The 127,684-nt window shown below is 38.5% G+C and overlaps 2 protein-coding genes and 1 non-coding gene across 4 annotated transcripts; 1 reads left to right on the forward strand and 2 right to left on the reverse strand.

Moving 5' to 3' along the window:
- Nucleotides 1–13,601: 13,601 nt before the first annotated feature.
- Nucleotides 13,602–21,712, reverse strand: FGF20 (fibroblast growth factor 20). Its single transcript, XM_037128937.2, has 3 exons — nt 21,427–21,712; nt 16,022–16,125; nt 13,602–14,276 (listed from the first exon to the last, which is right to left on the reverse strand). Exons 1-3 carry the CDS (start codon nt 21,710–21,712, stop codon nt 14,031–14,033), a joined length of 636 nt encoding a protein of 211 aa, XP_036984832.1. The 3' UTR covers nt 13,602–14,030.
- An 18,012-nt stretch (nt 21,713–39,724) lies between these two features.
- MICU3 (mitochondrial calcium uptake family member 3) lies at nt 39,725–113,920 on the forward strand. Of its 2 annotated transcripts, XM_037128761.2 has the most exons (15): nt 39,725–40,150; nt 66,472–66,625; nt 68,424–68,455; nt 73,505–73,583; nt 75,855–75,902; nt 78,370–78,452; nt 79,701–79,772; nt 82,944–82,982; nt 93,090–93,185; nt 101,776–101,876; nt 102,287–102,458; nt 106,217–106,325; nt 108,429–108,586; nt 109,864–109,932; nt 111,606–113,920. In XM_037128761.2, the coding sequence occupies exons 1-14, from the start codon at nt 39,761–39,763 to the stop codon at nt 109,930–109,932; spliced, it is 1,602 nt and encodes a 533-aa protein (XP_036984656.2). In that variant the 5' UTR covers nt 39,725–39,760; the 3' UTR covers nt 111,606–113,920. The 2 variants fall into 2 exon arrangements, with proteins under 2 accessions (XP_036984656.2, XP_053515898.1); XM_053659923.1 differs by lacking the exon at nt 82,944–82,982.
- Nucleotides 85,618–85,750, reverse strand: LOC119036937 (small nucleolar RNA SNORA66). Its single transcript, XR_005080110.2, has one exon. It is a non-coding gene; the product is annotated as a small nucleolar RNA SNORA66 (small nucleolar RNA).
- Nucleotides 113,921–127,684: the final 13,764 nt, after the last annotated feature.

Genomic DNA, 127,684 nt, shown 5'->3' on the forward strand with positions numbered 1-127,684 from the left:
ACTCCCATGACAGAGGCATTAGCATCATTCTCACTTCACATACTAAAGAACTGAGGTTCACAAAGGAGACGTTTCACAGCCAAGGTGATACATTCTATTAAATGGAGAAACCATGAAAAGAAATTTTCTGTCTAGTAACAGGAGCAAAGAGGAGCAAGGAGGTCAAGAGATGCTTTTCGTGCAGTAAGGAATACAACGTAGATAAACTCGGGCTATGGAAGAAGTAAAGAGAAAAACTCTCAGCTGTGAGGGTGGTGTCCAGGGACGGTTTCCCGGATGAGTCATAGGGGAGCCAAGTCACTAGAGGATGAGCTCATTGAGGAAAGGAAGGAAGGCATTTTCTCTCCTTGGAGGTATTTGGATTCAATGAATTGTCAACACATCTGCATTATCTAAAGGCCATAAACAAATTTAGTCTCCAAAATGTCACTCCAGAAACAACCTGGAAAACAAATAAATTGCAGACGGGAGATGGAAGATAAAGAGGCTGATGAATCACTATTTGTAAGAGATGAGAAAGTCCTATAAAGAGACTAAAGTAACGGTGATGGAGTCATCTCCCCAGTGGAGCTGCCTCTGCTTTTGTCCACACAGAAACCAAATCCTCATCCTGTCTTCAATGCTCCTTCCCACCACCTCACTTTCTGAGCCTGCAAAGGTAAAAACCAAAGAACTGAGGATGCGAAAACAAGCATGGGATGCAAGCAAGTCAGGAGAGCTTGGTACCACCCCCCAAGCTTCCTCTGCTGCAGCTTTTCCTGGTTTTTTGCCCCTGGCTCTGGGGCCTATCCTCTGGCAGAGTTGCCCGCTACCTGGTTCAAGATGTCAAAACTGATGCTGTCTTCTGAGTGTGAGATAACATCCATAGCCAGGACTACTAGGTTGTCCATGGTCAGGCAAAGCTTTCTTAACAGCTCAGTACCTTGACACTGCATGGAAAGGGGCAAGATGTTACAAGAGGAAGATGAAAATAGCAACGTGCTTTCATGTGTACCCTTTATCAGTATGACTATTTTAAACACAGCCTCCTACGTGCATGATATTGCAATGCAAGCGCATACAATGATAAATGTGGCATCTCCTATACCCAAAAGTGTTTCCCTACTGATCAAAGGCCTACTAGCTCTTTAATAAAATTTTCCCCACCTTGAGTTATATCTAAGCCATATTGAGGCCTTATATGTTATGTGTATTTTCTCTTTACTGCTGATCTACAGCCTTTCTGCTGAAATAGACACCTAGAAAGGAGAATTTTTGTTCCTTTATTCCTTTTTCTTTCTCTGTTAGTCCCTCTTTAGTGATCTCAGAGGTTTTTGCTTACCTATTTCCCCTGGTTAACAACATCAAGTAACTAATACTTGGTATGTAATTTCTTAGCATTGATGTATAAAAAACTTCAAAGACATTTCACAAGTAAACAGTCTCCTAGATGTAAATTATTTGTTAAACCATTGTAATTCACATTTGTTATAAGACTGACCACACCATGAATTACTTGGAACACACAGGGGAATGAGAACGCACCTTTGATGGGACTGAAGCCCTTTGGACCCGGTGGCTCTGCCTCCTCACACTCGTTACTTCCAGGGAGTGCTTGATGGCTTTCAACTGCATCCTTGCAACAGCAAATGACAAATAACCTACTCACATTGAAGGATGGCTGGTCGGAGTTTTCAGTTAGCCTGTGTCACTTGGGAATTTTAGGTTGCCCCAAGGATCTGGTAACCCAAAGAACACTTGGATTTCCTTGACCCTTTGGGTCTGTGACAAGTTGAGCGTCTGAGTTTATGACTTTCTGGGGTTAGAACAATAGAGTTTCTCTAGGAGGTCGACACTCCTCCCCTTTTTATTACCTTCTCCATCCATATCCTAGTTTCAATTTCTCGTCTCTCAGTTTTGTTTTCTCTCCGTGCTCTCTCAGGCCCCCTGCAAGAAGTTTCCTCTGTGCGAGGAGCATGTTTGAACAAACCAAAGGTGGTCGGCCCAACAAGTTGTTAGCTTGATGTAGAGCTCGGTTAGAATGCTGTAGTGGGACTTCCGCCAACATGGACGCATAGGTGGATGTGCCGTGCCTTCTCACACAACCAAGATTAGAGAAAACTAAATATTAGCAACAGAAAACACAGCCAGAACACGGAAAATTGAACTTTTCGGAAGTCCGTTAACAACAAATTCTTCAGCCTGACCGATAAGGGGCGAAACCAGCGGCTGGAGGAGCAGGGTTGCACAGGAGGACTCGGCCAGACACACTCAGGCCCGCAGAATCCAGACGTAGGGTCAGACCTAGTGAGCGACCCAGAGAGCAACCAGGCAAGCGACCTCGGGGGAGACAGCCGGGCCTGGGGCTTGCGTGTTGACTGAGGTCGCGCATTTGTGCATGGGTGGACAGGCGAGGGAGTGGGCGGTTGGACCGGGCCGGCAGGTCCCCACGGCAAGCGGCAGTGGAGGGCGCCGCCATTTCCCTGCTCTGACCCCACCTCCACATACAGCGTCATAACCCAGCGACTCTGAGTGGCCCAGCCCAGGTGAACCACCTAAGGCACTGCTCCTCCGCACCCAGCTGTGAGAAACAGCAGAGGGGGCCGCCATTTCCCTGCTCTGACCACGCCCCCACATACAGCGTCACAACCAAGCGACCTGGGAATCCAAGGCACCGCTTCTCACACTTAAAGGGCCCGAACAAACCAAGAATGGCGCAGGAGGATCTCAGAGCCCCAGAGCCAATAAATCTAAGCGATGAAGAAATAGCAAAACTCACAGACGCACAGTTTAAAACATTGGTGATCAGGATCCTCACAGAACTGGTTGATTATACAGACAAATTAGACAAATATACGAAGGCGAAACTAATTGAAATGAATGGAATTGCACAGGACACCAATAGCAATGAAAAGGAAACTGGGACTCAAATCAATGGAGTGGACTAGAAGAAAGCAAATAATGGCCAAACAGAAAAGAGTCAAGAAGCAAGAATTCAAAGAAATGAGGAGAGTCTTAGGAATTTCCAGGACATCTTTAAATGCTCCAACATCCGAATTATAGGGGTACCAGAAGGGGGAAAGGCACAGCCACCAGTGGAAAACTTATTTGAACAAATAATAAAGGAGAATTTCCCCAATCTGGCAAAGGAAATAGACTTCCAGGAAATCCAGGAAGCTCAGAGAGTACCAAAGAAGTTGGACCCAAGAAGGAACACACCAAGGCACATCGTAATTACATTAGCCAAGATTAAAATGAAGGAGAGAATCCTAGAAGCAGCAAGAGCTAAGGGGACAGTCACCTACAAAGGAGTCCCCATCAGACTGTCAGTGGATTTCTCAAAAGAGACCTTACAGGCAAGAAGGGGCTGGAAAGAGGTATTCCAAGTCATGAAATCTAAAGACCTACAACCAAGATTGCTCTGTCCACCAAAACTTTCATTTAAAATGGAAGGACAGATAAGGTGCTTCTCAGATAAGATCAAATTCAAGGAGTTCATCATCACCAAGCCCTTATTATATGAAATGTTAAAGGGACTTATCTAAGAAAAAGAAGTTAAAGAAACATGAACAGTGAAAGGACAACAAACTCACAGTTATTAACAACCACACCTAAAACGAAAGCAAACTAAAAGGACAGCTAGATCAGGAGTGGAAACATAGAAATGAAGATCTCAAGGAGGGTTAGCAACAGGGGAGTGGGAGGAGGAGAAGGGGGGAGAAGGTACAGAAAATAAGTAGCATAGACAGTAGATAGAAAATAGATGGGGGGGCAAGAATAGCATGGGAAATATAGAATATAAAGGACTTGAGACACATGGTCATAAACTAAAGGGGGGGTGATGGTGGGGATGGGGGGTAGGGTGGAGGGGAATAAAGGGGGAATAGAACAACTGTAACAGCATAATCAATAAAAAAAACTGAAAGCAAGAAAACTTAAAAAATAAATAAATAAATAAATAAATAAATAAAGAATGCTGTAGTGGAAGGCGCTGGTCCATCGTTCTGTCTTTGATGGTTTCTTAATTGACTAGGCAATAATTCAACCTGTAATCACCGGATTTCATCACTACACAAAAACATCCCTGGAAATTGCTACTCAGGCTAATTTCTTTGTCAAATGTGTCTCTAAAATAGCAGAACAGCTTGTGGGGCCTAGCAGTATGCATATAAAATGTTCTTGTTTGGAGTTTCAAGGCTTTTCAAAATAAGTTCCTTCGTTTCCTGAGTTTCTGATGAAAATTAGATGAAGAATTTGTAATCTTACGTGGAAAAGGATTCTTCAAAGACATTTGAGATTTGAAGAACACTGAAATTTTTATTTGCTTGTTGAGTCAATGTTTTACCATGATCAGACACTTAGTTTTGCTTTCTTTCATTTACATTTGAATCTTGAAAGCAAAGCCGTTCTATGTCCATTTTACTGATGAGGAAACAGGTTCGAAAAGGTGCCCAGGTCTCAGTACTAGAGCCTTTAATCAATGCGTGATTCATTTTGCCCTAATTGTATACTCTACATCTTCAAAAACACTATGCATTCACATATTTTCAAAAAGAAAATTTAAATATTCTATCAAAATCAGGCTCTATGGCAGTGTTGTGTAATTTTATATAATATTCTATGATTCTATGTTCTAAATATACAACAGATTCCATTCCTTTAGTCTTAATGCAAAGTTGTATGGTAAAAAGAAAAACCTTTTAGACCTGGCTAGTATAGCTCAGTGGATTGAGCATGGGCCTGTAAAGCAAAAGGTTGCCGGTTCGATTCCCAGTCCAAGCACATGCCTGGGTTGCAGGCCAGGTCCCCAGTAGGGGACACGTGAGAGGCAACCACACATTGATGTTTCTCTCCCACTCTTTCTCCTTCCCTTCCCCCTTCTCTAAAAAAAAAGTAAATAAATAAAATGCTTTTTAAAAACCTTTTAATTAATGCTACTTATTATGGTCAGCCTTCAAATAACCCAATCCCTTCCCCCAACATTGTCAGGGAACGCTTATCATTTGAGTAGGGTTGGCCTGGTAAAATCAACATATTTAATCTCCACATGTGATAGTTGGCTGAATGCCAATAGAATCAAAAAGGCAGGTCTGAGCAAAGGAGAAAAGAGGCGAGTGTAGACGAGTGCAGGGTGAAATATCCCTTCCACAGATGCAGTAGCAAGTGTGTTCGGTTCTCTAGGGAATGAACTATTCTAACGGATTGAATAAGTCGTTGTTCCTCCCACTTACTCTATTGTGACCTGGGACACAATCTTAATTTCTCTGTCTTAACTTGTTTGAATAATAAGAGTAAGTACGCCTCACAAGGCTGTTGCAGGCTTAGCTACAATAGTACACAGACCAACGTTGCACAATGCTTGGCGTACACCGAGAGAACAACACCTCCCTCCTCTGGAGGTGGCCCTCTCTCTTCCACTGGACCTGATGTGCCTGGACGCTTTCACTTTGTTCTCTCTGCTCTCTCTATGCCAGGAACCCTGAAGTTGCATCTCTCGCCCACACTTCCAGACCCAGCTGCTGAATTGCTTACTTGACCTATTCCCTTGATCACCCCACAGGCATCACAAACCTAACAATTCCAGGACTGAGTTTTGTTTTTCTCCCAAGATTGTTTCTCCTCCATACTCACATCATTTTAGTAAACGATACTATCATCCCCCACTGACCCGCTCATTTGCTCAGGCCAAATATCTGGTCACATCTTGACATATTTTTCTCCTATCCCCACAACTTAATATATTACTAAGACTCTGATTCTAGCCTCAAAATACCCTAAATTTATCCATTCCTCTCCATTCTCACTGCCAACACCTCAGTCCAAGGTATTCGAACTCTCACCCGACTAATACCATTGTCTCCTGACAATGTCTATCTTCCCGCACTTTCACCCCTAATCCAGTGCAATGTCAGTATTGTAACCGATGTTATCTTTTAGAGATGTAGATGAAATGATGTCCCTCTCCTACTCAACTACAACCTTTTCATGACCTCCCATTATACCTAAATAAGATTCAAACAACTCCGCATGGTCCAAAGGCCCCGCCTTGTGGATGTGAATGTGGTCCATCTCCTTTCATGCTCTGCTTGTCCTAACTGTACTGTGGCCATCCTGGCCTTTTGGTGACTTGAACACTCTTTCCCAGCTCCAAGACCTTCTCCATGCTGTCCCTCAGACTGCCTATACTGCCTGTGATCCATACACACCCTGCCTCCCACACATGAACTGCACAGATTCTTTGTCTAACTCCTACTCATCTTTCAGAAAGACTTTTTAGGACTGTCTCAACTAAAGGCCTGTGTTCTTCCTTATAGCACCTTATTCTCTTCATTCATAGTACATGTCATATTTTATAACTTTAAAATTTATTTTAATTTTACAAACAAACAACAAAGGTGTCATTGTTAAAATTTATTTCATACTTTTGCTTCCTAGTGGATATGATGTGTGATTTAGAATATTTGTTAATTTTCCTACCTGTATATATTTTTACTGGATGCTTGGGACCCATCTCCTATTCTCAGAACTGTTGTAAACAAATACAAAACACAAACACAAGTATGCAAAGTTTCTTTAAAACTCTGGGGAACTAATTAAACTCTAAAATTTGTGCACATTACTATGGGATTCTAAATACCATTTTAACTCAACAATATTCAGTCCTTGCTAGAAGTGATTTCATTTTTGCAAAATGTTAGATCCAAGAAAGAAAAGGGAATATAAATTCAGTAACATCAAGCTTCAAAGTTTATTCTCAATAATGAATGAGAAATCTCCAATCCAATGAAATCTACTTTATTTTGATATGTATATACCAATAAATTACCTGTATGTCTTTATGGACTCTATCTTGTCCTTGATTTCAACTTAATAGAATGCTGCAATTGCTCTATGTCGATTATTTTGAGGGGAAAAATATCAGTGACATTTGGTCTTTAACATTTCAAATAGGAAATCCCCATTAGTGTAATAAATAATGTATTTGTCAGGGAACTGGCAAGCCATCTTAATCAGAAAACTTCCTGGCTGACAATCACACAAAACTGAGACCACAAAGCATATCTGAAATGTTTCAGCACTTGGATTTTCCTAAATACTTCTTTTAAGTTCTTTCTGAACAACTTGCCCAAAGATCAAAACATGCTAATTTCATTGGTGCTGCCCAAAATCATAAAAGAAACTTATAAACGCATATGAGTACTTTTACTAACTTGTAAACAACAAACTGTTTCATGGGTTTATTGAAGAGAATCGGTGTGATAAAAGATTTCCCTTACATGTAAAATGGAGAGATTGAAGATGATAGCTAAGATACTTCAAACTATAAAAATTCTGATTTTTTTGCTCTTAGACTAAACAAATAGTCCATACTTTCCTCTTCTCATAAGGTAAGGTAATGGTATCTACGTCTTGCCATTTCTATATTTCTATTTTACATTTATTACTGGGTTGTGTATTGAACCAGTATACTGAAGATCTGGGTTCTTCTTGCCCCTCTGAGAAGTAGAAATACAAAAGAGTAAGTCATTGTAAGTTCTTAGTTTGAATAAACAGCTAATTTGGAGGATTTTCTGCCACCCATTTACTCTCTCTTTCTATACTCTTCTCTGCTATTAAACATATATACACGCCACCATCACCACCACCGCCAACACCACCACCCACCACCACCAACAAAACCACCACCATCACCAACACCAGCCACTACCATTACCATTACCACCCTCACCATCACCACCACCATCAACCACCACCACCATCATCACCACTAACTACCATCACCATCACCACCACCACCATAACCTTCACCACTACCACCACCATCACTAGCACCACCAGCACCTTACCATTACCAGGATGTTCGTTATAGTTATAACCATTTCTAAAGTGTTGAGGGCAACAGAGAGCATCCTCAGGAACCACTGAGCAGAAAAGCTTTCCCTAGAATCTCTTTCAGGCACCTCCCCTGACAGTGCAGCTAAAGCCACTGCACTGTGAAGGCATTTTGCTCAGATCCTTGTTCACAGTCCTTGGAAGTGGTGCTTAAAAATATAGGAGAGTTAAAATTGAATCAAAGCAAAGATGCCTTTCAGCAAGCAAGAGATTCCAGGACTGCCTGCGGTCAGGTTCAAACTGTACCTTGCCACTTGAGCCAACAGACCCTCTTATATTACAGAGTTCAGGGGTGGGAAAAGACACTATGTGGGTGTATGAGAAGTCACACTGGAACAATCACAATATAGGCCCCTGGGATACTGGAGCAAGGACATACATTTTTCAATAGAGAATACATGTCCTTTGAATGGCAACCCTTATCATGGTACTGAGCCATGGTACAAGTTGAAAGTCTGACTGTGAGATACCAAGTGACCATATGGCTAGAACTTCCCATCTGAGCTGAATTCTGCCTTACTCGTCAGTTCAGAGAGCCCAGACTCCTTCCATCCCTCAATGCTGGACCAACACCTCTTCCTCAGCTCACTCCCATGGTCCAGAAGAGGCGCATGTGAGGACTAGATGATGAAGCATGAAAGCTGCCCTCTTTTGGTTTACAGGCGAGTATGTAGATGTATGTCTACAGTATGTAGGCACAAACCACTGAAGTCTGACTCAGGGAAAATCTTCCCATTTGGCAGAATTTGTGACAGTGCATCGGGTCATCTACTTTGCATGATAAAAGATGTGGCCTGAGGTTAGAACATATAAGGATTTATAGATAGTCTGGTTAGTTGATCAAAATCCTAGAAGAAGAAAGATTAAGTTTAGGGACAGAGATGCCTGGCAGAAGGGAATATATATGAATAAATGGGAATGTGTGTAAAGCATGATGATCTTTGAATTAAGTGAATACCAATCCAAGAGCTCCCACCATGGAAGAAGTACTAAACAACCAAGTAGATAGAATGGCTCAACCAGTTGATGACAGCCAGCCGTCATTGGCCATTCAGATGCTGGAACAATGGACATTAAAAAGCAGTGATGATAGCAGAGATAAAGGTTAAGCGTCAGCCCAGCACTTTCCATAATGAATCTAGCTACTACTGCCCCTGAATGTCCAACTGCCATCAAGGGAGAACAATGCTGCGCCCATGTATGGTACCATTTCTCAAGGAGGCTATATACATGATTAGCAGGTTGTCTACCCTGAGGCCCTCCTACCCTGAGAAGTCCTGTGATTGAATCAGACAGGGTAGAATTTCTGGGCACGAACTGCCTTTACTGCCCACAACATCTCAGCCAGCATCACTATCCAGGGGCTTGTTCTACCTGTGCAGGATCTCAGTACAGCACAGTAGACATGAGAGTAGGCCCATGACAAAGGGATACAGCAGTCATATCGTGTTCATGAAAATGTGGATCGAAGCAATGATGGATGAATGGTTATGGAGATGGGGATTCACTGTCTACACACCTTTGCAAGGAAGGGTTTATGGCTCCAAATGCCCAGGCCCTGTCAACCCCTTTGAGGAATTGACTCAGCTGCTGAGAAGCACAGTCTTTGTAGAGGTGCACATCCCACAACCGATCCAAGCATCAGCAAAAAGTTTCAGCCAACTCATCCCAATGAGTTAGGACCATTTTAGCTCCAGAGCTCAATCCAAATGGCCAAGTCCAACATCACAGATGCTTCAGAGCTCAACTTGCCCTGCCCAACCTTATATCCTTGCCTTTTCTTCCACAGGTGCTCATCCCAAGGGCACTGCCCAGTAAACATCTATCCTCTAAGCTCCCCTTACATAAGGTTCTCAGAGTAGTCAAATTCATAGAAAGAGAAAGTAGAATGGTCGCTGCCAGGAGCTGGGGCAGAGAGGGGAATGAGGAGCTAGTGTTTAATGGGTCAGAGTTTCAGCTGGGGAAGATGAAAAAGTTCTGGAGGGAAATGATGGTGCTGCCTTTGCAGCAATGTCAGTGTACTTAATGTTGTAGAACTGCACTTGTTCATGTTTTAAAATGCTAAATTTCGTGTACATTTTAACACAATAAGATGAGAGGCAGTGAATACAATACATGAAGGGGGAAATTTGGGAACCTCCTTGAAATTCATGCTTTGTTCCTAATGAGGAAGGCATGGGAACCAAGGTGAGCTGATTTGCAAGGAGTGGCGGGACAACCTGGGCCACAGAAAATGAGAAGCAGGGTGTCCAGCAGGTTAGAGGCAAAGAACTTGTAATAGCTACCCATCCTGAATAACAGGATAGGTGAGCCCAAAGGCACAGATGATTACCATTACATTGAAATGCAAACTAATGGGCATCTTAGGTCTCTTCCCAAGGGTTCTGTTTCTACCTCCCAAGAGCTTTTCATGGAAGGATGAATTTCTTGGGAAGTTGTGGGAGAACTGGCTAATGGGAGGATTTGGATTTGGACGGGGCCTGCTGTCTGTGTGGCAACTTCTCTGTGAGCTAAGACAAAGGATCCTTAGATTTGCGATGATGTGCTTCTGTCCACAGGAGGAATGCTGGCAAGGTGCTGAGATTTGGAGGAGATCAATAGGACACAAGAATCAGCTAAACTTGCTGGCACCGCAGCCATAGCAACAACCTTGGCACGCCCTCCACACCAAGAGCAACAAGCCACTTCAGAATCACTGGGAGCTGAGCCAACAGAGGGAACACTGAGACAAGGACTTTGTAAATCTTAAGGATAAACACCCTGCACATGAAAAACAAAGAACAACTTCCAAAGTATTTCCTTTGATTTCTTCTGATCTCCCTTAATTTAAGAAACCAGGCCCTAAAGTCTCAAGCTCAGGCCCAGTCTTTCAAAGGGAAGGACAAATTGCCCTAAAGTCCTCAACACACAGGCAGGTCCATAAAACGTTAGATCTGCCTGGAAAGACCCATTTGGAACAAAGGATAATATTCAAGAATCTTAGGGATCAAAAATAACATTAATTCTGGGAAATTAGACTATAAGTAGGGAAATTAGTTTGATTACTGAAGGATATGGAGAAAAAGTAGCTGATGTTACTGGGTTTTGATAAGTGCCGGGTGCAGAGGACCAAAGAAGGTTTCCTGAAGTGGTATCTCCTTTCCCTGACTGTGTAACTGCAAGTGATTCATTGCAATTCTAAGGATGGAAAGAGCCTTCAGAAGGTTAAAGAGTAGGACCCAAACAATTGGGCATGACAGAAGGGAGCCTCTAGTACAACCGCCTATCACAACACCAAATATGAAATAGTATCAGGGTGCAGCAGGAGTCTACCCAGTTACATAGCAAGGACATTGAAGAAACTGGGAATAACCCCATGTACCATTTACTCCCTTAACTCCCTGGTTCGACTAGTCTAAAATAGAGATGAACATTAAATCAACCTTTTAGCAATCCATGGCCACTGATGTAGCAAACACTTTCTTTTAGATCTCTATTAACTTTGGTCACCAATCTATTTTGCCTTCATTTGGACAGAATTGCGTCCTTATTGTCCTATCATTGGGATAAATTCTCGAGCACTAATAATAAAAGTAGGAATTACTTTAGTCGGAAAATTAGTAAACTATCTTTACTGTTTCTTACATTCATAAAACCAAAGGTTTTGAGTTGATACATTTTTCTCTCTCTTACCCTGAACACACTCAGGCGAACACATACAACACATGCATATTCCCACATAGCTTTACCAAAGTTGCATGTTAAACTCCTGTGCTTGCCCCACATGTCACCATTAATTTACTTAAGCAATTAAAGGGTGAACAAATAGGAGTAACCTCAGAGCATTCAGACAACAGCCAGTCTTGCTATTCAAAGTGTGGTCCATGGCCTGGCAGCATCAAGCATCATCTTGAACATGGTTTACAAATGTGAAATCTCATCTCCCTCACCACAGTGCCCCCTCACCTATGTTTAACAGATGCATCCTTTAATGAGATCCCTCAGGTGATTTTGTGGGTACTTCAAAGTTTGGGAAACACCACTCTAGACTAGTGGTCCTCAAAGTGTGGTCCCCAGGCCAGCTGTATCATTATTCCCTGGGAACATGTTAAAAATGCAAAATCTGGGGTGTGGGGAGGTAGGAGAGGGTAAAGAGGAGATAAAGGGGGACAGAAGGAAACTTGACTTGGGATGTTGAACACACTCTTACAGACCTGTACTCCCAAAACCCATATAATTTTATTAACCAATGTCATCCAATACATTTAATAAAAAAGCAAAATTTTAGGTCCCACCCTAGACATGCACATCAGAAGCTCTGCTGGGGCCCAGCAATCTGTGTTGTCCCAGGTTGGGAACTGGTGGCAGCTACTACTGTTATCATTACCATGGCTCCGCAATGATTGCTCATCTCAGGGTAGTGGTGACTTTGACAACCGTGTGGCAGAAGCCAATAAACCTCAGACAGGGGACCTACGGGGTTTGTATCTGCATAGCTTCCTAAACTCCTCTGTCAACTGACCACCAAGTTCCAGCCACAAAGCCCTTCGTTGCCATCAGGCCTCCAGACTCACCGTGTCCACTTCTTGTAAGGCTCTCATTGTCCTCTTCGCCTGGCTGGCTCGTCGTTATTCTTTAGGGCCCATCAAAAATGTCACCTCTCTAGAGAAACCTTCTCTGACTCATCCCATCAAAAGGTGTTCTCTTTTTTCTGTGTCTGCACCTCGTTTTCCTCACAGAGTATGTCACAATTTGCAATTACAGGGTCAGTTTGTCTACCATCTGCTTCCCTACTAGACATTAAGCTCCATGTTGCAGGGCCCACCTCTCTCCTGACCAACAAATTGTGCCAAAAAGTATCTTCTGGATAGCAGGCTTTAATCTGTGTTTCCTGGATAAATGACTAACTAGGAGAGAGAACAGAAAAGATACCAGACTCGGATAAGTAGATGGAGCCTTACCATTGTTACTGGTGAGGCTCCATCTACTTATTGTTACTGGCCATCACCAGGAACAATGGTCCCAGTGTTACCATTGTTCCTGGTGGTAGCACTAAGACTCATTCTTTCTGTGATCATAATGGGTAAAAGAAATGGTCTTTTCACACCAAATCAAAATAAAATGTGTGAGTTGCCCATAACGTTGGGTAATTTTCAACATTAGAAGTTCTCTAAATACTAGAGGTTTTCTCTAGGAAAGGTAAAATTTTGTCATTAAAAAAATTATATTATACAAGTAGAATAACTTTGACCTGAAAAGGAATGAAGCTGAAACATAATATAAAAAATGTTTAATTCCCTTTTGAATGTGTGTTGAATTCAATACAAATTGATAGAGCATTTTTCTAGGTCAAAGGAACCAACGTTACATTGAAAGGCAATTGACTGCAAAAAAATATAATCTATGCTATACGTTATTTTTAAAAGAAACTCAAGATCTTACTCTATCTTTAATTATTGTAATAAAGATGCCTTCTTTACAGAGAAAGACACCACGACAAAATAATGGCACTATAAAGGGATTTTTGTTGTTTTTTTCTCTTTGTAACATCTTCATATAGCAGTAAAAAATAAACTCTTTAATAAATAAATATATAATAAATATTTGCAAATGGAGAATGTATAAATAGGTCCATCCTTTAAAAAAAAATGTCCTGTCTTGATGTGGCATGTTTCATGGTCCACGTTTCACCCAGGTTTTTTTTTTTTTTTTTTTTACCTAGAATGCCATAACCTGCAAAATCCTTCAAGGTCCTTAACACAGATGAGCAGTAATCCTGGCCAGCTGTGTCGGTCCATGTCTTCAACATGAAGCATCTGTTTTTAATGTGACTTTTAAAGTAAACATATTCCAGGGAGGTAAAGCACCAGAGCAGCAAACTAGGGGGGGGGGATTCCCGTCATCCACTGGGTAACAAGTTTTCCACTTCCATCTACTAGTGAGGACCGAGCCAGGGCCCCTGGGGGAACCTAATCCACGGATAAAGAGAGATCCTGATCTATGTCAAGGCAAAATATTTTTGTTTGTTCGATTTCAATATTCCTTCCAAATTCAGTCTCCCAGTGGAAAATAGGCCGTGTACCATTCTGAATGTCTTCCTGGGTTGTTATTTTACTGTGGGAACTGTCCTAAGAAAGAATAGTTGTGGTTTTGTTCTTCAGTAAAGAAACTGTTGCACTTCAAGTGTATATCAGGATGTCCTTGTACAAGGCAGGCACTCTTTCTGGATCCACTGGTCTGGGCAGGAAATGAGTAAATTTCTGATGTCTTTTAGACCGGGCACCATCCCTTGGAGTTCCATCTTTGTTAAGTGCCACAAAATATCTTCGGCCGGTGTCTCCATGTTTATATATGTTGGATGAATAGGTGTTATACCAGTTCTCTTCAAATTGCTCCCTGAAGATGCATTCAGAAGTCAGTTTCTCCTAAAAGAGAGAAATAACTACCATTTTATAAAAAAACCTTTGAGAGAATTTTTTAAGAAAAATCTTAACTTCGTCTTTTGATTTCTTTGCTTATACTTATATCCTTGGCAAGAAAGGAGAAAGATTAAATTGTTTTTGCTTTATTTTGCTTTCAGTTCTTTGTATCTGGAAGTTTTTTCTCCCAGCAGTTCAGTTCAAAGAACTTTATTTAATGTCAATTCTCAATTTTATTTTCAAATAGTTAAACAATATTCTGAACTTTCCCAGGCTCCATTTTATTTCTCTTCTACTAGCACCACCACGGGACAGGCCTTTAGTTTCTCTCGTTCCATCATTAGATGCCCAAGTTCTGTGCAGAAAGTCTCTACTACATCCTGAAACATTTCAAGATCTTGCTAACATGCAATACCTAATGTAAACCATCACTTCAAACCATGTATTTTCACTTTATAAATTTATTAATTGCTTGATGATACATTTCCCATGATTCACTTTGATCTGGAAGTTATTATTTGGTAAATGTGGCATAAAAGCCCAGTGATTTTTTTGTCTCTCCAAAACAGACTGTATATTATTCTAAGGGATGGACCATAGTTAATTTTTTTAATCCAACACATACATGAAGTAGGAAAATTATGTGCATGTTTTTCTCCATCAATTATAATTCTACACTTAGGATGATCACACAATGTAGTACTTCTTTTTCTTCTGAGCTGACAGAAAGTCTGGAAGGGGCAAGGCTTATCCTTATAAAGGACCGATACTAAATGAAATACCACTTACTGAGATACTATAACCAATTTTTCTCAGCGTATATTGAGATTCTAACTGTATATTGTGGTCTCAGTTGAGATTTTAAAGAAAACAAGGTACCAGCCAGTGCCATCAGCTAAATCTCAAAAAGTAAATTGTCTTGGTAAATTGTTAGAGACTTTGACTTTATGAAGTGATTTCATGTGAGCAAATGGGTGGGAGAATGGCACACAATTACACTTGACCAATTTTCTTAAAATTTTATCAGCAATTGTGAACAAATAAAAAATATTACCAGTGAAAGAGAAAAATCTGTATTTTGCTGCAGACTGAGTTTTACATTATCCTATTTCTCTAATTCTTTGGTTGTTCTAAAAAATACTTCTCATATTGGTGAGATATTAACCTGAAAAGTTTACTTTAAGCCCCATATTTAAAAACATGTATAATAGGCCCACAAATGCACAACACAACTCTGAATGAGCTCATGGCTCTTATAATTATTGAGACTGCATCTGTGGTCAAACTAGTGTGGTTACCATTATCTGATGCATCTTATGGTAATCTAAGATTTCATTCATTTACTTCCTGTGTGCAAAGATCAGCAAGTAAGTGACATGTACTCAGCTATTGAAGATAATGAGTAGAGAAATTTTGCATTAAATGAATGTAAAGGTGAAGAGAATCTAACATAGCAAAAGGAAAATGCTCTCATTTTCTCTGTCTTTAGTGGAAGTGATAAAATATGAAGTAGAAAAATCCAAGATAACAGCCAGGGGAAAGTAGTGAGCTTCAGGCGGGATGGTCTTGGGATTTAGAAAATAAAACTGAGATAATGTACTATTTCCCAGACACATAGACACATACCACGATATAAATGTTTCATTTGTATATAAGCACATTTTGTATATTTCTTCAGAAATGCATTATTAGTAGATACAAAATGGATAGTCATTGTTTTATGAATTATATAATTTTTTAAAAATACGTACTGATCCATATAGCTCTCCTTTGTCATTCATTCCCAGGTACAGGCCACTGTCCACACCTCGAATACTGACCAGTCCCACTGCCACACTGATGAATTCCAGGATACCTAAATTTATAAACGAAATCATGATTTGTATTTATAAATGAAAATCTTCCAAACAGCAGTATGCCAATATTGCTACACATAACGATGTGCGTGAAAGTCCTTTGTAAACTAAAAAGTGCTGTACAATTGTCTTATTATGAAGATTCTCCTACTTTAAAGATAGGAAAACAACTAGAAAGAAAAAATGCTCTTCACGGTATAATGATAAGGGTATAAAACCTTAAACCACAGACTGACCTGGGTTTGAATTTGGACAATGCAAGTAAATTGAACTTCAGTTTCCTCATATGCAAATTGGGTGAAATGTCTCTCCCTATAGTAGTGAGGTAAGGACTAACATATGCATTTAGGCATTCCACAAATGGAAGCTATTATTATCATAAATTAGTATATCATAGAGGTGTTCCTAGTTGACTGTGTGATTTCACTAGTTAATTATAACCATGTTTTGTTAATTATTTTTTTGTGTAGTGTTTTTGCTCACAATGAATCAAGTCTGTCTCTCTCTAGCTGCAAGCAATATATCTTATATGGGCACATTAGTATTTTATAGTTTATAAGAGTATTCTATTTACATTTTGCATCTGGTCCTCAAAAACAGTCCCCTAACATTGGTATGGAGATATTATTATTGCTATTTACATATAAAGGAACATATGAAGGAACTGAGGCTCAGAAGGCTTGCTGAGTTGCCTGAGGTCATGACCTCATAGAACCCATAGCTAAGCTCCCACTTCCAAGCCCTGATCCAAAGTTTCTGCTTCAGGACACTGCTTCCTGAAGACAAGACAGTAGTTTCAAAACTTTATAGGTTATATAATATGCTGTTTTCTGTCACATGATTTTTTAAAGTAAATTTTATAATTCCAAGACACGAAAGAACTTTGTAATTCATTAAATGTGGCAGCCAAATGCCAAGAATTTAGCATGAAAATCAATTTTTCAATCAATAACTTCCTAGGATTATTTTCATTCACCAGAAGGTAAACTAGTGTCCAAAACTCTCCACTTAACACACTAAAATACCATATGAAAAAATAAAAAGGAAAACCTTAATGTTTACCTCTGCAACACTCTTTTTCTAACCTTTGGACTAATGTTTTTGTCTTGTTCTTCCCCTTAGACTTTGCTGGAAAAGTATATAGACATACTTCTGTACTTGGAACTTCCTTCCTCAATAGCTTTCTTCCTTCACCCCTTCACCCCCTCTTAAGCTCTACAAACAGTATAAATGTGCACGATTTAACCTGACTCTTGCTTTTAAGTCATTTCTTAATTTATTGTGCAAGTTTCTATTTGGACACGTGATGTTCCCAAGTCCAAGGGAAAGTACAAAATCTAGCTATTTGCTAATATGGAGGGCTCTGTTCTATCCACAGCCTAATTAATGCTTTGGCAGAAATGTAGATCCTTAATCTCTAAATGTCAATGCTTAAGAGCTCAAATGAGCTCTTTCAAACTATTAGAAGATCATGTAAAACACTAGAGCTATCAAGGATCTGAGAGCAACAATACACTACTAAACAGTCTATAAGGGGCTTGAAAGAGTCAATGTCCCTAATTGAGAGCCTAAGGCAGAGAGAAGATAAGATATAGCAGGAAGACAGGGACTTTTTAGGATGGCCATTATAATGGCAAAAATAGAGGTAGAAAGTAAGCAGCAATTAAATTTACTGCCAGGCTCATCAGTGAGTGATTCATATTAGAAATAAAAATATCAGGCACATCATGATTGGTAGAAGTAGATGTATTAATGGAGTTTCATTCAGGATATACCTACAAATGTATAATTACTTGAAGTTGTATTGACTGTTAAATTCAAGTTGAAAAGGATACTATGGCTCACGTGTAACTTAATTCTCTTTAAGGATCTGATTTACATTAAGATGCTACTCTCTTTCAAAGAACAGGAACTGATTAACTGATTAAGATATATAATAGAGCCAGTTTTCAAATACAAGAAAATATGGTTCATTTGCATATAGACCAATTAAATATAACAGATCTTATAAAGTATTTCTTTTTCTTGCACAACTAAAATCACCTATACTTTAATTCTCATCTTAAGATAATGCTTTTAAAAATATGTAGTTGTAGAAAGACAAAAAATTACATATATTCTTAGAATAATTATATTCACTATTTCAACTTTATTAAATAAAATCTAAAACTTCATGCATAATTCTGCAATGGCTTATAGGGTTGATGGGAAAAGGGTTATGTGTTTTTATGTTCTCCTTAAGGATTTTAGCCACACTTTTTAATTCTGATCCTTTTTCTCCTCAAGGAAATAGTATACCACAGAGTAATTTGTAATCATTTGATTCTTAAATGAGATTTGACAAGTCTTTCTTATTTATAATATGAGGTGGCAACTAAGCTAATTCCTTCACAAAGAGTAGACATGAAAAACTTTCCTTAAGAGGTAATCACAGATTTTAGATAGATTTTCTAATGCCCAGTGTCCCATAAAAAGACTTGGAGGTACTTTGTCTTTCTGGTATCATTTTCAAAGCCAGCCTTTTTGAAAATCATAATAAACAGGTGAGTCAACCCACAATGCAACCACATCAGACAAATCTATGGAGAAGAGGGGAGAATAAAGGAAAAGCCTTTAAAGAACTATGTTTGATCTCAGGCTAAGCTTTTTTTTTTTTAAGTAATGACTCCATGTTTATGCATTAGGTAAAGTCTTCCTACTGTACTACTGTGCAGAGAAACTCTATTACAAATACAGAGCTAACTCTGATAGGAAATTATTTTAACCTCACTGGGACCTTTCTGTCTATTGATGTGGTTTTGAAAATTTTAAATCCAGGATTCTGAACGTTTTATTTAATTATGGCCAAATCAGCATAAATTATCTAACATGTTAATTTACTTTAGCACAGAAATGAACATAAAAAACAAATAATTTCATAATTAGTAATTGAAACACTAGGAAAGAAGGCAAATAGAGAAAGAAGCATATAATATTGTCCACATTAAACACAGACTTTCTTCTTACCTACAGTTCTTTGTAGTAGATGAGGATGCCTGAACTATCACCGGCCACTAGAATGCGCTGTAATGCATGGCAGAGTCTGTGCACTCCTTTAGGCTATCAGACTAACCTGCGTTATCTTGTCTTTTTGTGGCACTAAATATTTTGTTTTGCTATGCAGCCACCCACGACAGAGGGACAAACCAGCACAAAATCATTCTCAGTCATATTTTGGCAATTACTAAGTAATTCTACAAAAGTTTAGCAAAAAAAAAGTTCTCGGAAGATAGTAATTCTGATATGCAATCTGCATTTCTTAAGGAATGGATTGAAATACCAGTTTAATTGGTGTTAACAAGTCTACAAATATTTACTGATCCCTTCTCATAGGGTCAGTCTTATAAAGAGACACAAAGTGGAAGAAGCCGCCTTCCTTGGGGAGATTGCAGTTGAATTCCAAGTGTGTTAAGAGCAGAATTTCCCAGGCTACATTTTCACAGGGGGAAGCCTGAGTATTTCCTAAGCTTAACTCCCACCTGCTTTACTAATAGGCCTTCACACATTTGTGTCCATTTCTAAATCTTCTGGTAGCTGGAGGATTTTTCTGTCACAAATGAAGGGCAGTAATTCTTTCAGGCGAGACAACTGAGCCACCTGGTGTCAGCAAAGTTCTTTAGAGCCAGAATCTCAGCCTCTTTAATTTAGAAACCACTTTCCTAGAGTGACCCAAGGTTGGCCACCAGGTCATGACACTCTTGAGTCCCATTCAGTGGGAATTGGGAAGAGATCAGTGGAAGCTGCAAACATATGGGTTTTACGAAGTTAATTTTCTAAGCCTTTGAGTGCTACCAAATGACCACCACATGCTCATTCCTGCATCTAGAGTGACAAACGCCACTCAACCCAAGATTTACACTTCTTCAAAGTTTTAATGAGTACTAGAAGCCAGAGAGGGATGAGGGTAAAACAAGGAGATGAGGACTAGATAAGAGAAGGCCATTTAGAGATGAGAGTCTCAAAGAATCCCACAGTGCTGAGGAAGGGAAAGGAAACCCAACACCACGTTGAGCCCTTTCACGTTGCCGCTGACAAGTAAATGGTATCTTTATTTAAAAAAAAAAAAAAAAAAAAAGCACCAGTGAATCTCTCCAATGATGCCCCGAGTTTGATGATCAAAAATCCTTTCAGAGTGCTAGCTCTAATATGATGAAAACTTCTGTAGTGGAGGGAAGAACTGGGATGTCAGAACCGGAAAGCGGCTTACAGCGACCACCTATGTAAACCCATCCTTGTGCAGCCAAGAAAACTAAGGCTCAGACTGGTGAGGGCATTTGCTAATCACACAGCTAGTTAGCAGTCAGAGACCTTACGGTTTCCCAGTCCAGTGCCTGAACAATCATTCGCTTGTTTCTTTCCTTTAACCCCTTCTGTTCCCAGGCACTGCTGAAGGTATTTTGAAACCTGTCCCTGGGTTTCCCACCCGTATCTTCTTTCGCTTCCCCATTTCCTCTTACGTGCGGTCAACACCAAAATCTTTGCTTTCGGGTTTCACAATTTTCTAGAGGAGTTTGGCTGAAGGACTGGGCATGCTCAGTAGCCAGGTAGGTGCTCGCTCTCGCTCTCCGTTCCCCCCCCCCGCACCCCAAATAGGACTTTAAGGGCGTACAGGACTGCTGCCAGGTGAGCCTGACAGTGGCGACGGTGCCCACGGAAGGTTCCTCTGTGACCTCCTTAGGGGATCACTGCCCTTCTCTAGGTGGACACGTAGGCGCCCGCATCCCACACCAGAGCGAGCCTCTGAGCAGTAGCCCTGAATGCGTAATCAACTGCGTAACTGTGGGGTGTGTTTGAAGAAGCTGGGTGCTCCCTGGTACTAATTTTTGTTGATTTAAAAAGCAAACAAACAAACAAACAAAAAAACAGTAGACGGTCCTGGGGAAAACCTGAAAGGAAGTAGGAGGAAATAACATGGGGATTTTTTAAAAATAACAAAACCAAAACAAACAAATTCAAAAACCTGCCTGAGAGGTAAGTAGTGCGAGCCAGACCTCAGGCTGCAGGAAGGGCTGGGACGCCAAGTGCGTGCGGAGCCCCCACCCTCTCTCCTCCGGCCCCCAGCGTCCGTCCGGAGCCACAGACCTAAACTCGGGGAGAGGACGAGTCCTCGGGTTCGCTGCGCTGGCTCCCTTCAGCCCCGGCGCGCACCTGGCAATGGAAGGGTCTGGGGGCTCGGATCTGCGCAGCCCCGTCTCCCTGCGCAGGCGAGGAGGGAGGCGGAGGGGATGGAGACGAGCCGGGGTGGGGACGCGGGTACCTACCGAAGAGGCTGTGGTCCTGCCGGGTGCCCTGCACGGTGCCGTCGGGCAGGATCTGCAGGTGGAAGCCGGTGCGGCAGTAGAGCTGCCGGCGACGCAGGATGCCGTGCAGGTGCGCCAGCTCCGCCGCCCCGGGCCCGCCGCGGGCGCCCCGCTCCGCCGCGCCCCGGCGCTCGCCCAGCAGAGGTGGCCGCTCCCCGGCGGGAGGCAGCAGGAAGTGCGAGCCCACCTGCTGGCCCAAGCCCTCCAGGCCGCCCAGGAAGCCCCCGACTTCGGTTAAGGGAGCCATGGTGGGGCCAGAGGGAGAGGCGGAGTATCCGGAAAACAAAAGACCCCCCAGTAAAAAGTGTAATGGGGACGGGGATGTGAATGAAGAAAAATTACAGCGAAACAAGTGCAAAAAGTTAAGGCCCGGTGACTCCCGTGAGGTCGCTGAACGGACTTTGCACTGAGAGAGCTCTCACTGTCTTGGAGCGATCTTCTCTCCTTGGGTAGGTGGGAGCTGGCCGCTGGCTTTGCAGAAACATCTATAGCTGCGGCTGCCGATACTGGGACAGGGGGCTGGGGCTCCCACTCCGCAAACTGATCAGATCAGTCCTGTGTACATACACACCGAGTATATAAGCAGGTCCTCTTGACATATGCTAATCAAGTCCTTTCATGCGCGCTGGGGAGGTTCTGTTTGAAATCTTAAACCGGCCTCCTCTCAACACGTTTTTGCTCTTCGGAAGTGACCAAAAGGGGCCCTTGACGGTGCTCTGTCCGTGCAGTCGCAAAAATCATTCCCACACTTGGCCAAAGCTGGCCAGCAACTTCGGAAAGGCGCAGTCAAGGCCCCTCTTTGCGGTTGTCTTTGGAACAACCTTGATGCTGCTCGGCTGCTGCTGTGCAACCGCCTTTGATGTGAGCTCCTTTGCCGTGATAGATGGCTGCTAAAAGGAGCCCAGCTTGGCAGGTATATAGAAGGGGAAGTGGGGAGGGAGGGGGGACTGGAAGGGGGGTGGGTAGGAAAGGAAAGGGAGAGAAGAGGAGGAGAATTGGACTCCTTGGGAGCTGCTGGGAGCCTGCAGTGGACAGGTGCAAAGAAAGGTAAGAGAAGGAAAAGGAAAAAAGGGCGTTACCTGAGGCTTAGACCTGCCCAGACACACATGAAAGGAAAATCAAAGCTTTTGACAGTTTAACTCGCTAATTTTAAAACACTAATAAAATGTAGAAGCATTACTCTTTCCTTTTATCATTTAGATGGGGGATTTTCTTTACATAATCAGGGTTAGGTTAGAAAAACACATACTCCCCTTCCCAGGTTCTCTTTAATGTTTATCATTACTCAGCACATGATATAACCAACATTGTCTTCTATCTAATGCATATAAAAGTTTCGAATTGTGTGCTAAGGTCATGAACTTTTAATCAATATAATAATATAATATAATGTAATCCTGAATTAGGGATTAGTAGTAAATCCAAATAGGCTGGAAAGAGATAGTTTTCATTCTCGCACTCACCCAAATGGAACATGAATGTCTGTAAGATTGTCATAAATGATGAGTGGCCTCTGGGGACCCTGGTCCAACCTAAGAGCACTTTCCTTCTTGGTTGCATTTTCTTTAAGATTAGATTTTTGGGGTTCACTTTCCATTATAAAAATAACTCATGGAAAATGGTGTTGATTCTTGATGTGTTTTGAGACAATGAAAAGCTACTGGTAAAAAATATTGTGGGAGTGTCCTGTACGTATTTGTAAAATGAAGTCATTGAAGTGAGGGAGTTGGATGCATGTCCATCTGAACTTACACGCTTGGGTTTTGGACCACTAGTGAAATGTAAGATGTTTCCAGTAAAACTTTTTTCAGTACTGGAAGAATTGAGAATCAATCACTTGGCAGATTTGTGCTCTCCCTGAGCAAAAACTTTTAGGGAATCACTAAAGATTACTTTTTCAGTCTTGTTTCATTGTCTGTTCAGCAAAGGCCTGAACCTGGGAGCACAAATCGATGTGACTGCTTTATTTTATTTGCTCTAAGTGTTTTGTTTTGTTTTGTTTTTGCTAATTAATTGGCAGGTGCTTTAAAGTAGGTAAAGTTACACCTTTTCATCACGAGGGCCCTAAGTACTGACCCTTGTGCAGCCAGGTTATAAAAGCGTCCTTGAAATGAGGGAATTACTGTTGATAGATATGAAATAAAACAAAAACACTGGCTAAAAACAATAAACAGATACATCACCTTAGAAATGTACGCTGCTAAGTCTGTTTTAAAGGTTGTACCAGGTAAACGTCACATCATTTCACCTTTCAAATAAATGCAGTCTGTCTTGTGGTAAGACCCCCAAATCCACCATAATCAAGATTTCAAAGCACATCTGTGTAAACATTATCACATCAGTGTAAAACATCAACCAATGAGCTTTTACTTTGAACCAAATCTTCTTAATTGCAGTGTTAAATCAAAGAAAGTTAGATCAAAGTTGTGTGAATCTCATAGAGGGATAACTAAAATAGCCAGTACATGCATTGATCACTTTTAAAGAAGAGATACTTAAAGGTTTAAAACAAAGATCAAGTACCTTTTAATGAGGTTTGTTTCAAGGTCTAAGTTCTGTACATCATTTAATGCTATTAATTATTCCACAATAGATATATAGCATCGTCATCTGTTCCTTGAGGTACTAGTTTGGTACAAAGTTAAATATTTTAATTCTATGAAATATTCCCTTACACTTTAAGTCTTGCTGTGTGATTTATAGCTCTAAGACTCTTTAAGTCTCTTATATTATTTATATATACAAGAAATATGGGGACATTTCACACGTGGTCACCCCAGCCCAAATACTTTCATAATGAAACTATCTTCTCTTTATACAGTTTTGGCATTTTCAAATGCATTGCCTTATTGGATCCCAAAATAACACTACAAGATAGGCACATTCCACTTTATAAGGGAAAAAATTGCCCTGGATTCTAGTTCAGGGTTTGGTTCCACGACCCAGGACCATGTCCTTAAACTTTCCACGTGCCTCTGCTGCCTCTTTTAGAAAATAAGTACAACGTACCTCCCGCCTAGCTCACTATGCCTACGGTTGCTATAAAATTTAAATGCAAAAATATTTAGGAACATGTTTTTAAAGCTAAAAAGTTTTTTCCATTCATATAAGATGCTAGACACCTTCAGTTGTTGGGAAAGTTTCTGCCTGATCATTTAACAAATGTAATTTATTTGAAATACAAATTAAATCTTTTTCCCCCCCAAACCAAACCTTTAATGTGTAAGTTTTGAATGGTGCTTAATGCCATTTTATAAAGGGCCAGAGCAGAAACAAAAAGATAAGGATTTCTTTTGTTTGCACTAGTCATGTGACAGGAAAAGATAACAGTAAAGATTTTTTTGCTCATGCTGTGATGATATCATGGGAAGTTAAATAATTTTGAAGAGTGTTTTACAAGAGTGCATTATTCAACTTTTAAGTATACACTGCAATCTAATCAACTCTCCCGATACTTCCTAGAGACCACACTTGCCTTGCTGTTCTACAAATATGTGGTACAATTTCTACTTCCACAAATGTAGTTACAGTTTTCCAGACCCTGTAATTTCTTTGTAGTTTTGCAGCAAGCATATTGTCATGAATCTTTGTTTCTACACATAAAAAAGATGCCTTTTGATACTTCTACATGTGTTCAACTTGAAAAAAAAAGAGCCGATGACTTATGACTTGTACTCCCCAATAAAATAAAAATACATTTGCCTGCATTATTTTTATTTGCAATTACAAGATATTGGCAACAACATAAATTTCCACACATAGAAAACTGATTGAGTACATTATGATAAGTTCACACAGTGGAGCATTATACAGCTGGGAAAAATGACAAAGATCTCTATAAACCAATATGGAGTATTTGCAGGACATATTATTAAGTGAAAGGAGCAAAGCTTCAGCATACTTTATGTGTCATGCATTGCCTTTCCTGTAAGAAGGAAAGACAATAATAAAATCCTACATAGGTAACCTTATTTTTTTTCCAAGAATAAACATGGAATGGAAAAACCAGAAACTAATGCAATTAGTCCACCTGGGGTGAACATGAGGAAAAGACAGTGTGACAGCTTCTGTGAGAACAACTTTTAATAGGGTTTGGACTTTTTGAGAATTCTAAACATTATAGATTTTTTTTAAAGTAAAATAAAATAAACAAGAATGAGGGGAAAACTGAATGACACCAGAAACAAACATCTTCACTGAATTCAAATGAATAATACAACCATGTGGAAGGAAATAATATTGTTTTGAAAAACGAAGTAACTTTTAAATACAGCTTGTTGGCTATATAATTAAGGTCTAAAGACCAAAGAAACATAAACAAATATTGAACTTCAGTTGCAAAGACTGTTTTTCTCAGTGGTAAGGGTTAGACTATTGTATTGTAAGACTGAACCAGTGACTGAATATATTGACAATAATGAAGAGCTACATGTTTCACTGCTAGAGAATGGAGTTACAGATATAAAAGCAGGAAAGATTAGAATGAATACTGTAGTATTGAGTTAAAATTGTAGTTATCAGTATTAACACACACACGTGTGTGTGTGTGTGTGTTAATGTGTGTGTAGGTGTGTGTTTGTCTTCACTCTGTCTAGTAAAGGGGCCTAGAAGCAGGGGTACCATGGAGACAACTGAACACACCCAGTGCCTAGATCTTTAGTTTCTCAGTTCAAACTACCACTAAAATGACCCATGGTTCCCGGAAAATATCTGGTTTGGGGACTCAGGCACCTTTTTCTTCTTAAGACTATTTTTTAGAGCAGTTTTAGGTTCACGGAAAATAAGATGATACACACTTGCCTAGCTGCCCCCACTATCAACATTCCCTGCCAGGGTGGTGCATTCGTCACAATTAATGGACCTACGCTAACACATCATCTCCCAAAGTCCAACGTTTCCATTAGGGTAGGCTCTTCGTGTTGTACATCCCAGGGGTTGCGACAGGTATACAGGGCCTGGAAGAAGTAAAGCCTGCTTGAATGTGGTTGGTAAGGTAATATGGGTGTACTTCGTTATAGTTTTAATTCAAACATTTCACCTAAAATGTCATATGGTGTGATATTGTTATGTTGCAGAATTACATGCTTATGATTTTATAATAAAAGATTGTGTAATTAAAAAAAGGGGCATTGTTGTTGCTGGACCCTGTATAATGACATGTATCCATCCTTACAGTATCGTGCAGAGTATTTCCCATGCGATAAAAATCCTCTGTGTTCTGCCCGTTCGTCCTCCCCCGTGCACTGCTTGGCAACCACTGATCTTCTTACTGTCTCCATAGTTAAGAGACATACCTTTTCCAGAATGTCACATAGTTGGAATAATACAGTACATTGCTTTTTCCAATTGCTTTCTTTCACTTAGTAATACGCAGTTAAGTCTTCTTCATGCTTTTCCATGGCTGGCTAGCTCATTACTTTTTAGCACTGAATAATATTCTACTCTCTGAATTTACCACAATTTATTTATTCATCTACCAAAGGATATATTGATCACTTCCAATTTATTTATTCATCTACCAAAGGATACATTGATTGCTTCCAAGTTTTAATTATGAATAAAATTCTTAAATATCCATGTGTAGGTTTTTGTGTGGACATGGTTTTCAGCTCTTTTGGGTCAATACCAAGCAGTGTGATTGCTGGACTGTATGGTCAGAGTGTGTGTAATTTTGTAAGAAACTGCCAAAGTATCTTCCAAAGTGTTTGCACCATTTTTCACCCCCACCAAAAGTGAATGAGAGTCCCCACAGCTCCACATCCTCACCAGTATTTGTGATTGTGGATTTTGACGTTGTACTGTTGTATTCTGGTGTTGTGGTGTTTTGGAGTTTGACCAATGAATATGCGTGGAAAGTATCTTGTTTTTCAATTTGTGATTCCCTAATAACATATGATGTGGGCATCTTTTCACTTTCTTATTTGCTATCTAGATATCTTGTTTGGTGAGACATCCGTAAAGATCTTTGGCCCAGATCTTTAATTGGGTTGTTTGCTTCCTCTTGGTTGAATTTTGAGTTGTCTATTTTGGAAACAGTCCTTTATCAGATGTCTGTTTTGCAAATATTTGTTCCCAGCCTATGGCTTGTCTTCTCACTCTCCCAACATTGTTTTTGGCAGAGCTGAAGGTTTTAATATTAATAAAATTCTAGTTGAGCAAATTATACACAGAATGGGGCAAAAACAGGTTTACAATTGTATATGAACCTCAAGAGTTTATCCTTCTATTATTTATTAACTATCATATTATTTTTCCATGTGAACAACTGTAAACCTTTTTTTGCCCTGCCCTGCATCTCATGGGTCTTGCCTTTGCTACAATATCTAAGAAGTCACCACCAGGCCCAAAGTCATCTAGGTGTTCTCTTGTGTTGTTATTTAGGAGATTTGTAGTTTTGCATCTCACATTTAGGTGTATGTTCCATTTTGAGTTAATCTTTGTGAAGATGTAAGATCTGTGTCTAGACTCTTTTTTTTTGCATGAGTATGTCCCATTTTTCCAATACCATTTATCAAAAAGGTATCCTGTTTTTGCTCCATGGGCCATTGATACTTTGTCAATGATCAGTTGACTTTGTTGATGTGGATCTACGTCTAGGTTCTCTATTCTCTTCCATTGATCTGTTTGTCTGTTCTTTCACCAATACCATGGTGTCTTGATGTTGCAGCTTTATAATAATTCTTATGGGTAAGTATTGGCAGTGCTCTGCCCCTGTCCTTCCCCTTCAGTCATGTGTTGGTTGGCCTGGGTTTTTCACCTCTCCATATCAACTTTAGACTCAGTTTCTCAATTGCCATAGATAACTTCCATCATAATACATAATGATAGGAGCAGCATATTCATCAAATAAAATAATAATCTATGAGTGCAACTGTTCAAATAAATAAACAACCAATCAAACAAATAAAAATAAAGGAGATGGGAACACTTTTTCTTACAGTAGAATACCTACTAATCAATACTGGAAAAATGATGGCATTAGAAAGTGATGATTTTCTTCCATCCTAGGATCATTGCTAATCCAGCAAAACCATCACGCATGCTAAAACAAATGGGTAAAAGTCTAATGAAGAAGAGGCAAGTTACACAGTCCCCAGCATCCCCTCACAAATTGTTTCTTAATCACCAAGAGAAAATGATAACTTTATTGTGGATTAACACTAGTAAATACTATCTTAACCAAGTAAAGTAGATTATGATAATGGGGCAAACCATGTGTTGCCTCTTGATACCCTGGAAGGATGCAATGTCTGTTTTTTTGTGTTCCTCTCAAAAATACATAACCTCAACGTAATCATTAAAACTTAGCCCACCCCAGTGGAGGGACACTCTTTAGAGCAACTTTTCCATACTCTTCCAAACTGTCAAAATCAGGAAAGAAGAAAGAAGATTAAGAAACTCTTCCAGATTAAAAGAAACTTAAGAGACATAAAAACTAAATGTGATATATGATCCTGGTATGAAGGCTGCACCTGAAAATAAAGGGGCATTATTGAAACAAGTGTCAAAATCTTAATATGTAATATGAGCGCTGAATTAAATAATAGTTTTGTATCTATGTTTCCTAACAAACAATTTCCTAATTTTGAGCATTTTACTATGAATATATAAGGAAAACTCTTAGGAAATATAAAATAAAACTTTTTGGATAAAGATGCATGATGTCTACAAAGTTATTCTCAAAAGGTTAAGAAAAAATGTATACACAGCTATATACGGTAAAAGAGGGTAGATGATAAAGTAGATGGAGCATTTGAAATGTATGTCAAAATTTAAAGAATGCAAGGAAAGGGTATGTGGAATTCTTTGTACGATTCTTGTAAATTTTCCCTAAGTATAAAATTAGATCAAAATATAAATTTTTAATGTAAAATTTGAAAGGTCACAACTTAGATATTGGAAGCTTTAGTTATAGGAGAGAAAATCTAAATTCAACAGCTGTTATGTGAGGTAAACAAGACAAATCGGAATTCCTGAACTTGACTCAGCATTCGCACAGACTTCCGGTCTGCACAAAATCTCAAACCTGGACCAGAACAGGTTGTGTAAATGTATTCTCTGTGGACAATATGAGCAGTTGTGGAGAAGTGAATAGTAATTGAGCATGAACACAAATAATTTGGGGGACCAAAATCATGAAGAATGAAAATTCGACACAAATTAAACATTGTGGTTGCTACCTCGTTTCAAGAATGTCAGCTACTCAGATCCATTCCTACTCCTCACTTTACCCACCACAAGGAGGAAGAAGAATTATAAACAACACATACTTTGACTTTTGCCTTATATTGTTTTCTTTCCCTATTCACCTTACTAGACACAGTAGTTGTGAGACCTTGGGAAAATTACAGACCTCCCTGAAGCTCAGTTTTTCCCATATAAAACTGGGATAATGAAGTATATTATGTCCAACTTGTCCAAGTGTTGCAGAAATCGTATAAATAAATGTGTGTGAAAATCCATTAGTGCTATAGCATGTAAGATATTATTTCAGTGCCAATAATCATGATCAGTTTTCCCTGGGTTTTAGGCCATTTAAAATCCTACTCACTCTGCAGTGAGAAATGTTAGTAATGGAAGCCAAGTCAAGCGTTTGTCAGGGGAGGACCAGCTTGGAGTCCGCACCAGCTATGTGAGTGGCATGTTGCAAGTCACCTGCAATTTGCCTTGAAGGCAGGTTAGAGAAGACAAACATCAATCACATTTAACTGTAGCTTTTAAGAATGGGTGTCAAGAATACAGTTCATAATAGCACAGTTATTGAAATGTGCGCGGACAGTAGCCTGCTTTGAATGTTATCCTAAGGAGAAGCAAGTCCACGGGTGTGCGCCTCATGCTGGAATGCATGCCCCCTGAAGGCAGGGTCTCTGTGCATCTTGTCCACTGATGTCTATCAAGCACCCACAATAGTACCTGGCACATTTTACAATTGATAAGTATTGTTGGTTGACTGACATACACTTAAAAACTTTTTCAGAAACCTGAAGTGTTGTACTTGCTTTGATTTTTTAAAAAGATTTTATTTATTTATTTTTAGAGAGAGGAGAAGAGAGGGAGAAAGAAAAGGACAGAAACAGCAATGTGTGGTTGCCTCTTGTGCATCCTCTACTGGGGACCTGGCCTGAAACCCAGGCATGTGTCCTCAACCGGGGATTGAACCAGCAACCTTTTGGTCCACAGGCTGGCACTCAATCCACTGAGCCACACCAGCCAGGGCTTAATTTTTAAATTTATTTTGATATTCCCCTACCTAAAAATTGTTCTGAGTCATAGAATGTATATTCAAAGGCTTAAATTTAATTTGACTGTTAAAAAACACATGCACACTAGGAAGAACATCCTTCGTCTTAAGAAATAAGAACACCTGGGCATAAAAGCCATGCTCCAAGAGAAAGGACAGTCCTGGGGGTCAGCCACTAGAGGACGATGTGGGCACACACCCTGCCAGACCCCTCCAGAACCCCCAGAGGGACCTTGACCAGCAGACAGGAATGCTGGCAGGTTTCACTTCTCCAGCTTCTAGCCATTGGTAAGCTCCTCATGGAAAGTTTCACTCCCCCAAACAAGACCAGAATAAGAGCCCATGGGAAAGAGTAGGTCATTGGCAAAGATGAAAGTCAGAAAACTGTGTAAATGTCAATAGTCTTAAGAAGAATAAGATGCAGCCCAGCTGTTTTGTCAGCTGTCAGGGCACCGGAAAAGTGTTGACACTGAATGTATTTGACTCCAGCTATTCCTGAGAAGTACGCTGTAAGTTTCTAGCTGGCAATGAAATTGTGAAATGAGCTCAAGGACTAGGAGCTTGAGTCAAGTACATGAAATAGCAAGGGATTCAGAGTCGTTTGTTGTCATACAAACCAAATCAAAAGGTAAGTTCTTTGAGAATTGTATCACCTATAAAACTGCATGTACCAGAATCTGCAACAAAAAGACATGATCACAACAGCAAATATCCTCGCTGTGGGTCTTTTACAATAAGAGAAGAAACTTTCAGAAAGCAACCTTTCATGAGGAAGACTTCAGTAAGTTCAGATCCACTATTATTTCTTCAATGTTAGCAATATAATAAAACATAAATATTTCTAAATGATCTGAAACTATTGAAAATATTTTTCCAGGGCAATCATTTTTTTAAAGATTTTATTTTTTAGGGAGAGGGGAAGGGAGGGAGAGAAACATCAATGTGGGAGAGATACATTGATTGGTTGCCTCTCAAATACCCCCAGCTGGGGACCTGGCCCACAAGCCAAGCAGGTGCTCTGACTGGGAATCAAACTGGCAACCTTTTGGTTTGAAGACTGGCACTCAGTCCACTGAGCCACACCAGCCAGGGCAGGGCAATCATTTGAACCTAGCAATTCACTGGCTTGGGTTTCTGAATTTTGAGCAATAATAATTCAATCTAATCTTTATTATTCTGAAGAAAGAACTTCTACTCATGGTAAACTCACATGGATTCTCAGTCATTTTATAGAAACAGGTATTTGACATCCATGCAAAAAATGTAAGTTCTTACTATAAAACAGGTACTGTCTGTATTTCAAAAACAAAACACAGTATCTTCCTGCTACTTACAGTCTAGTCAGTGGATACAAACAAGAGAACATCATAGGGTGAAGCTACGATGGGGAAGTTCAAAGAAGTTCATGGGAAGCAGGTCGCAGAGCAGACTAACTAGCCTTGCAGTGGTGTGAACTCATTTTGGAAGGAGTTCCATCTAAGCAGAGCCCTGTGCGGGATCAGCGGGGAAGAGAGGGAGGGCAGGCAGCAGCTGGGTGGGAAATAGCTCCTGGGAGGGCACCATCCATTCAGTTTCCTCTTCTCTGTGACACAGGCCTCAGACTCCATGATCTCTGTGGTCCCATTACACCTAACATTTTATAATGTTCTATCTGAATTTCCAGGTAAAATTGCACTGGAAAATAGAATTCAGTAACTTTTCTCTATAAATTAATTTCACAAACCACTGTCTTCAAGTTATTTAAGTTCTTCTTCCCTTAAAATCAGAGCTTTAATGAAAATAAGGAAGGTTCTAATTATGACATTCAAATATTGATATTTTGTCAAAATAAATATGCAAAGAAGATGTGTTTGTATATACATGAACTTATAATGTCTGAAATTATGGAAATGCTATATAATTTTAATTTTTTGATTTATAGCATAATTTACTTATAGCATATGTTAAGCTGTCTTTCAAAGTATGGTTTTTTTTGTTTTTTTTTTACCAATTTCACATAAAAGCCCAAATAAATTTCAACACAGCCAGGGAGTGGTCAGTCACCACCTGTAAGGCTCTGTCCCGAAGCTCCAGTTACATGTCCTGGCTTAGCGGCCTCCTCTGGTTGAATGTCAGAGCAGTCCTTCAAAATTATCAGAGAAAGGTTACGAGAAAATTTAATTTTCATCTGCAGACTGGAAATAAGAACAAGGGCACACCATGTTCTGAACTTCATGTCTCATTTGTTTCCATTTTTAAAAGACTTAAAATAATGAATTACTCTATTTAATGGGTAGCTCCTCCTCATTTGGTTTATTTTCCATCTGAGAAAGCACCTGGTTTGGATAATGATCTTGAGTTTCATATATTGGTTTCATCATTGTTTGATGTTCTTCTTTATTTAAAAATCACTTTAGGGACAAACTCTTCACAGGCACACACGTGTTTAATTACTAAGTCCATGTAACATTTTTAGCCAGAGCCAAGAGTTCAGTGCTTAATTCTGGATGCAGAACTCAAGCCTCCAGTACATAGATTGTGAGCACAGCATAGGCCCTGAAATAAACACTACACACAGCAAAACCCTAATCAAATATGGTTTCACATATAACACTGCCAGGATGAAGGAACCGACTTCCTCGTCCTGGAGTAATTTGTTCAAGGAGACCCATGCACCTGCACGATGACGTTAGAGTAGCTCGTTTGGTGGGTTTTTTGTAAAGTCTTATCATCAGTGAAAGGTTCACTTCATTCCCCTTGATGTGGGGCTCTGAGGTTTCCAGGTTCCTGAACATAAGATTGGAGACAATCCTGAGAAAAACTGCAATCACTTCCAAAGTGTCTGAGTTTTGACATGCTCCAGTTGCCAAAGCATTTATGCAGACCCATACTTTCAGCCTTTTCACTTTTAGATAAATCTCTAGCATTTGAGGCAAACTGATTTATTTTAACAGGAAAAGACACTGCATAGTTATCTAAATCACTTGATTACTACGTTGCCTTAAGAATGACTACCTTTCTGTGGTAGTCATTTATGCAAAATATAAATTTTAACTGTAATAAATGTAAGTATTATTTAGATGTATTATACCATTGTATTGTAAATTTGAAATAATATATTTTAATCAAACTTGAAAACCAACATTAGCATAAATGAACACTTAATTACCTGGCAATAGCAGACGAGAGCTGGGCCCTAGTGGTCGTCACCTGGTGAATGCAGTGTTTTAACTGGCTCTCTGTACACTCAGCTAGAGTCTGCACCTGACTCTGCATAGCCGGTATTTCTGTTCATGCCTGAGATGATTCTTTTTAACTCTAAGTATTTGGAAACACAGATATAATTATCTCGAAAGAGTAAAAGTAATTTCATAGAGATGTCTGTATACAGGTTGATTGAAACCCACTAACCACCCCAGGAAGGGAAGGGAGGTTGTTAAACCCCTTTGTGACTAAAAGGTTGGTACATTTTTTGCCATTTGTGGCTAAAAATTTCTTTTGACCATTGCCACCAAGGACTTGCCCCCTTCCCTACCCCAAAAAACACAGAAAAAAAACTTTAAAAGGTTAAACAATTTTCAGACCAAGCTATTACTAAATTCTTCTGTGGCTTTGCAGTGTAAATACAACATGTTCACATGCATGTTACAGAAACATTTAAATAGTTTTAATTTATCTGTTCCTGCAGTTATTCACACTGTCTTCTCTTATTGAAGTGTTCCAAAAATAAGACAAAAGCAAAAACTGGTGGTTCTATAATGCAGTTCAGTCCAGTCTGATAGCCTGCCCTTAGCTCTTCAGACATATTCACCCTCCAAGGCACTTTTTCCCATGAATTCTGGCCCAATACAAGAATTTGCTCAATGTTCAAGGTTACCAATACCAACCAATTAGAGCTGGCAAGAAGTGAAACTGGTGTGCCATCCTGCTAAGCTTCTGCATGTATGTACACTGACCTGCCTTATGTTCTGCTGGATTTCTCTAATGGCTCCTTTTGGTGCTGAGCTTTCCATCTGTTCTGAAGCTTGCCCTTCTGTTTGGTTATCTGCCCTTAAAGCAATTTCCCATCCAACACCTGACAATCTGGGGTTACAGCCAGAGACAGGGGTATATACTGGTCTACTAGGCATTACTACCAGACACCTACTGGGTCTGTCCATATGGACATTTCATTTCACAGGAGAAAGTGCTAAAAGTCAAAGAAGGTAACATACTAGGTGGCTGCTTAAAATACCAAGTTATTTTTGTTTTTTCCTTAGTAAATAAGGAACATCGCTAATGAGCATCTTCCTAAGGGTTTTGCAGCACCAAAAGACTGTTGTTAAAATGCTCCTTGGGTTAAATCTCTTTAGGTTATATTAAGATTATCTACCTTTTCCATGAGTTTCCAAATCTTCAATTTTTTTGCTCTTATCTCAACTCTTCACAATTTCTGTACATTCTTCCTAAGTTGTAGAGCTCACAATCGAGCAATTTCTTTAGTAAATAAGAGCATTAGGAAGAAATGTTCTTATCTATAAGAGCATTAGGAAGAAAACCTCTTTTTTATTTTATATGAGCTCTTTATTAAAATATACATTAAAAAGATATACCAATAGTAACTGACAGCTCTTTGAATTTTTCACAGGAGTGAATGCACATATCTAATGGGCACTCAGACCAAGAAACAAAACATGAACAGAACTCCAGAACACCCTTTTCTCCCTCTCTCAGTCACCCTCTACCCAAGGAACTCACTATACTTCTAATGTAAACATAAATACAAATGTGGTTTTGATATTATAATTGAACAATACTGGTTCTTTCGTGTTTGCCTTCTTTTTCTCAACTTCCTGGCTGCAAAGTGTATCCATAAGACTGCATGTAGTTGCACGTCGGTAATTTGCATTGCTATACAGCATTCAACTATATAAATGTACCATATGTTAAAAACTGTAGATGCACAAGTGAATACTTTCTAGTTTGGAGCCAGTTACAAACATTTCTCTATATGTCTTTTGGTGTGCATAAAGCAATCATTTTTTATGAGTATTTCACCTAGGAGTGAAATTGATGGGTATGCTTATGTTCAACTCCTGCAGTTACATTTTTAGAAAGATTATTTGTTTTGTTACTCTAGTGCCATTCTTGCACGATTGATGATTATTACATTACTCTGAGGCTATTCTACAGCAGAAAACAGCTTTGAGTGAGCACAGATGCTTGAATCACTGTCAGCATGAAAACAAGGCTATGACAATTGAGAAAGGGCTCACTCATTTTTAGACAGGAAGATTTGCTAGTAGCAAGTCTGAGTTGCTATTCCTTGTTTCCCAAATAGGATAAAAAGTTCTTGCCACTAAATGGAGGGTGAACACATCTATAAGAATTAAACAGTGAGATATTGTCAGTAAAGGCCCTGGAAATTATATAAAATCAGAAATTATTTAAGTCAGACTGGGTAGTCGTCATTGTCAAAAAGACTGTTACTGGTCTTGAAGTCAGATACATGTGCACAACTGGCAACTTGCTTGTTGTTACCAGTGAGATATGCAAGAACAAAAATGGAGCTGTCAAGGTCAAGTCACCGACCTTTGGCCATGGATCATGCTGGAATTCCTCAGAGGACCAGGAGAACCTGGTGGAAGCCTATTGCTTTAAGGTTCTAAGTCCAGCAGGGTCATGCTGAATTGTAACACGTGTGAGGTTGGTTTCAAATAGCAAAATCACAAAATTTGTCCCTGACTCAACCCTTCTCCATGACCACACTCTGTAATCTTTCCTTGCCAAGGCCTTGCTTTCTCCTTCTGCCTTCCATTTGCACTAGTTCCATTTCCAGACATGCTGCTGGGTCTACTGTCTCCTGTAGTGTCTGATGGGCTACTTTATATTTGTCATCTCCTGATTGGCCATTTCTATCTTGCCCCCCCCACATACGCATACACAATAATAATAAATTCCCTTCTTCATTTAATAGGCTCTGCTATGTGCCAGGAGTTGGGCTAAACACTAAATAGCTCTGACTCCTTGGAGCTTAGACACAGCCTAGTTTGACTGAGAGAGAAGGGCAGGGTGCAAACCACTGTCAATCTGTCTTTGAGAGTGAGAGGCGGTCAAAACAGAAAACAGACCCTCAGTGCCTTGAGTAACTTGGTTTCCACAGCCCTGGAATCTGGGTATTGAGTTCCAGACTCCCAGTGTCTAATATTCTGAAATCAAGAAAAGGCCATGACAGCACAGAACACACCTTCCCCACCACTTTCTCCTTTGATTTTGCAAACTGTCCCCCAAGGCTGCCAGCACTGAAAATGAGGACAGTATTTATGACAACTTTCCCAAGAAAGAAGGGGCTTGCTGCAGCCTTGCTCCCTGGCTGGTAGCCTTCCTCTGTCAGAATTAAGCAGACCAGGGGGAAGGGTCCTCATTTGTCCTGATGTAGGGTGTCAGATAGAAATGCTTATCTTTCAGCTTGTCAAGATTTTAGTGCTCAGAGAGTAACACAAGGTAAGCAGTATACTTTAACAGACATTTTGTTTGTTTGTTTGTTTGTTTGTAACAACCCATTTCTGCCTAGGCATGGCACACATCCCAGTTCCATTTCCCATTTCCAAAATGCAGAAGTCCCTCATGTATTTGCAATTTAAGGAGGAAAGGTTAAAAAATTGGGTCACAGGATGAAATGTTCATTGGAAAGAATAGAGCAGTTATAGGTCCTGAGAAGAGAAATGACATGTGAAAGATGCTATGAAGTATCTATACATGGTTTACTGATAGACTTGGAGTATTTTGTCTCATGAGAACCGGGGATTCAGAAGGTGATCACCTATTCAATTTCATTACTTTATAGGAAATTATGGACTCCAAAACACTGTAAGTTTCTACAGTCAAGATGTAGCAAAACCAAGAGTCTGTATTTTTTCATCTACTTTATCACTCTGTCCACTGATAGGTGTGTTTTCCTGAAAAACCCTCCTTGGCGTATTCCCTGCTGTTGTAAACATTTCAAAATGTTCCAGAGCTGTTTGTTTTACTGACCATAATGAACATAAGTGAATTTTTTTGAAGATGTGGACTGTCACTGTGTAGTAAGAACATTTGGGGGATATTATTAACGCTCAGTAGAACTGACATAAAAGATGAAGGAAACTGGGCTAAATCTATACTGATCTGACAATATTAGCTGTAATTTCGGAAGTTTCCAAATTCCTCCCATGTTTCCTTATGATTTTTCCTCCTGAGAATGAAACTCAGAAAAATATACAGGTAATAAAGAAATCTGGTTATTTTAATGTACTTTTAATTACAGAGCATCAAAGGTAAAAAGAAAACAATAGCTGTGTTCCAGGAAATTTGATTTTTAGAGGAAAGGTACTGTGGAAAGTTATAGTTAGAATGACTTTCACCCATGGAAGTTGGAGTACCCGACAAACTTACTCCAGGATCTCTCACAGAAGAACGTGGGTATCTAGCCAGAAAAGTGAGTTTCAGTAGCTGTATTAAGTTTAGTAAAACTAGAAATCATATACATATGAAGTCATCTTAGACGGAAAAGTTCCATCATTTTCCTTGTAATAGGATATTATTGTATTACATCCCTAGTTCTCTTTAGAGCTACTCAGCTTTTAATATGTAACCAATTAAAATCTGTTAGTCCAAGACTTCTGCCACAGGTCATGTTGGAAATTTATGAGAAAAATCTGGAAATTGTGTTCAAAGTAAGCAATACCAGAAGAACTGTGTTATATATGGAGAGACTAAATGCTTTGAATACTGAAACTTCCCAGAATTCCATGAAGGCAGAAATTAAAGGAATCTCGGTGATATAGCAAGGAGCCACCACCGCGTTTTCCTTAGAGGACTGGTTTTATATAAAACCAACAGGCTGAAAGTGAAAGAAATAGAGATGGCTTCCTAAAACAGACACATTTTGTTCATATGTTGTAGAGGCTTTTCTGTGCATTACTTTTAGTCTTCAGGAAAGAAGAACACTTCCATGAACCTCTATTAAAACAAGAAGTGTCTAAGGCGTGTCTGATAGATTCCTACAGGCAAGTGGTGAGGAATGGGAAGAGCAGGATCTGGCCTAGAAAACCTAATTTCATTTGCTTCTGCAAAACCCTGGTCTTCACACTAATTGCCAGATCCCACTGACCTCATCCCCTGGGGACTGCAGCTCCGTTGGGACTCCTGGGTTTATTGTCTGCACCCCTAAACCCAGTATATTTTAGGGGGTCCAGGTACCACTCCGCAAAGCTAGCGTAACCGTTACCGAAACTGGGGCAGGGGCGGAAAACAGTACCAATGTTACACGTACTTTCTCCTAACAGTGATTCCGACTGTGCAACAAGCAACTACTGTAGTGACAAGAGTAAAGATGACACAATACACATTGATTCACTTTACATTGAATCAATTAAGGGTACCCTTACAATTAAGGGTAACTTTCAAGACAGTTCTGCTTGGTGGAATTCAGGGAATCACAGGTATGGTTTTTTGTGTGTCTTTTCTTATATATTAACGGAAACTACAAAACAGCATTCGCTTTCTTCCATCAAAAGTCCAGAAGTTTTCATCCTATAGTCACAACACCCCTCAACTTAACTTGCCATTTTTATAACTTAAGCTAGCCTGTAATACCTCATTTTTGTTGGACTCTTCAAGATACAATCGCAGATTATTCGTGACCCTGTGTCACAACATTAGAAAGACCGTTTGGGGACCTTTCTCCGCGGGGCCCCAGGCGCGACGGCGGCGGGTTGGCGGAGCAGCGCCCCGACACCCCCGTAAACGGGGTCCGGCGTGCGACCGGGCTCAGCCTGCGGCGCCCCGCGCTCGCTGTCAGGTGCCGCACCGGGCAGGCGCAGTTATTTCTGCCCGCGGGGCGGGTGCGGGGCGAGGTAGCAGCCGCCTTCTCTTCCAGGCTTTCGGTGGCCGAAGACCCGACCTCCCGCACAGACAGCGGCCCCCCAGGGTCCCCGGGCCACGCGTCCGCGAGGGTCGCCCTGGCACCCGCGCAAGCCCGACGCGCCGACTTCTCGCGAGGTTTCCCCACCCCTCGCCCGCCCCCTCCGGGCTCCGGGGCAGGCTGCGCCCGCTATGGCTGCGCTGAGGAGGCTCTTCTGGCCGCCGCCTCGGCTCCCGCCTACTCCCTGCCCGCATCACCCGCTCCCCGGACCGTGGGGGCGTCCCGTGGGTGCAGCTCCGGGCCCTCCCGGCCGGCCGTTCTCCTGCCGCGAGGAGGAGGAGGCGGCGGCCGCGGCTGGGGCGGCGCGGAGGCGGCGGCGCTGGGGGGAGCTGAGCATCGCCGCGGCCGCCGGCGGGGGTCTGGTCGGCCTCGTGTGCTACCAGCTGTACGGGGACCCCAGGCCGGACTCCCCGCGGGCGCCGACCTCCGGGTGCCCCTCCGAGAGCGCGGACGCGGAGCTGGAGGACGCGCCCCGCGGGCGGGGGCTGCTGCCCATCCCGGTCGCCGCTGCCAAGGAGACGGTAGGTGCGCGTGTGCGCGCCGCCCCGACCCGCCGGTGACGTCCGAGGGTAGGGCCGCCGGGTGTTGGCGCCACCTGAGTGCGGGGCGGGGCGACAGCCGCGCGCGGTGCTACTGAGGCTTAGAGCCCCCTTGACGTCGGAGGCTGTCGCCGTGTGAGCCCTGCGGCCGCGGGCAGGGACCTCCGGGGACCGAGAACGAGACCCAGGCCGGGCGACCCTGGCTGTGTGTGCGTGTGTTCACCCAGATGCTGGGAAGACAGACGGTGCTGTCCTGATGTGTGAGAGCCTTAAGGGTCGCTGTCGCTACCACCTATCCGCTATCCGCTGTCCGCTATCAACGGACAGCCCAGATCAGGACAGAACAAAACAAAAACCTAAGGGAGAAGTCAAGGGCATGACAGGCAGAAAGTGGAGGGTTGCATTTGTTGCAGGAAGGATCTCCCGAGCCGAGGGGGCATGAGGATCCAAAAGATGTTAATGTACGGAAGTGTATTAGTCATAGCTGTGTGGCCTCCGTAGTATTATAGGTCGGAAAGAACAAAGATAATAGATTGGAAAAGAAAAGGAAAAAATTGTTCAAAAAGATTATATCCCACCCACCCCCCAAAGTAGAATCTCTTAAATAAGGGACAAGTGAGAAGATGGATAGGGAAGGAAACACAGGGAGCTGAATGAGGCTGACTGCTACAGAGGAAGTGCAAATGGAAATGTTCAGGTATCACTGTGTATTTCACGTAAGGTACATGAGTCTAAACAAGGCAAGAGTGAGTCCCAGGGGCACGATGTTTTTGTTACCGCAGTATATTTAATAGTAACGTAAATGATCAGGAAAATCGCCTGGGGATATTTTCCTTGCAAGACTAGAAGAATGTGAAAGGTTCAGAAGACAATAACTTAGAAAACAGGCAACTAGTCTATTTTTAACTTTAATGAAATTTATGTACGCTTTAATTCTTCTCCCATATGGACAGTGGTGATCTGATGCTGTCGGTGCTTCATTTATATGGGCGGAGGTCATTGGTGTATTTAGGTCAGGGAATCTACTTTGTGGACCTTCCAGCAGCAAATTACATTAAGTCCTTTTCTACAGTGAAACTTAAAATCCTAGCAAATGCCTTCGACCTTTATGTCTCCAACCTTCACATACATACATACATACATACATACATATATTAAACTTGTGGCCCGATTGACCGAGACAGAACTTTTAACCAACCACAGTTGATCTGGGAACAGAATTGGAACATAGGAAACAACCAAATAATAGTGTTTTGTTTTCTTCTTTTTAAAAGTTATTTTACTTTTAAAGTTGAGAGACAGTCTCATGCACATTCGGAATGCCAGGACTCTGACTCCACCACTCACCGATTGTATTCCATACTTAACCTCTCAATGCCTGATTCCTCACCGGTAAAAGGAGATTGATAGTGTCTTCCTTGTAGAGTTAGGAGTATTAAATGAGGGAATACAGTTTTAAAAAGAATGGTACCCTGGCATGTAGTAAGCACTCAATTTGTTTTACTTTGTTTCATTCATTTATGTACTTATGGATCTATTCACTTACATTATTATTGCTTATTTATGAAAATACCTGTACATAGTTTTAGAAGTCAACTAATATTAAAGTCCCGTGTCTTACCCTTTCCAAGTCTCCAGTTATACATTCTGATCATTATTTCTTTTGTATTTGAACTTTTTCTACCTTTGAAAACTTCTCTTTATAATCTTTTCTTTAAGAGGTAATCTGAAAGAGATAATCTCAAATGAGATCATCTTCCCTTTATCCCTGCTGTTTGAAAACTTCATAATGATGTGCATTGGTGTGGGCGTTTTTTCATTTATTGTGCTAGGAACTTGAAGGCCTTTTCTGTATGGAGATTAATGCCTGAAATTTCTGTACTCTTTTCTTGTATTATTTCTTTGACAATTTTCTCTGTTTTCTTTTTCTGAAACCTCTTTTAGTCTGGTTACATCTTCTGACAGATCCTAACCTAATTCTAATCTTTCTTATATCCCAGCTACTTAATCTTTTTCTTGCTTTGTTTTTATGGGCAATATCTTTATCTTCAGAGATGACTTTATCTTCTAACTTTTCTATGGAATGTTTATCTCAGTTATCCAGATTTTTTAAATTCAAAGAACTCTTCTGTGTCCTCTGCTGTTCAGTGTTACAACATTCTATTTTGTTTCATGATCACTGCATTTCTCTTTTTACTATAAGGATATGAATTATAGTTTTGCTTTTAAACTGCCTTATGCTCTGTGCATTGTGTTGTTTCTTCCCCAATGGCCTTGAATGTTTTTTATGTTTGATTTTCTATGCTTTTATTTTCATTTTGGAGTATCCCCCCCCCAACATATCTGTGGTTGTTGCCTATCTCTATTTGAGACCCCTCTGAAGCTCTTGGTACAGAAGTGTGGCTTGTGGGTGATCTGGGCTTTTCCTGAGAGTAGCATCCAAATTTCAACATTTTATAAATCTTCTTCTGTGTTGTCATTGAGCTTCTTCCAAGAAGGAGCAGTGGGAGGTGCAGCCATCTGTACAGAGGCACATGTGCACACGTGTGTGAGAACGCATGTTGGGGGAGTATCCAGTGACCTATTGTACTTACATATTGTTTTCCGATCCTGTTTCCAGCCCCACAACTCTCTCTGCCAGCACAGCTCCCTGTGTTCCGCAGGCCTCCTCCTCTCTGAGGTCTGCTGCCCAAATTAGCTCACCTCCATCGGTACCCTTCACAGTGCCCAGGTTGTGCCTCTGCTCCCTGGGTGGATTGCCGCCCCTCCGTCTCTTCAGGTCTGTGAGAAGTCGATGAACGCTCTTGAGTGTTTCAGTCTCCTCTCCTTTTCTCCTTCTTAGTTCTTGTGTGTGTATACATTTTTTTAGATAATCCATTGTGATTTTAATGTGGTTTTGGGAGGAAGAGGTTGAGAGAAACTCACAAGGTCAATCTGTCATTTTTCAGGAATATTTTAAACTTGTGTTGCCACTTCATTTATTAGGCTTATTTGATTTTCCTGAAGTGGTAGAAATGGTTTCTTTTGATGTTTAAAACTATAACTAAGAACCCTTGATTTATTAAAGCCTCTTTTAAGTGAGCAGCATATCACATTGAATGTGGCCTGGCATTTAAACTCACCTGTGTGTGTTATGAGACTAAGGTAACCGACAGCAGTGTGCAACACTGACCTACAGACGTGCAGGCCTGTTACCAGAGCCTGGAAGATCTTGGTTGCAAAGACATTGCCTGTGACCTTCCTGACTCTGTCGTATACTTCCAGATGAGGGCTTTGTGTGGCTGTTTGGTAATTGTCTGTCTTCTCTGCTCGTCTTAGCCCTTTAGGGAGAGGTGTTGTGTTGGTTTTGACCACCTAGGTGTGCATCATCTCATCATTGCCTGGTCTGGGGCTTAGCCTTGATAAATATTGTCAGAACAATGAGCTTATGCCAAATATCTGCGTGGGACATGCACATGGAAAAGGCACAGCAACATTCTGTGAAAATTAATAGTTTAATATTTTGTTTGGCTAACATAGTTATTTATAGCATTAGAATTGGGAAAACTTCAGTTAAGGTCAAAATTCCAGGCTTTGGGAAACCAAATCATGTGACACTGTGTTTATTTTAATTGTGCAAGTTTCACTTGCCAATTTTTTTTGTAAACATGGCCTTGAATGTTATTAATATTATAAGGAAATGCTGAAAAGATTCTATTTAGAACTTTACAGTTTTAGCCTTAAAGTATTATTTTTATTCGTGGAAAAAATTTTTGTTCTATGACTGCCTTTTTGTTTTAGGTCCATTATTAATCTACTAGATTGCTTAAATAACACACTTTAATCCACTGTTTTACTTACTGAGACCACATGATATATTTTATGATTTGTTTATCTAAAGAAGTTTTTAGCAACTTAATTTAGTTTTACTCTCAAGTGGAAAACAATAATATTTGTATTTCTTTTGCATATTTCTATAACACTTGCTAATAATCATGCATTTTTAAGCTTCTTTCATTTTATATCTTTTCCAGCCTCTTTTCTAAGGTAGCACATTTTGAGACATGAGGTTATGCTTATTCTTTGCAGAATATTGAAGAATATGCCAGATGTATAAATATAGAAAAGTCCTAATTTTTTACAGAGTGAGGGAAGTGACATAGATGTGAGACTGAACATAGGCTAACTCTCTGTAGAATAACACTGTTGTACAAGAATCTGAACTAGGTGATCCCCTTTTTTGGTTTTCCGAATCACTCTCTGACAAGTAAATCCACTAGATTCTACGTGCATTCCAACTAGTGGCCTGACCAAGTTATAGAGTCACACACAACAATTTGAGTGTAGAGTTTTTTCTAAGTAAATCACAGAATAAAATGTGGATGAATTTGAAAATAATATTTCTTTTTCTGGTTATACAAAACCAGGAATTATAGAAATGCATGCATTTCTGGGTTACAATGAAAGCTAGCATTTTGTGGGTGTCTTTTTACTCAGGTTCACAGAAGGAATCTGGAAATAAAACTGTTATGACCTTGAACGTAAATTTAAAAAATTTCTCATCTGTAATTCTCTTCCAGGACTTAGAAATGATCAAATAATGCATAGTAATCAGTTTGAATGAAGGTATATAACAGGTCCCCCACCACCTCGGTCTGTGTAATTTCCACATTAAAAAACAAAGTTAAAAACACTGAATTGTATTTTGAAATGGAATTAAGGTAATAGTATTTCGGTTTAATGTAACTTGCTACTTGATTGTCATGTTCTCACATATAATTCTGTTTATATAATTTTGGGCTGCACTGTTTATGAATACTAAGTGTAGTGGCACTGTTACTGATTGAATATATAATTTATCTTTAGTAATTTTTGAAAATGAATGCCACTTTTAATTTAATGACTAAATAACACATTTTGGATATTAAAACAATTATATTAACCCTAATTGATGAAGCTGCTTTGAGAGAGGTTTCACTTATCCCCCTTTAGCACAAAACCTTGGTATCTCATAGATTTTAATACATTTTTTAATGACAAAATGAATGAATTCTACATCCAGAAATTAATTGTAATATTTTTATTATTATAGTTCTTTAGCAATCTTGCTTTTACCAAATTATCTCATCCCTGCTTCACAAGGGAAGTGGTGCTATAGCAGTGAGAAGTTGCTGGATTGGAAAGAGATTTGGGAGGCAGGATCAACAGGATTGGTGTTGCTTAGATTTCAGGAGAGGGAAGTGGAAGAGTCTAGGGTGATATTCAAGTTTTCGTCTTGGGCTGCTGGGTGGACCATGCAGCAGTGCACGGAGACTGGGTCCTCAGAGAATAAAGCTGGAAGTGTCACGGATGGTGATTTTTGAGCTTGCACAATGGATCAAGGTGTCTTTTGGACAGCTGAAGTGAATTCCAGGTGGATACATAGGTCAGAAGCTCAGAAGAGAGATCTGTACTGTAGGAATAGACTTGGGAAGACATCAAGTGTTAAAAGTCAGAATGGATGCCATTGTTCAGAATATGTAAAACGACAAGAGAAAGGCACCTAGGAAGAGAGCCCTGGCCAGCATCAGTGATTTAAAAGACTGACAGAGGAATGGACCTCTATACAAAGCCGAGAAGGTAAAAGAAAGAAAGGCACGGGAAAGCCAGGAGAGTCATGGAAGCCAACAAAAGTTGGTACGTCAAATATGAAGTGGTCAGTTACAGTGACCGCTGCCAGAGGAGGGGCACTGAGATAAATAGAAAGTGTGGAGTTTGCATTAAGGAGGCTGTGGTGATCTTGGTGAGATCTTGGAAGTGATGATCAGATAGTGGGATAAGTTGAGAGTAAAGGAAAGAAAAAATGAGGCAGACAAGATGAGGTGACAGCCTTTCATGAATTTGGCCATGAAGGAAGGGGAGGAGAGAGGGCCATAGCTTAAGGGACATAGAACTGACTCATTCATTCGTTCATTCATTCACTCCAGATGAAAGACCCTCACATATGCCTAAATGCTAAAAGAATGAAGAGGAACACTAAACCTGAAAGAAAGAGGATTATTTGTTTGTCCAGGACCCAGGTGGAGATGGGAGATGCAGGTGGAAGCACAGGGAAGAGGTTAATTTTAAATAATGGGAGCAATGCCATTTTCAGCCCAATAGGAGAAGGATGGGAGGAAGCAGACAGTGTACATTCTTACTGGTAAGTAGTTGAGGGGGTTCTTGCCTGATGGCTTTCATTTTCTCTGTGAACTAGAGAGAAGATAATAGAAATTTTTGGAGATTTAGGGGAGAGGAGAAGGTTGAAATAGCTATTAAAAATGTTAAAAACCATCAAATCTTTTAATTTGCTTCCGTTTTGTATTTTTAAGATTGAATATGAATTTTTAAACGAGAAAGTGAATTTTTAGTTTACTCATAAAATGTAATTTGTCAGTATTTTTACATGGTCACAACTTTTGTTTATATTATACTTTTTTTGAGATGTGTAAACTTGGTAATATGATCCAATTAGTACTTTTTTTTACCCATGATGTAATATTGAACTGATACAGCAAATACACCAGACTTATACTACAGATTTTACTCTTTTGCTAAAACTTGACAGGCAAGTTTAAACTGGAGAATGTTACTTCTCACTGATCTTCTGTAACTGTTGTGCCTAACACTGAGAATTTGAGTAATTTTATTTTGTGTTGTGTAAACATTTTTGTGTTGGAGGAAAATGTATTTAAAAACATCAAACAAGTTCTATCTATGGCATTATTTATCTAGCATGTGAGACAGTGCATGGTCATTTGTGTACTGCACAGAATTTTCTAAATATATTTATTACTTTTTCACCTTTCACTTTCTGTAACCCTTACTCCTTTATTTTCTCATGTGTTGATAGATTGTATAAGCTAAGTAAAATATGGAACTTTAGAACAAGCATTTAATTGACTAGCATCATGAATGTTTGCTCATTAAAGAATTATTTTTCTAAATTGGGAAAGTAGAATACTTTCTCCTTGTAGAATACTTTCTCCTTGTTTCTTCATTCACTAAATTGCCTTTTAACCATTTTAATAATCAACTCTAACCTCAGAATTTAGACATAGGAAGTGTATATAAAAGAATTTCATATAATTCTATTTTTTCTGCTTTCTGATAAGGATGACATTTATTCAATTGATACTGTAAGCATTGACTAGGTAACATATTTGGATTATCTCTTTCTCTGGAAGGAATATAATGTATTGTCCAAACTTCTTGCAACAATTCAAAGTGACTATTTTCTAATAGGCTTCACATCATGTCAGAAAGGCTCTCACAGGTTACGTCCAGTTCACACTAGCTCCAGCCTGGTACTTCCATCCAAATAGGATCGCTTAAACTTCTTACAACCACTTTAAAGTTATTCTACTAATCTAAAGATGGAATGTGATTTATAGTTCTCTGTAACCGTACAAGCACATTTACGCATTGTCTCAGGAGATTAAGCAAGGGTTTGAGATATCACTGCCATCAAGATCAGAATGGAACCCTGAGGACAACAGGAGGCAGCTTTTGAATGGAGGGCTCGTGGTGAATGGAGATCAGTGCCACTCGAACTTTCACCCTTCAGTCTCTGTTCTCACATGGCTTCCTCTAGACTGTTTCCTGTCCAAGTAGGTGGATCACAGCAGGATTTTATGTCCACAGTGGGAATGCAGTCTCAGTACCCACTTGGTCCAGCACTGTGCAGATGTGCTAACACGCGTGCCTGTCACATTCTCTTCTGGTCTATCACCCTGGTGAGCCCCTGGTCATTGTAAAACTCAGAGAGGAGTTTTGATTCAAGTCTTTTATAACACAGACTTAAAGTCAAGACACCCTATGGAGGGAGTAAGGTTAAAATCTATACTTCATACTTAGATCAGTATTCTAAGTATTATCAGTAAAAGAGGTAAATAATGGGTGCTATTATGAACTCTTTATCAGAAATGTTACACATATATATCACTAAGTAATTAAAATCTAGAATTTATCCTGAGTTCTTATAGTAGTTATTTTAAAATTTTTATAAAACTGTAAGGAGCAGACCAACTTCTTAAAGTACTGAGCTTTGCTGGCGAATTATAGGAGAATAGCACTTCATGTCTTTGGTCTTCTGCTTGCACCGCGCACCCAGCAGAATTTGGAACATAGCTAAAGCCATAAATTGGGTTGAACGTTGCTCTTCAGTGGAATGATGAAAATCAGAAGGATATGGAGAAGTGAACGGGTGAAGAATTTTCTGAACATCAGATGTGTAAGAGCAGAAGTTACTCAGGTGGTAGGGTGTATGGTTTGATTACAGGCTGGTAAAGAAGTTCTTCAGGGTTTTTTTGGTGGTATGTTTTATTCAGGATGTGCTCTCTTAGAATCTGCAGAGAAAGTGGCATTCCTAAATGTACTCTATGATACACGTATCTGGAGTTATGCTTTATTAATTGTAGGAGAGCAGAGTGGCCCCCTAGGGAGTTGACTTCCTTTTGGAAAAACGAGGTGCTGGGGCTCAGAGGGTGAGAGCTACCTCACCTGGAATGGTCGGCGAAGGCTCTGCGGTATACACCTGCCGATTCTGCACAGCACTGCATCCCAGTCCAAAGCAGTTTTGATCTTCACCTAAACGTTCCGCATGAGCTTGGGAGGATATGTATCTTCCTCCCTTCCCTTTCCGTCAAGTCCTCCCTCCACAGGGATCTCCTTGCCCACATCTGCTTACCACGGCCTCCACAACAGCTCTACACTCAGGGATTGATGTGTTTATGGCAATAACGTAGGGAAATAGCGAAACAGGGTGCAATGAAGAGAAATTGGTTCAGGGTCAGGAGAAATGAGTCAAAATAATGACTTTGCCTTCTTACCTGTGCCCTGTGTAGCTGAGTCAGCACCTTTTAATTGGCCTTCCAGGAAGTCTCAAATTAAAAAAAAACCCACTTTAATTTACATTTCACTGGCCAAAATGTAGTTGGTCCACTCTAACTGTAACAAACCTTCAGAAATGTAAACTTTAGACAAAAAAACTGTACTTGAAAAATAAATAAATAAATAAAAATGGGGGAAAAAAGAAATGTAAACTTTAGTCCCTGTGCTACTGTGCCTAGCTGAAAATCAGATTTCTCTTTCTAAGAAAAAACTAGATAACAGGTAATAGGTTAACTATCAGTCTTTGTTAAGTTTACAGTGTATTGTGTTGGGAAAATGATGTTTAAATGAAATGAAAATGCTTATAAATAAGTTACAGAGTGCCCATTTAATAAAACATGTGCTTTGAGAGCTGGTTTTAGTAATAGAGCATACTATATAATCTGTAATAAAAATATTTTAAACATCCTCTTAAATACTCTACTGTATAGTAAATATTCTTATTTTATTTATAGTATTTTTTTCTATTATCATTTATTCTCCTTATACCTTCCAACCCCTGCAATCACCACACAATTGTCCAACACTTATAGTAAATTAAGGAAAATTGTCAAAGGCAAAATAAAGAGGAAACTAATGATACAACAGTGTGAGCTATAGCTTACTTGGGGGAGTGATGGGTCATTATTCATGGAATTCTAGGACTTAAATTTTAATGCCTGTGTGGGGATTGGAGACAAGACCTTGGGAAGTTGGAATTGGAACCCTACCTTCTTAAAGCCAAAGCCCACATCAAAAGAATGGGCTAGAAAGAAAGCATCCACCCATTAAAAGTTGATGACAAGGAAATCCGAAGATATCTGACTGGGCTCTAAGGAGAAAGAGAGGACTCTCCCGAAGTGTGTGAGCGTGGCCCCACACTACCTCACATGGATTCAGAGTTAGAACTTGTGTAACCAAAGCAGAGAAAAAGCTGGTGTGGCCGGCAAAATGGAACACAAGGTTTCTGTAGAAAGAAGGGCACTGAACACTGGCCCTAAGTAAATTCTGCAAATAAGACCTATAAGAGGGTATATTCATAATCCAAAGTGTAAAATATAAAGTTCTATGAAAAAGAGTTAGTAAACTGATTAAATTCCTAGCAACTTAATAGGATAATTTGGTTGCATCTACAAATTAAATGTATACAAAAACATTAAGTACACAATGAAAATGAATAGGTAGACTATAAAAAACTAAAGAGAATTTACAGAAATAGAAAATATGCTAATTGGAGGTAGGAAAGATTAGGCAGGCTATAAGATGTAACTGAAGAGGCAATTAGTAATCTGGAAGATCCTTCTGAGGGAACGACAGAGAATGTAACATAAGAAATGGCAGATGCTAAGGAGAGTTTGTGAGACATGGAAAATTGGCTAAGAGGGTCTAAAAGTCATCTATTAGGGGCTCCAGACTAGGAGAATAGAGAGAATGAGAGAGGCAGTATACTACGCAGTAATGGCTGAACAGTTGTCAGAGAGGAACAAAGACATTAGACCTCAGATTTGGGAAATATTAACAGTTCTGAGCAGGATAAATAAAAATAAATCTGTATTTAGTCAGATTATTGTGAAACTGTCAAATGAAAGACAGGGCAGTTTCCCTTAAAGGGATAGCCGTTGGCCTGGTTGAAGGCTAATCTGTGGTAAAGGATAGAAGGCAGAAGATAATAGACTATCTCCAAAATGCTGAGAGAAAATTACTACCAAAATAGATTTCTGTTCCTAGGTAAATTATAATTTAGGAATAAGAACAAAATAAATTTATTGTCAGAAGTCTGAGAGAGTGTACCAGTATTAGATCATTAAAAGGACTATTGAAGAGTAAACTATAGAGTATCAGGGAGAAATGAACATAAACAGAAGGCTGAGATTCAAGAAGCAATGGCAAATGAAGAATGGTCAAAATGGACTAGTTTTTAAACAGTGACTATATATTATGTGGCAATATTATTATTTTGAAAGGAGTTAAAATACGGTGGTTCTCAAGTGTGGAACAGCAGTGATATGCAAGACAATAGGGCCTGGGTAGAGTTAAAATGCTATGAGGGAAACAAAAATATGCCTACTTCATAACATAATAACCCAAGTGTATTAGAGTTTTAAATGTGATACGTGAAACTTGAAGATATTTAGAGGAATATATATGAAAATAAAATTTTGGACCTAACGGGGATTTTCAAAATAAGACAAAAACACAGTCTAGAATGGTAAACACTGCTACAGTTCACTTTATTACAACAAAAATATCTAATAAACACACAAATCTTGGAATGGAAGCAGATACTTATATATTATAGCACTTGTAAGGAATAAGTATCTAGAATATATCACAATGATCTATAAGAAATCAATAAGAAAAAAGATAGTATAATAGAAAAATGGACAAAGGGTCTAAGCAGGCAATTCAAAAGAAATATATTGAAAAGACCAATGACTAGATCAATAAAGAAATACATTGAAAAGACCAATAAAAAGATGTTAAACCTTACTAATTATAGGGAAATACTATTATAACCACAGTAAAGCACTGTTTCTTACTAATCGGATTTGTAAATTTATAAATATTGATGATAATATGGGCAATGATATGGAATAACAAAAATTCTTCTGTTCTTGGGGTAGGGGTACACAACTTTAGAAAATGGGTTGACATTATGTGTTAGATTGAAGGTTCCTGTGCCTCATCACTCTGAAATTCTATCTGGGTGACTACCCTTGAGAAACAGAACCGTGTGCTCGTGTAACAGTCCTTCTGCATGTCCCTCAATTTCTCATCTCACTAGAGCTGTTCCAACATGCTGTGTTCCCCTGTGCCTGCGGCACTCCTCACCTTGCCCTATCTCGAGCAAATGACCTCCAATTTGAATTTGATAGTAAATTTATAATATATAAAAGCTAGGTTAGATCATCAAAGAAGTAAAGTATAGATTCAAGTAGGAGAAAAGGTTCAAGGACTGGCCATAGGACGCTGCGTAGATGAGAAGTATCAGCAGTAGCAGTGTCTACAGGAACTGCCAGAGGAGTAGGACGAAAACCAGGCAAGTGTGGCCTTGGAAATCGAGAAAAATTATTTCAAGGAGAAGAGAGTTATCAACAGTGTCAGATGCTGCGAGATGAAAACTGAGAATTGACCTTTGGATTTAGCAACAGGGAGGTCATGGATGACCTTGACAAGCAGCTTTAGTGGAGTGGTAAAGGAGAGAACCTGCTGAAGTAGAGGAAATCAGAGACAGGAAATGGAGGCAGCTCTCTCCAGTCACCTCGTAAAGAGCCGGAGAGAAATGGTGTGGAAACCCCTATCATGTAAGCTACTGTTACAATACAGTGGACACTTTAAAGTCATAAATGATCAGTAACCCCTTTTTTCTATTTTACTACTCTCTTTTTCTGTTTGATCTCAACCAGGAAAATACAGTTGGCTGAATTTCAGCCACATGTTTATCCACATAGAAGCATTCACTAAGCATCAGGACATTTCACCTACAATACTTAGGGATTTTCCCACACTGGGAATTTGATGTTTAACCTTTTCGACCACCCAACAAGCAGAGAAACTGTTACTCCTTTTATCTTCATAGAGCTTTTAAATAAGCCTGAAGCCATTTGACACAGCCAAGTAAAATACTTCCATGAACATCTTGTTGGCTAGAGTAAAAAATAGATGTGAATAAAATCTCATGAGCATCTCTCATAAGATTTTTGTTCACAAAATATAAAATAAAAATCCTTTTTACTGTTTTATAAAATGTTGATGCAGTTGCCAATATCTGGCTGCAAAATTCTAAACTTCCTCCATGTAATCAAGTAAAATTTCAATTTTATTTTTAAAAAATTAGTATTGACTTAATTTAATATAAAACAAATGTTTTTAAAAATAAACTAGCAAGGATGGGTAATTGAAATAATTTTGGTTAACACAAATGGTGTTTATTTTTCCTCCTTCCATTTTTCATTTTCAGTCTCTGCTTCTTGGCTGCTAAGAGGTAATGCATTATACAGTGTTTAGATAATTGATATAATTGTTTCAAGTTACCTCTTTAGGGCATTATCAGCTTGTAGGAATCAGTTTCTCTAATTGTCAAGTCGGGAATCCTTTATCTGGCATTTAATCTCCCCTCCCTGGGAAAATCAGACTTTACCGCAGAGTAAATTATCAAATTGCTGACCTGAAGTAAGGTGACACTGTCCCTTGGCAGTGAACCTCTGCTTTCTGTTATTCTTAGGAAGGATAGTGATTTACTCTGTTGCCTGACAGCCCTGGTTTCACTACCTTAAGAAGTGCCATCTAAGTACTGGTTAGAGAGGTCTTGAGCTTGGAAAGTCCAAGAGAATGTGATTTCATTGAGACTTATTTTTACATCTTTTGGAAAGATGAGATAATTTTTGAAAATGTAACTTTTTATCATTTCTACCACTTCTTAAGCCGCTGATGTAGCATGATTTAGAGGATCTACAACATACCTAAAATGGATCCTTGCCTACCGTATTTTTCGGACCAAAAGACACACCTAGGTTTTAAAGGAGGAAAATAGGGGGAAAAATTGAAGCAAAACATGGGGTAAAATATTTAATAACATAAATAACATAATATTTCACCAATGTAAATGTAAACAGAACTCAACAGCAGCATTAACAACCATCATTCCTTCCAAATTTGGGGGTGGAAAAGTGCATCTTATAGTCCGAAAAATGCACTATATTTAAGACTAAATGTGTGTGTTACTTTACAGCCGCTTTTACAATTTTTATTTCCGTGAAATTCTCCATTTTTATAAGTAGGGAGACTGAAGTTAAAAAATTATAATGTAGCACACAATTTCTTAGTAAAACAGAAAAGGTACAGCTTTCTGGATCTAGAAAGAAGATTCTCAGAACATTTGTTTAGCAAGCTTGAAAAGAACGTTAAGTAATTCCCATCAAATAATTTCCTAGAAGGAGTAAACTGAAAAGGCAAATTTAAATTCTTTTGTACCCCTAGACTTCTGAGATTTCGTTTTCCTACTGTGCGACCTTGCATGTCCAGTGAATACGATTTGTGTGCCAGCTTTTAGACCCATGCTCGGGTACTTTTCACTAGCAGTTTTGCAAGATATTTTTGATACGAAAAATCCCATTTCCTCTACGAAATTTGCCACATCTGAAAATATTGCAGTGATACCTTACCTTAAACTTAGGATGTCTGTATTTTCCTATCCTGTGAAACACCATAAAAATGTTAACATATCTTGTTAGAATATGCCCACAGGAAGCCAAGAAATCATCGTTGCATTACATTTAATAAGTAATATTTGTCAAAAATCACACCATCTAAGCTTCATTATTGTGAAGTTTGATGGTGCTTTATTTTCAGGGTGAATTTTACTATATTAATGAAAGAAATTAACTTGTTAGAGTTTCAAATTTAAGTTTATGCTCTGGCTGGTGTGGATCAGTGGATTGAGTGCCAGCCTGCGAACCAAGGGGTCACCGGTTTGATTCCCAGTCAGGACACATGCCTGGGTTGTAGGCCAGGTCCCCAGTGCGGGACGTGCAAGAGGCAGCCACACGTTGATGTTTCCCTCTCTTCCTCCCTCCCTTCCCCTCTGTCTAAAGATAAATAAATAAATAATCTTTTTAAAAAACCCTTAAGTTTATTTTTATGGATTTTGGAGTAATTTTATAATTTATTACATATTTTAGAGTTTTTAGTTATTTTATTTGGAAATTTTAAGTATAGTAATCTGTCACCAAATTTAATTTAGGAATAACTCAGTTTTAAATCATAGATCAAAAATTTAAAGGTGATCATTATTTTACCTGTAGATAGTTCAATTCTGTTTTTGTAAATTCAACTGTTGGGCACCTGTTGGGCGGTGATCACTCTGACCTCCCGCAGACACTGTGGGCCGGTCTGGTCTGCGAGGCAGAGCACAGCCTGCCCACACTCAGCGTCTCTCAGCCTTCGAGGACAGGGGAGCAGACCCAGTGTTTCTTCATCTGCCTGCAGTGTTTTGTGAAAAGGCTGGCGTTGCAGAAGCATTTTGACAAACTTGAAACAACAAAGCTGGGAAAGTGCAACTGCAGATATTAAATTTCAAGTGAATAGGGGCTGTGTTTACGCCTTTGGAAAGAAATACAATATGCAGAGGATAAAATGTGTGGAAGTGTCAACCTAAGTGAATCACAGTGGTTTTTAGTATTTCCTAAAAAATTAATGAAGGTGATTTAGAAGTCTTATTTCCCAAGAGGCTACAGATGTGGTTTGTTTTGGAAGTGTATCTCTCCAAGTTTTTGTTCAACATACCATATAAAATTGTAATGTTTTTCTCCCTGGTCCTTTATATTCCCTCAGTCCTTGATGTTGTCATCAGAAGTTGGTGTGACATCGGCTGCAGGCTGGTGACGGAAGTCTCTTTTCTTCCCCCATAATAGTTAGGGCTGTGGGTGCCCTGTTCTTTGTTTTCTGTTATCCTTTGCACTTAAAGATGGCCATGTGACTAATTTCTTTTGAAGGGAAGGAGAAGTGATTGTACCACTTCTAGGCCTGGCCTGTAAAAGCTTCTCACCTGAACTTCCTCCATGCTCCCCCCACCCCCACTCAGTGGTAGTCTTCATCACTCTGTGTCTCTGAATGACTCTGTGAAACAAAGGTCCCTGATTCTCCCCCGCCCCCAAACACACACACCCCCGACCCAGCAGGTCCTCTCTGGACCTTTATGAGAGAAAAACTTCTGTTGTGTTTGAGCCATTACATTTGAGGAATTTAGTCTACCCTATCTAACACAGTAGATAGAGGAAGGATTAATTGGCGAGGGCCTTGAGTATTGAGAAGGGAAATAACTTTTCTAAGTTTTTGTATTAAAAAAATGTAAATATTTTATTCAAAAGTTTTTATTCAATATTGTCACCATATGGTATTATGTTAGTTTCAGCTGTACAACCTAGCAATTCAGCATCATTATAGACAGTACCTCAGAGTAGGACAACCACACTAAGTCTAGTAACCATCTGTCACCATGCAAAGTTATCCCAGTATTATTGACTGTGACCCCCTTCACCTCCAGTGCCTTGGGATTTCCCCACACTGGGAATTTGATGTTTAACCTTTCGACCACCCAGCAAGCAAAGAAAATGTTACTCCTTTTATCTTCATAGAAGCTTTTAAATAAGTCTGAAGCCATTTGAAAAAGTGAAGTATAATATGTCCATGAACATCTTTTGGCTAGAGTGATAATAGCTATGAAAAGAATCTCATGTACATCTCATAAGATTTTTCCCCACAAAAAATAAAATAAAAATTATTTTTAACATTTTATAAAGTGTTGGTTTAGTTGCCAATACCATCCATCTCCTTACCCACCTCTCCTTTGACAACCATCAGTTGGTGCTCTATTTCTATGAATCTGTTTTTGTTTTGTTTGTTTGTTTATTTGTTTTTTGAGATTATACATATAAATGTAACTATGTGGTATTTGTCCTCCTCTGACTTATTTCACTCAACATAATACTGTCTAGGTCAATCCATATTATCACAAAGGGCAGAATTTCATTATTTTTTTATTGCTGAATAATATTCTACTACATATGTATATACATATATACACATAAGTATGTATAGATGTATTTATATGCATCACATCATCTTTATCCATTCATCTAATGATGGAGGAAAGTGGTGGTTTTTTAAAAATCTTTTTAAAGATTTTATTCATTTTTAGAGAGAGGGGAAGGGAGGGAGAGAGAAAGGGAGAGAAGCATCAATGTGTGATTGCCTCTCACGTGCCCCCTACTGGGGATCCAGGCAGGAACTCTGACTGGGAATTGAACCAGTACCAGTAACCCTTTGGTTTGCAGGCCGACACTCAGTCCACTAAGCCACGCCAGCCAGGGCTTTGATGAAGATGAATTAACTTTGTCAGCAGGACTGATCTCCTGTATTTTCCTATTGTGAGAGTTCAGCTGACCACTCACCTGTAGGTTCAACCTCACCGTAGACACTAAGACCAATAAGAAAATATATGGAGCTTCATATTAATGGGCAACTGGCCACTTTTGACATTGTTAATGTAACTATCTGATCCTATGATTTAGCCCCAGTCTATGGATTCCTATCTTATATCCCAGGGATTTTATATCCAATGGACTACATTTCTTCTTTCTGGACTCGGATTCCTCCTGAACTGGCCTATTCAGCTCTTCTTTGAATAATGGATTTCAGCTGCCTTGCCTGCTTCTTGAAGCTCTGTGTATCACCTGTATCTCTAGCTGAGATCCACAGTCTGAATCTTGTACTCGGTTCAGGTAGTGCCAACTAAATCATGTGCTGCATCTCCTATACCTTTCTGTTCTGGTTCTTGTGCTCTCCACTGCTGTCCCTCCTGCAGTCTTCCATGTAGCCAGAAGGGTAATCTACCAAGTTCGAGAACCCCTCAAATCATATTTGTGTTTGTCTTTTTCTCCAGCAATAACCAAGGACCTTCTTCTATGCTGCAACTCCCAGTGTTTGTTCAAATTTGGAAAGCTGTATTCTACTCTTTCTGGCTTTCCCTAATTCATATGCTTATAAAATTCTCACCAGTTTGCTGTGCATTTGTGTTTGTTATCCCTTTAGTCAAAGGTTAGAATAATTTGTAAATGTCATTAATGTTTTTGGAAAGATATTACAGAAGCAAACATTATTCTTTATTGTAGAAAACAATTGGTAATGTGTAACTGGTAGAAGCCAACTGAAATAATATATAGCTAGTAACATTGTAATTACTTAAAATTTGAAGTACATAGAGCTCTTTTTAAAAATCTGAATAGGACAAAGGGAAAAATCAAAATCCAGTTTTCATAAGTTGCAGTCACTTGGAAGGAGTGCCCAAGAATTGAGGACCAGATTTCAAGACTTCAGCCGCAAGTTACTATTACCCACGTTCCTGCTTAAGAAGAGATTCATTTCACTGGAATTTTTACTCTATTAGCATAATAAACAGACAAACAGAGAAATAAAATCTGTAAGCTTTATTACAACAGCTTACCTTAAACAATTGCCAACATTAATTTTGAAGATATGTTTAAACAACTTTAAAAGAGATACACGTAAGTTATGTGGTCTCTTTCTCACTAAAGCTTTAGATTCTCTCTGATTCTCTCTGTCTAAATTCCAACTTGGAATTAGAAGCCTCTCCTCTGTCCTTAACTGCCACCTGATCCAGACTCAGTGTCTCTTTGGCTCTTTGTTACTCAGTTGCCACTTTTTTCCATAAACATTCATTTATCCATGCAGTAAACATTTACTAAGCCTCTTAGATGTGCCAGGCACTTTTAATCACTGGTGAAGTTCTTAGAAAGTAAAAAATATTGCCCCTGTCAAGAAATTCATGTTTAATTGGCAGGACAGATATATAAATAGGTAAAAATACAACCCAATTCGAAAATGGGGGAAAGGAGAGCCAGTGATGTAACAGGGATGTATGCAGGAAATGACTAGGATTTATCCAAAGTACGGTGTTAGTTTTCAGGGAAGGGGTGTTGTAAAAGTCAAAGATACATTGTTACAAAAGATGTGATTAATTACGATTGATTTGGAGCAGTGTTTCATTCAGTCAGGAGTGCGTGGCCTCAGAAGTGTCCTGGCAGGTAGGCTTTGCAAGAGTCTGAGTAGGAGAATCACATAGCTCGTTTGATGCAGAGCGAAGATGCATCTCCTCAGCAAATAGCTGCAAAGGTACCGGGCTCACCTCTAGAGGACTGAAAAGCTAATCGGAAAACCGAAGTCGATCTGAAATATTGCTGGAGCTGGCCATAGCTCAGACACCATTATGTTTCCGAGAGCTCAACCAGGTGCAGGATGGAATTAGACTCATTCTTGTTTCTATCAACAGTTTAGGACTAGACTTTGGTTAGGATTAGCCTAGTTGGTTTCATGAAGTCCTAGCAGTAGACAACCATCGGACGGGTTGATAACTACCAGGTCTCTGTAGCAGAGAGTCTAGAAAGAAGCAGCAGGGGGACCTCATAAATAGCTTCTCAACATCAAGCCCTGGAGCGGGTAGGTGAGCATGGACTGTAGTTTCAGGGGAAAGGTCTTAGGCCAACAGGTGGGGACCCAGATCCTGAAACTGGGAAATGACGGATGGGTTCTGACCATAGGAACGAAATCCGGAGTTCAGCTCCTGGTCCCAGAACAGGACAGACACCACTACCCAAATCTTTGGCCTCAAAGTCTTTGGTTACCTCCAGTTTGGGATAGATTTGTTCTAGAGATGCAAGTAAAGCAAATACCTCTAATAGTACTTATGTAGCTTCAACCACAGGTGCCTCTAGGAAGTAGAAGTCAAGGACACTATTTGAGAATCAGAATCCTCCCAGTAAAGACTCTGGTTCTTATAGAAACCAGGGAAAACATGAATTCAAAGAAGAGATAGTATTATATTGATCCCCTAAGAATTTTTAATGAGAGCAAATTTTTAACATTGTTATTTTTTATGGTTTCTCTTTTGTATTTTATTTAACCTTTATTGTATTTTTCCCATTTAGAATAAGGACCCTTTAGTCCCCTTCTCCCCCCTTTCCCCAGCAATCGCCACCCTCTCATTCATGCCCACGAGTCCTTTTTCCTTTTCACTCAATCCCTCCACTCCCTGCCCCACCACAAGCTGTCACCCTGTTCACCATCTGTGCGTCTGTTCATTAGATTCCACATGTGAGTGAAATCATATGGTCTTCGTCTTTCTTTGAAGCTATACTCCCTGGCTTGATGTACTCTTCATTGCTTAACAAAAAAATTGTTTGCCTTCCTTCATTTAAGAGCTTCCTCAGTGGGTCTGCTGATAATAAGAAAAACAAAACAAAAAGACAAGGCACAAGTACATGCAGAGAAAGGGTTTCACCTAATACTAGGCCATTTCAAAGAGGCGTTTCCAGAAAAGGCGGAGCGTGGAACCTCTGTTGTGTTTGCTGTTTGGAGCAGCTGAGCTTCCGCTCCCTGGGTGCTCTCCTCCCCCCACTTCCTAGACAGGCTGTTCTCTCTGCAGCCAGGTATTCTCGCTAGTATTTCTTTAAAATTTAAAGGCTGTCACTTTCTTAAATTCTCCCCAAGTGTTTTTTAATTTGGCTGACAACCTATATAAAATTAGACTTTTTCTTAGTGAACGTAACCTCTGTAACTTCTGTCTGTCTCTTCCCTGTGATTCACAAATGATCCAGTTGCACTTTATAGCTTTTGGAAGGCTTATTTTTTAAGTACACGATACTGGATTGATAATAATAACTTTCATTTTAGCAATTACATGCATATCATTCAGGGTTGTTGTTTTTGGCTTTCAGATTAACTTTCCAATTCACTTTAAATACGTTATACTTACTGCCACTATATTGGCAGCTTGTGGTGCAAAAAGTATCATTTACTGAGACAGTATATATTATTTCTAAACTTTTTCCTTTTATTCTATTTTCCCCATTACCATTAATCCCCCTGTACCCTCTTCCACCTTCATCCACCGCCTGCTCCTTACCCCTGCAGTCACCACACCCTTGTCTATGTCCACGACTTCTTTCTCCTCCTTACTGCATCCCTCCACCCTCCCAAACCGCCCCCAGTGCTGTCCGCGTGGTTGTCAGTTGAGATTGTTTGTTAGATTCTACGTGGGTGAAACCATGTGGTGTTTCTCTTTCTCTGAGACAGTATATATTACCGAAAGATGTTTAGGTTGATTTTAGGTTTTAGAAATTAAAAGATTTAGTGGACTTAGATAAACAAAACAGGTATTAACATAGATCAGCCAGTGAATATAGGAACACTTCACCTCCTTGTACACAGAGATGCACGCTAGTGTCCTCTAGAGAAATGGCTGTGTCTGTCTGTATTTGGTGAAGCGTCAGAACATTAACATGATACAAGGTCATTGTCTTATGTAGGTAAGCAAGACTGTCAAGAGGATTAGTAAACTGGTTTGAATACCATTTTCCACATTTACTTACTGATTGTTGTTTCTGAATGTTCATAACATTGATGGGAAAACTTTGGAAGGTCTAGATTTTTCAAACTTTGGAAAATTCAAAAGCAAAGTTGAATCTTTTAAAGGTCTGAGTTCCTTCTGACACGTGGTAGTCTACTGACCTGGCACCACCCCTTTCCTCAGAGATCCTGCAGTTCAGGTCAGAATCTGCAGCTGAATGAACTTCACGGACGGTTGCTCCACATCAGCCTCCTAAACACTGTGAAGTTTAATGTGGTTAGACCTGTTCCACAGTAAAATAAATAAATAAACAAAGTTCTTTATCTGTGCTTTTACATCAGTAGTTAAGAAAATTGTCTGTTTGTAAACTATGGAGAAAGAAGCAGGTGGATTTTGGAAAGGCTTGCAAGTAGTCAGGAATGATTAATCCAAAATTGCTTATTCATATTTTTCCCCTAACACAGTTTTTGATAAAGTACTCTTCCAATCTACTAGTTACTTTATAACTGATAAATTTGTATATAGTAGACATGCATTAGTTCATTAGTTGATATTCATCTTGGAAACTAAAAATAGTTCAAAGATAATGTACATAATAGAGGTTTGTCTAGTGTTTTGAGCTTTTGGGGGAATTTTTGTTTTGCTTCTATTTGCCCAACATTTTAATTGTTTGGGGACTTTATGTTTCTATTCTAGTAAAAAGGCAAAGAAACAAGTGAACCAAATGATCTCTAAGGGCAGTTCTAACTATAAACTCATTTATTTTCAGTGAACAAAGGAGACTAGGTAAACACCCATTCCTGATTTAAGGTAGAAGATAATTATCAAAGCCAATAGCAAACGCTGTATTTAATGGCAGTTCATTAGAAGCATTCTCTTCAAAACATGGAACAAGAATGCTTAATATTACTGATACTATTCAACATCATTTTTAGAGACATAGCCCTTTAGTAATTAAGGCAATGAAAATGAGACACAAATATTAAAAAGGATAAGCCATACATTTGTCACTATTTTGAAAGAACTTATTACTCTCCACTTAGAAAATCTAAGAAAAAAAGTTATTAAAATTAATGAAGGAATTTAGTAAGGTTAGTTGAATACAAAGCAAATATATTGGGTTGGCCAAAAAGTCTGTATGATTTTCTCCATAAAATAAAAGACATTTTTTATTTTTACCAATATCTATTGATTTTGATATTTTGAGTATATTGGCTATCGTCATGTGGTATATAACATTGATTGTTTTTAATTAATGTCTCAGTTTGATCGTTACCAACTTCAACTGGTCTACCTGACTGTGGAGCATCGTCCAGCAAGAAATCTCCAGCGTGAAACTTTGCAAACCACTTTTGACACATTCGATCAGTCACAGCACCTTCTCCGCACACAGCACAAATCTTTTTGCATTTCAGTTGTATTTTTAACTTTCTTGAAATAATGCAGCATAGTATACTGAAAATGTTGGGTATTTTGTTCCATCTTCAATATTAAAATGTCTACACAAAAATTCAGCAGTTTTGGTAAGTCTTTAAAAAATATGTGCTGATAAGACAGCTGTCACAGTACAATCTAACAAAATTGTATCAAATGAAGTTAAAGACAGCTAAGTGCTACTAGAGCTGTCATACAGGAAAACCCAAACAAACCTTTTGGCCAACCCAGTACTAAAATCAGTAGCTTTCTCATTCCTGTAAAATAGCCAATTGAAATCGAATAGAGTGAAATGGTCCATTCCCAAGTCACTATTACACAGAAACTGTACCATATATGAGTGAATCTACCAAAAATAGTTAAAACTTAGGTGAAGAACACTGGAAAACTTTACTGAGTGACATAGATCGGAACATTTAACCTGAAAGCCAAAAAAAACCCAACAATCCTGAATTATATTCATGTAATTGCTAAAATGAAAGTTATTATCAGTCCAGTATCGTGTCCTTAAAATAGACACTCACATTTCCAGTTGGGAAAAATCAAGTGACCCTAAATTATTCCCAAACTCAATGTCATGCCAAACAAACTATCAGAAAGATTTTAAAAATTTGACACACTGATTTTAAAGTTTACTTTGAAGAGGAAATTACATATCCATTATCATGAATATTTTAAAAAGATGGTCAATGAGATAGGGTTTTGCTTTACTAAAGTCAAAGCTGTGACCAAAAGCTTGGTAATCAAACACTATGACATCTTAGTAGGAAGAGACAAATAGTTCAGTGAAGGGAACAGGGAATAGAGAATATGCAAACCTGCCCAAGTCCTGATTTCCTTTAGCCTGCCCCGTTCTCCAACCAGATAAGCCAGATTCTCCTACTAGGTCTAGGATCTGTTCCAGGATCAGGCCAGTTTAAGGGACTCCTGGGAAAACTGGCTTTCACTTTCCTCCAGTCCTTGGCTCACGTCAGCAGTGCCAGGGCGTGACATTGCATCATGGGACACGTTACACCGAAGGGCGCAGAGGCAGTGGAGGAAGCAGCATCTGCCGCAGCAGGGTGCCCTACGAAGCACCCAGGCTCGGGTTAGCGCTCTTGTTCATAAGTCATATTTTTCCCTTTTAGGATATGTAAATATTTTTTAATCTGTGAAACAGACCCTTTCCAAATTCCTCCTCAGACCTTCTTTTTAAGGTGGTGTCCTGTTGATTTGTGGGCTTCACCAAACAATGCTATTATCAAAAATGACATTAACTTCTGTTGAGGTAATAGTGGACAGAATTCATGCCGTAGACTTTTAATGAAAACCTTTATTTAATTCTCCTTGGTACATTGCTTCTGATACCCATGCTTGAGTAGTTAAAGAATACAAAATTATTCTATGTTCTGCCTGTCTCCTCTTTCTCTCAGTATAGGGTGAATTAGAGGCAAAAATCATAGTTAGGTCATTACTGTAAAATTCTAGGGGAGATGGGAGTGTTTGAAAAAAGGTAGTGGCAGTGGGTGGATTTCAGAAATTAAAGTGAAACCAACGGGATTTGCTAATTGATCGTTAGTGAAAGTGAAGGAGAATGAGGAGTTGTTAGCGTCAGCTCTGAAAGGGGGATCAGATGCAGGGTTTGCAGGTTCAGCATGCTGGGGCAGATGATAACCGTGCTTAAGGAAGGGAAGTTTGGTGAGAAAACACAGGCGCCCCGTGGTTAGTAACGGCAGCGCCAGGCGGTAGAAGTCACAGGTCAAGTCCACGTTAGTTCATAACATAAGACATTATAGGCAAAAATTGTGGTTCAGGATGTTAGACTAAGGCATGGCTTCAGATTGTGGTACAAAAACAGCTTTACAGTGATTGGTCGTCCAGAAAAGTCACTGGGGAAGAGTTAACTGAGGCCACCTAGGCCTAAGGAAGTGGCCTAGTAAGAAGAAGGCAGGAACGTGATGTGTGATCGCAGACAAGATTGGGTTCCCTGCCCTGGCAGGAAGAAGAAACCCCTGGGACATTCATGTAGAGGGAACTGAAGATGGTAGGCTGATCCCTGAGGAGTGTTTTATTGCCCGTTCTTGACATTGCTGTTCACTGTCTGGCTTTGCATCCACAGCAGAGCAAAACAGTTTCATAATGCCGGGGGTTACCTGGGTGCTGTTACTGATGCACTGCTCAGCTGCTTGTCTCTGGCCTGATTGCCTTCTCTCTCTAAAGCACTGTTTCCTTTGTGTCATTGCTACACTGAAGAATCTCCCCAAAGCCGTTTTTCTGTCAGATTAAGTTCCTCTATCAAATTCCTGCTTTACGCTATCATTCAGAAATTGTTGGGGCGGGGGAGGCTGGGATGGGAAAAATAGACAAAAAACTGTACTTGAAAAATAACTAAATAAAATTTAAAAAAAAAAAAGAAAAAGAAATTGTTGTCATTGACCCCCTCCTTTCTATGAATGCAAGTCCTGCATTCCAGGAAGGTCATTACCATCTTTCAGATGTGCTGTGTAAATCTAGAATGTTCATATGTCTTCCTGGCATTAAAATTTGTATTTTCTTCCTCCTGAATATGTTCAAGGCTGGTCATTATAACATTGTTTTATAAAAGTAAAATACCATGAATTACCTAAATATTCAACCATTTGGATTTATTATGTTTTGCTGTAAGCATTTACCATGAAGTAGTATACAATTATTAAAAATGCTCTACTAAACTATTTGGTGACTTGGAAAATGGCCTTGATATATTATGAAGTAAAAAAGACCAGAATACTGAACAGTAATAGTATAACCCAATTTTTTTACCAAAAAAAAAACCCTACAAAAATTATACCTATAATTTTCTAAAGTTGTCTTCTAAATTACAGACAATAATTATGTGTTACTTTATGATCAGGAACATTCCTTTTGTTAAAAATAAATTTGTTATAGTTAGTTTAGTGAGAAAATAAATAACTGGAAAATTATTTATCCACAGAGAAAGGTCTTCTAATTAAGGAAAACAAAAGAGACTTCCTTCCCTTCATACACGTACTCCTAATTCTGTTCCTCTCAACCCCTAGGTAGAATTCAGAATGACTATTGGTAGTAAGTATAATACAGTGGGTTAGAGTTAGCAACTTTAGGTCTAATCTAAGCACCTCCACTAAATGGTTTCCTCAGTGGTAGCCTGATGCCAGTGGTATCAGGGTTTCACTTTGTAAAGAAAATGAATCAGCTGCAGTGAATAGCCTCCTAATGAAATAAGCCTCTACAGAGAGTGCGTAGTAGGCACTCAGCCTGCGTCAGTGTTCCCTCCAGAGCAGGGATTTTCGACCAGCGTGCCACCGAATGTTTAGAGCACGCAGTACCCGACTGTTGAGTCAGGGGCACTGACTCCTTTCCTCTTAGACTGTCAAAGAAACAAAAATTACAACAGGCCCTGGCTGGTGTAGCTCAGGAGATTGAGTGCGAGCCTGTGGACCAAAGGATTGGGGTTCGATTCCCAGTCAGGGCACATGCCTGGGTTGCAGGCCAGTTCCCTGGCAGGGGATGCAGGAGAGGCAACCAAACATTGATGTTTCTCTTCCTCTTTCCTTCCCTTCACCTCTAGAGATAAATAAATAATAATTTTAAAATCTTTAAAAAAATGACAGCAGCCAACACAACAATAGCTTCTGGTGAGAATGCATCAAAGTTATACCTATTTATTTGGTCAAATTGGCAAAAAAAATTTTTTTGGTGTGATGCAGAATTTAGGTAATTTGTTTACAAGTGCCATGAGATGAAAAAGGTTGAAAATCACTGCCCTAGAGAAACTGCTAGCTCGGAAACGTAATGTTTTCTTAAACTGAAACTGAAGAAATAAATCACAAGTTCTTCAAAGTTCCAGCTTAAAAACTTCAGGCCCTTAACAGTATTCATTGTAGGATCTTTGGAATATTAATTCATTGTATTTGGGTGGATAATTTAGTTAAAAAGTATTAAGTTCTTTAGAAGGCAGTATTCTCAAATTTTCACTTACTCTGTTAATTCACTTTTAACACAATTGAAAGCATTTATATTCTAAAAGGAGGCATTATTTCCTGTAGTTCACATTGATTTGCCTTCTTAACTTCAGGTCGCTGCGGGCAGAACAGACGTGGAAGACCTTGATCTCTATGCTACGTCTCGGGAGCGGCGGTTTCGTCTGTTCGCCTCTGTGGAGTGCGAGGGGCAGTTATTCATGACTCCGTACGACTTCATTTTGGCTGTTACCACAGATGAGCCCAAACGTAAGTATATTTTTTAAATTATCAATAATTTTATAAGACTTTTTTCTTATCTCTAGTGTACAGCAGTATGTTTTTCAGAAGAACTAACCAAATAATTTGGTATTTTGAAAAACATTATGCTATAAAATTTTACCAGACTAATAGTTTACAATACAAATAAATGTTCATTGAGATCCCTTCTAGAACTAAAATAAGTAATTGATTACTCTCATATAGCTTCAAATGTTATTTTAATTTTAGTTGTAAAAGATGTATTATTAAAAATTTAGACATACATAAAAATATTAAAAATAAAATAAACATGAACATACAGCTTTAAGAAATAAAATTTATCCAATAGAACTGAAGTCCTTCTTCATCCAAGTTATATTTATATATGCAGTAACTTCACATTAAATAAGTTTAGAAAATCAGAAAATCCTTTGAAGAGCAATCATAATGGCTCTCTAGTCATTGTGAGAAAAAGCTAATAATATTGAACATGGTCACATATCCGGCAGAATGAATATGCCTTTTGTGAATAATTCACCCTGGAGATCTCATAAACCCTACAGAACTCGAGAGTGTGTCTAACTTCCTCTTTTGAGAAATAGCTTCTGAACATTGCGTAAGAGCCTGTGCATGTACTTGTGTGCCGTTTATTTTTCTCCTCTTCTTACTGCTATCATTCCAAAGCAGCAGGATAATAAAAAAATACTCACATTGTTCTGCTCATTATGAAAAGGAGGGTGTTTTTAAATGTGAATGTACACATTGTCATAATTAAGGTTAAACGCTGAATTCTACTTTGTAGACATATGATTTTAACCACAGGATTATATGTTTCTATAAATAACCTTGGGTAAAGAAAGGATGCTGGTGCTCCGTAAAAAAGAAGTCTATCTGCCTAGAAATCAGTTTCCTAAATATTAGAACATACTCCCTTAAATGACTCATTGTTTAAAAAAAGAGAGTGTTATATATTTATATAGCAAAGGAAATGCCTATCTTACAATCTTGAATTTGATAGGTTGTTTACATTAATTATGGTTAAGTTCACAGAAATAACCACATTGCCATGTAGGAATATTTCTGGTTGTCATTACTGTAATGTAGCAAAAATACTTAATACCAGCCAGTTTCTAATTCAGCTGTATGAGAGGACTTAATCCTATATAAACCTGGAGATGAGTCTTGGGCAGTCATTAGATACTCAGTGTTCAAGCCTGAGCAGAGGAAATAGCCATGTGACTCACATTTATTCCATATTATAAGATTTATAGCTTTTGAGATCTTCAGGAAGGTGAAGAGGAATCAGAAGAAGAAAGTGACCCCTGGCATCTTACTCTAGGACATCGTTGGGGGGAATGAAAACGGGAGGAAACGCTGTAGCTCACGTTATCTGCTCTCTGCTTTGCCTCTCTTCCCTTTGTCTCCGCTTCCCACCGACTACTTTCAAATTTCCAAGCTGAGATCTACACCTAAAATAAAATGAATATTTATATTCTAGCATGAATATTGAATAAACATCATTATTTGTGTTTTTAAGACCATAGATGTTTGACACGAAGTGATTTCACTTACTCTATAAATCCAGAAATCCTCAGAGTAAGATAATGATTATGGAAAAATGTGTTTTCTATTCAGTTTATTTATTATGAATGGTTTATAGTGTGTGAAATAAATATATGCCATAAATAAAATATCTTGGATCCAAATCTTGAGGTTAGAGAAACTTTGCCTTTTAGATATGAAAGCTTGGTGTTATAAGTTACAGATTTTGATAGTCATCTAATTCTTATATGTTTGTTTATTATAGTTGTTAAAACGTGGAAGTCATTTTCCAAACAGGTGAGTTAAAGCTCTTGGTGTGCATATTTTCTCTCTCTCTCTCTCTCTGCATGCACACACACACACACACACACACATATATATATAATGTGATATCTGTTTTTTTTCTGGAAATTAAATCACATCCAAGAGTGATTTGAAGATGTGGATCAGTGATAACCCTCATGTGTGAATGTAAATTGGTATCCCCACTTTGGAAAACAGTTTGGCGGTGCCTACTAAAATTAAAGATCCACATGTCCAATACCCATCAGTTACACTCCTGGGTTTAAGTTTTACAACAGTGGATGCATCTCTACCTAATACAGGAAGCTTGAATATGCCTATCATCCAGTAACTTCATACCAGTGTGTGTAAGCAAAGAAACTTTCACACATGCAGGACAGGCTCGTAGGAATGTCCACAGGTTGTTCATGTTGGCCAAAAAGACGGTGATACAATAGCAGTAGTAGAACTGACAAATGAGTCTTGACGTAGTTTTTCCGACTGGCTTCTTTCCCTTAGCTTTAATGTCCTCAAGGTGCATTCATGTTGTTGCAAGTGGCAGCATTTCATCTTTTCTAATGGCTCAGAGCATCCCATTGTGTACATGTGCCACATCTCTATCCGGTCCTCTACTGAAGGACACCTGAGTTGTTCCAATGTCTTGGCCACTGGGTACAATGCTGCACTGGACATGGGTGGGCCTGTATCTCTGTGAGTAGATGTTTTACATTTTTTTTAGGTAGATACCCAGAAGAGGAGTTGCTGGGTCATATGATAACTCTATTCTTAAATTCTGAGGAATATCCATACTATTTTCCACAGTGGCTGCACCAGTTTACATTCCCACCAGCACTGAATGAGGGTTCCTTTATCTCCACAACCTCTCCAACACTTGTTATTACTTGTTTTGTTCATAATAGCCATTCCAACAGGTGTGATACAGTATCTCGTTGTTTTGATTTGCACTTCCCTAGTAGTTAGTGAGGGCGAGATCTTTTTATTTATCTCTTTGCCATTTGTATGTCTTCTTGGGAGAAGTATCTGTTCAAGTCCTCTGTCCATTTTTAATTGGAGTGTTGCTGTTAAGTACCTGAGTTCTTTATCTATCTTGGATGTTAACCTCTTGTCAGAGCTGTCATTTGCAAATACCGTCTCCCATTCAGTTGGTTGCCTTTTTGTTTTCTTGGTGGTTTCTTTTGCAGTGAAGATGTTTTTTTAGTTTGATATAGTTCCATTGATTTATGTTTGTCTTTATTTCCCTTGCCTTCAGAGTCAAGTTTATAAAATCTTTTCTAAGTCCAATATCTATAAGTTTAGACTCTATGTTTTCTTCTATGTAATATATTGTTTCAGGTCTTATATTGAGGTCTTTGATCCATTTCGAATTAATATTTGCATATGGGGGTAAATAATAGTCTAGTTTCATTCTTTTCGGGTGGCTTTCCAATTTTCACATCACCATTTATTGAAGAGGTAGCTTTTCTCCATTGTATATTTTTTAGTCCTTTCTTGAAAATTATTTTCACATATACTGTAGGTTTATTTCCGTACTCTCAATTCTGCTCCATTGGTCTGTGTGTCTGTCCCCCCCCCCCACTTTTTCTGCCAATACCATACTGTTTTGATTACCATTACTTTGTGGTATAACTTGAAGTCAGGGAGTGTGATACCTGCAGCTTCACCCCTTACCTCGCCCCCCTGTTCAGGATTACTTTGGCTACTCAGGGTCTTTTATAATTCCATACAAATATGGTGATTTTCTTCTATTTTTTAAATATCGTTGGGATTTTGATGGGGATTGCATTAAATCTGTATATTGCTTTGGGTAATAGGGACATTTTAACTAGATTAATTCTTCCAGTGCATGAACATGGACTATCTTTCCATTTCATTGTATTTTTAAATCTCTTTTAATAATACCTTTTAGTTTTCAGCATATAGATCTTCCACGTCCTTTGTTAAGTTTATTCCTAGGTGTTTGATTGTTTTTGTTGCAATTGCAAAAGGAATTAAAAAAAATTTCTTCTGAAATGTCATTGCTAATATATAGGAACATGGTGGGTTTTTGTACATTCAATGTAATACTAGAAGTCCTAGCCAGAGCAGTCAGGCAAGAGAAAGAAAATGAGAGCATTCAAATTAGGAATGAAGAAATAAAAGTGTCACTTTTTGCAGATGACATGACTCTTTATGTAGAAAACCCTAACGATTCCACCAAAGTGATTAAAAACAATAAACAAATACAGTAAAGTTGCAGGATTTAATTATATTTTTTAAAAGATATAAGTAAACAGAGAAATATTATGTTCATGGATAATTCATTTGGAAGAATAAGGACCCTTGATTTTCAAAACAATTCTGAAAAGGATGAAAAGAAAAAAAGTAAGAGAACATTTGGTCCTATATCATGTTAAGATTAATAATAAAGGTATAATAATTAAACTAGTATTGTTATTACTGCAATACCTTCAATTAGATCAACATAATACACTGTAGCACCCAGAAACAGATATAGGCATGCATGAGAAGAGCTGTAAGTCATTGGAGAAATGACTGACCTGTAGGTGTTGAAACAATAGTCTTTCTTACATTTGGGCAAATAAAATTAGGTCTCAAACTGACCACCATATACAAAAGCAGATTTCAGATAGATTAAGTTCTTATTTTGAGAAACAAAAATTCTGATCTATTATGAGCAAAATGAGAAGCCTGGTAAGTTTTTATTAAACAAAGACACATAAAGGAAAACTCAAAGGAAATTATTGGTAAATTTTACAAAGTTAAATATCAAAAATTTCAGCATTCTGAAAGATAATGGCAACAATGTTGAAAGATGTATGACAAATGAGAGAATATGCTTGCCACATTTTAACAGCAAATCTAGAGTGTCTTGTGAGTCATATAGAACTACTCTAAGTCCATATAGAAAAGAAAATCATCCCGATAAGAAAAAAGTGGACAAACATGGTTAGAATGGCTGGCTGGCTGGTGATGTGTGTGTGTGTGTGTGTGTGTGTGTGTGTGTGTGTGTAAGCTCCATATCACTAATAACCAGGGATATGCAAATTAAACCAGATATGATGCTATTTCACAGCCACCAGATTTTCAACTTTCAGAAATCTAACAATACCAATACTTAGTATGGAAAAGAAGAGAAAAAACCAGGTGACATTGTAAATTGGTATATTCACTTTTGAGAGAAATTTGACTATCTAGTAAAGTTGAAAATGCATATCAAAAGTTCTGCTTCCAGGTGTGTGTTTAGTGAGTTTAGTGTTGTTCAAACAGTAAATACCCCAGCTCCTCATCATTATTCATACCTGAATTTTCACCTCTCTGCCCTGCTGCCCCATTACCTGGTGGCATCTGTTCCCTGCAGTGCAGGGACAACACTATGAAGGAAATGAAAGCCAGGAGTCACAGATGGCTTCAGGATGTCCATAAATCCCCTAAAAATACCTCTTCTGCCCATTGGTACCCAGGGCTTCCTTATTTGCATACCAACTCCACTTTGTAAAGAAAGAGATGGCTTATGAATGCCAAAGCACATTTTTAGGTACAGTTACCTCAGGATTTGTTTAAAGTGCTTCTAAATATCAATGTACATAAAAGTCACCTGGGTATCTTGTTAAAAACAGATTCTGATTTAGTAGGTGTGGGATGGGAACTGAGATTCTGCATTTCTAATAACCTCCCAGGTAGCAATGCTTGGACTACTGGGTAACCAGACTTTGAGTGGCAAGAATCGAATCTGGAAATAGAAGTAGTTTCTAGTGCTTCTTTTTCAGTGTGCTATTTAGCAGACTAATTTTTCTTAATAAATGCAAATCCTTTTATTTCTTTTTTTAACAATTTATTTATTTTTAGAGAGAGGGGAAAGGAAGGAGAAAGACGAGGAAAGAAACATCAATGTGCAGTTGTCTCTTGCACACCCCCTACTGGGGACCTGGCCCACAACCCAGGCATGTGCCCTAATTGGGAATCAAACCAGTGACCCTTTGGTTCGAAGGCTGGCACTCAGTCCACTGAGCCACGCCAGACTGGGCTTAATTTTTTAATTTCAAATTATTTCAAGTTATCTCACCAAATTCTTTGATAATTTTTCTTCACATTTAACCAAATTATAATTTTCACTTAGTTATTTTCAACACAGTATATACAATAAATTCAAAATTGTTTTAGTATTTAAAGAATAATTCAAACGTTTAAATTTCCCCGAATAGTTTCCCTCTACCACCAGCTATGATAGTTTGATTAAAAACAAAACCCAATTAATTAACAAAGCCTGTATCCTCTAATGAATATTTCAGTTAAAATTAGAAAAAAAGAATTGAAAATGTCCACAAGAACTCAATGTCTGTGTCCCCCCATTTCAGGTAATGTCATAATTCCTTGAGCCACTATTAAAATATTCTTTATTCCTTCCCGATACAATCCTCTGTCCATTTATTTCTTCCCCCACAAAGCCCCCTAAATCCAAAAGGGCAGCAGAGAGCAGACAGTGTGTGAAGCCGGCGGGTCTCCTCCGACCTTCATCAGGGAGCCTGCTTCTTCCAGCAAACTCTCACGAAACGGTCTTCTAACTGGCTCCACAGCTTGAACCCACCGTTTTATCTCCATTTGGTTACCACATGTATGTTATACATGTGTTATTAGTTTACTCTAGTGATTAAATTTACCTGAGTTTTTTGGTAGCTCTAATTGGGCTACCAACTGTAGTGTCTTTATCATTTATTTTATGTTTGGACTTTGGGCAAATACTGGGTTCTGTGGGTGAAAAATAGGATCAATACAGCCATGTCTCAGTCTTCTAAGTGAAATTTTTTGTATAGCAATTCAAATACTTTTTATCTGTTTTTTTTAAAGACTTTATTTATTTATCTTTAGAGGGGAAGGGGGGAAGGAGAGAGGGAGAGAAACATCAATGTTTGGTTGCCTTTCGTGCATCCCCTGCTGGGAACTGGCCTGCAACCCAGGCATGTGCCCTGACAGGGAGTCGAACACTTTTTATCTGTTTTATCATTAATTTACCTACAATCAGCATTACGTCACCTTATGTTACAGGAATTAAATCAAATGCTCTCAGAAACACCACCCATTTGGAAAGGATCATCAAAGCTATTTCGAAATCTTAAAGAAAGAGGTAAGTTAACTTTATTAACTTTAGTACTTAAGCATTTTAATATTGATATGATATTACTTATACTACTTATATATACAGATTTTCTTCATATTTAAAATAATTTTACAACTACGTGTGTATATCTTTGCACAGAGACAAAGATGAGAAAAACACAAAAATATTAACAATGGTTGTTTCTACATAGTAGGATTAAGGGTATTTTTTATTTTACTTTTTATATATATTATTTACATCTTCCAAAATTTTTACAACAAAATGAACTTTTATAGGTGAAAAACATTTTTAACCATATTGAGAAGTATAGGCTCTATTTACCTATAGAAAACATCTTTCAAAAATACTAATCTCTAAATCTATTTTACTTCCAGGAATTATAGGTTTTCTTGAATTTAATCAATATGAAAAACTTACTGGATCTGTCGTTGGTCACCCAATTTGAACATGTTTCTTTTAATACAGCTCCTACTGCAAAACTCACTTGTTTCCATTTACTCTGTTATCTATATCTATGTATCTGACTTAACTCACTGATTTATACATACAGTCAAACTATATAGCTTTTATTGTAGTTTTCTTTTACAGTGTACTTTTTTTACAAATTTATAGCAAAAACTAATAAAATATTTAGGATTAATTTAATCTTAAAAAAGGAATGTTTCTTTGAGATATACTTTTTATATTTTTAAGTATAAGAATATATGAAATAAAAATACTAAAGAAATTATATAAAGTTACCTTTTTTTTTTCATCAGTTTTAACCAGTAGTAACTGGAAAGTGTTTTACTCTCACATGAAGACAAATAGTTTAGAGGAGTAGTTATGATATTGGTTCTCAGGGACTCTGAGAGGAGAGGACACTTTATTTTTTACTTTAAGCTTTTCATAACTTAGGGTTTTAAAATCTGCAAAATTGGTGCCAAGGATCTTTGAAGGCCCTAGAAATTTTTCCAGGAAGTCATCTGAAAGATTGACGTTGAGATCTGAGGGTGGGTGGTAGCGGCAGGGCATGCGTCCCACTGAGCCAGTTTGGACAGGAGTCCGATGGAACTGGGGTGACAGCATCCGTTTCCGGATCCCATTTCCCCCCCCCCCGCATTTATGCTTGCTTTCTTTTTTTGTTTGTTTGTGTTTTTGGTTTTGGGGGGGGATCCCTATGAAATCCAGGTGTTGTATCTTTATATGCATTGACAGTTCCAGAATCTTTCTCCCATAACATGCATGGCAATCAGCCAGAACTGTGTCCATAGGTCACAATATTCTAGTACAAACAAAAGAAGGGAATGCTGTCAGGGCCTCCTGGCTTGTCCCCTTCATGACTTCTGACAAACTGCCTGACCGTGACTCCTCTTCTCTTTGTTCTGTGACAAAGAGGGCAGCCTCAAAGAACACCAGGTAAAGGGAGGTTTAAAGTGCTCAGTATGATTCTGTGAGGGTTCTTTGTACCTTTCACCAAGCACCAGGACTGATAGCTGGGTAAGTGTTATTGGCTTATTCCCCATTTTGATTTTCTCAGGATCCACTTGGAAAGTCAATGAACACATTAAATCTAGTCTTGGGTATTATAGTCCAAAAACAATAATGTGAGTAACAGAATTCATAATTTTATTTACTCCAGATCAACTCCTTTTAAAGTTTGTGATTCTGGCATTACACAGAACTCAAGCTGTAGAATGTGTGTGTAAAGTACAAACCATTTAATGAAAATAAAAACTTCTTAGACTACACTTATTAGAAGCATTAATTTTATCAATGATAATGATATCTTGAGAGCAGAAAAAGGATAACTACAGAGTTTGGTTTTTTTAATGCAATGCAGAAATCAAAATTCTGAAGAAGAATTTCTAAATATTTTAATTCAACTGTTACTAAGAATTAAGTACTTTACAGTTTTAATCATTCCCAACCTTTTTATTTTATGTTTGATTCATACACTGAAAGCTAGCAACAAGTTTAAAAGCTACAGCTGTTAGTAAACATTATTATAATTTTAATTTTTATTGTCAATACTACATATATCCAAAAGCATTAATGAGAATTTTGTATGGGTTTCTACAGAAACGTGTGAAACAATGAAAGTAAAATTAATTTTGTTGCTTTTTTTGCTATGATTTTTTAAGTTTGGTCTCATTTAAAATAATACTATCATCTTCTTTAAAACCATAAGTTCTTTATTAATATTACTTATTGCTATTATAAGAATATTTTACTTGATAAATATGAAGAAAAAGTAGTATGTTTTATATAGCTTAACTGGTACTGTTTTTCTTCTAGGTGTGATTTCTTACACAGAATATCTTTTTCTTTTGTGTATTTTAACAAGTAAGTGTACTCACTAAATATATTTCTGAATGTAATTTTTTAATCAGAATTTTAGAAAACAAACCTCTTAAATTCCCTATTGAAAATCACTTTAGGTCTGTCCATACTGTTTTGCAAAATTTATGTCTAAATGACCACAGAAAATGCTAAGTATGGCATATCAAGTCAAAATCATAAATATTATTATGGCTTACAGTATAGTAGTAAAACGCTCATAAATTATAAATTTCATATCATATGTCAATCCCTGTGGTTTCATCTACATGGGGGCCTAAAGGGCGGGACATACAATGATTTGTAAATTTCTTGCTACACTCACTCAGGTCACATTTTCTGCAAAGCTGGTGTGAAAGAACGAATCTTTTAAAGTTTGTCAGAGTACCCCTCATACATCCTCAAACAGCTTCACTTTTCTCTTCCTCTTATATGCAGCAATTTTTATGAAATATGTGAAGGGTTTACTAAGGTTTTTAGTTAAATTTCACTGCATCTAATGGTGGAGTAGCTATTCTCCTGACCTTTCCATCCCTTATTCCCACCTCAGGAATGTGTACTTCCCGCTCCCTTTGGCATCAGTGCTTGTCTTCCAGATCCTCGTGCCAGTAAACATCACTCAGGTTTCCTTCGAAATGTGAAGATGGAGGGAATCCTTCCTTGACCATCCTTTCTAAAATAGCTCCCTCTCTCATCTCCTCCTTTGTATCCCTTTACAGTGTTTTATTTTCTTCGTAGTATTTAACCATTTGTATTTATCTGTTGGTTTACATGTTCTTGTCTGTCTCGCCACATTTGAATGCAGGGTCCTCGATGGTAAAGGTTTATCTTTTTTGTCCATTTCTGTATCAAGAACAGTGTTTGACACGTTAGCCTCTCAGAAACATAGTTGGTGAATGAATGAAGAATGACATGAATGAAAGAATATCGGTAGTGGAATTCCCCGTTGTGGGGATTTGTGGAGAGAGATGTGTGGAAACAAGAACTGTGCAACGATTTCAGTCCTTTCAATGATGGATGTTGCTACCACGAAAATTAGAGGGGATACCGGAGTATCTCAGAGACTTGTTAAAAAGTTACTTTTTTTTAGCTAGGATAACTTTGGATGCAAAATTCAAAGTTATAAGTACCTAAACCAGTAGGTGATAGGTGAGTCTGAAACAGAACTGGTTAAGAAAGTCATGTGTTGAGGTGGGGCGGGGTGTTGTGTAAGGGGGTAGGTAGGAAAGAGCACACAGGGTGGTCTTTGCCTGCTCTGGAAAGGTAAGGGTATGGGGACACTGTAACTCTGCTTTCAGAGTCCAAGGCCTCTCTTTGAAACATCTGAGAGTTTGAATTTTTAAATTATGGATGTTATTTAGATTAAAACCAAAAAAGTGTGAAAAGAGGACCGGCAGGAAGTGGGTTAGATAATTTCTGTCACTTGTCCATAGTTTTCTCCCCTTAACTTCTTCTTATTTTAACTTTATTTTTCCTTCTAAATAATGCTTGTAAGGACTTCTTATCTGCATATATTTTCATGAACTTTTTAAAGCTTAAAATTAGTTGTTAGAGGTGGTGAAACTTTTTCTTTCTCAAACGAATAATAATGAAAGTAAGTTTAGATTCCTACCATACATGCAAGAAATGAACTTGCATAAAAGACGAGCTTCTGTTTCCGTTATTTGCAGAGGCAGCTACGACCAGTTAAGAAAGTGGGTCTGCACGCTTCCCTTTTGCTAGGTGCGGGATTTCACAACAGGCAGGGCCATGTGAACATGTGGGAGGTCCCTTTTTAAACTTTTTGCCCGTCATCCCAAAAGAGGTCAGAGGTGTTGAGAAAGGCGTGGACACTGGGCTCCTCCTCTAATGACATGCTGAAGTTTTCTGGTATCTAGGTTTTCTTTGTTATGCTTTAGAAGTAAAAAGGGAAAAAAGACTGAACCTCATTGTAGGATTCATAAAATTAAAGCAGTTCATACTGAGTGTGTGTCTGTCCTTTTCAGAAAAGTAATTGTTCCTTGTATTTGGGGGGAAATTAGGAATTAATTATTTAGGCCTCTTTATATTTCTATTTTTGAAAACTCTAAAAGTGTAAACCCAAATATGTAATTTCTTGTGCTTGGTATTTATTTTAATAGGTCACTTCCATTATAATTTCCCCCAGAATTTGGACAAGTGCCTTGTGCCATATTTGTTTTTTGGAAGGAAGGTAGTCAAATTTTACCATCAGTGCTAGGCAACAAGAATCACACAGTGTTTTTCAAGTATATTATCAGTTCTGCTGCTAAATGTGCTAATGCATGAAACACAGATGTGCATGCTTATGTACAGCTTTTATTACATTTAATAGTAGCATGTTGCTTTCAGTTTGTTGGTTAAGGAAGACATTTTTGTACCAAATATAATATAATATATGTAACTGTTTACGTATGGACTTTGCACTTTAAAATCATTTCCTGTTTCACACACACTTTTCTGTTTTTTCCGGCAGAGCCTCATGCAGGTTTTAGAATAGCTTTCAACATGTTCGATACTGATGGGAATGAGATGGTGGATAAAAAGGAGTTTCTGGTGGTATGTATATTACATGCTGAGTTTTGTCAATAGATCGAGGTTGCTTCTATTTTTATGTTTTTGCATTATTTTAAATAGTGTTATAGAATAAAGTACAAATTTTATGTTTTCACCTTAATTTAATAAGGGAGTATATGCTCATGTACTTGGAATAATTTTTGCTTTGTAAAAATATAAATTACATTCAGTGTATAAAGATGATTATAGTTGATTACGCATTTTTTAGAAGTTTGAAATGCGTCCACGATTTTCCATTGAGTGGCTGACATTCTCCCTGAGGTGTTACACGTGCCCAGTCAGCACTCCGTCCCCACCCTGCCAGCCACCTGGTCACAGTGGCATGGCAGGAACACCTCTACCTTCTCGCTCTGGGGTTTATGATTGTCGTCCTTCCTGCTCACTTTTACCTGTTTCTGCCTCTGCACTCCAGTCTCGTCCCCATTTTCCTGTTCTCCTCCCCTGGCTTTGACCGAAGGCCGATCTAAGGTGGGAGGGGTAGTATTTTGTGTGGGCGTTTGTCGTTTGGTCTTGCTCACCTGACTGGGCCAGCCTTGGTGCTGCTCTGGTGACCTGGCTGGTCTTACCACCCCCACCCTGCCTTCCAGAATTTTTTGCCTCTTTTTACCCATGTATTTCTGCACCTCCTTTTGTGGCAAAATGTCCATCCCATTTTTTTCTCCAGCACGTGGGCTAAAACCCAGAGACCCTGGGTGCTGTTCCAGTGTTCTGTGTACCCCAGCAGGCTTCTCCTCTTTTGTGTGTGCCATAAGCTTCCTGTCTTTGTGTCTTAGAGATAACGTATTGCTGTAATTTTGTACATTTTACGTAACCATCGGTTGCTAACGCCAAAGGATGTATTCTCTTTGTCTCCTGGAAAAAATTGCCATTAGAAAAAATATACCCTGGCTGGTGTAGCTCAGTGGATTGAGCACGGGCCTGGGAACCAAGCAACCACGGTTCGATTCCCAGTCAGGGCACATTCCTGGGTTGCAGGCCAGTTCCCAGCAGGGGACACACAAGAGGCAACCATACATTGATATTTCTCTCCCTCTCTCCTTCCCTTCCCCTCTAAAGATAAATAAATAAAATCTTTAAAAAAAGAAAAAATATATAGTACTTTTAATGTTATATGTAGATGAAACTAGTTATTTGCTTTGTTTTAAGGCTGCACCTAGTTGGTAGAAGGTGGTGGGTAGGTATCCTGAAACTCTCGCTTGGTACTTGATTCTTGAGTGGTTTCCTTTTTAGCTTCAAGAGATATTCAGGAAAAAAAATGAAAAGAGAGAAGCTAAAGGAGATGAAGAAAAACATGCGATGCTGGTAAGAATAATTTATAGTTTTTGGTGAATTTTCCAGATAAGAATCACTCATGTTGAGAACAATTAAGTGTGTAAGTTTAGAGCTGTCTCTTTCTTGAAAACTTTTTAAAGCTCTTATGTAGAAAAATTGCTTCAGTATTGATATGCATCAATATCAATATTCAAATATTGATATTAAATATCTGTATCCATAATTACATTCATGAAGTCATTTTATTCATACTGTTGTTATCCGTGAGATTTGAAGGGTGTATCATATTATAGATGAATATAGATCATTATGCATATAAAAATTTAAAGGTGAATTGCAAAGATTTGATTACATATATGAGTGACTTTAGTGGTGCTATAACAATATGAATGTTGAAGCAAAAACAAGGAAATAATGGGGTTTTTTGCATTCTTAGAAGTGTGTATTATAGATTCTTCTGGGATGTGTTTTTTCATCTTACTCTGAAGGTGGAATCCAGCAGCATTTCACTCCATTTTTCTACCAGTTTTCTTTTCTTGCCCCGGGTATTTCAACCTGAAACATCCCAGGTTCACGTAATAAAAAATAACAGTTCTGAGGCCTTCCTATCAGGCCCTGTACTAGATGCTTTGCATGCATTTTCTCATTTAATCTACTCTGCAGTTCTATTATCTGTAATTACAGATGTGGAAGCCAATAGTTGGAAAGGTTAAATATCTTGTCCAAAATTACATGGCTATTAAGTGACAAAGCCAAGATTTGAGCCCACAGCTGGGTAGCCCCTAAATGTACACTCTTATTATTCACTGTGGCATAGTCCTTCATCTAGTACTTAAATAGCAGAAACACAGTGAAGTTTGTTGGCATGTAAATGATAATTGTTTCATTTGCAAATCAGTGATTTGTATTGGTCTATCAGGAATTCAAATAATTAACTTCAGAGAGTTACAGCATTTTTTTCTCACTGTTATAAGCATATATACTAGGTTTCTTAAGAACATGGGTTATCTGTGGAGGATGGGTGCTGTATTCAATCCTAACAGACATATAAAGTATATATTCACATTTATATTAATACAAGCAGACTATTGGGGTTATAAATGCACATTATTTCATGGGACATTGACTACGACATATCACTGTTGGTTGAACTACCCCCCCATATACTAATTGACAAAGCTTATGGAAGGCACTCGGAAAAAAATCAGAAGTGCTGATTATAATGTCAGTCAACTATTAAAGGGGTATTGAGAGTTCTCTAATTCAGGTCTTATCATTTTCAAATTGTAATCAATAAATTCTATCTAATTTATGCCCTTAAGTGTAATTCTTAGGTTATTAGCAAATACCACTAGAAAATTAAATAAATTTATAACTTTTATATCCTGTGGATAATATAATATATTCAACAAGTAAACAGTTATTTTAATTTTGACAGGTTAACAGCTATAATTGACTGAGTAGACAAGTTTTTAATAAAATACCATTTAGGAGGTTGAATTATATTAATTAATCTTGATATACCTTAGTGATAAAGTAGATTGTATTTTAGTGAATAGAAATTTAACTTTTATTTATTTGTTTGTTTATACCACTTCCAGAAAGGACTTATGGATCTTCCAGTGAAAGTACAATAAATACTATTCTGATCATTAACATTTACTAAAATACGCAGGTCAAGTAACAAAGGGAGAGATAATAGCAGACAACCCGTGTTGGGACAACCTATAGAGTCAGCACAAAACTTGGCTCTGAACTTCATTGTAGCCCAAGTAAAGTAAACTTAATTATGATGAAATATGAATCATTTGTATTAGTGACATAAGAAAACCTCATTAACGTTGGATTATTTAGGGAAAGTCTGCCTCAGTTGCGAAATCTAAATTATGTAAGCATACCCCAAAGTCTATTATTTTATATGCCCATTGATCAATGAAGCTTTCCCTAGCAGATATATGGGAAGAAGACTGGTTTTAAAGAACAAATAAAAATAACTAAGAAGTAATATATAACTTGTTTCTATGTGAAAGAATGCTTACTAAAATCATTGGTCTCCACAGGGACCTCGCCCAAATTTATCTGACATAGTTTAATTAGTGCTCCTGAAATCTCATTTACTGAATTTAACTGTCAGACTACTTCTTAAAACAGTCTTAGCACTCTAGGACAATACAGCTCTCTACAAATATGTGTTACTATGTGTAATGATAAAGGTAATTAATGGTAACTTACTGTTAATAGTCATCACGTTTTAAATAATGCAAATGTGAACTGATGAGATTTTTTAGTTTTGCAGCCATTAAAATATGTGGCGAAAATATATGGATTATATGAGAGAGATAGTGCACAAGCTCAGGACCCAGATTTTCAGGGTCCAAATATTAGCGTTACTCTTCTTTACCTGGGTGACCTTGAAAAAGGTCCTTAACATCTCTGTGGCTCAGTTTCTTTTAAGAAGGGGAGGATGGGAGTAATGATCACGTGTGATTGCTGTGCTGAAATATGTAGCCACTTAACAGTGTGTGCAATACAATAAACACTCAAAGAGGAATTAGTAGAACCGTGTAGCTACTCAGACTGAGTATTTATTTACATACCCAAATCAAAATTAAATCAAAACTAAATTTTTAAATATTTACATGCCACACAAAACTCACTCTGCCTCTGTGCTACAGCCATTATAAATGCTACTTTTGTTCAGTCCTCATGTTTCCCCAGGTAAGTACCATGCCTGCTGTACAGGTGACAAAACAGTCGTAGAGAAATTCGTTAGCTTGTGTAAGGACGGGCACTAACAGGAGCGGAGCAGGATTCCCCTGCAGCCTCCTACTCCATTCATTCCCACTGCTGCACAGTCTGCTCCTCTGGCTGCCCCATCCCACTGCTGGGGCGTGTCTGAGTGAAGCCACGTACTTTGGAGGAACGCGTTTTACTCAAAGCAGTAGGTCTGTCGCAAAGTTACAATGAAAACGGTTGAAATGAGCACAGATTCATTTAATGTTTAATTAATGAGATTTGAAAACTTTGCTACTCATCTTTAACATTTACCTCACTTGTATGTGTGCTCTATATATAGAATGTAGCATAATGATTTGCCCTTCCTAATTGATTATTTTGTCGTCTTTTTCTTTTTTTCTTTGCCTATACTTGGGTTCATTCTGAAATGTGACACTTCATTTGGCCCTTTGTGCTCTGTGTCAGCGTCTTCAACTTTATGGATACCATTCACCTACTAATAGTGTATGTACAATCCTTTCAATGTTCTTTATGTGAATAGCCCTCCCCTGTTATACTTGATCATGTAATTTTGTTATAAAAAGCTGTACCTGCTACTGAAAATGTCTAGGAACTTCTTGAATGTAATAGGATACAACTGAGCCAGAATTTTTTATTTCCTTCCTAGATTTATGAGAAGACTAAAATTTACAGGGTAATTATGTATCTTTAACATTAAACTAAAGTAATAAGCTGAGTGAGCAACAACCAAAACCTCTGGTAGAACAATTGAAATTTTGTAATTTTCACCAGTATTTGAAGAGTTAAATACACAGTATGGAGCAGATTTCCACCCCGTGCTCCTGAAGAGCACAGGTATTTTAAGAACTAGATCTGCATATCTGATATACATTCTCTTCTCAGTTCTAATATAGAGGTGTGGTAATGGATAGCCTTTCTTAGTTTTCAGTACTTCTTCTCAATTATTTTCTAAAACCTTTGATGCCTGCCTACTGCCTATGGTTTATATACAAGTCTGGTATAAGGTGATATTTGATAGCCTAATATATCATGTTATTTCTCAAAGAGGATTATGATATTCAGACTCTTCTTTTCCTGACAAAGTTGGGAGTTTGGTAAATGATCTTTCAAATGTACTCTTCTCATGCTAAGCTTTCTTCTTTCTGCTGGAAAGTTGAGCTTGTTGGGTCGCGCAGCTACTAAACAAGAGTAGGCCGGGCCCCTTTTGAATGTAAACACGCACAATCCATTTAATTTTCCCAAGGTTAAAAGGATCCCTCCAATGGTACAAATTCCGCCTGAGAGAAGTCCTTGAATTCGAGTGACTGAGTCAGTATTATCCTGCTAAAAGGGTTGGTTAGTGTGCAACACTCTAAGTAGCTGTGCTGCCTTAGGCATTGAATAATCAAAAGTCCAAGCTATGTTCTAGATGCAGGTATACTGGAGGCTGACTCAGAAGAGAATAAGCCTGCGATATCTTGCCAAAGTCACAGGGAATGGACCTGGAATGAGCTGGAGAATCAGCCAAGTCCATGGGTCCCAAGCGATAGACTAGTTATTTTGCTCCCTTACGGGATAACTTAAAATACTTTTCCACAAAATTGACTACTGTTTGTCATTAAACATGGTTTACCATTTCCTTGATATTTTAAAAAGTTTCCTCTTAATCATTTAAAAAGTTTGTAAGAATATGAAAGAAAAATCTTACAAATTATAATGCTATCTGCCTTGTGAGTGCTAATAAACATTAATACTTACTTCATTGTTTTTCTAACCAAATATGTCATTGCATGAGCCATTTTTTGGCAATTTGTGGCAACTTGTAGTTTGCCTTTAAACTCATAAATAATTTTCAAAAATGCAGGAAAACAAGGAACATTTATTTGCATTTAAAAAAATTTAGACAGCCTAAAAATTAATATGAAATATCATTGGTGTGTGTGTTGCACAAGTATATTAGTATAATGTAATGAATTAACTGGTCATTATCTACTAGTTTACAGAGCTGTAGATCACCTGGAGGGTAAAGTGTTTAATGTGAGCACAGTTCATGAGACTCCACTTTCACAAAGAAGCCCTGCGGTAAAAGCAGAGGCCCTCCTGACTTTTACTGCAGAGACAGAGTCTGTCCTCTGTGGCGGCCTGTTTCGATACCCAGTCCCTGCTACGCTAGGTTCTGCTTGTGCTCAGTTAGGTTATTGTTTCTGCTGTATTTCTCATTTCAGTATTCGTGAAATCATTACCTTATAGCTTTTTCTCTTCCAAACAACCCTGATTATTTTCATATTTCTCATATAGCCAGCCAGATCTTGATTGTCTTACTACTATATTGAAAAGAAATACTAAGAAATTAAAAGAATAAATAATACAAAAGTCTATTTGATTTTGGCATGCCTTATGTGACTTTTAAAATACTTAAAGATTGCCCTGGCTGGTGTAGCTCAGTGGATTGAGCACAGGCCTGCGAACCAGACAATCGAGGTTCGATTCCCAGTCAGGGCACATGCCTCGGTTGCAGACCGGTTCCCTGCAGGCCAGTTCCCAGCAGGGGACGCACGAAAGGCAACCATACATTGATGTTTCTCTTCCTCTTTCCTTCCCATCTAAAGATAAATAAATAGATAAAATCTTTAAAACAAAATACTTAAAGATTATCTGAATTACACTCTTTCCACTGTGGTCAGAAAATGTACTAATTTTTATACAGTTTTTTGACATGTATTGAGACTTCTTTTAGGGACTAAAAGAATGTCAATATTTATAAATGATCTGTGTTTGAAAAACTGTGTATTTTCTAAGTTGGGGTACAGGGTTATATTTTTAAGATTCTATCTTAAAACACACACACACACACACACACACACACATATATATATATTAGATCAAACATGTTAATTATATGTTTTAAGTCCCTATCATTACTAATGTTTTTGTCTGTTTGATTTGATCTGGCATTAGTATGTTAAATTATACATTACAATGATAGATTTGTCAATTTCTACTTATAATTCTGTCACTTTTTATTTTACATCTTTTAGAATGTTGTTATTGCATATTGAAGAATATAAATTACTTGTATGTCTTTAGTGAATTGAATCTTGTATTATATACTATCGCTCGATATCTAGAAGTGTTTTTACACTGTTAGAGAATAACATGGACCACCTTAGTAGCTTCTGAGGCTAACAAATTTCTATCACCGCAATTACCGTAGCAAACCTAGTTTCCCTCTCTTCTGCAACGTCATGCAGAGTTAGTGATCAAGTTTGCATGAAATATTTTTTATTTTAAAGTCTGTTTTGTTGTTAGAATAAACTTACTACCTTTATTTGTATTTTTCTACAAATCAAATGTTTTATTTTATTTTCCATTACCATTTATCTCCCTTATGAACCCCACCCCCTACCTTTATCTTTATTAATGTTTTGTGCTTTTTTACTTTCTATTTTTTCCTCTGGTGATGATGGAGCTTTTTCTGATTTTTAAAATATATTTTAGTTCATAAATTTACTGCAAATAAAATATAAATAAAACAACTAATAATGAGAGTTTAACCACCATATACATAAAAAATAAACATACAAAAGAAAGCCCCTTCTCACATCTCCCCAACCACAATCGTCTGCTCTTCTCCCAAAGATAACTACGGTTGTAACTTCTGTGTAAATCACTTCTTTGCTTTGCAGTTTTACCACCTGCTTATGCACCGTAAATAATACGTTTTACCCATTTTGAAACTCTTATAGTGGGATCATATCATATGAGTTTCTCCATATCCTGTTTCTTTGACTCAGTATCGTGATTGTCAAGTTCATTCTCTGTGTTGTATCTGATCCTAGTTCATACGCTGTCACTGCTGTATGCAGCACTTCTCAAACATTTGGTTTTCAGAGCCCTTTACATTGTTGAAAATGATCAAGGACCCATAGGAACTTCTGTTTATGTTGGTTATAACTAAGTATATTTATTATATTGGAAGTTGAAACTGAGAACTTTAGAAATATTTATTAATCCACTCTTAAATAAAAAACACACATGTTAACAAATGCTTTATGGAAAATAACTCCAAAAATGTAGTCAGGATGGCGGTATATTACATTCTTTGCAAATCCCTTAAATGTGCTGGCTTCACAGAAGGCAGCTGGTTTCTCCTAGATGCTTCTGCATTTGGTCTGTTGAGGGATGTTATTTTGGCAACAAATACGATCAGTGGTTTGTCTTGGAGCGGCAGGCTCACTTGGTTCACTTTCAAAAAAATTGTCTGCCAGACACCAATGTCTGAACAACCATAGTTTGTCTATGAGTTTTTCTTTCAAGTAAAAATAGTTGTTCATGAAAGTGACTACTTCTCTTTTCAGCACAAACCATCACACAAATGTTTTTTTTCTGAATACAGCCCCATTACTTCAGTAGGCAGGAGAAGTACATCCCTCCCATTTTATCACACTGAACATTGAAAAGATGTGTGCCCAAAGGTCAGTTTAACAAAATCGTAAGTTTACTCTTCAGCAAGTACCTCATAAGTGAAACTTTTTTTTAATGTGAGTAGGTGGAACTGAAGAGTGTGATGTGATGGCTTTGGTCTTTGGTGCCCCTGTTGTCCATATACTAAGGCTTCAGAAGTTTTACCCCCTGCTGCTTTTGCAGTGTCATCCCGACTGTCAGCTCGGTTACCAAGGGCAAAGTGCCGTCTTTAAGATGCTTTGTAGGAGACACCTGTTTGATATTTGGTCCAGCATTTTCAGTTATTCTCAGCGAGAAGATTGGTGCTATCACCAGCCTGTCATGTTTAAAAGCCTGGTACATCCTTTCCAACCTCTTTTCTTATATTTTTCAACTTCTCTCTCTCTCTTTATATTTCCTCTCTGTGACTCTGATTAAGATTTTGTTTGCCTTTATTAAAAGTATATTTTGTGTATTTTATTGGTTCCCTTTATCTGTGTTCTAATTGGAAAATTCAGTCAATTTATGTTACTGTGATTACTAATTTATTTGGATTTATTTTAGACATTCTAAATAGTTTTATTTTTTCTTCCCTTTTTATTTTTCTCTGTATTCATTTAGAAATCATTCCATTCTATTTTCTCTATATTCTTGAAACTTTAATAAGTGTACTTAAAATAATAGTCTTAAATTAGGCCATATCTTTACTCTCTTCCTTAAAAATTCTTAAATAGATTCTTAAAGTGCTGTAATATCTTTCATTCCCCTCCTGGCATGGGTACTCATCATCGCACAATGTTTGCCTTTGTCTTTTTTTTTAATACCACAAATTAGACTTATTCAATATATATAACATCAGTATTTGTTTAGAATTACTTACATATTTGCCATTTCTTACTCATGAATTCTCTCTTTGATCTCACCCATTCTCATATCCTCAATGAGGATCTTTTTGTAAATTTTTTAAAATGCTCTTTCTGGAAATAGCTTTACTTTGCCCTTATTTTCCCCAGGTTTTATTAAAATATAATTGACATGTAACATTGTATTCGTTTAAGGCAAAATATGTAATTTGATATATGAATATATAACAATAAATTTACTTAACATCCATCACCTTACATGGTTACAAATGTTTTTTCTTGTGATAAGAACTTTTGAGATCTCTTTTAGCAAATTCCAGTACACACTACGGTATTGTTAACTGTTGTCACCATGCTGTACATTATGTCGTTTATCTTATACCTGGGAGTTTCTACTTGTCAACACCTTCCCCCACTTACCCATCCCTGCCCTGCCACCTGCCCCCGGCAACCACTAACCTGTTCTGTTTCTGTGACTTCACTGTTTTCTTTTCAGCTTTTTTTAAATTGAGGTGTGATTGACATATAGCATTATATTAGTTTCAGGTCAGGTATACAACATAAGGATTCAATGTGTGTATATATGCCCTTATTTTGAAAGATAATTTCACTAGATATATTACTGTGGGTTGACACTTAGTCTCAGCAGATTATATCATTTCCGGCTTCTGGCTTCTTTTGTTGAAATTGAAGTCAGCTCTGAGTCTAATTAGTATTTTTTTGTAGATGATCTATTTTCTGAGTACTTTTAAGATTGTGTTTGCCTTTGGTAGTCTACAATTTTACTGTAGTCTATATCTGTTTGCTCTTATCATGAAATTTATTGTGCTTTTCAAATATGATTGTTTATATTTACTGATTCTTGAATATTTAGTGTAAATATCTCTCTGAATATTTTCTCCTCCTATGTCTCTATTATTACTTTCTGAAGCTTTCACAAATATGCTCTCTTTTGTGTCTCTAAATTTGAATTTAATAATTTGCCATGTTTTATCTTTTCACATTGCATTCAGTATAATTTATTCATATTATCTTCCAGTTTACTTGTTCTCTCTCCAGCTATCTATGATATTAAATTTTAGTGGTTCCAGTTTTCATTTGTGGATGTTTTATTTTGTTTTTCTAATCAGCCTAATACTTTTTCGGTAGTGTATTTTTCCTGAAAAATCCTTTCAAAAACAAGCTTCATTTTTGTAAATTTGATAAATCTGAAGTCTGCAGGTTTAGTTCTATTGCTGGTTTCTCCTAGTCCTCATTTATGGTAGCTTATATTCCTGTACGTTTAGTAATTTTGTATTGCGAGCATGTATTTGTTGGAGCGCCTCTGTGCAGATTCTTTAAGGACCCCGTTAAGGGTGTGTTTGCCCTGCGAAGATTTTCTGTGTGTGGATACATGTGTGTGTTTCTGTTTCTGTTACATACTGGGGGGAACTGCAGTCCCACTGAGTTTAAATCACAATTCTCAGATTGTAATTATTTGAGTTCACAGTTGTCACAGTGGCACAGATGACAGAGTTTTATGTTTTTCTCTGTGCACTTTTAAATATCACTACTGTCTGATTCTATGTGCTACTAGTTTGGTGGTTGTTTGTTTGTTTTCATAGTTTGCCCAATCTCTGAGTGTAAACATTCTCGGACCCTAACTGTATATGAGATCTGGACAGGATATAGTCCCATCTCTAAATCAGTCTTTTTTTCTAGCTTTTTTCTTCTTTCCTTTCATCTTAATTTTCCTCCTTCTTTTATTTCCTTCCTTTTTTCCTTCCTGTTTTCCTCTGTCTTAGTCCATTCGGGATTGCTAACTAACTGCCATAAACTGGGTGGCTTACGAAGAACACACATTTCTCACAGCTTTGGAAGCTGGGAACTCAAAGATCACGGAGCCCGTCGATTCAGTGTGGCGGCTGATGAGGGCCTCCTTCCTGGTTCATAGACGGCACCTTCTTGCTGTGTCTTCAGATGGTTGAAAGGGGGCAAAAGAGCCTCTTGGGCCTCTTTTATGAAAGCTAATTCCATTCATGAAGGCTTTACCCTCATGACATGATCACCTCTCAAAGGCCTTACTCCTAAATACCATAGGAGTACTCCTAATACCTACTCCTAATACCATAACCTTGAAGGTTAGGGTTTCAACATATACAGTTTTCAGGCCTTAGCTTGCCCTTCCATCCCACTCCGTCTCCCTCTTTCCCTCCCTTCATTCTTTCCTTCCTTGCTTCCCTCCTTCTCCCCTTCCTTCCATCATAAATGCCATGGAATACCTTGCATGGGACCATACTTTGGCTCAGCCAAACAGTCATTAGGAATTCTTTGCCCAAACTGCAGGGTTTAAGGAAGTTCTACTAACAACAACTTCTAAACCTAGCCTAAAAATTTATCACGGTTACAGAATACAGTACACTTGGGACATTCTTTTGCTTGTACCGTTCATTTTAAAGTTGTTCTGAACTATCTACATCTTTTTCCTCTTTGAATGAAGGCCTGCACATACCTTACACTTTGGTAGGGAGGCCTAAAGCTCATAGAGTCATCAAAGACACTAAGAAGACTGAGGAAGTCCTTGCCAGTCTTTCTAGATATCGTAACACTTCCTGGCCATCACATTACTCAGTCATGTTTGAACACGTTCCCGTCAGTCTTTCCTTAGCCTGCGTGCTCATGTTCTGATTTTGTATTTGCTTTGCATTTCTTGCTATTAAAATCAATCTTCATTATTGTGGCTACCTTAAATTTATTTTAAATAACCTATTATATTTGTCTGGCATTAAAAATTTCTACTAGTTTTTTGCCCTGGCTGGTGGTGTTGCTCAGTGAATTGAGTGCCAGCCTGTGAAGCAAGGGGTCATTGGTTCGATTCCAAGTCAGGGCACATGCCTCAAATGCAGGCAAGGTCCTCAGTAGGGGATGTGCAAGAGGCAACCACTCATTGATGTTTCTTCCCTCTCTTTCTCCTTCCCTTCACCTCTAAAAAAATGAGTAATTAAAATCTTTTTAAAAATATTTTATTTATTTATTTTAGAGAGAGAGGAAGGGAGGGAGAAAGAGAAGGAGAGAAACATCAATGTGTGGTTGCCTCTCACATGGCTTCCACTGGGGGACTTGGCCTGCAACCCAGGCATGTGCCCTGACTGGGAACCGAACCGGCAACCCTTTGGCTCGCAGCTTACGCTCAATCCACTGAGCAACACCAGCCAGGGCTAAGTAAAATCTTCTTTAAAAAAATTTCACGAGTTTTGCATATTCTGAAATTTTACTCTTAATTATATTATCGAAGTCATTAATTAAATAATTAAATATTGGATTTTGAACAGACACACATAATAGGAATCTGTGTGCCAGAAAGTCACTGATGTATTAGCTCTATTTTCTTGTTAATTGTAAATCATATATTTACTTAAGGCCAGGCATGATAGTAGTTGCTGTGAGAATCCCGTCCCTTCTGTGAGAAATGATATAATTTAAAAGACTCTTGAAGATCATTGTAGCATAACTAGCATAATTTAATCTTTGGAGCTAAATAAAAAGTGGGAAAGCTTTCTATAAGAGAGGGCTATTAACATGTTATGCTCTAAATAACTTATTTTAAAAAGTTACATACTATCCTGATAGATAAATACGAAAAGAAGAAAATAAAAAAATATTTTAACGCCACCATTCAGAGGTAATCAGTATATAGAAGTATATTTACCTCTTTTCTATACACAGGAAATGTATTTTTATAGGGAATCATGTCACTAAGGTTTATAAAACTAACTTTATCCCTTAATAAGTTGTAAATATTTTTTCTGATGTCATCGGTGTTTGTGTGTGTGCTCATGCATGTGCACGGGTGTATGTGATGGGCGGGGACAAGCATTTGGGGATAGGGAAGAGGCGTGGCTTCGCAAAGCACGTCATTCCTGTCTCCCTCCTAATACCAGCATAGTAAGCCTTACTTTGTAGTTTGACAGATTTAATAATCCCTTTGTTTAGCATGTCCTAATCTAATACAATTTAAAAATTTATCCATGTTCAAAATATTTAGATAGTATTTGCAGAGTATTTTATCTAGCTACCATTTATTGAGGTTCCACCAAACCTATATAAGAGAAAATAAACTATATTCTGTATTCAGCTTATTTTGCTTTTTGAGCTTATAACTGTTAGTCTAAGCTTATTTAGTTACAACAGGGGGTAATGAGCGAATTTTGTCATGTTGTTACATTTACACTGATAGTAATAAATATGTCTGTGTTATGTGATTCCAGTTAAATAATACTATAGTAACATATTTAAAGATGTTATTAAAATACAGGCAATAGGCAGTGCTTTCTAGTTAGTAATGCACTAAAACTTAGATTGTTGAAGTAATTCTCAGATGCATTATCATTTTTAGTGGCATCGGACTTTTAATAATTAACACACAACAGTGAAAGTTCTTTCAGAATCAGCTACGCACTCCTGAGTATATCATGCAGCACTTTCTTCCCACAATAAGCAAAAGAACCTTTGAAATCTTCCTGATAAATGCTTACAGCAACTTCCATTTAATTTTTTTGAGGCTCTATAAACTCATAAGTTTAAGTTATCAGATTTAGAGTCTGTAAACTCCTGAGCATATAGTTCTGCATTTTCAGGTGAAGATTAGACCACACTTCCTAACCCTGATACCACTTTCTTTGGACTAGTCAGTGCTGAGGGAGAAGTTTGTGTTCTGACCTTGTAAGAGATTAGAAAGGACCTTATCTATTCACAAAAGACACACCTATCAAATCCCTGAGGAGCTTTGAGTAGTTTGACTCCAACTGGCTTATTTTGTTCGACATATTTTGGATTAATTTAAATTTTGTTTCTCTGAAGTGTGGATGTGGTCGTTTTGACTCTTTGACGCACTAATTGAATGCATGTTCGCCAGCAAGAATTCATTGTTAACTGAATCATGAATTTCACTGGTTGCTACAAAATTCCCCAGATATTCTGCAAATGAATTTACTTCACATAAGGAGTGAATAAAGTTTTTATTTCGTCCCATCTTAGAGGTTACGCATGTTTCAGTAGAAGGGCATGGGGGAGGGGTGAAGAATATAATTCTTTCTGACAAAGCCACAGGATACTTAGAAATACTGGTTATGCGCTATTACACCTTTGAAAATACCCTGGGTTTACCAGCTGTGCTATGTGATACTGTTGTGTGCAATGGAAAACAAAAAAGGTAAGCTAATGTGTTTTCTTTTCAAGGTTGGCTAGAAGAGATTCAAAGTGTATAAATTATCATTCTTCATGACTATTCCTTAGATTTCAGTTGTGCTTCTGAAAACTTCTACAGGTACTGAAAACCGATGCTGAGGAACTCGTGCCCAGAAGCTACTGGGACACGCTGAGACGGAACACAAGCCAAGCACTCTTTCCAGACCTCGCAGAGGTATACCTGAACCGCGACCAGGTTGCTGTGCTGTTTGCGGTTTGTTAGTCTTGTCCACACTTCATTTGAGAGTCGTAGTGATGGATACAAAGTTGTGTTTTATAATTCTCCTTTTCTCCAGCAGAGCAAGAGCATTTATCTATAAATGGTCTATTTGACTATAACAGCTGTGCCGGTAGAGACTGCAAGATTGCCTACAATGGTCTACGTTAAATCAGCTTGCTTGCTGAGGAAAACATGACTTTCCAAGTTAACTTAAAAAGACATTGTTTTTTTACTTAAGGATCACTTTCAGAAAATTTGAAAATACTATTTTATAGTTTCACAGGTTTTTCTAACCTTTAACTTGCAGTGTTACATGAAATGCTAAAACTTTTAACTTCGTAAAAGATAGCTTTAGAGTTAGGGTAGACTTAAACAATTAATTTCCCTAACATTAACGGAGTGGCTTACGAAGGGTAGGGTATGAAGCAGGTGTGGTAGGAACTGTCAGTCCAGGGAGGGAAGAATGTTTCACCTTGACATGGTTTAGGGTTGCCAGTGCGTGGAAAGTAAAAAGCAGACTGCCCGTTATCCATGCTGTTTGGAGCTTTGTGGAGACACGCCCCTTAGTGCTGCAAAGAGACAGCTCCCACCACCCACCCCGATGCTGCTGCTCCCAGTCGGGCCCTGTCATTGTACAGGACAGGCTCCGTCTTGCAGCTTAAACACTACTGTGTGTTTTCTATCAAGAGTTTATAAGAGTTGTTTTAGAGATGGTTATCAGTCTGCCACAAAGAACTTCTCAGTAAATGGTAAAAGATATATGCAAGGTCTGTCCAGTGGGTAACCGGCCATGCAATATGAAAAATACAGATGTTTATTGAAAATACAAGGTACAAGAAACATCGTACATAAGACAATGACACCTTAGTCCCCTTCAAAGGAGGCACCTTGGGACCTCATATAGTTCTCCCAATCACCATCAGCTGTGTGTCAAATTTCCCTGCATCTAATTGACAGTCTGAAATCTCTTCCCTTTCAAAGGGGATTTTATTTGGGCCATTTTTTTTTTGTCTCTGCATGCCTGCTACATAGCGAGAGGCAGAGCCTTAGGTGTTCACCAGGGTGGGGTAACCCATGTCACTGTGTTGTGATGCTGTCCCTGGGGGAAGGGTCCCAGAGGGAACAATGGTGCTTGCTCTGCTCTCTGCCAGATCAAAGCTCCAGAAAAAATACAACTAAGCGACAAAGAGATAGCCAGCCTATCAGATGCACAGTTCAAAACACTGGTAATCAGGATGCTTACAGAATTGTTTGGATTTGGTTGCAAATTAGATGAAAAAATGAAGACTATGCTAAGTGAAATAAAGGAAAATGCACAGGAAACCAGTAGTGATGGAAAGGAAACTGGGACTCAAATCAATGGTGTAGACCAGAAGGAAGAAAGAAACATTCGACCAGAAAACAATGAAGAAACAAGAATTCAAAAAAATGAGGAGAGACTTAGGAACCTCCAGGATATCTTTAAAGATTCCAACATCCAGATTATAAGGGTACCAGAAGGAGAAGAGAAAGAGCAAGAAATTGAAAAATTATATGAACAAATCATAAAGGAGAACTTCCCCAATCTGGCAAAGGAAATAGACTTCCAGGAAGTCCACAAAGCTCAGAGAGTCCCAAAGGATTTGGACCCAAGGAGGAATACACCAAGACACATCATAATTACATTACCCAAGATTAAAAATAAGGAGAGAATCTTAGAAACAGCAAGAGAAAAGGAGACAATTACCTACAAAGGAGTTCCCATCAGACTGTCAGCTGACTTCTCAAAAGAGACCTTCCAGGCAAGAAGGGGCTGGAAAGAAGTATTCCAAGTCATGAAAGGCAAGGACCTACATCCAAGATTACTCTATCCAGCAAAGCTTTCATTTATAATGGAAGGGCAGATAAAGTGCTTCTCAGATAAGGTCGAATTAGAGGAGTTCATCATCACCAAGCCATTATTTTATGAAATGTTAAAGGGACTTATTTATCTAAGAAAAAGAAGATAAAAAATGTGAACAGCAAAATGACAGCCAACTCACAGATATTAACAACCATACCTAAAACAAAAACAAAAGCAAACAACTAGAACAGGAACAGAACCACAGAAATGGAGATCACATGGAGGGTTTATGGGGTGGGGGGAAATAAGTAGCATAGATGGTAGGTAGAAAATAGCAGGAAGGAGGATAAGAATAGTATAGGAAATGTAGAAGCCAAAGAACTTACATGTTTGACCCATGGACATAAAATAAAGGGGGGGGGGATGTGGGTTGGAGGGGGTGTGCAGGGCAGAGGGGAATAAAGGGGGGAAACTGGGGAAACTGTAATAGCATAATCAATAAAATATATATGTATATTTTAAGTGATTTTAGTTTTGGGAAAAGCCAGAAGTTGCAGGGTGCCAAATCTGGGCTCTAAGGGAGCTGAGTCACCTGAGTGATTTGGTGTTTCACCAAAAAAACCTGCACAAGACAATGTGATGCATGAGTAGGCACATTGTCATGATGAAGCTGTCACTCACCAGTTGCCCGTAGCTGTGGCCTTCTGGACCATCCCAGCCATTTCTGCAGAGGAATTCTCAAGCTTAATGCAAAATTTCATATGGATTAGTTGCTCTCCTCATTCAGTCATTTTGAATGTGGCAGCCACAGAGTACACATGCTCACTCAATGGCATCTACGGTCCCCACTGACTAGTACAGTGAAGTCATCATTATTCACGCATGCACATTCCAGTCCAGTCTCCTTGGCTGCCGGGTAATATTGATGTTGCACAAACCATCCTTGTTACATAACAATGGCTGGACTTTTTCTGGACAGACCTTGTGTTGTTACTAGCTTTTTCTTGATAGAGTTGGCCTCCATTTCATTTTTAAAGTTTGATGTTTAGCCCTGGCTGGTGTGGCTCAGTGGATTGAGCACCAGCCTGCAAACCAAAGGGTCACCATTTTGATTCCCAGTCAGGTCACATGCCTGGTTTGCAGGCCAGGTCTTGAGTTGGGGGTACACACGAGACAACCACACATTGATGTTCCTCTCCATCTCTCTCTCCTTCCCTTACTCTGTCTAAAGATAGATAGATAGATAGATAGATAGATAGATAGATAGATAGACAGATAAAATCTTTTTTTTAAGTTTTAAAAAAGAAATACTGCTTAAAAAAATAAAGTTTTTGACATTTAAAAGTTACACCTAAAAATATCTAGAGAAGTAAACTAGATCAGGTGTAATATCTGTTATTTATATATACAGTGTTAATTGATACCTCTAGGGCAAACACAGAAATGTTTATTTTTTGATTGTGCTCAATTTAAAAAATCTCCAAATAAAGCAGTTTTCCCTATCTCTAATCTGCCTTTGATATATCAATATATCATTATAATGAGCAATTTTTTAAGATTACCTTTTAAATCTGAACTATTTTTAGGCATGAAATGGTGATAGGTGTTTCATGTACAGATATTTTAGAAGTCCTTAATTCTGTAATCATTTATGCAAGTACATGTTGGAAATGCTTAATTCTGGAACCATTTGTGCAGGCACAAAGTAAAGGCACTACTATGTGCCTTTACTTTTCGGTGCTTAGACGTGAGAGTAACTTGTGATACCAGCCCTGGAGTCACCATGTGCCACCGTGGCCTGGCTTCTGGTTATGTCATGTCACCACTGTCTCTCCACATACCAGAGTGTGCACCTCTCAGCCTCCAGCCCATCTTTAGTCTCATTTAACTCTGCTAGAAATTCTCACAATTAGACACAATCCGTTAATGAGATGTTGAGTTTCATTTAAATCCTGGGAGGTTCGATATCAGAAGAGCAGTCAGCTCTCACGTACACCTAGAGATCATAAATGGTTAGAAGATACTTGGAAGGTGTTTAGCACTCTGTCAGGGCCTGCCGAGCTAGCTTTCTTGGCTTCCCACAGCTAATTCTGTACATTTCTCCCCAACTCACCATTTGTTAAATCCCACTGGTCCCTTGAAAGTGTCCATGATAGGACTATTAATGTCATAGAAATTGGCAAACACTACAAATCAGCCATTTTTTCCAGGAAAGCCAGTTTACCAGCACACTATTGGCTATAGTCAATCCACACTATAATCATAAGTTGCTAAATTAATGAATGAATTGAATTGATTCAGACATCATGAAAGTAAATCTGATGGGGAAGAGAAAATAGAAAAGAAAAAGAAGAAAAGGAAACAAGACTTTTATTGTATTCCAAAGAAAATAATTATTTGGGAATTATCTTTGTTTCCCATCCTCCTCCCATGAGAGAGGGTAATGAGAATTGACTATAGTTAGGTTACAATGTATTCTAACTCACTATAGATTATGACCAATGCCAGTGTAACATTGAATTGTTTCAGTATTTCAGGATTCAAATTGGTTCAGAAAGAAAGCTTAGAAATCTATTTGTATTTTGTTGTTACTTATATATTTAAAAATGTAAGTATTGAGATAAGCATATTGTAGGTAAATATTTTAAAAATATTGTAGGTAAATTTGAGCCTCTCATATTCTAGGTGTATTTGTAGCCTCTCATATTCTTTTTCCACAACAGATGGTTTTTCTCACAACAGATGGTTTTCAATTATAGTAAAATCATACTATATTGAAAATTTGAATATGTCACAGCCAGCATCAATTTCTAACCAAAATAATACAAATTTGTGGTATAATATAAGCCTCTCTCAAATAGAAAGGGGCTGTTGAATACAGCCTCAGCACTAGAATTATAAAAACTATTTTGATTTTTATAGGTAAACTAAAACTTTTTGTTCACTTTAAACTTTATTTGTCCTTAATAAATTTCAGTAAATCATTCAGAACCTGTGCCAACAAGTCAAGAGTTTGACAATTTCTTCCCTCCCTTGAGTAGAGCTTGATAAGATTATCACATTGTAATAAATAAAACTGTGTTGAAAGAATATCCTTAAAACCCTTTAATAGATTGGCAAATTTTTATTTCATGCATATGTACTAATGTATTGCATTTTCTGATGAAATTCACAGTATATTTAAATGAAAACAGTTAGATAATGGCCTTTCGTGTAAATGACCCACGAGTTCTTTTGTGGCAGTTTCTTGCTTTGTTATGAAAACACCTGAATTCATTTTATTTTAACAATGAGCACAAGAATCAAAGGGATAAAGTCTATTTTTGTCTCGAGCCTCCTGTGATGTAAGTTATATAACACGGTCCGGGCACCAGGGGCCCCGGTGTGGTTTTCGGTGACTCCCAGCAGCCCTGTGTTTCACTGAGGGGAAGGGGGCCGTTTTCACCAACTCCGTTTTCTCATTTTTTCCCTCTCATGTCAAACCTTTACTTATGCCTCTGTGGGTCTGGATTATCTGGATAAGTGCAACCCAAGTCTAATAAGATTTTGATGATGAAAGACTGTAAAGGAAGATCTGCTCTGCCCAGTGGGCCTGAGAAAACCCGGCTGAATGAGGTCATTATTTAAACCTGTGTGAAACAAAGCCAGCTTAGTTCAGTGTATTATGTCTTGAGGTAAAGCACAGCACTAGAGAAGGCATTCATAGTTTTGTTATCTGAGTTTACTAGGTTTTGGTATTCCTGTAAACTGTCATTTTAAGGCTTTTTTCCCTCCAGTACTACATAACATACTTGTGTGGTTTTAATAACAAAAACATACAAGCGTACCATGTAAAAATCTTTTTTATTTTCTGGCAGTAAACTTAAATGTTATTATCTCTTCTGGCCCTTTTTTAATTTCTTGAAATACATTGATTTGGCCAGAATAGTAATAGCTCATATTTATTGGACACGCAGAACATGCCAGTTTCGGTGCTAACTGGTTTGCGTGTGTTACCGAGTGCTCGCAGCTGCCCTTTAGAGCAGCAGGTGCCGTTGGCCTTCCTGAGGACAGTCACATCCTCAGAGATGTTCACGTCCCCAGGGTCACTTCACTAGTACTGATAAGCCAGAATTCTGACTCCTGGGCTTATCATATTTGTTCACCACACTACAGCTTGTTTGTGAAATAAGCAACTTTTTCTAAAACACCATCCCTTGTCTCTTCTGTCCTTCCCCCACATTGCAACTCCTCTGGCTTCTAGGTGGATGCCCTGCTTCCTCATGCTGACTTCTGATTGGCTAGAGCCTTCACTCTTGTGCTCCGTATAGGCATGACTTCCCCTGGTCGTGTAAGCTGTTCCATGGGTGATGAGCCGATTAGACTTGATTGTATACAATCACAGAATGCTATAATTAACGTGGCATCCCCCCACCAAGATTCCTTTTTTCAAAGCATTTTATGACTGCCAGTAAGAACATTTTTGTATTTCTTTTACACTCCTATTCTCATTTTATTCTTAAATTATTATCATAAATAGGGTTTTTCCCATTTTACAGATAAGATAGCTAAAGGTCAAAAAGTCACTGAACCCAAGACTTCCGATTTTATATCCTTCTGTCTCCAGTACACCAGTTGGCCTCCTCACCCTAAAGCTACTGATGAAGGTAGTGGTGCCTTTGGGGCACTACTCAAAATTACCCCAGTGCACTGTCATACACAGAGCCCTGGAGAGCTGATACCACTAATAAACCTCCACTCCCCTAGTAAGCTTGTTCAGGAAGGTATATTTAAAACATAGTGTGTGACACCTGATTTCCTCGCTGTGTTATTTCCCCCCTAGCAAGCAGATCCTCAGAGAAGTTGGTCGTATTATAGTTGGTTGTATTATATTGAACTTCTTGGTTATTGCAGCCTCTGAGAATGCTTAGGACTTGTCAACAAACTAAACTAAGAAATGGTAAAGATCTTCTAAATCTTAACTAATTATAAGGAGGTTATACACCAGAGTTTATTTTTAAAACTTAAACTAAATTCTTTAAATATAAATAGACTAGATTATTAAGAATTTCAAAAATTTTAGATAATTTAAAGCAGAAGATGTCCTACAGGTTGGCATTTTTAAGAGAATTGTGAGTAATCAATGTAATAGAGAGATCACTTTAGAAAAAGTGTCATAGATTTAAAGAGGGAACGTGGGAGGGGAAAGAACCACCACATTAGTTAAAATAATATTTGGTTTAGTGAGAAATGAAATAAAGATCTCATTAATGTTATGAAAGATAAAATAGCTATCTTTGTGGAAGATTGGAAAGAGGGCTATGAGGAATCAAAAGATACCATCTGATCTCAGTCATGTGGAATCTCATGAACAAACTCAATGAACAAGCAGAACAGAGACCAGCTCATAGATGGAGAGCGGGATGACAGCTAAGGTGGGGGGGTGTTAGAGGGAGGAGGGACTGTGTGTGAAGGAAGAGGGACTCGTGGACACGGACGGCAGCGTGGCGATTGCAGCGCAGGGAGCGGGACCTAAGGGGACTTAAATAGTGATGGAAAAAATACAATAAAAAGTTTGTTAATGTAAAAGGAAGATAGCAAAATTTAGAGTGTGGGAGAGGAGAAGACAACTGATCCTTTACAGAGAAGTATATGCTTTTCTATTTCTTGTGTTTTCTTATGGAGTGCTTATTGTCCGAATTCTGGCCAAGAAGTAATACATTTCATATATGTCCCTTTTAACAGAGAAAGTGATAGTCATTATTTGGCCTCTTAATTTTCTTATTTTCCAAGGTTAATATATGAGAGGGGTATGTATAATGATGTGAAATGTATCATTTTTTACCTGAGTTTTTAAGATGGAATGGAGTTTTTTAGATGGATGGAGTTTTTAAGAGTTGATGGCCAAATGCAGAGGAAGGGAAGAAAAAGAAGGAGTGGAAAAGATAGGGAGGGAGGGTGGTAGGAAGGGAAAAGGAAGGAAAAGCCTATAAAGCTACACAAAAAGAATGAATGAAGAATTCCCATAGGTCATTGAACTTCACAAGGACTATAATTAACCTATTTTAAGAATATACTTATTGGAACTTAGTTTATCAAATTGAGTGGGGAAGGAAAAACCCTCTCAAATTTTTCAAAAAATAATGTAAGACTTTTTAAAAAATAATTATAGATGATGTCAATTCCAAATTAATACTAGTGTAGTTTCTCTTTCAAAATGTAAGTACCGTAAATGTGGAATACAATAAAAACATCATGTTCAAGGAAGTGGTTTTGTGGAGCTTGAGACCCTTCCTTTGTCAGTTCCATATGTTCAATAAATCAGAAGAATTCACCTCTTTTGAACATCTTAAAGTATTTTCAGGTTGAATAAGAAAATCTGTACTATAAATTGCTTAAGTAAAAATAAAATAGATGATTACCAAAGGAGTTCAACTATTTTATATAACTTAAAATATAGATACCCTATATGTATCATTTGAGGTAGAAAACTTCCTAAAATATACAATCCTATTTAAAAAATTTTTGAGGATAAAGATAGATTTTATTCATAAATCTAATTTCAAACTTCATTTTAACTGTAATGGCATTGATTAATGTAATATAGCGTTATACTTTTCATTCTAATATTAGTATGTTTGTATTTTTAGATACTTACATGTTGATAAAATTCTCTGGGGATATCAGGTACTCCTACCCTGTTTGCTTACTGCAGCTAACCTTTAAATTGTAATTTTTTTAAAGCGTGCTGATGACATTACCAGTTTAGTGACAGATACTACACTTCTTGTACACTTTTTTGGGAAAAAAGGAAGAGCTGAGCTGAACTTTGAAGATTTTTATAGGTGAGCTTAATTTTTGTATTTGTGTTGAAGAAAATGTTAATGTGCTAAAGTCAGAAGGGTCTTTAGAATCGTCCAGTGCTGTGACCCCGCTGCTGTTTCCATCCACCTTAACAAGCGTCCACTTCTAGCAGTACCTGTAGGCCAGTGCTTTCATTGCTAAGTCACTTAGGAAGCCACTGAACGGTAAGCAAGGTCTGGACGTCCGGATCGTTGTGTCCTGCGCGTGCAGAAGTCCTGCACCAGATGCTGGACGCTGCACACCGACTGCTGTGAGTGCCACGCGACCCCGCGGGGCACTGCGGTGGCGCCCCTTCAACGGGCGAAGGAGCCGGAGCCCAGAGAGGCTGAGCACCTTCCGTGGCCTTCTCTCTTCATTTCTCTTGCTCATTCGTCATGTGTCTCTGTCATAGATTCATGGACAACCTCCAGACAGAAGTTCTAGAAATAGAATTCCTTTCCTACTCTAACGGGATGAATACTATCAGTGAAGAAGATTTTGCTCATATTCTTTTACGATACACAAATGTGGAAAATACGTCAGTATTTTTGGAAAATGTGCGCTACAGTCTACCCGAAGAAAAGGTATCGAATCCCCCATATTTATTTTGTTACATGTGTCATTATCTTGTCATTATATAGGTTTATAAAATATATTGGCCTTTGTTCTTTTGCTCATCTGTGGATTAATAGATACTTTGGAGGTATTTCATTTTTTCCTATGTATTCTAAGCACTCTGGCTGAATTTTTAAAATTTATTAATTTAAAATTCTGGGTAGATATTCATACTTTCCTCAGGTGTACTAAAAACCATTAAGGTTAATTGTTCTATTCAGATTATGAATATCATTTTTCAAGAGAATCCTGAGCTCCATGCTTTGACTACTACGTAAACATCAGCTCATATAGAGCAGGTTATGTTGACATCGCCTCAGTCACACTTTGTTCATTTCTATAATATTCTCAGTCAAAGGTCATTTGAAGATGGCCATTGACGAGTGAGTGATCATATCAGCAGGGGAAGTGAGGTCTTTCAAAGAGTTTGGGTGGCGTGAGTGGTTAAGAACCTGGAACAACTGATTGTCTGTTTGTCTAGTAGCAAGTGTTCTGTCGGCAGTTCTGAGCAGTCGTGCGTTAGCTGGTGCTCTCTGAATGCATCATTGCAACCAAATAGGACCCATGTCACGAGTGCCCTTCAAGCATGGGATGTTTGGGATACATCACCTTCTATTTGTGTTTGTACAAGGATCAAGTTCGTCTGTCTGGGAAAAACTTGCAAATAGCGTGGCTTTGTTTAAAATGGATCCACGGTGACAGCACCAACAATTCTTCATGTCCCCTGAGGAATGGGACAAAAGGACTAGCTGCGTTTAGCCATTAATTTCACATCATCTCGTGATCAGGGGTCTTTTATCTGTATTACATGTGGGCTGAGTTTTTCTGATTCATAAACACTTCCCTAGTAAAAAAGTATTGGAAATTGAACTATGTCAAACTAGTAGGGTATTTTTACGGCCTTAAAGAATCTGCCTTTTTTATTCTTTCATCTTATGGAAACTTACAGAAATCTATAACTCAAAAAGTTTAATTCCAGGATGAAAAGTGCATGAGATTTCTTTATATGGTTTTTGGAACTGTTTTTCACATTTAAAATTGTTTCAAAAAAAGACTTTTATGTTAAATTCGGCTTTTTAAAATTTTTTTATTGTTGTTCAGTTACAGTTGTCCCCATTTCCCCCCATCACTCTCCCCTGCCCCGCCCACCCCCACCTCCCACGTTCAGTCCTCTCCCTCCTCATGGTCTCTGTCCTCGGGTCCTTCATGCATGTTCCTGACGGCCCTTCCCCACCTTTGCCCCATCAGCCCCCTCCCGCCTCCCCTCTGGTCACTGGCAGTTTGTTCTTTATTTCCACGTCTTTAGTTTTCTTCTGCTCATTTGTATGTTTTGTTCATTAGGTTCCACTTTAGGTGAGATCATATGGTATCTGTCTTTCACTGACTGGCGTATTTCACTTAGCACAGTGCTCTCCAGAGCTCCTTCTTATTTGGAATTTGGTACATACGGAATTCTTGGTTGACAGATCTTTTTCTTTCAGCAACTGAAGTATCCTACTCACTTCTGGCCTCCACGGTTTCTGATGAGAAATGAGCTGATAGTCTTATTCAGGATCCTGTTTATGTGAAGAGTCACTTTTCTCCTACTCATTTCAAGATTATCTTTGGCTTTGGCCTTTGACAGTTTGAGTGCAGTGTGTCACCATGTGGGGCTTCTTCACCTCTTGTACCTGGAGTTTGTGGAGCTTCTTGGATGTGTAAAATCACACATTTCATCAGATTTGCGAGGTTTTCAACCATCAGTTGTCTAGCTATTCTTTCTGCCTCTTTCTCTCTTTGCCTTCTGGAAGTCCAATAATGCATATACAATTTAGTACCCTTGATGGTATCCCCGGGGCCCTTAGGGTCTGTTCACTTTTCTTCCTGCTTTTTTCTTCTCCTCAGGCTGAGTAATTTCAGTTTCCCTGATTTAAGTTCAGTGTTTCTTTCTTCTGCTTGCTCAGATCTGCTTTTGAATGTCTCTAGGCAGTTTTTCATTTCAGTTATTGTACTTTTCTTTCAGCTCCAGAACTTGTTTTGGTTTCTTGTTTCACAGTTTTGGTTTCTTTATTTTATTCATACATAGTTTTCCTGATTTCCTCTAGTTCCTTGTCCAGGGTTTCCTTTAGCTCTTTTGAGGATACTTAAAGCAGTGTATTTAAAGTTTTTGTTTTTTAGTCCACTCTGGGCTTCCTCAGAGCTGATTTCTATTGACTTATTTTTTCCTGTGATTTTTTTCTAATTCTTTGTATATATCATAATTTTTGCTAAAAACTGAACATTTCGAATATTATAATGTAGCGACCCTGGAAGTCAGATTCTCCCCCACAGTTGTTCATGTGTATTCTGTCGTGTGCAGTCACCAGAGATTCTGTTCCATTATCTTAGTGCTCACCCAGAGAGCTGACAGATTTCCTTAAATGCCAGAAGCAGAAAGGAAATAATATAGTACTCTCCCTGGAAGTGTTGACATTTCTGCTTACACTTTGCAAAGATGTTTCACCCTCCTGGTTTTCACTTTTACCAGCACCGACGTGACACCCTGACGCAGACACTGGTGCTGGCAGCTGGTCACAGTGTGAATTGACTCAGAGCCAGAGCGGTGGCCAGGCTCCCAGCAACAGGTCTTCCCCATCAGCACAACCCCTCCTGGCCCCGCCCTCCTCACTGACTTCCTCTCTGGAAAACATGACGAGTGGGACTGGGGCGGAAAGCAGAATTCAGGTTTGGAATAGCCGGTCCCGAATGTAAAGAAGGAGAAAGAAAAAAACGTGAAGAGAAAAGACACTGGGGATTTTCCTTGCAAACAGAGGGAGATTGTAATTGAAATGGCAAGAATATATACCAAGATTTGTTCTAATTATTTTGATAAGAAATTGATAATAAGTACCATTTGGACAGTAGTCACTTCATCAGTAGTTGACTTACATGCAAACAGACTCCCTGTACCGTCCATGCAGATCAGAAATTGGGAGGCCTAAGTACGCCCTCGGCCCTCTGCTCCTTTTGGTCTACTGTTCCTTTCCGTCACTGATTTTCCTGGGAATGCGTTAATTAAATGCAGCTCTTCATGGCTACCTTTGTATTATCTGAGGTGTATGGTGTTACTTTAAATAAGTTTCCTGTTTAAGTCAAGTAATAGCAGTGGCGGTGACGGCCATTCCTGCGAACGACATTCCAGAGCCCTTTCTGCGACCCCGCACAGGCCCCGGGGCGGGACTCCCAGGGCCGCGGCTGCGTGGCCGCCACGGGGACAACGTGCACTCCTGTCGGCCGGTTTTGATTTTGCTTTGTCGTTGTAGAGACATTGATGACCACAGTATAATGCTGAATTATGCTTAAGGAGTACATTACATGTGCGGGGGACATTGTTTTCTAACTCTCTTTTTCTTTGTCATCATATTTACTTGGAGGGTTTAAACAATTCAGGCCTGAAATACAGAGTTTTCCAAACTGAAGGTTTTGTATCCATTTTTATTGTAGCAATTGTTTGGAACTTCACGCTGATATGACAGTATTTTAAAAATATTTTCACCTAATGTTGCCAACAATAGCATCACTGCGCAATAGGAAAAAATCTGAGTGGATTTTACACCCCATCAGAGAAAGGTTCAGAATGTGCCCTGGAAATGTTTACTTGCAAGATATATTGCACATGCTTAATCTATTTATTTTAGTAGGTGTAGATAACTTATTTTAATAAGTTTGGTGATACTAAAATGTATTTACGTATATTCACACAATATAGGGCATCACATTTGATGAATTCAGGTCATTTTTCCAGTTTTTGAACAACTTAGAAGATTTTGCAATAGCCTTGAATATGTATAACTTCGCAAGTCGTTCTATAGGGCAAGGTAAGTAACAATCTTTCAAAAATTAGAAGCGAAAACTAATCCTACATTGTTCCAAGGACTTTGACAGCAAATTAACTAGATACCTCAACTTGCCCAGAGGTTGCTGTGTGCTTCAATGGGAAATGTGTTTTCCCTGAGCAGAGTTTAGGGAGATGTGCCAAACTTTTACATTAACAGTACAATGTACAGATGACGTACCACAGATTGTACACCTGAAACCCATATAATTTTATTAACCAATGTCACCCCAATAAATTCAATAAATAAAATATAAAAATAAAATTTATTATCACCCCTCATTTCACATTATGGGGAAAAGTTAAAGATGTTTGTAAAAGCTCAGAGAGAGCAAACCTCATGGCCACTTAGTAGCATTGGAGGATGTGTGTCTACTTATAGAAAAGCCAGCTGGTCATGCCTCGGGCATTATCATAGGATGACACGGACATAACCCCCAGTCCCTAGCTCCGAAACCTGAATTTTGGCAACAGAGTCCCCTCTTAGCTATGGACTTATGTTAGCTGCATTTTAAGAGCAATATATAAAATTGAATGTTGATTTTGCTTAATTTGCAAAGACATACAGCTGTCATAGAACTCAGTGCTAAACTCAGGACCAGCCCTTTCCTTTCCTGTAGGTAGACTGACAAGTCAAGTCCTTTTTCTAGGATTTCGTGAACATGCCTGCCTCTGCTTCCTCCCTCAGGGCAGTGTCCTTAGATACTCATGCCATGTGAGGACTTCTGCTTATGTCTATAAGGTCATTTGACCTGTGCCTGCCATCATCTCATAAATGCCGTTTCCCAAATGTAATCTGAGGGGGCAGTCTTGTCATTTTGTTGCCAAGTTCTAGGGAGGAGCCCAGCTGCAGCCCCTAAATCCTAATGTTAATTATCTCTCTTCCGAAAGCACAGAGAGTGAATGCCTCACATCCTTCATTCATTTATTCATTGAGGAAGAGAGACCTGAAAATTTGTCATACTTTACCCTTTGCCTAGTCTAGATTGTCAAATAGGGCATCTTCTCAACTCAACCCATTTTACTATTTTAAAACCCAAACCTCTGGGAACCCTGCCTCCCCAGACCAGCATTCACTACCATGGTAAACCTACTGATCAACCACAAAAGGAAGAAGTCTGCTTGCCTAGTTCAGAGTGGACAGTTGTTCTTTCACTTTATGCAAGTGGGGAATGGGAAAAATCAATTGTGTCCTCTTCAAGGTACTTGGAATATATCTACCTCTTCCTTTCCTGTTGTCACTACTTGCACATTAACTCACATCTGGTATTCCTGCCAATACCCACCTTCCTCTCCAGTGTTTCCTAGGCAACTCACAGAGTAATCTTTCTGAAACACAGATTAACCTTTCTGTGGCATGGCTGCTGCGGGACACTCTTCAGCTGCCCAGCTGCCTGCCAAAGGATGTGCAGGTTCCTCACCACAGTCCCTGTACAGTGAGTCCCCTGGACAGAGCTGCTCCAGCAACTCCGTGTCCAGACTGCGCATTGTTTTCTGAGTGGGCGGCATCTGCCTCCTGCTCCCTCCGTGCCTTTGCTCCTGTCGTCTCATCTGTCATTTCTGTCATCCACAAGCTGAAGTCTTCTGTCCTCCAGGGCTCAGCTCAGACACAAAGTTGCAGCCTTTCCTAATCACTATTCTCTCTCCTTCCCCTACCCCACACCACAAACAGGGATGACCACTCATTTCCAATTCTCATAGCGCTTTGCAGGTGCTTTTGTGTGGTCCTCTGTAATGGTTATATGGTCAGGTGTCTCATCTCCCACCAGAACTGTAACTTTCTGGAGAATTTACTCATCTTAATAACCTCTACAGTCAGTGTCTGTTGCTGATAGTAGGTGCTCATTAAACATTCGTTGAATATGATTGCATTATTAAACTAAGATATACTTATTCTTAGCCCTTTAAATTAAAAGGGCTGTAAATTATTTTCGTTCCCTAAAAGATGACATAATTAATGAAAATCATGCTACCTAAGTCATGACCGTATTTATTAAAAAAACTTCTTTTATAACCTTTCTAGTAATTAAGATGTATTATAATAATCATGTGAATGATTTACTCCTGTTCTGTAACATCCATCCAGATGAATTCAAGCGTGCTGTCTATGTAGCTACTGGCCTCAAACTTTCACCACATTTAGTGAACACGGTCTTCAAGATTTTTGACGTCGACAAAGATGATCAATTAAGTTATAAAGAATTCATTGGAATTATGAAAGACAGACTCCATAGAGGATTCCGGGTAAACCTATAAATTTCAAGCCTATTGGTACTGTTTTTTTAAACTGAAGGGAAAAAATCCATCTCAGTTTCAGAAACAATTTATATAAATTTTTAAGGATATAAACATGACCTGGCTGGTATAGCTCAGTGGATTGAGCACAGGCCTATGAAGCAAAAAGTCACCAGTTCAATTCCCAGTCAGGGCACATGCCTGGGTTGCAGGCCACGTCCCCAGTAGGGGACACATGAGAGGCAACCACACATTGATATTTCTCTCCCACTCTTTCTCCTTCCCTTCCCCTCTCTCTAAAAATAAATAAGTAAAATATTTTTAAAAAACATGAAATGTTACATTTGAAAAGAAAAATGTAAAGCCCTACTTTCAAAAATAAGTTGAAGTGATAAAATGTAATGCTTTTGTAAAATATAAAATCAATTTGAATTTTAATAACATTTTCATATTCAAGTAGTTGAATATCTTCATCCCAATTTGTGGAGGGAAGTATTGCCAAATACTTTTGATTAATTCATTCTGCACACTAGCTTTGGAACTTGTTAAGAAGTATCAATATTTCTTATCAATGTAAAGTATCAATGCAAAGAAGTATCAGTATTTCTCGTTGTATACGTACGATGCGGGTTCCCACTAGGCGACTTGAGGCCCGTAGACTCACGGCATACTCAGTACTTTGTTTGCTGAACCATTCATCCTGCTAACAGCTTACACTGTAAACGAATTATGAGGAATTCAATGATTTTCTTCTCAGAAATATGTTTTAAAGAATGAAATGTGGTGTGAGTCAATAAATGTTTACATATCTAACATATTTGTGGATGGTGTCACAAATGGAGAAAGAAAATAAATTCTATTAACAGCTAGAATGTGCAGTCCTCCCTCTTTAGTAAGAATACCCCTAAGCATTATACATTTAAAAAGAGAAAAAGTTATATATATAAAAAGTCAGTATTCATCTTAGTGTTTTTAAAGATCTTTAATGATTTTTTAAAAATCCAAGCAGTTTTGGTAAAGATATTGTGTACTTAACTGCCCCCTAGTGGTTGGTTGGTAGCACTTGTGACTATAGCTCATATACCTGAAAGGGCGTGTATTGAAAATCATCTGTTCTTCCTCAAACACTTCAGAGTACCGAGATCAAATTAAGATATAAACTATGCTGTAAACCTCTGACACTGTATTTCTCACTTAGGTGTTGTGTGTTTTTTTCTTTATTTAGTGCATACCTGTAGCCCCATAAATTTGATTTACATTTGCATTTTTAATCCTCTCTTCTACAGGGTTATAAAACAGTTCAGAAATATCCCACTTTCAAATCCTGTCTGAAGAAGGAACTTCATAGCAGATAAGTATGTTAGCTTCTCTATCTAAAACTGTTCAGTAACAGTTAAGAAAGGGTCATGACCTATTTTTCTGCTATGATATTTAGGAAATAGCTGAGAGAAATACAATTTATATTTAATTTTTAGGTCACTAACTTAATTTACTTTTTAAATGACTTTGTTTTAGACCGGTAATTCAGTTCAAGAATTAGTCATTATAACAAAGCACTACTTTGCTGCTATTAAGTTGTGATCTAAAAATCAACTGGGTGAAATACTCATCCAACTGGAATTCTCTTGAAATGTCTTGATTGAAAAGTATTCTGTTTAGCCTTCGGCTTTGTATCCAGGTAGATACAAAATAATAACTCCAGGCTGGGCTTTTATAATCTAGGATCAGTAACATCTAAGGGATATTTATTGTAGTTTTTTAGGATTATGATTCCAAACACCTGCTACAGTAATGGCACCTGACGTGTTCAGTGTTGTTTTACGTGTGTGACACTGTACGGGGTGTCCTTCCCATGCAGAATCCCATTTCGCCTTCACAGATGTCCCACTTAACAGCCCAGAAAAGAGAGTCCTAAAGAGTGAGTCATTTGCCCATGCTCTAGTAAGTCACAAACTTGGGCTTGAGCATCATTCTGTCTGATGGCAAAGCCATCTTATCTATTATTTTTTAAACTATCGCTGTAGAACACCATCAGTGGGGAAGAAACAGGAGACCCGTTCAATTTGTATCAACCCAAAGAAATGTCTCAGACTTGATGCTGATCTTCACAATGAAGGTTTTGTTTCTCCTTTTCTCTTACGAAAGTGAACTGCACCTGTAAAATTTTGGTCAGTTGAGGGTTCATTCCAATGAATGAAACCTCTATTTGAAGGTTTCATTCATTCATACATGTTTGCAAATGTATATTTCTTGCTGTTTTTCTCAAGCTTGAAATATTTATATTTATATGTAGCAGTATTGCCAAAGAGACTCCAAAGGATATCAATGCATAATATTCTTTATAAAAAAGTTTCATCAAATAAGTTACAGAAATATAATAAACACAGTTAAAGAACTTCCTTCCCCTTTACAACTTACAGGATCTTACTGTGCTACCATGCATTTGTCTCTTTAAAAGAAAACAGAAGTATTCCATATTTTGCAAAATAGTTTTGAGACCTAATGTTTTGTGGAACCTGTCTCGGGAGATGCTGGACTAAAATATGTTGAGTGGCAAGCGGGGTTATGTATTTACCTAAGGTGGTAACTGTTTTGATTGAGCAGACAAAAGGTCTTCTTCCTAATCTCTGTTTTAAAGAAATTGATACTGCCCTGTAAGAAATTTACATATTAAAAAAAGTAGGACCTTACCATTTATGTGTTCATATCAGTACTGTTGCTGACTAACTTGTCCTCTCATGCCCACACTTTTGATTCTCTGCAGTAGCACAAAGATCCTAGATCAAAATGACGATGTTTATCGTAGACCTTTATAAGACTGACAGACAAGTTACTAAACAAAGCACCGAACTTTGAAATTAAAGGGAATACTTTATGATTAAGTCTTTTGATCCTTATATTTTCTGTTGGGTATTTTTATTATGTACCTTACTGTTTCATACTATTATCAGAATAATATTTGATTAATGTCATCACCTGAATTTCATTCTAAATAAACATTGCTTTTATATGTATATTTTTAAATTAGGTATCTGTGAAGCAAAGTTTAAAGGATTATCTACATGACAAATGCAAGAAGCAAAAATTTCAGAGAACAGAAGCAGGTCTGAGGTCAGAACTTGCAAAAATGAAGGAAAAGGTGAAATGCTAATTACAATCTTTTCTTGAAATGAATTCTTGGACATACAACATATAAAATGCATCTTCTCATCAACTACAAAGGTTATGTGTGATCAGGTTAAGCTTTTGCCTTGATTTACTGAACTCTGCACTTTTTCATTCCTTTCTGAAGTATATAGATACTTCCAATGACTGTATAAGAATGTATTTTAAATATTTACAAATGTATTGGAAATTTGTCTAATTCCAAAATAGTGTATGACTCCTGGAATCTAGATCACTTAAAAATGAACAATGACATATTTTCTTTGGTTTTAGACTGTGAACTTATTTTAAGAAAGTGAAGGGCCTTAGAATTGTTGATAAATCCCTGTTATTTATTTTTAGTTATATTGAATGTGTTTTGAAAAACTAATAGAAATTAAAATACTATATAATATGATGGTTTACATTGTACTTTTAACTTTTAAAAGTACTTAATATACATCATTTGAATCACATAAAGTTTTTATTTATCAAAGTCAATAGAATGTCTGGTATTCTTTTATGTATACAGTAAAGAAATGTAAGTGTAGTTTTTTGGTTTGCTTTCTTTTCCCCCCAAAAAAGTCACGCAGTAATGGTGGGACGGCGGTCGTTGTGGCAGGAGCCGCTGTCATGGTCACTGTTTAACATGGCACCACTCCTGATGGTGGGCAGCGCGTATTAGTCACACTAGTGAGAGCAGCATCTCCCAGCTCTGCAGCTCCCCGCGCACCGTTGGCCAGGTTGGTCACAGCAGGTTGAGTACCAGGTTGTAAAAGACTGATAGGAAGTGGTGTAAGGACTTACCTAAATATTAGGTAGAAATTAACATTTTGTTTCTTGCAAAAGGACCACCTGCAAAAGTGATGCCAAATAGTAATAATGATGAATAATGTAATATAATTTGTTACTTAAAAGTTATGAAAGAAAAAATAAAAGGTTTCTGTTAAAAATAATAAAGTTAGATTTTCACTTGGAGGAAAATTTGATAGTACTTAATGGAAAATTGTTCAATTAAAAAGTTTCATTTATAAAAGGATACTGTACAAAAGTAGAACGATGAATTTAAATTAATATATTAATGTATTATATGTAGAAGATAGATAGATTCATTTATCTTCTTTTCCAAGATGTATTTAATGTAAATTGCATACACTCCAACTATTACCTTGCTTTTGTTTATGAAAATAAGAAATGCCGACTTTGTTTTTATAAGTTATTAAATGTGAAATTGATAGCTGTGTATCAGCCTATTTATAAAAGTAATGTTGTTTCCAAGAAAAATGTTATTAGCATTTACTGTGTCTTTGACTTTTTACATTCTTTATCTGATATTATTTATTACATTCATATAGAAATATGATTCATAAATTTGAGGACTCTGTATAGCATAATAATTTCATCTGCTTTCAAGGTTGATTCAGTTGATTGATATGAAAATGCCTGTCTATCCATTTAACATACCAAGGTCGATTTACCTTACCTGAATATCCTCAACATTATTTGCTATCAAACATAACTGAAAAAGTGAAATTTACTTTCATCTTTGATTGTAAATTATCTTGCATACATAGAAAAGTTGTCATTTAGAATAGTCCTATAAATTTAACTTCGAAAACTAAGTTAGCTCATTAAAATTATTTATAATTCTGCTATTCTCTCAAGAAATACTATGTATGCAATCTTTATTCTTTATTATGTATCAGAGTGAATGTACATTTATCTCTTTATGAGACTACAGCATAATACTAAAATAGGAATAAATGAAATATTCTAGTCAATTGAAATGGAAAAGAGTAGTAAATCACAATGAATCTCTACATATTATCACTCATGAATTTTACCCTTTAATTAAAATGAGAGATTAAAAAGAACTCGTCATATTGTTGTTTGCATCAAATGAAAACATTTTAAATGCTTTGAAAATAGTAACGTGCTAAATACACATATGCTATTATTTGCAGTATTTCCTTCTACAGACTGTTCTTTGGGCAGATGAAACTATACATAAAATTTTAGTATCATACTCTTTACAGAGAGCCCACATGATGAAAGGTTTGTGGTACTCCTGAGTCATTTAATAGTAAAAAATTCATTTAACATAAGTTCCAGTTTATTGTTTTTATTATAAAATGTAATTGTAAAGCAACCTTACGTTCTTACATTATCTTAAAATAAATGTAACTGCTCTTGAATCAAGCAACTTAGTACTTTGCCTTTATGTGTATCTGTGGACTCAGGGCTTTCTGAACAAGGTCAAGTCCAAACTTCGCCACTGCTTGTTGGTTATCACACCTCCACTGATCTTACACCCTCCCTCTGCTGTAAAAGTGTATGCCAAGAAAATCAATCTCAGCTTTTCCACAGGTAAATTAATCGCAGAGCCGGAAGGCCTCCCAGAGTATGTAATGGGAAGTGACGTTTGTAGAATGTGGCCATTGGTCCTGGGAAGCTGTCACAAAGTTTACATCTGAATTAATGGAGCATCAGTTTTGCTTTACGGAACTGACTGCTTACATGGCTTAAAATAATTAAACCAATACTGGCAGCAGCCCCCTTTCTACTAATGGTGGTTACTTTGTATGCATCGGTTTGTGTAGGTGACTCAGTAATTTACCAGTTTTCAAAATACCCAGATTGTCCTACTTTTCATAGCCACACAATCCATTAACATTTTTACATATGGCTTTTACTTCCAAAGGATGTAACAATATGAATTATGTAATATTCAGTAAGTATAAAATAAAAAATTTTAAGTGATAAGAAAGCATACTGGTTTTTTCTTTTATTAGTAGCTCATAAAATAATGGTATGTCTTGCAGTCAGTCTCATCTTAAATACTGTGAGATATTAAGATGAAAATCACTGCAAAGATATAACTCTCTTGACAATGTTATATCTTTATATCACAGTATTTTTGGCACACATCTAAACTGAGGAATATCTATAATTGTGACTATAAGCATATTCCTATACAGTGCTCATAAAAAGTAAGGTCATTATTATAACAGTTTTCTGGAAAAGATAAATTGTGTCCAGCATAGTAAAGGAAGAGAAGGATGTATGTGTATGAGAACTAGAATAGAGACAGTCAGAGGATGGAGAAGGGATCTGAACGGGTATAGATTTTTAGAACTGGAGTTGAACAGCCAGTTTTTAGAGAAGTAAGTTCTAAACGATGCAGTAAGGCACTAATGTGTGTCCATCCTTTCACATATCGGGCTGAGAAGACCGAGTGGCCCTGTGGCCCGCAGCACCCGTGTGGGTGTGGGGCAGCTGCTGGTGGGGCAGCCTTTGGATGCCAAGTGTTTGGAGGGAAATAGATAAATATCGCCAAGTTTTGACCTAGCATTTTACTTCTGGGATTGTAATAGCCCAATACAGTGTATTTATAAAAGTGCATGTCAAAAATATACCCACAGAATGAGATAGTGTGTAACTGTGGGAAAGGACAAAGACCATTTATCATGCTGATGTGAGATGATGTACAAGTATTTTTGTGGGAACACAGCAGGGTATGGAAGAGCTTGCGATATGCCTCTGTCTGCATTCAAAACACATTTTCATGTCAAAGAATTACATTTTAATATATCATTATCAAAGTTATGTGTACAGTTTGTTAAAAGTCAGAGTCCTGAAGGGTTTAAATAAAATACTGCATTCCTCTTTCCTCATTTCTGCTTCTCAGAAACCTTTTAGCAGTATCCTTCATTATCTGCCTTTGTATTTCAAGATGACATGCTTATACCGATACTGCTTGATTGCTTTCACCTTTAGTATGTCACCTGTTGACTTTCTACAGTGGAAGAAGATGATTCAACACTATTACGCAGGCCCCTTCCAGACACGTGCACCCCTTTCTGGTTTCCCCTCTTTTCAGTAGAGTGAAGCTTACTTTCAGTTAAATCAATTGTTATATCATCATCAATTACCATATTTTCTTCCTTTCTCACTTTCCCTAGAGATAATAATTTTTGTTTTAGTTTGCTTAATTTTTCTGTAATTCTCATTTATCTACCATTAAGTCGTTCCCAGATTCATCTCCATAACTAAACATATACTGTTAATACATTGTAATATATCAAGTAATATGCAAATTGCTATTATAATTTTAGAAATGCCTCCTGGATCTCTCCATCTCGCTGTCCCATCTCGAATGGTTGTTCTCTAGTCCTAATGCGGAACCATCATTCTGGGATCTCCCTTCCATCACTTTTGCTCTCCTCTTCTCCCAGGTCTTTCTCTTATCTTTTCATTTTTTTAAGTGAAGCACAACCCTACATATTTCCTGAGAAAGGCTGCTGGGTAAATAAATGTTAAGAGATCTCGTGTGCCTATAAATGCCTTCGTCCTACTCCTGTGCTTGGATAACAGTTTTAAACTTCGAACTTTCAAAACATTGTCACATTGTTTTCCAACTTTCAGTGTTGTTCTCAAAAAATCATACGCCATCCTAATTCCTGACCTGTTGTTTTTCTTCTCAGGAAACTCCTAGCGTCTCCTGGTCTAAAAGTTCAAATTAATATAACTTGGTAAAGGTCTTCTACTCAATGATTATATTGGGCACTCAGTAGTCCTTTGAATCTGAAAAACTATAGCATTTAGTTTTGTTATAAAAAAAAAGGTAATTATTTCTTTGAGAACTTTCTCTTTTGCTGTTTTCCCGTCCAGTTTTTCTTGAACTTCTAGTTCAGGTTTTCCCTGCGTTCTGGAAGTAGCGCACTCCTGTGAAACCTTTTGTTAGCCGAAAGGGCATAAAGCAAAGAGTAACCTTGCTTTTTCTGGAAATTCACATTGTCACACTTCACGCTTATGAAAGACCTGTATTAGTACCTGTTTCCACTAGCCAAAACCAATCCTAAGAGAATTTTCACTTAAAAAGGAAGCCATTACTGTACTTACAGGAGTCTTACATAGAAGCAAAGTGGTGTAACATGAACTTTGGGAATAGGGGAACACTTGTAATCACATACTGAATCTCCTATACTCGTTCTTGTCATTTTCCGTCTCTTCTTAGTGTTCTTGTCTTTTTATTGTATCTTTTTAAAAAGAATTCTGAGATTTCTTGAGAACCTTTTTACCCTTTATCCATTGAGTTTTTATTTATTCCATCCTATTTTTACATTTTTTCTCTGAATGAACCTCTTATCTCCTTTTTTTCTTTAGTATATTTAGTTAGCTTTTTTTATTCGCTGATTATTAACTTTGGCATCTGTGATATCTTCTTCAGCTTCATTCATAGCCTCATTCCTTTTTACTATTTGTGTTTTGGGTATCTCACATTAGAGGCTTCCCTCACATATCTGGTCATTTTTCGCTATTATTCACTTTTTTAAAGAGCACATTAGAAGTTCTATGTGCATGGAATGAGCTTTTGTCTGATAGGTTTCACCGATTGCTGTTCTGGCTGGACCATTTCCTATGAGCGACCTTAACAACCAGTAGTGATAGGTCTTTTCTTCTTGGTCAGATTTCTGCTGCCTGGTAATTCAAACTTTAGCTGCTATTTGGTACACGAGGCCCTTTGCAGCTGGGGCCATAGGTACACTTAGTGAAGGGGCTATGAGTACGTATGTTGAGTGAGCTTTTATTGCACTGTTTTGAGTGGTTTTACCACCTTTTTAAACAATTTTTAAAAAATTGTTTACTTTTTCAAGAAAAGCACATTTTTTTCAAAACTTAGGATCTCAGTCTGAAGAAAGTGGAAATAAATCCTGAAGGTCATGTGTGCAGTGGATTTATTCCCCCAATCCAGAGTTGGGTTACTTCTTGAAGCAGGTGTAGCTTTAAGACAAATGAAAGTCTGATGGTGATTGTGAATCTATGGAACTATTGCCTGGTGTAAGCTTGGATAGGAGGGTTAGGAGAGGAGTGAAGTGATTGATGAAGGCCTGTCCGTGGAAGTAAGATACTGGATTTAAAAAGTTAAAGACGGAGACTTCCGCCAAGATGGAGGAGTAGGTGGAGGGTCCACCTCGCCTCTGTGCACAACCAAATCTAAGAACAACTATTTTTAACAGCAGTCACAACCAAGCCACATGGAAAATCGACAATACGGAGTCCAAAGGACAACTAGATACTCGGCTGGACCGGTACGAGGAGCGAGGCCAGAAGCAGAGCTGGTTAGCAAGAAAAAATCCCCGGGGCAGTGCGCGGGGCGCGCAGGCAACCGAGGGCTGATCGCCAGCGAGCTGGCTGCCGGAGCGCACAGGGAATAGGCGCGGTGGGTCGCTCAGTCGCGCGCATTTACATGCGGAGAAACCAGTGAGAAGGGAAACCCGCGCGGTGCAGCAGGCTTGCAAAATTAGGATCGGATAAGCAAACCCGAGGCATTTGAGAGACTGGATGTGCTGGGCTAGCGGAGAGGAACGCCATCGCTCCCTCTCTGACCCCGCCCCCACACACAGCGTCACAAACCAGCGACCTGGGTCGCCCTGTCCTGGTAAACAACTAAGGCTTTGCTCCGCTCACTTAACAGCCCGAATAGACCAAAAATGGCTCTAGAACAACTCAGAGCCCCAGAACCAATAGACCTAAGTGATGAAGAAATAGCCAGTCTTTCAGATGCACAGTTCAAAACACTGGTTATAAAGATCCTTACAGAACTGGTGGATTTTAGTCACAAATTAGAGAAACATATGGAAGCTAAATTAATTGAAATTAATGCTGATACAAAAGATACCAATAGTGATGGAAAGAAAATTAGGACTCAAATCAAGGGAGAGGACCAGACAGAAGAAAAAGATGATCAAGCAGAAAGGAATGAAGAAATAAGAATTCAGAAAAATGAGGAGAGGCTTGGGAACCTCCAAGACATCTTTAAACGTTCCAACATCCGAATTATAGGGGTACCGGAAGGGGGGAAAGGCACAACCACCAGTTGAAAAATTATTTGAACAAATAATAAAGGAGAATTTCCCCAAGATGGCAAAGGAAATAGACTTCCGAGAGATCCAGGAAGCTCGGAGAGTCCCGAGGAAGTTGGACCCGGGAAGGAACACACCAAGGCACATCATAATTACATTAGCCAAGATTAAAATGAAGGAGAGAATCCTAGAAGCAAGAATTCAGGGACAGTCACCTACAAGGAACTGACGAAAAAGTTAAAGACAACAGCCGCACTCGCTCACAGAACACTTTGGTGGCATTTACCGTAAGAGACAAGGAACCGTACCTGAATTCAGTACGGCATTTCCTACTGCCTATTTTCAGGGATGAAACAAGCAGATGTCAATACTAACAGATTTTAAACGGAGGTAAAATGACAGTTTAGGAGAGAGGAAAAGATATTTACAGTCTGTGGTATGTCCTGCCTCCCTCTTTGCAAGCTCTAGGTGCCATAAGAGTTAAAAGTTCAAGCTGAAAAATGTACAAAAAAACCCTCTGAAAACCTATACTATTTAATGTCACTGCTCTTTGGTGCTAAGAGGTTCTCAAGAAGGTGAGTATCTCATACACCATTTGTGCTGTAATATTTAATTACAGTGAGTGTACAGAAGATTAGCTGTCTCAAAGATTCTTTTGAAATCAGATTGCACATCAAAACTGCGTTGGGCCCAGCTCAGTAAGCAAATTCAAGAAAGAAGAAAAGGTGATGTCAAGTCTTATTGCAAAACGAGCAAATAAAGGAGTAGGATTTGCTTGATGTTCGGCCTATTAAAGTGTGAACAAGTGTTAGCTTTGTTTGTCAACTTAAATATGTTTTTCTAAAATTTACAAAGACTCAGTCTATGCAAAGTGTACTTTAGCTAGTATAGTATTTGTACTTGAGGAATAAAAATCAGCAACATGAAAATGCTAAATAGATTATAGTGGTAGTTCAGTCTCTCATCGTGATTAATTACCACACATATATGTACACTAGTAATTCAAATACAGGTATTTTTTGAGCTTTTTTGTTATTTTTCTGATCATGAAATTAATATATATTTTTACTTCCTGATACTTGAGGTTTTAAAAGCTCAGAGGTTAATTTACCTTCTCCTCCAACATAGCTAGATGTCCAAACACAACATATAATGAAGCATTTCTAGTTTCCAGGGATTTCTCCTTTAAAAAAGAAAAGGTAAAAATAAAATTTAAAGTTTCCAGTACCCAAGTAGCCAGGGGTGAAGACCAGGTAGACTCAGGAACCTGAATTGGACTTGAATTATTCCTGACAATAACCAGGAACGTAGGTGAGGCTCTTAGGCCAGAGCAGCAGAGTTCATGGGTGTGTGTGTTCATAGGTGTTCAGAGTGTGTGTGTGCACATGTGTATATACATACATATATGTATATGTGTGTGTATATACATTATATATGTGTGTATACATTTTATATATACACACACACACACGTGAGAGAGAGAGAGATTGATTAATTTGTTATAAGAAGTGGTGAACAAGATTATGGAAGCTCCCGGTCCCCAGATCTTGCGGAGGAGTCAGCAAGCTGGAGACGCAAGAGAGCTGGTGGTGTAGTTCCTGTCTGAGTCTGAAGTCCTGAGAACAAAGAGCACAGATGATTTACTTCCCATCTGGAGGCTGGCACACGCAATACCAAGAAGACAATGTTTCATTCACAGCAGGCAGGAGGAACATTGTTTTTCCCTGGTGGAGTCGGCCTTACCTTACTGTTCTGTTCAGGCCTTCGACTGATGGGGTATGGCCACCCATGCTAGAAAGAGCAACCTGCTTTCCTCAGCTACAGATTCAAATATTAATCTCATCCAGAACTCCCTCACAAAGCACCCAGATATCTGGGTGCTCCATGGCCCAGTCAAGATGTCACAAAAGATGAATCATCACTGTAGCTTTGTACTATTTTCACCCCATCCAGGAATAATTATTCCCGTTATTCTGAAGACCTATGGCTTTTTATCATCTGGGCCATACTACTGCTCATGAGGTCTTTTCTGGATCCTATATACCACTAATCCTTTTAAGAATGGAAATTTTTCACCTTAGGTTTTCTATCTGATTACTATTGATATAGAGAAAAGTAGTTGATTTATTCAGCCACTTAACTGAACTCTAAGTTGTTCTGATATTTTTTCAGTTGATCCTCTTGAGTCTTTGGTGGACAGTCACATGCAAATGAAAGAAAATGCATTCTTTTGCAAATGAAAGAAAATGCATTTTTTTTTTTTTTAGAAAATGCATTCTTGCCATTCCTATATTACTGCTCTTATTTCTGTTTCCTGTATTACTGCTTCCAGAACAATACAATAGTAGTGATTGCAAACATTTTTTGATTTCCTGTTTTAATAGGATTATCTCCATTTCAAATTAAGCATAATATTTTGCTATTGATGTACGACAAATACTTTATCCTGTTAAGAAAGTATTCTTTATTTCCTGGACTTGGAGGAGTCTGGAAGAATGAATGGGTGTTGAATCATCTCAAATGCCTTTTCCACTTCCAGTGACGTGATGGTGCATTTTGCCAACCTGACCCCGAGATGTGACATATCTTCCTTAGAGGCTTCTTACTATTAAGTTCTCCTGCGTTATTATAATAAGTGCTGATCATGACAGCACATTGCTTTCATTTCCTCATCTTAGGTAAGGTGACTTCTCCCTATCGGGTTTCTCCTCTCTACACTGGGACTAAAAATTGTATTCTTCCCATGTTACAGGGATTAGATGAGGTAATTCACATAAACTTACATAAATGCCTAGCATAATGTCTGGCACATAGAGTCCAAACTAATAACAGTATTATTGTTGTTGTTATCCAAAAGGCTTGAATACAAATAAGGGGAGAAAATTGGATTTCCTACAGGATTTTTTTATATTCATGAGGGAGATGTTCCTCTTGGTCAGTGGTTCGGCAGAGCTTGTGCTTGGCGCCACTGCTCACACACAGTTCTCCACTCTCCGTGAGGGGTTCTCTGCCACCCTCTCCTTTGCCCAGTCTCACCCTCCCCACCCACGCCCAGGGACCACCTCCTCTCTTCACCCCCCTTGCAGGGCCTGGGTGCAGTTACGGCTTGGAATGGGGATGGGTCCCGAACCGCAGAGACAGAGGAGCATGCACGCCCCCTGCCCTAGGCTGGCACTGCACACCGCATCAGCTGGCAGCCAGCCCCAGGCCCCAACCAGCTGCTCGCCTCTCCTAAGCCCCGTCCTTAGAGGTTTCTATGGAGGGAGGTTGCAGTGCTCCTGGGAGTTGCCCTTCAGCTGTGGGTGGGGGCCTCAGGCCTCTGGGAAGAGAGACATCTGACCAGCCTTCCCCTGGATTCACCCGGAGATGGTTCATCTGTCCGACAGCAGGCACGGGAGAGAGCCTGGCAACTCCGGGGCCTGATCCTGCGCACCTGTGAGGGCCCACACCCACTCTGAAAGGGTCCCCAGCTCAGAGCAGCACAGCTCCGCTTGCTTTGTGCGGGCGGAGCGAGATCTCTCCCTCCTCCCCACCGTCAGGAGTCGGACTTGCGTAGCCTCTTATGACCGGCTGGAGGCGCTCTCAGCAGCTGTGCAGGGCTTACGAAGTCTGGAATCGCAAGTGATTTGACTTGAGTTAAATGCTCTGACATTTGCATGTAATACTGACATTGCACAATATAAAGATGAATGGCAGAGTCGTGCTCGTTTAAGTTAAGTTTTTACTTAAAATAGCAAATTAAAAAATCGTGACAGGTTGAGATAACCACCGAAGTAAGAAAAACGCTTTATATTTGAACATCTTAACATTTTTCCTTTTTTTTTTTAAAGAGGCCCGTGTTTTCCTTTTGCACTAAGCTCCAAAGACTACATGGCCAGTCCCTCCCCGGGAAATGGAGACGTGGGCCAGTGTGCCAGGGCGTCTGCGGGTCTGGTGGGAAGTGCGATGGTTAAAAACAGGTGGAGGAAACAGTGACAGTTTGTGCGATTTGGAAGTGGATATGGATTTTCTCAGAGTTACAGTGGAGAAAATGGCTTTTGTATTAGAAAACGAAAAGAATATTAAGGCGATAAGTGTGCTGCTTGCAACAAACATTGCATTAAGCTCTAGAAGGAGCATTTGATGTCTAGGGAGCAGTTATGATGAATTCATTTTCTAAATTTCATCGGTATGATTAAGGAACTTAACCAAATACCAAATGAGTTCTTAAAACATAAAGATACAAAGTTAACCGTATAACCCTAGTAGAAACTAAATTTATAAAGAACATAGCCAGATGTTACAACATTTTTTTAAATTGTACATAAAGCAGAAGCTATTTAGGTAAAGTTGGGGGTTTGAAGGACACAGAACATGCTGTTACGGCACAGCCAAGGACTGCTGGCAAAGGACTGTAACAAGGGAGCCTCGTCTTGGGACAAACGAGGGAAGGAAATGATAAATGACGATTGCAGAGAAGAAAAATGCTAGAACTGGCAACTAATGATACCAGCTTTGTCTTTACCTAATGCTGGAAAGAATAGGGGCCACCTCACACTGCAGTAGTAAAGAGACACATCATTGTCTGCAAACACAGAAGAGTGAGGAGCGATTCCCCGAGAGCTGCCTGTCACACCCTGGACCTTAGTGATTACTGTGTTGCCTGAGGTCGAGCTACAGGCATCTCCACTCAGGATGACCACGTGGTCGATGAGCGCTTTTGAGAAAGCAGTTGTCTGAGGGTCTCTGCATTTGCCATCCTGATACCAATTTCTCATTAAGGTGATTCATGAAGTTTTTCTATTAGATTTCTATGGTATTTTAAAAAATCAATTTGGCTTCTACCTTTCAGCTAAGTGAGTGAGTCAGTGTATCATTCAGACAGGTGAGGACTTGCATAATTATAAAGTAATCCTTGGGTGGGTTTGAGAAAATGGGTAAAGACAAAAATGCAGAACCCAAGAAGATATAAGGATTTCAAAAAAAGGATAAATTGGAAAATATGCATAAACAGGTGAAACCTATTCAACCCATCCCCTCAGAACAGCATGAGTAAGCATGGGCCCTCAAGGCAGACTTCCTGACCTTGAACCTGGGCTCCGTCCCTCTTTCCCAGTGTAGTTAAACAAGGTTCTTCGATTTCCCCGGCCTCAGCTTCTTCAGGTGTTGGAGGAGATAAGGGCCGAAGCTGAGTCTTGGGGTCGTTATGAGAATTAAATGGGAAACTGCCTGCAAAACACTGAATTTTGCAAATAATAAATGTTAATTATTGTTATTCCTAAAATAATATCCCTACTAGAATCAGCTTATTTGTCATGCTGTTCATCAACTTGACCTTGAAGATTAAGACAAAGTTAAATTAATTCTTGTGCTATTGAAAACTATGAAGTGGTACTTATTATTAAAGTGGAATAAGAATAGGGAAACAAAAAATTTTTTTCGAAAATTTCTTTGGGTAAATATTACCAAATACTTAAACCTATCCTGTACACATTTTCTATTTTAAATGTCACCGTCATTATCTGTGAAATTCTCGGCACTTACTTAACTTGACTGAATATTTTATGCTGTGCACGTGATATAGTCCATGGACCTAGAACTATTTCTGTCTACTAGTTTGCCTTGTTCCTAAAAACAGAAGAAGTGCCTGTGGCAAAAAAAAAAAAAATCCACCTTTCTGTCAGCTCCTTCTGCTGACGCTGATATTTCAAGGATTCCAAATTATATATTCACATCATTTGCATTTTCCCACTCTTAGTTTCAAAAAAAACATTAAGTTAAAAACTAGAATACATTGCTTTCACAGCAGGAAACTGCTCTATTGCTCAAAGCTAATTTAAAATAAAGGCCAGTCATCCTGACAAACATTTTAATGAGACTTCAGATCCGTAGTCACTTACATTCCCACACAACACCTTTTTTAAATTTCTTAAGTGTAATATTTTCCTTTAAGAAGTGGGGATAAAGCCGTATCCTTGCTGAAAAGCCTTGTGCAGTCCTGTGTTTAGCACAGCACCTGGGATGCAGTGAATGAATGTGAATAAATAAGTGAATGAACAAAGCTAAGGCACATGAAGCCTGAAGAGCAGACTTAATCCTTGCCCGACCTTTACTGTATCCTCCACACATTTCCGTAAGTGTGTCTCTGCCTTCTGATATTAAAATGAATCAATGCTCTTAGCCACATAATGGAGAGCTTGCTAGTAAAATACACATCCCAGCAGCTAAAATGCTTCAGCCTTAATGAACTGAATTTGCTCTCTGTGACAGTAAATGCTGATAGTGATTAACGTCTATTCATCCTGTGTGCTGTGCATGTAAAATGCTTAGGACAGCGTACAGATATATCTATGCTACATATGCATAGCTTTTCTATAGATGCTGGGCACCAGGCTAAGCATTGTACAGATCCCCTTTAATGGGATTACAAATCGATAAGCCTACTGTAAACTGAAAATATTGTGAAGTCGACAGTGCATTTAATACACCTAACCTACCAAACCTAACCTACCAAATATCATAGCTTAGCCTAGGCTCAGAACACAATATTTGGAAAATCTGGCGACACAGCACACAGCAAGCACCAGCTGTTAACCCTCGTGGTCGTGTGGCCGGCTTGGAGCTGTGGTTTGGATAGCCTGGGAGATCAGTATTCAGAATTTGCAGTACAGTTTCTCTCAAACGTGTATCCCTTTCATGCCATTGTGAAGTCAAAAAGTCGTAAGTTGAATCATTGTACCTCTGTACATAATCTCATTATTAGCCTCCACAGTCCTGGGAGGTAGCAGATAACATTGTATTTCCCACATTGTAACATTGTATCTGAGACTTAAAAGAAGGTTTGTCATGCCCCTAAAATCAAATAGCTGTTAAGTGTAAAACTGAGATTCAGATCCAAGCTAGCCTGAGTTCTGAGCCGGTCTCTTAGAAGCTATGATGCATTGCTTACTGTGAGGCAAGGACAGTAGGAGGTGGGCGGGGGCTGGCCCGCCAGCCTCCTGGGAGAGGGTGAGTGACAGGCTGCAGTAAGGTGGTGGTGTGGGCTTCTGAGCAGACTGGCCAGAGGTCGTGGCCAACCAGGCATGGAGGAACAGCTAGAATATTAAGACAGCAAACTGGGTGGAAGGAAGACTGAGCTATTGGCCTACGTTCAGAGTCATGTAATTTATCCTCCAAACCAGGACACCTGAAAGTGAGGGGAAACCCTGTGCATAATCACATCAGGAAAACGGCCCAAACGGCCTGCCCAGGGTAAGCTGGGGCATACGGGCGCCTTTGCCACGTTCCTCTCTTGCTAACTTTTCTCTTTGATTCCTCCTTGCTTTTCCTCTTTTATTTTCTCCCTGTGTCTCTCACTGGCTCTTGTACCTTAAGTGGCAACAATTAACCATGATTGCCTGAAATTGGGATGCTCACTAAGTGCCTCATATTTAAACTTATTTACAAAAAATGCTACAATGCCATATTTCCTTTGCTGCTATATTAGTTATCTATTGTGTAACAAAGGGGCCCAAAATGCAGCAGCCTGAGAAAACATTTATTATCTCAGATAATTCCTGAGACTCAGGAATTCAGGAACAGCTTAGCCAGGTTATCCACCACCATCTACTTCATTCTCTTCGTTAGGAGCCAGTCACTGAGTTTGGTCCATACTCGAGGGGGGAAACTTAGCCTCCACTTCCTGGAGGAAGGCATAGGAAGGAATTCGTGGACATATTTAAAATCAGTACTTTTGAATATTTTTTCCAAACATTGACTCTTCGGTTTCATTTTATCTCTAGGACCTGATCTAAACAAAATAAAATATGAGGAAATGCTGTGAGCTAAGCTATCTGTGGTATGACGGATCAGCGAAAAAATTAGAAAAAAAATGCCTAAATAGCTAGCAATAGAGTAACAGTTTAATGGATTGTAGTACTTCTGTGGAATACAATGTTGTGCAATATTTAAAATTATTCTGAACTGGTAGAGTAGCATAAGAAACATTTGTGATGAAATATTTATGAGAGAACACAAAATTGTACATTGAAAAAAAATGTGTGCAAAAAAACCGTCCAGATGGGAACATACTGAAATAACAATGGGTGTGCTAATTTGTGAAATCATGCGAGGTTTTTGTCTTTTTCCGTTTCCAAAATTTCTGTTATGTATTGTTCCGTGATGTATAATTCTGTTATGGTTTTTTTATTTGAAAAGAGGCAATTAAAGATAATACCAACTTTCAAAATAAGGATTCAGTGCACATTTATGTAATTTTTTTCCCTAGGTAGCAAAAAATAGACTGTGCTCAGATTTGCAGACAGGCTTGTTAAGGATTATATTATGGCAGAAGAGGTAGGGAAGCTGTGACGCATCCAGAAGTGGTACTTGAGAAGCATTTAATCACAGGTAACCAACAGTGTATGGCTGAGTACCCCAGGGAGGGAGGTACTCACTCAGCCCCGGGCTGAGGAGGCGAGGGGAGGAAGTAGCTGTAGTCCACAGAAGCCCTGGTCTGTGTGTGGCAGGGGGAGGTGAAGCAAACACTCCTATGTTATTTCTAGGCCCTCCAGACCACCGCCCACCTCCCAGTCGTTGACCAATCAGATTCCAGAGCACAAGAAAGTCCCTTGCAATAGATCTTAAAAGGTGAGCCTTGCATAATGCAAAGAAGGGTAGAGAATGGATTTCAAAGGGCAAATGGAAAGTGCTAGCATGAAGGATTTTTTTTTAAATGCTGGAGGATGCTCTGTTTTGGTGAGAAGATTCCAAAGAATCTTTTGTATAATGTATATGTACCTTTAATACTAAAAATCAACATCAGTGATGTTTGAAGAATACACATTTCAACATCAAACTGTTTATATAAACATGCCGATATCACCTAGTTAGGGACATTTTCACTTTTAGACAAAGACAGACAGCCTGCATTTCAGATCACGGCAGTTCAAACTGGTTCTGGCAACTGAATGTACGTGTCTTGTACCTTGTTTTATGTGAGTATAAACAGTACACAGAACAGCAGGTTTGTGACATCCACAGTGAGGAACCTCTCAACGAAGTTATCCCCATTCAAGTAAAAGGTGTCCACGTGGACGTTTTGTTTTTAGATGGTGAAATTCACTGAGGCACGCCCCTG

The sequence above is a fragment of the Artibeus jamaicensis genome, unplaced genomic scaffold (genome assembly GCF_021234435.1).
Source record: "Artibeus jamaicensis isolate MK-2021 breed Jamaican fruit bat unplaced genomic scaffold, CSHL_Jam_final scaffold_833, whole genome shotgun sequence".
NCBI lineage: Eukaryota > Metazoa > Chordata > Mammalia > Chiroptera > Phyllostomidae > Artibeus > Artibeus jamaicensis.

Excerpts from the sequence above, each read along its gene's own strand:
- FGF20 (XM_037128937.2), bottom strand. The coding sequence starts at position 21,712 with ATGGCTCCCTTAACCGAAGTCGGGGGCTTCCTGGGCGGCCTGGAGGGC. Across the intron at positions 16,126-21,426 it reads GCAGGACCACAGCCTCTTCG|GTATCCTGGAATTCATCAGT; the intron begins GTAGGTACCCGC and ends TTATAAATTTAG. Across the intron at positions 14,277-16,021 it reads AAGGAGAGCTATATGGATCA|GAGAAACTGACTTCTGAATG; the intron begins GTACGTATTTTT and ends TCTCTCTTTTAG.
- MICU3 (XM_037128761.2), top strand. The coding sequence starts at position 39,761 with ATGGCTGCGCTGAGGAGGCTCTTCTGGCCGCCGCCTCGGCTCCCGCCT. Across the intron at positions 68,456-73,504 it reads GGAAGTCATTTTCCAAACAG|GAATTAAATCAAATGCTCTC; the intron begins GTGAGTTAAAGC and ends CTTATGTTACAG. Across the intron at positions 75,903-78,369 it reads TCTTTTGTGTATTTTAACAA|AGCCTCATGCAGGTTTTAGA; the intron begins GTAAGTGTACTC and ends TTTTTCCGGCAG.